This window comes from Podospora pseudocomata (assembly GCF_035222375.1).
Source record: "Podospora pseudocomata strain CBS 415.72m chromosome 2 map unlocalized CBS415.72m_2, whole genome shotgun sequence".
Lineage (NCBI taxonomy): Eukaryota > Fungi > Ascomycota > Sordariomycetes > Sordariales > Podosporaceae > Podospora > Podospora pseudocomata.
Genome location: NW_026946365.1, coordinates 1706951 through 1822335, shown reverse-complemented (window position 1 = coordinate 1822335; position 115385 = coordinate 1706951). Strand labels below are relative to the sequence as shown.

Genomic DNA, 115385 nt, shown 5'->3' with positions numbered 1-115385 from the left:
CCGCGGTGCGTTGCCGGACCACAAGCATCTGCATCTCGACCTCTTCCTGCAGCCAATATCGATTTAATCTGTCTTCCCGACACAAAACATGTTGCGGTCAACTGTTGGTGAATAGGGGGCACAGAGGGCATATGGGACCTCATAGCACGTGTATCAACTTCCACATCTCTGGGTGAGATATCCAAAGCGCTCACACCATGAGCCCCTTCCCCTCCTCGCCATACCGAAGGACCTCATGGTGGCAGCCTATGGCAGCAAGGAGAAGCCGAACGATGACACCCAGCTTCCTTCCGTCCCCCACACCGCAAGTCATCCCGCGAGAATAAGCTCCTTGCGGCCGAGTGGTGATCCTCTCCGTGCCGGCAGTTGCACGACATTTAGATGGTGGGATAGGCTGGTCTAGGAGACAGGAAATGCAGACTGGGGATATCGAGCTCACCCCAACATGCACCCGACTCGAAAGGGAAAAACTAGACTACCTCAGCATCAAAGAACCTGCCACTATCGTCGTTCCAGTGGTTCAAGAGGGGGACTCTCCACAAAACAACCACCAGAACAAGCCACGGGATGTCGCTTGGCAGGCGATCTCTTGGCCATCACAGTGCATGCAGAGGTGCCCGACTCGCCCTTCTCTCTTCTGGTCTTTTCCCGCCCGTTATGATTGGACATGACCGTTTGTGGTCTGTCACTTCGTGGGTGGACCACAAGCAAAAAGTCGCAGTCAAATCTCCAAGGGTTCCTTGCTGTCTGGTGGATGCTGCATTTTTTCGTTTCCCACACACACCCACACCTTCTCCGCTTTGGCACAGGACCACGCGATCGTCAAACAGCCAGCTTGATCGGAATCGTGAACATGTTCTCGCTGCCAACTTCCAAGCCTGGTTGGTACCAAAAAATCGGTTTGCTCGGCGTTTTCTGCTTTTTGCTTTCATGTGCTTTTTTTTTTTTGCCTGTGATATCAAGCCATCCTTGGCCTATAACATCGGGAGTGTTATACGGCCGCCCTGTGGCAAGCATCACAGGGTCAGCATGGGCAGGTCAGGCGAGCAAGCATTCACCCGTACCAATCACGCTTCGTTGGTAGGGATCAACTCCAGTGTTTCTCCCGAACCTCCAAGCACGCACCCCGCTCCGGACCCTTTCTCAGACGACAAAGCTACCGGTATCAAAACCAGTCAAACAAACCTCATCCGAGCTGGTTGTCGTCAGAAGGTAAGGTGTCAGAAATACTCCTGACACGGTGCTCGACGGAGCCATACCCCGCAAACACTGTGCTGCCAAGCAGTGTCGTCCAAATTGGCATTATGCGAGGCTGAACTTCTGTCCAGGTCGAGACCTTCCAACTGCGGAAGGCGACAGTGAAGTCTTCGGGAAACTCCGAGTTTGCAGTTTCGGAGCCCGGGCCGGGACGGTGAGCCGTTCTGTCCCAGATATCCCGGACTTTAGACTTGACACCTACTATTCATCAAGCTTTTCCGCGGCGAACCATTTGAATAACAAGCATTTTCTATTCTTGGCTTCTACAGTCATATTGATGTTGTGTGATTGTCTATCAAAACACAGGGACCACCCATCATCGAAGAGAAAAAGAAAAGGAGAACCCGCCACACCATGAACCCTGATATCTAGACTTCCATGCTCAACCTTTTCAAGCACTACTCTTACCAGCACTCCCCAAATCCTCTACCGCATCCTCCCTATCCCACGTCTCCTTCTCCAACCCCTCCACCTCCCCAATCAACTCCCAAATCCTCGTCCTCGCCCTCACCTCCTCAGCCTGCTGCATCTCCCACGTCTGCTGGAACAACTCCATCATAAACCCAGGCATGCTCGTCTTTTTCGCAGCCTTGTAGTCATAAACAACGATATCCTCCTCCAAGCGTGCCGCCACCCTTCTATGCTGATGAGACAAGACGATACAATCCAGCATGAAATTACTCGGCGCCGGGTCCCCCTCAGGCCTGCAGCGGAGCTTGTGATAGACGGAGATCTTATCAGGGTAAACCATTGGCTTTGTTTTCTCTGTCAACTCTCATCCTTCATGTATTGGGGACTGTCAGGGGGCGGGGCGGGGGGAAGCTCACAAACTTGAAATCACACTTCAAACTCTTCATAATCAACCCCGTCGACTTGGGCGTCATCAGCTCCGCCCACTGCTGCCTATGCTTTGGATCAACATGAACGGCAAAGTTGGTGATCCAGTTTACTCTTGCCGACTCGGCATACCGATAGTAATTCACATTGTTGACGTGTTGCTGTTTGGCTCTCATTTGTCAGTATCACCACCACCCCGCCCAAACTGAAAATGAGTGGGGGGGGGGACAAACAAAACTATCCATCTCCCCCCAGGCAATCTGCCTCCCGTCTAGTCCTCTTCTTCCCCCGGTGAGGAACCCTTCACTGCCGGCGACAAGAGACTTCCATTCGGTTGATAGGGCTTTGAGAACGGAGGACGCGCGGGTAATTTGGGAGTGGGTGCAGCCGAAGATGATGCATTTGCCTAGGCGGGCGCGGAGGTCGGGGATCCATTGTTTTGGTGGTGGAGGGGGGAGTTGGTTGGTGATGGTGGAGAGGGGTCTTTGTAGGGTTTTGGTGAAGGAGGGAAGGGAGAGTAAGCCCCTTGATCGGAGGGAGCTGGTGAGGAGGGGCGTTGGGGGGGTCATTGTGGTGGTCGTGGTTGTGAGACTTCAGGAGGTGATATCGAGGCGGTTATGTTGAGCCGTGCGGTGTTGTGTGGTTGGACGGATGATGCAATTGTGAGTGAGTGAGATTGGTTTGTGAAAGTGAGATGTTCACTCTCTTTTCAATTGCCCCAATTGCGCCTTTGAGATGTCAAACTTCTTCCAGATGGACTCAAGATGTCACGGCCGTGACAGGTTTAGCTGTCAGTTGTCCTGGCTGTCGCCATTGCCCTTGAGCTCTTTGGGAATTCCCGTCCTGTCCGGGGGCTCGGAGACGTCTCGGCAGCGGGGGAAGACAGGTGGGGTGCCTTTTTGGACATGTTGATCTCGGCCGATGCCAACCGTCTCTTTAGAGCTGTTATCCTCAAATTTGTCCAGAAAAGTCTATATATTGTGAAATTGGGCATATGTCTGTCAATAGCCTTGGCTAAAGTAAAACAAGCCGCCTGGCTAGAATCTCAGACAGTCCAGGCTGTGGTTGGCTTCACGCCGACTGGACGGCCGAGAAAGACAGTGCGGGCCTCTGATGTGCGCACTGCTGGTATGTGCGATAAGATAAGCAATGCCGCGGTGGTGGGAGGAGAATGTCGTCACCAGGCGCTTATCCAGGTGGTCTCAACTCCGCGTGAAAGTATCATCAATTAACACGTACTGTCTAGTGTTGGCCCGAACAGAGTACATAATTCGCAACCTCGGTTGACCCATGAGAGTAGAGGAACATGTGTATCCCACAATAATTCTTCATTCAACTCAGCGTCGGAAACAATGTCCTCAACAAACCCAGAGCTGAGACAGCAAGTCGTGTCAATTTACAAGCGTACGTACTTCGAGTCCCTCCCGTGTATCACGCCAAATTCTCGTATTCATGCTGTCAGTAGAGCTCTTGTACCTCGGCCGTGATTACCCTCAGGGATACAATTACTTCCGCCCTCGCATACACAGGGCCTTTATGGCCAATGCTAGCCTGACGGATGAAGCGGAGATACGTCAAGCCATTGCGCGGGCGCAGTTTGTTCAGAAGGGTAAATATAACAACATTGAATCAGTCATGGGATAGAAAAGCTAACGAGAAGCTCAATCCTGTTCATGATCAATAGAGATTGAAGCACTGTAAGTCCCCGAACTCCAAGACTATCCTGACCACAATAACCAAAACATAACACAGATACTATCTAAAACGATACCGGACTCTCAGGAAGCGGTATGATGGCGCATAGCGATTTGGAATTCTGCTTGATACCCTACATCGTACAAAAGAAATGGATAGTAACGGAAAACATGCCAGCTTGTAGCAAAAATACACTTCCGAAGAGAACGGTCAACAACAGAACCCCAGAACAGCAGTTTTAGATATCAAACAGAAAAATATATAGTCATTCACACCTGAAGGTATATCCAATTCGAAGAAGAGAAAAAAAAACCATATCCAAGAAACCCATAGCCAGCTCGACTTCCCAAGACGGTAAAGTTCGGGACCAAATAATAAACAAAAGAAAATCCCTTTTAGAAACCCGTCATCAAAAGAGACCAAAGCAAAAAAATCACCTCTTCTTCGCCCACCAAGCACCAACCTCGAGACACTCTCCCCAACTCGGGCCATTTTCTCTCACCAGATCATTCATCATCTTCCCCAGCCAGGCATCCCACTCATCCTGGCTCTTCCCGCTCACCTCCCTCAGGACATGCTCCATGCTCTGGATCTGCTGCACCACCACCGTCAACGCTGTCTTCCTGACCGCCGTCGCCACCGGCCCTAGCGCCTTGCCCACGGGCGCACCATCCTTCCCTAGCCTCCTCGCCTTCGTATCGATATAGCTCTTCCCATCCTTGGTAACCACACCGCCAACCCCTTCCCTTTCCCATCTAACTTCCGACAAAGGAATCGCCAACCTCGTGCTCCCTACTCCAGTCAAGACCTCCGCTTCTTGAATCAACAACGGCCCAATAACCGTACAAGGCATGCAAAACAGCCCTCTCGCCTCCAATGCGCGAGATATCCACCCATTATATTCCAACAAGAAGTTATTAAGAGGTTGGCTGAGCGGCGTATTGGCCGTCATGAGATACGCCCCCATTTCCATTATATTCTGCTCGTCATTCCCATTCTCAACCTCACCACCAGCCTCCGCTTCACCCTCAGCGCCACCTGATCCAGCAGGTGACTCCGGCACATGAGGGCGGAGCATACGAAGTGTATGATCAGTCTCCCATATCTCCACCGTTCCACCAGGCACCAACACCCGAATATACTCGTCTACCAGACCCTGTTGCATCACCATCGACGTAGCAAGGCCCATGTCCTTCACCATGACAAAGTCAAACGACCCCTCAGGGAAGGGTAACGGCAGTTTCCTCAGATCGTGTTGTACAAAAGTCCAATTCATGTCTTTATCCGGCCTGATAGCTGACGCCCCAGGCAAAGCGGAAGGGGCCGACTCGGCACTCTCAGAAACCCCTGGCCCTCCCGTGGGAGGCGCAAGAGGGAGAATATCAAGCCCAGTAAAAGACATGTTTGCGTGCTGGCCTCTGGCTTCGTAGTAGCGGTAACAAGTCATGCTCCAAAATCCTGTCCCGCACCCAATTTCCAGGATGCGCGGCGGCGGTTTGTTGATGAATGTCGGATCGCAAATAGGTCGTCCGTATAATTGCAGTAAAAGCATCGTCTTTAGACTCTGCCTGTGTAGCTCCTCCAGGTCGACGGGTAATGGGTAAGGGAGGGACTGGTCTGAGATGTACGTCCGGCCGTTGCGGACGACAAACGGCCTGAGCTGGTAGGCGGCGGCTTCTTGGCTGGATGGTGGCTCGGTGGAGATCATGGTGCGCCCGCTCGCCGTGGTTACTCCCCCGACGCTGGTGACGCTTTCGGAGCGGGGGAGACCTGCTGGTCCCGGCCCAGGTGGTTTGGATCCTGGATCGTACATGGCTGCTGCATGATGATGGAGCATGCGTCGGTCTGAGAAGGCGGTCGAGGCGGAAGCTGGTGTTTGTGCCGAAGCTGGCTCAGAAGCGCTACCGCTGCCCGGTGATCGCGAAGAGGCGTCGACGGTGTTGAGGCGGGGGGTTGCTGGTAGCTGCTTGTCCTGGTAGGACATGCGCTCGCGGTGTCGATCACGGCGGGCGCCGAACGGGGGTGCTGTCACAGCAGCAGGAGATGCGGCGGCGGCATCAACTCCGGGTCTGGCGGCGTCGGGAGCGCCGGAGTGCTGCAACCACGCAGGGTTGTTGTTGATGTTGTTGTTGCTAGCGGCGGCGGTGGCGGTGCCGTGGTGGTGACCTGGATGCGATGGCTGCTGGTTGCTATCGCCGGTCCGGCCGCTGCCCGTGCTCGAAGTGCTGGCGCTGTTAGTACGGGCGTGTCCGTGTATGCGAGAGCGCTTCTTCGTCTGGGTGCCCGAGGTCGAGTTGGATCGGCCAGGCTGCTTGGAACGGGAACGATGGGAGGAATTAGGAGGCGGCTCGACGGTGTAGGCGGAGAAAGGGGATTGAGCCGCAGCATAACCTGAAAGGAACTCCATCTTTGGGAGAAACTTTTTCGCCAGCGACGGGACCAGCGTCAAGCAGGGGGGCTAGGGGATGGGCGTAATGGGCCCCGCCCAAACTCAGGGGACCTGTTTTGGCAATGGGGGCCTTTGTTCCAGGAGCACCGGAACGCCGTCTCGCTTGCGGCATCCAAGGAACCAAAGGTGACATGCGGGAGAATGGGGCCCTCCCTTCTTTTTCTACCGCCAGAGACCTTCCGCATTCATAAAAAGCCTGGGAAAATGCGTCGTGCCCCTGCGTCTGTTCTGCAACAACCTTTCCTCAGCTGCCTGACACTGGACAGCCTTTTCTAGAAGTCTTCGATGTCTGTGCGAGTTTCGAGTCCCTGCGAGTGCTGAGTGGTTGGTTTGCGGGACGAGACGGCAGCCCAGCGGGCCAGCCAGGTGCTGAAGAAAACGCTTCTTTTTTTTTCTTGTCAGAAGAACCCAGAAATCCCTCGTCCCCCTGGAGAACACGGCTGCCTCTGGCTTTCTCAGCTGATATGACACGTCGTGGCGAATTGGTGATAGATCCGTATCATAGGAATACGATCAGACAGCTTAAGAGAATAGTCACACCGCCGACGGCGCCGAGATGACGGCCGTCTGTGGGGTTTGTTGTTGGCTGTCGGTTCAGTGTGCCCCAGACACGGTCGTCATGGCTTGCGATCAGTTCAAGGATACCCTCGACATGCAGCAGCCATGTGAGTCGCTGACTTTCCAGCTCCTCGAAGGCCAGGGACGTTATCGCGGTCTGGTGGATGTGTGCAGTTGCGCGCGAATTGGCTGCGGTGCTGATCGAGATCGACCACTTGGTTCTAACACCCCAGCTGGTTTCAATGTGGGGCCACCGAGTACAAGAGAGTGTCGTATTCAGATGTTGGACTGAGGATGGCAACGAGGATGAGGATGAGGGTGATGACAGCGACGGATGAGAGAACGAAAGACTCCAGAACGACTGGATGGACAAGCTGGAGACAATTCTGGCCAGAAGCCAGGGGCCCATTCTTCTTATTCAATTGCTTGCCATGCCCTGCCTTTGGACCGCATGTGCAGTACACTTCTTGGTTCGGTCTAGCTATTCCGGGCATTCTGGGCCACTGTTCAGCACAGTCTCCCGGCCACCGGCCACCGGCCTCACCTTCGGTATTGGGACTTTTCATGCCTGTCATAGGCTGCTCGTCTTCCCATGCCTTGCAGACACACCTCGATGGGTCTGGGCTTCCCCGCACTCCGCCCCTCAGTGTTTTCTCTCATTCCTCTCAAATGCACTGCAGCCTCTGCTCAGGCCTAGCCCGAGAACTATAGAGAGATTCCTATTGACATCAGAAGCGCCACCTATGCTCCAACCGACCTGGCTTTGAAGCTCTGGGCGACCGCTATTCTGCAGTGTATTCCTTCCGTGTCTGTCTGGGCTAGTGTAGGAGCATGCTTGATGTCCGTGCTATGGAGGTTTGCATGTAGATAGATAGGTGGGAAGAGGGACCCAGATGGAAACCCATTAACATGTGGGCGTCAAGTAAACTTTTGCCTTTAAAAAGTCCAGAGAATGCCAGTGCTTGTAAGGGCCTTGTATCATAAGGTGAAGAGGGGGAGGAGCATCCAATGATTTCACTCATCACGTGACGGCCATTCACTGGGTCCTGGTCTGGGCTCACGGGCCTTAGGTAAGCAGGGAGGCTTTGGGCGCTGCTATCTTTGCGCATCTCCATCACAGCGGGCCACAACAGCAGACGGGTTGGACTCCTCTCTCTCCCCACGACATCAGCAATCGCGCAGCATATCCTTTCACTTGAGTATTCATTGACAGGCGCTCCAATTATCGCCAGCAAGAGGTAATACCCTTTCTTTATCTTTGGCCACAGGTGAGCCCTGTTTACTCCCCCGAGCCGCCCTGTCAAGGCCCCAGAATCTTTGGCCCTGGCTGCACTTTGACCTTGGCTGTCTGGCCGCTTCCCTCGCCTCGCCTGCCATCGCTCGCTGTCGTGACAACCCGTGTCCCAACATCATCTTTTACACAGATTTTGCTAACCCGCGTGCTCCCCAAACAGTCGGAAAACAGAAACAAAAAAAATAGAGACACCCGACCTCAGCATCTCTTTCACACCCAACCCAACCCCCCAACAACCAAGGCGCGCGCGTCCCGAGCCCCTCCAACCTGCTGGCGAACTTGGCCCTCTTGTCAAGACGTTGGCTCTCGGTCCCCCTCCGACGATTCTCCTCGAGTTCTTTGGCGGCTCCCCCCGTTCGCCCTTCGATCTCTTCGATCTTTCGGTGAATGGCTCTCTGAGCGAGCTGCATTCTCCGTCAACTCGACCCCGGTTGGACGCTCACACGCTTGCATCCATGCCCAAAGAAAAGGTCGTCTATTCCATGCAAAATCTTCCACCTCCAGCATCTCAAGTCACACGCTTCCACCCTCCGCCACGAATCCCTCTTCTTTTCCGTGCCAGGCTCGCCAGATCAAGCCTTTTCCGCCGAGCCCCGCCCTCTTTGTAGATGGCAGATGGTGACCGACATCCGATACAAGCCTTCTCGAGCCCGCTTTCGTCCAATTTCAGCTCCAGCAGCTCGATCGCCAACGGCATACTGCTCAACTCCCTTTTGTCACACCTAGTGACCGCCCAACCCACTGCCCATTCCAAGACATCGGCGTCTCTTGGCCAAAACCTGCGCGGCATGTATGGTCAGGGGCCCCAGCAGGGGCACAACAATCGCCTCAGTGGCGCTCCAGGGCGGGGTCAGCCCAATATTCCGCCAGTGCAGTATCAACAGTACAACTACGGTCAACAGCCACAGGGCCATCCACATCAGCATCATGCGCATCACCATCAGAATCTTCAGCCAGACCCCGGTGTACACGGGTTACCGGCGGGGAACATGGGGCATTCAAGCTACTCCACCGGCGCCCATCAAGCCTCTAGCCCATTTGCTGGCGGGAGCCATCCTAGCGGGCAAACTGCCACCACTAGAGGTGGTTCTGGTCAAGCAATCTCGGACAGTTGGGGAGAGCAGCTCAAATTGTACAAACAAGCACAGGAGGCGCATCAAACCATGGTTGAGCAGCACCTTCCGCACTATTATGCACGGGCCAAGGCATCCGACAACAAGGGGGTGGTGTATGCTTCCGAAGGAACGACAACTACAGAGGACCAGGAAGTCGCTAGAAACCGGCCCTCCTATACCACAAACAAGCTTGTCAAACGACAGGATTGGCACAACCTCGACCTGAGCGGTCAAGGGGTGCGCAAGATTGCGCGGGCCTTGTTCAGTTACGATTTTCTTGTAGAGCTGTACATTGCGTCCAACAAGATTACCGTCTTGCCTCCAGATATTGGCAAACTAAGGTGCTTGAAGGTTTTGGAAGCGTCTCATAACGAACTGCATGAACTGCCCCCCGAAATCGGCATGTGCACAAACCTCCAACAGCTTATCCTGTTTAACAATCACATAACAAGCCTTCCGTATGAACTGGGCTTCCTTTACAAACTGGAGATGCTGGGTCTCCACGGCAACCCACTCATGAACGGCCCGTTGAAAGACGAAATCATGAACAAGGACACGAAGAGCTTGATCAACAGTCTTCTCGTTGACGCTCCAGGTAAGTTTCTGACCGACCACCTTGAACCAAGCACGCCACATACTGATAGTCGCCCTCTGCAGTCCCCCCTGCTCCCGCTCCTCGTCTTCCCATCACGGTGCAAGATGATGTGGCGTCTAGCCTTGAACGTGTCAGCGTTTTAACGTGGAATATTCTGTGCGAAAGGTACGCGACCAAGCAGATGTATGGCTACACACCGCCCTCAGCTCTTGAATGGGACTATCGCAAGCAGTTGATCCTCGACGAGATCTATGACCGCAACCCAGACATCGTCTGCCTCCAAGAGATCAGCAGGAACGCCTATGAGAACGAATTCTCTCCCTCCCTGGCCAAACACGGTTATAGAGGTATACAGTGGTCAAGACCCAAGGTGAAGACATTGCCCAACAACATGGTAGGCGGTGTTGACGGCTGTGCTACCTTCTGGAAGACCGACAAGTGGATTGTACTGCAAAAGGAGATGCTTGACTATTCACACCTCACCATCACCCGCCCAGATCTCAAGCAAAACCACGACGTTTACAACAGGGCGATGGGCAAAGATAATATTGGGACGATTATCTTGCTGGAGAGCCGAGTAACAGGTTCTCGCTTGATTGTGGCCAACACGCATCTGGCCTGGGAGCCTGATCTTTGCGACGTGAAGCTATTGCAGATCGCGTGTCTGATGGAGAACATCACGAGGCTCGGCGATAAGTGGACACGAACCCCGCCGATGGCAATCGACAAAAAGCAAGCGATTCAAGGGATCCTCGAAGAAGGAGAGGAGAGGCAGGAGCTTCCTCCGCCAGGCCCTTCACAGGAGTATCGCAACAACACGGATATTCCTCTGATCATCTGCGGCGATTACAACTCTACGCCCAGCAGTGGCGTTTACGACTTTCTTGCCACTGGTCGTCTTTCCCATGATCACCCCGAATGGCTTGGTCGAAAGTACGGAAACTTCACGAGAGACGGTGTTGAGCACCCCTTCAGCATCCGTTCGGCCTATGCCCATCTCAGAGGTGGACCTCATGAACTTAGCTTCACCAACTACACACCAACCTTCCGTGAAGTCATTGACTACATCTGGTATTCCACCAACACGCTGGAGTTGGTGTCGTTGCTTGCTCCTCCGGACAAGCAGGCTCTTACGCGGATTCCCGGCTTCCCATATTATCACTTCCCATCTGACCACATTCAAATCATGGCCGAGTACGTGATCCGGCCCCGCAAGGACAAGAGAGCAGTCGTGGAGCCGGATTTTGGACCAAGCAGCCGGCGGACTTGAATGACGCACCCTGCTCCTTAACCCGTTCCCTCGCTTCGTTCCTCTCTGGGTCGGTCTATTTTGAGTTTGGCGAACTGGTGGGGCATGGACGGGCACAAGGTGTTTGGGAATTGGATTCGCGCTCGATCTCATGTTGTTTATGGTTCCTATCGTTGTTTGCTTGCGATGATCACACCGGGGCAGGCTGGGCGTATATACGGGGCAGGGGGGCGTGGGTTAAGGGAAGGCTTTAGCGATTGGACCCAAAAGGGACATCTTGCATTGAGCGAAACCGGCGCGACTGTCTTTTTTTTTCTGGGTGGACGGGAAAGATAGACAAGTCGTGTTGCTTTTGGGGGAAATCTTGTAGGGATACAGTTTTTTTTTTCCGTCTTTATTTTGTCTTCTGTTTCATTTGCGAGTAGGGGGTTTAGTGGTCATTGGCTCTGTTGATTTCATTTTTGGTTGTATGTTTTCTGCTCACATGGAATTCTCGCTTTTCTTCCTGGCCTCGGTGCTCTCTCTTTTCTGCTGCAGGTCGAAAAAAGTACAGGCGCGCGGAATGGGGGGGGATGCTCTTGGGATAAGAGAGGTTCATAGCGTCACAGCGTACCTATGCATACAACAGCGGACACACCAGTCAGGAGTGTGGACTGTTTCAAGCATGTGTGAACGAGTTGATTGAGTGAGCGAGTGAGTGATAGTGTGAAACCAGCAAAAGAAAACTCGTGTATCACTGTCTGCTCAAAGATCACCCATAGCTATCCCCTCACCCTCATGCTTCAACAACTTGTCGTTCCACATACCCTTCCCCCCAGTCAAACACAAAGCATTGAGATCAGAAACAGGAAGATACAAAGTCGCAATGTTGCCCACCCCCACCGTCAAGATGGTGTTCCAGATTCCTAGTCTTGCATCCTCCTTGCCGCCGCCATCACCGATAACCACAACTCTCACCCTTGCTGTGACTTGTTCCTCCCCGTCCAGCACCCCATATCCACCCCTGTCTTCCTCCCTTCCACCACTCTCGCGATGAGGGTCAGAAGACGACCTAAGCAGCCGCCAGAGCAGCCATCTTCTTCCTGTAAATCTTGGCAATAGTGTCCGGGTTCGGCCCGAACGAGCCCGCGGCGAGAACATCCCGCTTCTGGACCTTGACCATGTGGATGCCCGGAGCGCGGGCCTGGACGGCGGCGACGATCTGCTCGTACTCGTCGTCCGTGAAGCCGCCCCCGAAGAAGATGGCCTGGGGGACCTTGCGGGAGGAGGAGTCGGAAGCACCGGCGTTTGTGCCGAGGCCGGAGGAAGGGGAGACGGAGGTGTCCCCGGAGCAGAGGGCGGGGAGCTCGGCGAGGGCCGAGTCGAGGGTGAGGGAGCAGTGGACGACTTCGATGTCGGGGAGGAGTTTCTCGCGGACTTGCTCGGCTACTTTCGGGTCTTTGCCAAAGGTGGCGACGGGGACGGGGGAGGTGTTGTTGGAGGCCATTTTGAAAAAGGTAAATTAAAAAAAATAAAAAAATAAAAGGAAGGGGGGGGTGGGGGGAGGGGGGGCAAGGTTATAGATGTGGATGGGGGGAGAGGTTATAGATGTGGATGGGGTTGTTGATAAATGTAAGGGCGGGTTTGGTGAAGAAAGGGGGGAATACTTTTTGGTGGACGGAATAGGAAGTTAAATGAGATATGCAAGTTCACTCGAGGGCGGAGAGATTGGAACTCTTGCCTGTTGATGAAGATCGATCTGATGGCGTAAAAGAAATGACTCGAGGTGAATCTTGCTCAAGATAATTATATTGGCTTTTTTTTGATAGAAATTGCTTCCGTTAGATGCTCCCTTGAGACGTAAGATACACATCGTTCAGGAGACCGTTGAACCTTGTGACCGTTCAGGCTTGAAGCTATTCTTGGAGCTTGAACCGTTGCATAAGTCGGCCGCCGAGAGAAGGCGCCGGCTCGGTCATAGTGGCTGCGGTATTGTGAGCTTGAATCGTAGGCTCGATGATAAACCACTTTCGACTCGGACGTTGCTGGATCCCGAGCTGGGGAAGGCCGGTCTCAAGCCCTCTGCTGTTGTTGCCTTCCAATAGCTTCATGCCGCTCCTGTTACACATATCCTCGTCGGTGTGCGGGCTTGAGCCGGTGCGCGAGCACAAAGACCGCACGAATCGGACAAGTAGCTCCTGGCACCCTCACCACAAAATAGTTGATACACACAAGTAGGTCGGTCCATATGATGTTGTAAACCATGCATCAAAGTCAATTAATGGGCCTTTTAAATATCTTCAAAGGCCTACTAACTATTGGAAAGCCTTGTTGTCATCCTTCAAGGTGTAGTTCACAATATAATATGGGCAGGGTGGCTGTAAAACTTCCTCTCTTAATTCCGGTATCAATGCAAGCAAGCTACAGTACCTCAAGTCCAAGTGTTGCAACCTGGAGGTTATGCCGCAATCTACTCATCCGTGCTGTCGGAATCCTAACTCTTTGGAAACATCCCTTCAAGTACAGCCATCCGCGAACAAGCCCCCGCAATATCCGGTATCTTGCATGATCTCTCCCTCCGCTGGTTCCACTACCGGACAAGAAACAGGCACAGCAGACAGCGGACAACGTGCTAAGATACGAGACTCTATTGTTACAACCAGCCTGGCCGAGTAGCGAACCATGCTGCAGAAACGGCAGTAACTAAAAACACTGTATATTGCTTGCATTCCTCCCCGCCGTCCTCCCTAGCACCCTTGTACAAGATCAGATGTCCCCCTGCATGCTATTATCCCTTGCACAGTGGTAGAGCTCGTCTGCCCATATTCCTCAAATTCCCCACTCGCCGACCCAACAAATATACTGCTTTCCAAGAAGCAAGATCCGAAACAAGAAAACTGTGCGTTGTGATGGACAATTTTTTTTCAGTGTGCTCCCATTTTTTCAGCTTCCCCAAAAACTCGTGATTCGTGTGCGCCTGGGGAACCATATCCAAATCGACAGCAAGGCTAGCAGGTACGCCATCCAATAGACTCCGATGATAAGATGCCAGTTAATGAAAAAATGCCTGTGGGAACCTTTTATGACCGATACAAAAGAAAAAGGGGGTTGTGGTGTGACCAAAGGTCGAGAAGAATGAACAGGAAAAGATAAATCCTCCCTCATGCTGCGTCCCCCAATCCAACGTTACTACCTCAAGGGCGTGTTGAAGTCCATTTCATTTCCCATAGAGCCCATCCCCATTGGATGCAGCGGACTCATGGGCGTCATGTCTGAGTTGGTCCGCTGCAGTGCTTGAAAATCGCCTACAGTACGAATCGGTGTGGGCCCGAGTGCAAAGCTGCTTGTCCGTTGTTGTGCTTGTGGCCTCGACATCATGTTGCTGCCGATATTGGAGCCTATTGTCCCTCCCATCGGCTGAGGGAGATGCATTTGAGAAGCGAGGCCTATATTTGGAGGAGGGTTGATGTTGTGGTTGTTCATTCCTTGCATTTGCGAACCCAGATTTGGAAAGGGTGAGAGCGGTGTGTGTTGTGTCTGGTGGTTGTTCATGCCAACAGTGGCACCCAACGAGGTCGGCGGTGCATGGCTCATTGGACTCATGACCATTTCTGGCATTGAGGTAAAGTCGGATGGCATACCATGAGGCAGGTCCATGCCGCCGGGGGACATGATGGGTGGCGAGCTAACAAACGGCGAATTCATATCGTTGCTGCTCGGTGGAGTGATGTTGTTGGGGCTGTTAGAATCCGAAGAGTTGTGGTCCTCGATTCGTGGGATCGAAAATTTGTTATCATACGACTCATGCGAGTAAACCGGGGGCTGTGCCATGCCAGCGTTTCCAAACCCGTCAAAAATGTCGATATTGCAGGCCGCACTTTCCGGGGCGTTCTGCAGCATAGGGCTGGCCATCTTTGGCAAAGCAGCATGTATCTTGCTGAGAAGCAGAGGCAGGAAGTGGTGTTGTCCGTTGCGCAGAGTCGTGACAATGTTGAGTATCTTTCGGAGCTGATCATGCGGGCCAGGGGTGAAAGGCGTCCTAGGAGCCGGTTGCATAGAGAGGGCTTCGGAGAGGTCGTATGTGATGCTGAGCAGCTTCTCGAGGAAACCAAAGCCCTGCAGGCCCAGATTTCCTGGGAAATGTGCGACCATTGGCAAAAAGGAGTAAGAGAGCTCAGCATCATGGCCGTTGTTGTTTGCAAGACCCAGCTTCCAGGCCATGTCCTTGAGCCAGTGAAGGTTGATTGACATCTCGTTCAGCTGGGCCTGAGTATCGTTGAGATATGGGGGCAGGACTTCCTGCAGCTGTTTCTCCAGGCTGGTGAGATACGAGTCAGAGCATTCGCGCTTGGTCTTCATCCACATGGAAAGTAGACCGTGGTCGAAAGAATGGAAGAGCTGAATCTGGCGAAGGAAACTGGGAATGTGATGCGAGTGAGGATTGGAGGGGTCAGCATGTGCGGGGAGGTTGATGGTTGCTTCCAGAGTCATGGGACGACGATGCTGCAAGGCGTAGGCACTAAAATAGACTGTTAGCATCCACAATTGACGTTATACCAGAGCAGGGCACCGTCAAAACACACCGTTCAGTGACAAAGAGCAGCCAGTACAGACGTCTGCATCTGGCTGCGTCATTGCTGTCGTACTGCATGTACTGGGTTTCTTCGTTCATCCTCGACAGGTGCGCCAATGTGGTGGCCTCCCGCAAGTAGAACCAAGCCTTGTCGTGCATCTCCAGACCGTGGTGTACAGCAAACAGGAAAAAGTCGGTGCAGAGGGTGTTGATGGTGCGCGAAGCCGCATAATCCTCGCTCTTCCGGACCCGAATCGTCTCCTCCATCAGCAACGTGCAGGTCAGAATGTTGCCACCGCCAAACATCATGTCCGGGTTGAAAGGATCGCTCATGGACGACATGCCCATGTTTGGCATAACCATGCCGGGCTGGAGCGACACAAAGGCGCACAGGGATGTCAAGAGGCAGTAGCTATCGATATTCTGCTCCATGTACATGATATCCTGCTCCAGGCGCTGGCGGTCCAGAATCGGCATGGTGGGGTACAGATTGGCGAAAAAGAATTCGACGCAAGCGTTGATCATCTCCTTGGTCAACAAACGGGGTGTAGGGGCCAAGCTCGGGCTGTTGGAAGGGTTCTGCTTCGAAGAGAGGCTCGTCTGGCGTTGGTTCTCCTTGAGTTCATTGATAACCTTCGCTCGGGACCCCTTGGGCCCCTTTTTCTGGGGAATGGCATTGTAGGTGCAAGCCAACTGCGAAGCCGAACAGTGGCGACATGGGTTGATTCCATCACATTTGACCTTTCGTCGATGACAGGCATCGCACGCCCTCTTCACGGCTGTCGTCATTGTGTTTTCCTAGTGCTGGCAACGCGGTCGCAACCAGGGATGGGTGAGTATGCCACTACGCGACGGCGCAAGCCGGCGACACGAAAGCCAGCATCCACTGGCTCTTGTGCAGTCGATATCCAGAGTGTCGGGACGAACTGGGGCGATGGTGCGCAATCGTGGGGACTCCAGAAAGTCAATTCAGATGATCTGGGGGAATCGGCCCGTCCAGGTGGTCGAAGTCAAACTCGCGGGGCGCGCTGGGCTTTGGCGGTACTAGCAAGCAGATCGGATGACAGGCGGTCTGAACGTCGTCGATCTAGCACTGGGGGCCCAAATACACCGACGCGATGAGAGACACAAATTGAGGGCGGCCGCGGTGATATATTGGGAATATCTCGAGAATGGACGAGCAGTGACTGAGGAAGATGGGTGGGACGGGGAAAGGGTTGCAGAAGGGGAAGAAGGAAACGGGAAATGGGGAGATGAATGGGGCCTGGGGCACAGATGGACGGGATTGATGGATGCATGGGACGGAGCAGCTGGGCTGGAAAAGAAACGGAGTTCAGTGGGCTAATTGCGGTGGGTCCGGATTTCTCAGCCTGGCCAGTGCGTTCCGGTTAGGTGACGAGAATGCAACGGCGACAACGCTGCCCTGGGCACGCAACCAGGAACTCAACGAACCCATCCAACAATCAACCAAGCAGCGCGATTTTATTGTCCCTATTCCTTCCCATCCTCTCATATCATATCCGTATTCCATCGGTAATCACTGAGTACAATAGGTACCGTGAAATGTTTAAGCTATCGATATTCGCGGGAGAGACGTGGTACAAGTGAACCGTTAGGAGGAACGGGAGCGCATGGGAACCGAATCTTGTTGCCTCCTCTGTCTTCGTGGGCGTCGCACGGGCAGCCCCTCGACTTTAGCAGAGCACTTCAGAGCAGGGACAACCAGGCTGTGCTTCGACAGTTATAGCCAGTCATTATCCGCAGCCTCTTATTCTCATTACCTATGCACGCTATGCTCAGGTGGATGGCGGTGAGGCCGACGCACCAAGATCACCGCATGGCAAACCAATGTCCGCTCCCACCAGACCGAGGTGTCCTAATGTAGAGTCTCACGATGCAGGGCACCATCACACCAGTTCCAGGAACCTAGTTAAACTCCGATTCTGTCTCAGTCTGCCAGATAACGTTCACCACCGTGGCACGATACACATGTCTAGTGTTTATTACAGCGGCCAGCTATCGTGCCTGGCATGGCTCACCTGCTTTGAAATGGCAATGATCGCCCGTTCCTGAGAGGCACTGGCGTTCGATGTTGCTTCTTTTCCGGTGAGGGCTGCCTCGACATCACAAAAGGCCTGAATCGAGCTGAAATCGACACTGCACGGTTGGAATTCCAGCTGAACTAGGCAAATCGTGTTTGGTGTCTCAGTCAGTCAAAAGCTTGTCGCCCACCGTGTCTTGCTGCAACGAGTCCCATCACCTCAGACATTCCCAAATTCATACTTACTGGGACTCCAGCCAGCTTGGGCAAAACGGAAGAAAAGTCTTGGCCAATCATAGCCCGCCATTACATGATGGATTATGCGATATGGTTGCATCGGGAAGGTCAGTCCTTGTCTGCCGTTTCTACTTGAACTGGCGAGCCCTCGTTTCAACTTCCAGCAAAGGATTCATCACCGCCCAATGGCATGATGATAGCTTTTCACTGATAAGTCGCCCGCTTCCTCTTCTTTGTTAGCTTCTGCGGACCGCGTCCAAAAGAGGGACACAATTCGACACAAACGTCATGCGGATTCGGCACATGCCGGCCCTGCATAGATATGGTGCCCTTCTATTCTTATTGACTCTTCCCCGAACGACAAGTTTTGTTTTCTTACGCAAAGGTACAGTACCTATGCACATCATCTCTGGCTAGGTAGTGGGTGTAATATGATCCACAGGGACTGCAACCTCTCATCGCGAACCATTGTCACGACCAGCAGATCGAGGAAAAAAACGTCTCGCAAAACGGAACCAGCCTTCTCATGCTCGCGGGAGAAGGTGAAAACGTCGCATTGGAATTGCGGGAAAAAGCTGGGGTGCTGGGGTTAACAGGGGTGGCTTGGGAATGCGGAGAGAGGCCCCAGGAGCCACCAATCGACGCCTTTGGTCTCAGGCCCTCACACCTCCACAGTCGGTCCGAAAAGGCTGCCCTCTGCTTGAAGCCGTCGTCAACAAGCCAGAACTCCAAAGCCTCATTCCTTGGCGCTGGCTCTCAGTCGTTACGGGTAGCATGTGTTGCGCTCGCTACCATCCATCATCCCACCACGATCATGTGCGCAATCCGCGCTGCTTTCCCGGAAGCGACTCTCCCATCAAACGGAGTCGTTCATTCGCCATTCCCACAGGGCTGGGGAAACCTGGTTTCAGCCTTGCCAACTAATACAACACGATCATTCTCAGCCTTGTTCAAGATGGGACATGGATTCAGATTCACATGTCAGGATGCCCGGATCAAGCGAGCAAGGCCACTTTTGCGAAAACCCATTTTGCAGCTGCTCCCGAGCTCAGAAACAAAAACATGGATTGTATAACATGTCACACCTATCGACTGCCCCCCTCGCACTAGGGATTGCCAAACGCCGTTATCTTGCTTCCTCTTCCCGAAATCCGTGCTTATCCCAACGGTTTCGAACGCTTCTTTTTTCCCCAGACCAAAACCCCCAGGTTTTCGGGAAGAATATTGTGGGGTAATGGACACAAATCATCACATCATGCCCTCCCCAGACTTGCTCATGGCCCTGAAAACTTCAAGTTTTCTGTCTTCAGAAGGGCCGAAGAGCAATGGTGGAGGCTTTCCTGCTTGAGGTTTCCCCACGTCAAACGGTCGGCTACAACGGCGGTGCCTTGCATTGCTTGTCGACTTTTGGCCCCGGACAGGTTGGGGTTCGGACCGATGTCAGGTGCGGGGAGAGAGGAGAGAGAGTATATCCGAGAAGAAGCTTTGATAGCTTAAACAAGAGTTGTAGCTAAGCTAGACTTGCTTCTCCATGTTATTCCCCCCTGCCCCTCTCTCTCCACAATCCTCCTGCGCGGTTCTGTGTTGTCAGGCCAGCCAGCCAGCCAACCGGCGGTATCATGAAGTTTGTGTATGTATGCTACTACTCCGCACCGACCGGGTCCCGGATCTCGGAGTAGCCAGCTACTACGGAGAACTGGCCTGAACGGCCCTGGCTGGGCGGCTTGGGCTCATGAGCTTTTGCATGATAGGTCTCGAACGCCACCTCGACCCTCGCTTGCGCCCGAACCGGGGGTTACGTTTTGTGCGGCCGCGAAGTAGGGTCCGATATGGTGGTACCCGGACCTGCAAGAACGTCCTGAACAAAACAAAAGAACCCACTTCTTCCCTCTTTACGACCCAACCTCCGCGCGCTTGCACCTCTGCGCGCAGGGCCGAGTCGGTCCTTTAAGTTGGCCCTTCGTCTTCGGGCTATGACGCTTCAATGCCTTTCGGGGTGAAGCCGGGATAGCTTCATTGGGAAGAGAGCTATAGCCAACACCTCCCTACATCACTCCCGATTTAGGTCCAGAGGGCGCACGTGTTCTGCTGGCCACCACATACATCATATCCGAAACAGGAGAGAAACCATCGGGACATGCTCGGATCGCTTAGGCAAGACATCATCCTCGTGGCGTATTGACAGCAGCCACTCTGTGCTGGGGCGGATGTCAGACAATCATCCTTTCCCACCATCTCGGCAACGGCATACGCTGCGGTATGACCTCTCTTCAACAAGGTATGTATCGTTATCATGTGCATATATCTGCGGTGTACACACACCAGTCCCAAATATTCTAGACGACCAACCCATCCCCAGACCACCACATAGGAGCAGCCGGGTGATCCAGTCCGAATCTGACAGACGCTGTCTACAAAGGCGCTCAGCAAACAGCCCAAGTCTATAACAAGTAATCAAGCAGGGAAATCCATAAACCAAGAAGCAAAGACGCCGAGCAACGCCGAACCCAACCAAACCCCCAAGCCCCCACCCCCCCCTCTGATCAACACATTATCTATTACCTCTTACAAGTCCGCTCCTCTTGGGTGCCTCTTGGGCAGGTACTTGATCCAAGGGGCACAGTTGCCAGCGTCTTCCTCCTTGCCACCGCGGTCCTGAGCCGGAATGAAGTCTCCGGTCTGCAAACTGCCCCTGATAAAGTAGACATACCAGGCCTCGTGGAGCACATCGCGACGTCCACCGCAGCGGAGCACCACTTTCCCGCCACTGTACTTCTCCAGAGCAGCCTGGACATCAGCAAGAGGGTAGTGCTTCCTCGGGTGGGGGACGATCCCGGCGGTTTGAAGAGCGTGGTAGGTATCCAGCGTCCGAAAGAGGGCGGCAGCACGCTGAAAGTAATCAACCACCTCCAGCCCCGGTTTATGCGAGTCGCCATAGCACGCAGGGGCAAGAGTGTTGATGCATGTGCCGTGCTTGTTGAACTCGTGCTCCCACAGTCTGGAGTTTGGTCCCCTAAATGGTTCCAATCGTTAACTTCTGGCCCAAATAGGAAAACAGAACCCGAGGTCGGCCCGGAAGAGTTGAAGCTCATGATCCTCTTCATCGCTTCTCTTCTCTACTTCCGTATCACCCGTGCCGAGAGATCGCGCTTTCGGGCGAGGCAAAAAGGACTCACGAGGATGCCAGCCAATACCGATCCATGAACTGAACGAGTTCATGCTGACCGTGCTGCTCTAGAACGGCAGTGATGTTGTGGTACTGCGGAGTCATGTTGCAGAACTGGTCGTAGGTGCCATCGCAGAGGTCGGGCCTATTTGAGAGGCATGATTAGCACTCGTTGTTATTCCCGCTGTTATCTTTTCCATTGCAATGTGGGCTGGTCAAGCACGTTCTACTCTTGGGCATATCCCCTCTTCTTTCGGCTGTAGATATCTCCCTCTTTTGCCCCCCATGGCCGCGGTAAAAAAAAAAAAAAAAAAAAGATGTACGCACCATAGCCCGTGAAGAGTCCAGTCCTCCTCAGCGCCCCCAGCATGGATTTGCTGATCCCAGAACTGCGTGAGGAGGATCTTGCCGCCGGGGTAGACAAAGCAACACGAGTTGGGCTCTGCAATCGGTGTGCTGTTGTGGCAGCTCACCGGGCCATCGATGGGACATGATGGGCCGCTGGTGATGGGATCGTAGAAGGAGACATCGCTCGGTGGTTGGAAGCTATCACTGCCGCCGCCGAGTGGGAGTTGGGAGATGAAGCTCGTGGCTTGTGAGACGATGTCGCGCAGAGAGGGCGCCATGGTGCAAGTGTTGCTAATGGGCAACAGTTGTCAATTCAATGGTGGTTTGAATGTTAATGATGAACAAGTATCAAGCAATGCAGATGATGTTGGCGCAATGATACAACATGTCTTCTGCTGGAGGCGGTGGGCTGTGTCGCATCATGTGCTCCCCGTTGTCAGGCGGAGGTTGGGAGGCGGGCTGGTGGAGCTTGCGCACCTTGATGCCCCTGCGTAAGGCTGATCCGGGCAGCGAAATGATTGGTGTAAAGTTGCGCTTGGCGTTTTGGCTTGCGGAGGACCCCTTGCACAGCTGCACAAGGGGAGACCCTGACACCACCGTGATGATGTCAATTCAAAGATGGGTATAGCTTCAAGCTCTGTTGTTTGCATTCAAAATTTTCCTTCCTTCATTTCATCTTCACGATCATACCGCCTCTGCCGACAAAGCAAATCACCCACCAATCAACAGACCAACCCCTAATGAACAAAAATCTATCGTCTCTCCCCTTCCATTCCCCATTCTTCCCCCTCTCTCACCCAGTTCATGTCCCACAAAATGTCTCCCCCCTTCCCCGACCCTCTCATCCTCCCCCCTCTCAACCCCCCTCACAGCTTCACACTCGTTCTCCTCCACGGCAGAGGCAACTCCCCCTCCTCCCTCCTCCCTTTCTGCTCCCCCCTCCAACAATCGTTTCCTTCTCTCAAAATCATCCTCCCCACCGCCCCCAAGTCCCGAGCAACTATCTACGCCCGCTCCCTCATCACCCAATGGTTCGACGGCTGGCACCTCGACTCCCCCGCCTCGGTCCTCAACCCAGGCCAGGACGAGTGGAGGTCTATTGACGGACTTCAACAGACCACATCATATCTCCATGATCTACTCAGACAGGAAATTGCGCTGGTGGGTGGTGACTCGAGGAGGATGTTCCTCGGCGGGTTGAGTCAAGGGTGTGCAGCTTCGCTGATGGCTTTGCTGCTTTGGGAAGGGGAACCACTAGGCCGCTGCGTGGGAATGTGCGGATGGTTGCCTTTTGTTAGGACAGTTCAAAGGGCGACGAAAGACTTCGCTAGCAGAAAGGGTGACACCGAAGAAGATGAGTTTGACCCATTTGGGGGTAATGGTGAGGATGATGAGGACAAGCCGCAAGATGTCGAAGCTGCTGCTGTGCAGGCTTTGCGAGAAAGTCTGGAGCTAGAAGGCAACAGTCCTATCACTCGTCCAAATTCCTTTGATACACCTGTGTTTCTGGCGCATGGAACCGAAGATGACAAAGTCCTCATCGCTCATGGCAAAGAGGCAGCATCGACTCTCTCAGAACTGAGCGTCAACACCTCCTGGAACGAATACCCAGGTCTCGGCCACTGGTTCTATCCCGAAATGATCACAGACATCACCGCCTTCCTCAAGTCACAGATACCACAGCATCGACGATAACCATGTCATAACCTTCCATTACTGCATTACAAGTAGTATGTCATTCCATCATAATTCCACTCCCGCCCATCCATGATGTCAAAACCCAATGTTCACGCCCCTTACAAATGCCCATCCAACCCATTCTAGAGACCGCACCGACTGATAGGCACCTGAGCAACAACAGCATCAACACGGCCCAGCTCCTGCCCATGGCCATTAGTCAGAGCATCCATCCCGCGCAATCCCAAGTTAAGGCCCGAGCCAGTGTGGTCAATAGCCAGCACATATATAGTGTTGCCGTTCCACGTCGCCGACCAGCAAGTGCCGCAGTTGGGAGAGTTCCAGCCCGCCACGGCCTGAGCGCCTCCAATAAAGGGGAAATTCCTAACGTCGCCCTGCTTCTTCCAGCCGTACTTCCAGATAAGACCGTTCACGCCATCCGAGCAGGCGACCGACTCGAGGCTGCGGTTGGGGTCGTCATAGCCGATGTCATAAGAGACTGTTGGAGGGTGTGTCAGTTGGCATCGGGAGGTGGCGAGAGATGAAAGGAGGTGATCGGAATGAGGGCTTACCTGTGGTTGCCGACGCCGCGGCGGCAAGAGTAAAGATGCTGAAGATCTTGGAGAAGTGCATAATGGTGGAATATCGCAAGTTGTGCCTTTTGAAGAAGAGAAATGATGCGTCTGAATTATGCTGAGTCCGAGAAGAAGCGTGCTTGAACGGAGTTGAAACTGTTGGAGCTGGTGATTGAGAGAGAGAGAGAGAGAGAGAAAAGAGGTTGAAGTCGAGGTGGAGGACAGGCTTGAGATCTTATACCCTCCGCTTTCCCCTCCCCGAGGCTCCTTCTCTGAGCTCCATCAGCCTCGTGAGGAGCACTCCACCCGAGTCGATTCACCTCCCAAGGCACACAGCAGGAAAGCAAAGCCCACCGGTTGCCGAATCCGGAATCGTTCGCCTTTCATGATACGATGTGGAGGGCTGCAAATACGATACGATGTCGCGGTGCCCCTTCCCTACCTGGCGTCATAGCCAAGCGATGGGGCATCCATGGGGGAGGAAGCGAGAGTTGGCAAACAACAACCGAAGCAGCTGCAACCATCTACCCATCTACAGATCATTGGATTAATCTTGGTTTATTTCTGGGGAGGAAATGTCAACAACGGCCGTGACCAACCATGTGCTCTGCATCGCCCCGGACTGTCTAGAGTGCACTGCATTTTTGGTTGTTCCACGATACGATGAAGCTCAGCCTGAAGGAAGGAATGCTGACGACGTCTTTCTCTTCACGAGAGACGGGAGTCCGTGGTTCCCGTACGAGGTTTCTAGAATGTAGAAAGTGCGTATGTTGAGTTGGCAGTGGGTCTCGACTGAAGATCGGCAATTGGGGTCGCTAAGCGGTAGTCACGGGAGCCGTTGGAGATCTTGGAGACGACCTCGTATTCGACCCTATTCCCACCTACCCACCTACGCGGCTAATAAACCTGCAGTAGCTGTGTTTTCTCGGGCTCCTACTCCAACAGCTCATATAGAGACAACGGTTGTGAAGCATTCCATCAATCAAGTCTGTTTTTTTGTTTTTTCTTGTTTTGTGGATCGACTCCGCATGGTGGCTGCTGTGGGGTTCAAGTTGAAGATGCAAGCCACATCTGTCTTGACCGTTGTTGCTGACAAGAGGAAGGTGTTGATCCGTTGGTGCGGACCAAGTGCGACTTCCTCTTCAGCTGAGGCTGTTGTGCAACGGAATGTTGGAAGGAGCATTCCTTCCTGTCTGACAGCATGGCCAACGTTGTTTTCCACCTCGCCAACGAGATTTGTAGACTCGAGTCGATCAGGAGGCTGAGTAACGTTACCGTCTGGATTTCATTGCGAGTCATCTCGGCGGCTTGTTTGCTCGCCGTTAGACGTCTCACAACATGAGCCTTACTGACCGTTATCGTTCAACACTCTCGAGTTTTGGGATATGGTTGTCAGAGTATCACCTGATGGCAACATGTTTTGTATTCTCCGCAAACGTCCGGTGTAATGCTGGGATCAGATCACCGCGTCGTGTGTAAAGACTGCGCTACTGTATGGTACATTGAGCCTACATGACCGTTGCAGAATCGTCATGCTATGCCTCTTCCCTTTGCCTTGCTGCGTGCTCTGTATACCCGCGTTTGTGTCCACCTCGTCGTGTTAGTCTTGTCGTACCGCATGTTTCCATCTATCCCGTTTGGCTCGTACGAACTGGTCGAGGCATCCGCCGAGGCTTTGCTACTACTAATTTGACCGTCGAGGAGGGTCTGAGTTGGAGTAAAAAATAACCAAGAGGCCATTCATTACCAATGGGACTGAAACAAACAAAAGAATATTCAGAAAAAAAGCAAAAGCTTACCGGCCCCCCTCCCAACCTAGGGGATTTACCAGCTACAAAAATTCTCTTGGGATTTTGCTAATCGTGGTTGGCGTCAGGAATCGAACGGGAACCTCCTGAGGAGAGGCACTCTGTGGTGAACATGAGCACTGGCACCTCTCACCAGGGCTGGGAAGATCCCCTCTCCCACCCATACCACTCGACCATCTGAACTGGGAGTGGTGCTGGTAGGAGACGATGAATGACACAACGTGGACCTAATATATAAACCATCGACCATCTGCTCTTAGCTCATTGGCCACCACGGCCTTGCACATAATCTCCATATTCCCTTTCCACCATGATGTTTTTTTTTTTTTTTTTGCGTGGGTTGTATCAATTCTAAGGAAATATGCACAAGTCGTTCAAACTACAGGGTATCTAGGTCAAGTCGTTCTGTTTCTAACCACAACCATCTCCATGACAGCTTCAATGCTAACCAGGTCAACACGCTCACAACGCACACCCGATGCCCACAAACTCCAGCAATGGTACTTCGAAATAATAACCAAGCTATGCAACCAAAACACCTGCAACAAAGCCTCAAACCGCCTCCCAATCCATTGCATCCACCATAAAATCCCACTGTGTCTCCTCATTCCTAATCGCCGCCCCCCAATCCAGCATCGGCTCCCCATTCTCATCAGCCATGACCATATCACCGCTTCCCTCCCCACCGCTCATCATCACCGACTCAAAGCTCATGACATACTCCTCCGCCAATCGCCCCGCCTCCCCAAACCCACCCGAGATCGCCCTCAACATATTAGACAAATCATACGTCTCCAACGGCGCCGCTATCTTCTTCGTCATCTGCCATTCCCTCGGCTGTTGCTGACCTAGGAAGCCCCCGTCGTCAATCTCCTCCCCGGCTGTCTTCCACCTATTCCGAAGATCCTTCGCCCTCCCAAGTTGCTTCCTCACCTCTCCCTGTCCAAGGATCCCATGGAGGGGGTTGTGGGGTTTATCCAGGGCTTCGAGGACGTTGGCGTGATATCGGTGGTTGGATCTGTTGTTACCATCTCGGCCCCAGCGACTACCTGAAAGACCGAGTCTCTGGCCTTGACTCTGTTTCACCGGTGAAACGTCACGGCTGGATTCTGAGATGGTGTGCCGGTCAATGTCTACGCCAAAGACGGCGAGGAGATGAACTACCGCTCGCTCTATGAGCATGTAGTACTCGAAAAAGTCCAGTTTGAACATGAGCTCTCGTTCAGCTACTTGCTGGGGGTCCTGGCTGAGGCGGTGGGTGGCGAGTTGGTAGCCGCTGTCGAGGAATTGTGACTTCCATTGAAGGCGACGGAGGATCTTGCGGTAACGGGAGAGTTCTAGGGCCGCTCTGAGGGCGGTGGATTTGTGGGGGTTGGGGGTATGTGAGGATGGTGGTGGGTGGGAGCGGCTCTGAGGGGTGGGATATATGGGGTTGGCGATGATGTTGTTGTCAGAGAGGTAAATGGTGGTGGTAGTTGTGGATGAAGTGGGCGCAGGATTGACGGTTAGCGAGGTTGACCGGTAGTTGCTGGAGTGTACTGTTGGCGGCGTGGCTTTCCCTCTATTCCAAGGTGCATGGCGGGATTTGCCTAGCTCCATCGTGGATGGTGGTAAGTTAGTGATGAGTGAAGTCAAGCCGACACACCTCCTTGTTGAAGGTGGGTAGCACCAGCCACAAATACTGTGCGTAGTTTCTATATAAAAATGTTTGGAGAAGAGCAAGCCCTTACACCAGATGAAATCATAGAGACAAAAAAGAACCAATTGATTTGAGTCGGAAGTTTGTTTGCCATCTTCGAGCTTTCAGTGAAGTACACTAGAAGCGCCCACAGACGTCCGTGCTCCAATACGCTGCTGTTATCGATAAGGGTTGCACGGCCTGATGGCATGATATTCTCATATATAACCCTGAAGCCCCTTGAACAAATATCACCAAATGTTGAAAGAAGGGTTACAGACTTGACAGGTTGGTAATCATGCATGGTGCGAGCAAATGACAGTCAGGTCACTTATGAGCTGCTAGTAATCATGTCAGGACAAAGTGGGCGCATGTTTAATGTGCCTTTGTTGACTGACTTACACCGACGCAGCATGTTCAAACCACGGAGATCATTCTTTCAAACTGTATCTGCTTGCTAAGATTATCACGATGAGAATAGATCAGCTATCTTAGGCCATTTCACTCAAACTTGAAGAAATTCAGCTGCTCAGCACCAACCTTGCTTCAACTTGAAGTCGCCTGAAGTCATGAGAAGCGACTCGGTGTGTCGGTCCTGCCATGTGGGTCAGTCTATTGACCATAGTCGTACCTGCCGTAGAGGTTCTCAAGCGGATAATATCGCTATCATGGCCTAAGGCGGACTTTTAGCCCTCTGCTTGGGAAGGAGGGTTTCTGACACTTGCAAAATTCAAAGATGGTCGCTTCCTAAAGCGCCCGCCCCTTGACCAGTAGCAAAGAAAGCGTTCATTTACGGCCGACGGTGTGGGTCTTGTGAATCGACGATATCTTGAACCCAGAAAGCCTCGGCATACTTCTTGTCAGCATACTTATTCCTTCAATTTTGAGCTGCTAGGATAACAAGCACCTTCAGCACTGGCAACCAGCTGGTATTCAACAGACATCATGGACGACAACCCCAAGGTCGAGAATCCCACCACAGATTGCGATGTCCTCATCGTCGGTGGTGGTCCTGTTGGCATGGCATTGGCCTTGGAGTTGGTATTGCATCATGTGTCTTTTCGAATCGTGAGGATCTTTCTGTGCCGAACAATACTGCTTGCCCTGGAAATCCGTTCGGCTTACAAATAGGATAGGTCGACAAACTACACGCTCCCTCTCCCACGAGTCGTGCTCTGATTATTCAACCTCGAACACTCGAACTATTCAGTCGCTATGGCGCTGCCGAGGAGCTCATCCCTCGTGGACGTATTCTCCAGGGCATGGCCCTTTGCCTTGACGGCAAACCAGCAGGTGCCATTGCGCTCAACCAGTTCAAGGCCAGTGACACTAGATTCCCGCTACCACTTAACATCTCTCAAGCCGAAACGGAACGTTTTCTCCTCGAGTCGCTGTCTTCTCATGGTGTCAATATTGAACGCTCCCTTACCGCCACCAGCATTGTCCAGGATGACAAAGTCATCACCACAAAATTGCAAAGTCACGATGGAAAAGTGGAAGCTGTCCGCTCCAAGTACGTCATTGGCTGTGATGGTGCGCGCTCTGTTGTTCGCCAAGCAGGTGAAGGCATGGTTTGGGAAGGGTCGAGCTACCCGCAATCCTTTCTCCTCTGCGACGTCCAAATCAGGAACAACCTCCGCCGACAGGACCAAGGCTTATTGCAGATTTCCCGAGAGGGAATGTTTGCCATATTTCCTATTCGTCAAGACCTCTTCCGTATTGTGGTGTCAGGTCCGGCGGCCACGTTTGACCAACAGGGTGATACCAGTTCAGTGCCGACTCTCGAACATTTCCAGTCATTGTTCGACAAGTTCACCCCTCCAGGCTCAGGGACTTTGGAAGACCCGGTGTGGATCAGCAGGTTCCGACTACACCTCAAAGGTGTCAACAAATACCGCGACAGGAGAATCTTTGTTGCTGGTGATGCAGCTCATATCTCTTCCCCTGTCGGTGGAAAGGGCATGAACACCGGAATTCAGGATGCCATCAATCTGGGATGGAAACTAGCTTTTGTTTTACAGGGACAGGTTCAAGATCCAGACGCCTTCCTGGACACATACCACATCGAAAGACACCCCATTGGACAAGAGCTTTTGTCAAGTACGGATCGAATGTTCAGTATGTCATTATGAAATATGTTATTTGAACAAACGGCTAACCCAGTTTGAATAGCATTCATGACCAGCACCAATCGCTTTTTCATACCCATTCGCAACTTCGCAGTCAGGTACATTTTGCCATGGCTCACCCCCACAGATTGGTGGAATAGAGCGTTCTACAAATTTCTGTCCATGTTTGGTGTCACATATCGTGGAGTGAGCCCAATCGTTGGAACTGCCGCAGGTTTCGATGGTCGAATTCAGGGAGGGGACCGTCTGCCTGATGGAAAGCTCTGGCTGACATCGAGAAACACGGGAATTATTTCGACCACCGTACAGGCACTCTGCGTGGGCAGTTCCCACCATCTTTTGTTGTTCTCTGGAGAACATATCGAAGAACAGACCAATGCGTTGGAATATGCCAAAGAGAAGGTGTTGAGCGCGGTTTCTTTCAGGTTGGACGTGCACTTTATCTACCGAAAGGCCAAAGATGAACCTGCAATCGCCTTGAACGACTATTATATCTGGCCTTCAGAGTTGGTGGAGGAGACACTCCTTAAACGATTCGGCTTCTCTGAGCAGTCTCTGCCTGGGTATATGTTCGTTCGGCCGGATGGATATGTGGCTCATATTGGCCCTCTCTCTACACTGGACGAATTTCTCTCTTTCCTTCGCAAGCATTTTGTTGCCCCTGTGGAGGAGGCCGAATATGTTGCGGAGTATCATTCGACTTTTGAGGACGATTCGAGTGATGAGCTTGGCTTAGAGACTCGGAATGATTCGACCTTGGGAGCCTCGGAGTGGACTACTGACTGTGCCTCATCTACTCAGCTTAACTGGAGCACTGGGCATGATTCGACTTCTGAGCGCCACTTCACACCCTTGTCGTTTTCTTCTCCTTCGGCCTGAAATGGGCTTCACATTTGCGATTTTCAGATCTCGGCTTTAGAAGCCGTGGATAGATAGCTTTGTAATTATTAGCACAGTGTGTGCTTTGAAACCCTTATTGTTTCGTATTCTAGAACCTCTCTTCGTGTCCTCTTTTACGAAGCACTGGCATTTCCGTACTCGTTCACTTACACATGTGTGCAATGAAGATACGTGAATCAAGTGAGGATAGTTCGGTGATTTCAGGGGATGATGTATACCCAGCCCTAACCCTGAGTAATCTCTTGATAAGACAGGCAGAATCCCGCCGAAACAATGCTCCAATATCGATCATGTCCGGTTTGAGGCCCAAACTGCAACCCACACTTGCATGAGCTCAGCATTAAGGCGGGGCTGACGAGCATAATCCTGGCACAGCCAGCAGGCATTCCGACGTTACTCAGACATGCTTTTTGGACCGGCATCACGACTTGGGAATGAAGTGAGATTTGCAAACGAGATTCTCAAACTAGGTTCAAAGATTGTGAGAGAGTGAGTTTTCAAAGCGTGTAGCGTTTGCAATACCTCAACACACAACTTCGATCCCAAGCTTCACACAGCAAGTGAGGATCACGTCTTTGTCACTCCTCACGATTCATAACATCCGACTTTGGGCTGTGCAATTTTGAAGAGGTCTAGGGAACGACATCCGGTGGGAACCATCAAACTTTGACTCTTTGGTTTTATCAAGAAAGAAAGGAAAAAAGATGTTCCCCGACAACCCCTCCCTAATCCAAACCGGCCCCTCCTCCCCGTCGTCCTCCCTCTGGTCCAAACCCCCCACCCCCCTGGTGCTAATCCACGACGGAGGCGGCACGATATTCTCCTACTACTGCCTCAACGAGCTCGACCGCCCCCTCCACGGCATCTCCAACCCCCATTACGATTCCGGCGAGCCGTTCCCCGGCGGGATTCCCGAGATGGCCAGCCTCTACATCGAATACATCAAGTCTGTCGTCCCGAGGGGGAACCTGATCATCGGTGGTTGGTCACTGGGAGGGCTCTTGTCGCTGGAGGTGGCGTCTCAGCTGGCAAAGGAGGAGGGGGATGGTAGCCGGTTGAATCTGCTGGGGATAGTCATGATTGACTCTGTCTGTCCTTTGGCTTGGAGGAGAGGGGGGAGTGAGGGGTTTTTGAAGATCATCCGGAATGGGGCGGCCTGGGGGCCTCATACGAAGGAGGAGACGAAGAGGAAGGTGACGAGGTGTTTTTCTGAGAGCTCGAGGATGGTGGGGGAGTGGGAGTTGCCTTCTTGGGAGGGAAGGAAACCACCACCGGTTATACTTCTCAGGGCAAAGGACAAGGTGCCTGTTCCTGGGGAGGTGGAGGGGACGGTCAGCAGGGTTGATGTTTGTCGGGAGGATAAGCACTTGGGTTGGGATAGGTATAGAAAGGGTTTGATCACCAAGGTGGTGGATATACCGGGTCATCACTTTAACATCTTTAGTGAGATGGAGAATGTGGATGTGGTGACGGAGGAGATTGGGAGGGCGTGTGGGGAGTTGGAGGGGTGGCACATGAGGAGGTTTGTTAGTTGGGGGGAGGAGAAGAGGTGAAAAGGGTATGGAGGGAGGTAGAGAAGGTAGATGTAAAGAGGAGAAGGGTCAGATATATGCGACTGGGGTAAAGGCTTTTCTTTCTGGGGGGTGGTTGTACGCGCATGCGTGTTGGAAGAAAGTGGGAATCCACACCACATCTGGGTTGGATGCCACACACGAGACTGGATTATGGATAAACAGGAGGAGGTATAGACTTGAGCGTAGAGATATATTGGCGTCCTTAGATCGTTGACAGTGATATAGAACAAGTAATCACCTAAAGCACTCTGAGCAACCCATTCGTGTTTTATGTTGGGATTTATACCTGTGTTCATTTCAAGAACGTCATTTTTCTGCATACATCAACGAATCATATACGCCATGGTACGGTTCACTTGATTCAAGATGGGTTCGACTTTTATTTTTTCCATCTTTTATTGGAGCTCTATGATTGTACAGTGTTTTTCTTCAAACTCTGTTGCTTCCAGCTAACAAACAGCGGCAGCTTGTGAGCCTTCTTCAGACAAGAATATATAAATGTAGCTAAACTCTACCAAGCCCAGCGCCATGAATCGCTCAGGATAACCAATCCAAGATCTATATCAAGATCTGTTTTGTCCCCCTTGTTTCCCGACAATACCCAAAAACTCCAATAACTGTGCTGTCAGTGCATCATACAGCGGAAAAACCACACATAATTCGTCTTTCAATTTTGTTCTCTTTTAAAACATGGTTTTCCTCCAACGCTGGAAGAAAAGAACAGAAGCAAAAAAAAGCAAACACCGACGTCGTGGAATTATCCCACAACAAACTGTAAACACCCCAAGAATCTCAGAAAGGAGTGACCCCCCTCTTCAGCATCTGCCCTCCAAGAAGCCTTTGTTACGTCTTCCCATTGACCGCATGTGATTCCCTGGCTTTCATTACTCGGTTCCCATGCCAATCCTATACCTCCATACCGCATTTCCCTTTCCCTCTTCCCTACCTAACCGCTTGAGAGGTCAAGAGGAGTTTCATGCCTCGTGCCGGCCGGGTGCGGATAACGCCCACCCAGCCTGGACCGTCCATCATAGTATAGTACGCTGTTAAACTTCCTCACCTTCCTCTTCCTCTCTAAACTTGATGCCGTCAGGGACCTGGATGGCATCAGACACCCATTTGGTTTCGGCCACCTTGGCCACAGACCAACGGCTCTTTGCGCGTTTGAGAAGTCCTTCTACAACCTCCATGGCGCCGGTCAAGCCCTTGGCATCAAACTTGGCAAGGTCCGCTTCGTGGTCCCCTTCTCCATCCTCACCGTCCTTGACCCCGTACTCGATCCACCGCCATTCTATGCGGGCGATACGGTGACTAGTGCGACTCCGCATCCGCAATTGCATGGCATAATCGCCAGCACCGGGGTGGGGGTCAAAAGGTAACCTGCCTTCCAACAACGCGTAGAGAAGCACGCCCAGTGACCACGCATCGGTGGCGCGGCCGTCGTAGGGCTGGCCCATTATTACTTCAGGCGCAGCGTAATCATCTGAGCCGCATCTTGTTGTGAGCATCTCGTCATCCTCGACTTGTCGGGAGAGGCCGAGGTCGCTAAGCGTGATGACGGGATATGGGTACGCCGCCCAGTTCACGTCTTTCACGCATAGTTCCTCCGGCGTGAGATTGACCAGGACGTCTAACACCGAAGTCAGATTTACATGATGCAATCAAAAGGTACGAGGATGTGGAGGCAGGGGGAAGCACTCACTCTCGAGTTTTATATCTCTATGGACAATCTTCTTGCCGTGAAGATAGCTGACAGCGCCTATCAACTCGGCGAACATGCGGCTCAAGAGCGGAGGGCTGAGTAGGTCCCGATGTTTACTGGCAACATCGAAGAGGTCACCGCCGGGATAATAGCTGAGGACAAGGATCGCCCGCGACGATTCGATGCTCCAGGCCTTGAGGTTCACCAGAGATGGGTGCCGGATGCACTTCATAACCTCTAGTTCACGTTTGAGACTCATCTCGATTCGTTCTTCTGAGGCGCCGCCTAGAGCCCCATGCTCGCAGATCTTGACCGCAACGAGCGATCGCCGCTCGTGCTGTGCCGATAGATCTGGCGTGACGGGGACGGTGCTAGGGGAGATGTCCTCGTCGTCCGAGGCAGGTGATGTCTGGCTCGTCGCAAGCATGACCCGACTGAAAGTACCCTGGCCCAGCTGCCCAATAGCCCTCCACCGACGTCGTTTCGAGTCATGCCTACCAAAGGCTTCAAAGTATTCTGGTGGAGGGTGCTTCCTGGTGCTGGTGAGGGAGGCCGTCGAGCTCTTGGACGAGGAGCATGATTCTGTGGCACTGAGTGAGGACTCGCTCGGAGGTGGAGTGGGTGGCTTTTCGATGGGCGTCAAACCTCGTGCTTCGGATAGGTTACGCTCCCGCCGCATATGTGGTTCGGAAAGGCTCGCATGGTCAGCTTTCACGCGCGATCCAGAAACTGTCGACATCCGCTTAGGTATCAACATTGGATCTGGCTTGTAATCGCTGATACTCCTGTTCCTGGTATGTGATTTGGGTTTCGCAAGGTATCCAGGCCTTTCGGCCACTGCATTCTCGGCCAATATCCCCGCCGCATGCTGTGATGAGAGCGCCGCATACCCGCGGAACTTTACATTTGTCGGGGTGGTTGCTGTCTTGGGGTCTTCTGGAATCGCTTCTGGGAGACCATCGTCGACTGGTGACCGCAAGGCCGAGGCTTCGCTGGCATGGCGCTTCCATGGTCCCGGAGAATGTGTCGAGAGCAGAGGGGAAGGCAAGGGAGTAACGTCGCCCATCGCGGCAATGACAGGACTCGCCACGGTCGAGCTCGCAGCCGAGGCTGAACCAATGGCACCGGACAGGCTGCCGGCCTTGAAGCTGGGCGTTCTCGTGATCGAGCGTAGGGAAGAGGCCGAAGGAACGCGCCTCAAGGAGAGTTTCGGCGAGGGCTTCGGGTTCCTTGCTGGCGCCGTGAAGCCGTGGTGGGAGTTCGAATGCGGGGGAGAGCCGGGGCGAAGTTCGGTTTGCAGCCGCAGGGCGTTGCTGCCGAGGTGGGCCGGTCGTTGGGAGGAAAAGCTGTGACTCGGGGGGGCGAACGGGTCCTGAGTCGAGGAGGACGGAGAACGAGCAGCGGACCGGGCCGGCAGCGGAGGGGGAGGCGACGGGGCTGTAGTGTGGGCGTGGAATTGCACAGGACTCAGAGAAAACCGAGGGACTGAACCAGAGGTCAGCGTTACACCTGCTGCTGTCTCTGTGTAAGGGGAGGCCGAATCAGGCGCGGGTTTGGGTTGCGCAGAGGTAGTAGGGGCGAAGAAATCGTGTTGCTCTCGGCCTCTGGCGGCAGCTATGGAAGCCGCAGGCTCGTAGGGGCGGCCATGATGGGGATCGGTGTCGTCACGTCTGTCGGAGGATACGAGCACCGACGGAGCAGATTGGGGGAGGTTTATGGGATCTGGATGGGGTGGCCGCGAAGCCATGGCTGCGCTTGCTTCGGGTCAGAAGTCAGCGCAACTTCGGCCGACGCAGCGGGATGTTGGGGACCGTGGGACCCTCCCCAGACTCTCACACTCACACTTTCGCAGTCGCTTTCGCGGAGCGTGACACCGTCCAGGGCAACCTTTTAGTGGGCACACTCAGCACACCCAGACTGGGGTGTGGGCGGCTGGGTGGGGCCCGGGGTGTTCTGCGGCTTCTGCTTGGCTTCTCCCGGACGCCCAATCCGCCAAGGGTGCCTCAAGGGTGCCTGCACCGGGACCTGCGACCTGCACTGGACAAACAGAGGGACCTGACCTGGACGACGAGGGAGGGAGACGGCGAGGCACGGCGAGGCGAGGCGATGCGATGCGATGTACTGCTACTCCTGCTGCTGCTTGCTGCTTGTTGCGCGTGGTCGTGGGCCGACTGGTCGACTGGGTCTCAGAAAGCCACTCAGAGATAGGCGTTGCTGCAGTTGTGGCCCAGTGGGAGAGTGGGAGAGTGGTGGTGGTTCGACGAGAACTGCTGATAACCGTCCAAGGTTTGCTTGGTGTCGGGAAGAAATCGATTGATAACGGGTTCTCGTCCGGACTCCCGGACCAAAAGTCCTCCTTTTTTTTTCAAGAGCACTCTTGTTGTGCGCGTTGGGAGAAAAGGCGCTGCGCAGGGCGTGCGCAAGCCTTGCGCTTGTGACCTGTTTGTATGCCCGTCTGGCGTGGAGAGAAAGTCTGGTCGTGATCTCAAACTCCACTTGTAATCTTTAGTACCTTGGTTGGTGACGATGCGGGTTGCGACCTTGCCTGGCCGGGCAGCTGGTCCCGGTTGTCAATTTCGTTTTTTGATTTTTTTGAGGGTTAGGTTGAAGGTGAGGTTGACGGGGATCGGGGTCGAGACTCTCGAGGTAACGTTGAATTTCGGAAGAAATCCAGCGCCTTTATGATAGTGCTAGTTATTTGAACCCATGACACTCACAATCAGGGGCACGGGTCGGAGGCGAGGTCCATTTGGCGATGAATGGGCCCGCCACTCAGCAAATCGCCCAAAACGCTTTGGGGGATTCTATCTTGTGTGACCGTCTCAAGACAGGAAGGAGATCGAACCGTCTCACCAAGTGCAGTTCATCAGTGGACCGCGGCCATGTGGGCGGTCAACATCATGGGACCCTGACAAGTCGGATGAGACAAAGAACAGAAGTCCCGTTGATATCCTTCAAGGCCATTCTTCCATCTTGATCAAAGATATCGCCAAGACGCTTGACGCAAGAAAGAAACCGGCCGTCATGGTGCTGTAATTAGGAATGTTCTTAGAAGGCGGCTGACAAAAATATCTTTCTCGTTGCATCGCTTCCCTGATGAGGCTTTCATCCTATCTCTGACTCCCGAGATACCAGCTCTGTCTTCGGCTGATACCCTGTCCTTTTCCTTACCAGATGTTGACTGCAGTGTAAGCAGCTTATCTCTGCTATGGTGCAAAGATAACAAGCAACAAAAAGCCAGTTGTGTTCAGACAACCGCCCCACGAGATATCGATCTGAAGATTGGCCGTGGTGTATCGAAAAAGATAGAGGGGAGATGGTGGGGGAGGGATGACCAAGAGCCCAACCCCTCGTCTGACTTTGCCCCGCAACACCACGATGGTCAATTCTGGATATTTATTGGTCCCCCAGTCTCACACAGAGTCGGACGAACAGAAAGGATCTCCATGTCGCTCGGTATCATAGCCCAACCTGTGAGCCCATCCACTCACTTCTGCGGCACATATGATGCCGGCGAGAAATTCCGGTGCAATGGGGAGTGTCGCCAACAAGGACACAGCCTCAGTGCCCTGTGTTTTGAGTTCCGAAGCAACATCTCACGCATAAGGCTTTCCCCAAAATGGTGTAACTCGGTTCAACATTCCATGATTGCCGGCTTTTCTTTATTTGAACCTGCCATCGGGAGCTGCTTCTGCTTGTTTGACGTAACTGGGGCCTCATGGTGGTGCCGTAGATCCGGGCGAGCCGGGTGTCCGTTGACGTTTTTGTCTTGGATAGCACAGAATAGGCAAACCCAATTGCTTTGTGGCTTTTTTGGGGTTCGACTAGGCAGAAAGCCTCTGTCGCCCGTATCTTTTTTCTCTATCCATCTGGTCCATACTTGTCTGTAATAATCGAGAGAAGCGGCTCGTCCCGCGCAGCCCAGGGGCCATGATAAAGCGCCATAACGCCCGATCAGCGTCAGCCTCTCAAGGCATCTCGAGGAAACACATATTGGGGCGCGTCAACGCCGTGGCTCAGATCTGACCCACGTCTTCCGAAGCAGCACCGCATTTGGGATTTTGGGACTTTGCGAGGCGGCGATTCGAAGTGTACCGGAAAGAGAGAATCAAAGACTCTAACGGATGTCTTGGAATGTCATGGACCCCTGCTAGTCACGTGTCAGTGACGTAGTGTTCTTGAAGCTGACGCCAGCCGAGCAATCCGAGACTGTTGGTCGCAAAGTGGAAGGTCACTCTAATTATTCTCGAGGCCAATTGTACGCGTATCACCGGTTGCTAAAACGGAGTTTGCGAGTTGGACATGGCTCATGATACCTTCATTTCTTGTTTTCCTCCGTTGGTAGGGTCAGGGTGACAAGCATCGAATGCCTATTGTTCCCTGTTCTTTTGATACCGTCACCACAAGCGCGTTTCCCTGAAGCTTTTGTGGAAACTTTAATTTGAGGACCCGAACCGCACTCGAACCTTTGGATCTACACGTGCCGTCCTAGTTTTTGCTCGTATCGTGCTACTTACGGTTCGTATCTAGCAATGTCGTCCACCACGTCGGCCGATGTCTCGGAAGGTCCCGATCGCATCTTGCGCCCGCGCCCTAGGAAACCAGTCCATACCCAGCTCTCCCACATCAGTAACCTTTCCGAGCCAAACGGCGCTCTTGATCCAAATACCAATGGTCACGCCACGGCTACCACTAGGTGAGTCAATTCGAATGCCAGAGCTGCGATAGCTGTGTGGCAACTGGCTAACCACAGCGTCTCTCCTCATAGCGGCCGATCAACACCAGTACCCCCAGATGCTCCTCAGTCCGTCAAGGCGCTCTCTTCCGCCCGTAAGCAGGTTCGCGCAGAGCACCGCCGACGTCTCTTCCCCACCATTGAGTTCGCCAGTCGAGTTTCCCACTTCGATCCCAACAGCGACTACCGCGACTTCCATGGCTTCTTCAACCTCTTCTGGATCGGCCTGGCCATCATGGCCGTCACCACCATGTTGCGCAATGTAAAGGACACCGGATACCCAATGCGCGTTCAAATATGGAGCCTTTTTACTGTCAAGCTCTGGCATCTCGCCATCGCTGATTTTCTCATGGTCGCCAGCACAGCAGTCGCCCTCCCCTTACAAAAGCTCTTCCGCGATGCGCCCGCCGGCAGCTCCCTGACCTGGGCCAAAGGCGGAACAGCCATCATGAGCATATATCAAGTCCTGTGGCTGGCGCTCTGGATCGCCGTGCCCTTTCTGTTCGGTTGGACCTGGACAGCCCAAGTCTTCCTGATCCTCCACACCATGGTCATGCTCATGAAGATGCACTCCTACGCCTTCTACAACGGTCATCTCTCCGAAGCCGAAAAACGTCTCCGCGACCTCGACGACCCATCCACAGCCTCCCGCGCCCCAGCCTACCTCTACCCAACCCCCGAAAACCCCATGGGCACCGTTGCCACCAGCCCGCGAAGCGCAAACGGCAGCGCCCAACAGCACCAACTCCTCGAAAAAGACGACCACCACGAATCCAGCGAGGAATCCGACGAGCTAGCCCAGCTTCGCGAAGTCTTGGCCAGGGAGCTCACCAGCCCGATAGGCAACATCACCTACCCATCCAACCTCACCTGGTGGAACTACCTCGACTTCTTGTGCTGCCCAACCCTCTGCTACGAGATCGAATACCCCCGCACGGAGAAGATCGACTGGCAGAACCTCCTCAGCAAAATCGCTGCCACGTTTGGGTGCATCTTCTTACTGACGATCATTTCAGAGGAGTTCATCCTCCCCGCCTTGACGGACGCCTCTTTACGGCTTAACGACACTGTTGCCCCCCCTTCGCCAAGCGAAATCCTCCTCATCCTGTCCGAGACCATCTCCTGGCTACTTTTTCCCTTCATGCTCACCTTTTTGCTCGTGTTTCTGGTCATTTTCGAGTATGTCCTTGGGGCGTTTGCGGAAATTACGCATTTTGCGGACAGGCATTTTTATAGTGACTGGTGGAATAGCACGGACTGGATGGAGTTCTCGAGGGAGTGGAACGTGCCTGTTTATTCGTTCCTCAGGAGACACGTCTACAGCGCGAGCAGGCCGTATATTGGCAAGGGGAACGCGACGGTGATTACGTTCTTGATCAGCGCGGTGGGCCACGAGATTGTGATGGGGTGTATCACCAAGAAGCTGAGGGGCTATGGGTTTGTGTGTCAGATGATGCAGTTGCCGCTTGTGGTGCTGCAGAGGACGAGGTGGGTGAGGGGGAGGGAGACGTTTAATAATGTTTGCTTTTGGTGTAGCATGATTTTAGGGTTGAGTCTGGTAAGTCCTATTCTGAGAAGGAGGAGAGAGGGCGGCGCTAATATGGGTGGTAGATTTGCTCGCTCTATGTGCTGGTATGATACCGAAACACTTATAACCGTTTGGACCGACTAAAGCGAAGAAACCAAGACGGGCCTTGGATAGGGCGTTTGTAGCGATAAGAGAGTAGGAGAACAGGGGGCATATAAACATAGAGAGGAGGGAAAGTGTTTGCTCACCTGCCCACCTTGAAGATAATAACAATCATCCTACCTGGCATCTACTGTCAGTTACATGTACACTACTACACTACACAATAACAATACCCATCTGTTTTTTTTGGCGAGCGGCCATCGGATATTATTCAGTCATATAAAGTCTCAGGTTCGTTCTTGTTATTTCATCAACTAGCTTGCTGCTTGCAAATTGTCATAAGAGTCATGAAAAAATGAAAAAGAAGAAGAAAAAAGGGTCCCAAAAAGATTCTTTCCTCCCAGCATCCCGTTTCCTCAACGAGACATGGTCAATTTCCAAGTGCAAGTCTTGGTAGTTGACCAAATACCATATAAAAACCCTCTCCTCCAAAGGAAGAGGTTGCGTGTCACCACCACCAACACGCCCGCCATAGCCACACTCGCCCAGCCAGCAAGCTCCCACTACCACCAACACCTTTAACCCCATCAACCTAATCCAACCCAAGCTCCTTCCCCAAATACCTCAGCCACCCCCCATGCTCCCCTACTCCCAACTCAGCCCCCATCCCATCATCCGACCAATTCACACACATGCCGTTCTTGTAGATTCGTAAAACGTTGCCCAGAATTGACGGTAACTGCGAATGCGAATTTGATGATGATGCGTGACAGCGCCTGTTGTTGATTTGTTTGTGTGTGTGTGTGTAAGTGCATGCGTGTTTGCGTTGCGTTTTTGTTGTCAGAAACAAAAAGGCTCGCAGCGTTTGGTATGTCATAGATACATGATGATGAAGAAAAGGAAAAAAAATGTCATCAAAAAAAAGGAAAAAGGAAAAAAAAGCCCAACCCACACCCAACCGCTTTGCTCGCTCGTCAATGCTTCGTCTCGTCATCATATCCCAACTCCATTCATGCCTCGGTGGGTAGCCAGCCAGCCCAGCCAGTAAGTCATGCGGCGGTTCATCAGTGTCAGCTAGAGCCTGTTTTCAAGACCCTAGCGACGCGGGTTGTTGACGTGACCCCAGACTTCAACTTGACTGACTGACTGACCCTTCGCCTCATGCAATGCCATATCCAAAATTCCCTTCCCATTCCTCCCAGTGGTGGTCTCCATCATTCTCTCCCCTCGCATGAATTCCATTTCCTCATCATCCCATAACCAATCTATTCATAACTTGATGGAATAGAGGAAAATTGTGAAAGAAATAGAGAAAAACACATGAGCTGGCTTCGTTACTGCTTCTTTTTCTTTTCCTTCATGAAATATTTCGTCCATGTCAAAAGATATCCAAAAAGAGTAGATATGAAAACCATCAGAGGAAAATAGATCCGAGTCCACATCCATAGCCCAAGTTGAAATCCTATGCCCAAAACTCCTGCCCCAAAAAAGAAAAAAAAAAACTACCTTTGCAAATGCTCAATGCTCGCATAAGAGCAAAAATGTTAGGTCCCGTCGCTCATTAAGAATTAGAAATGGTTTGCCGAGAGTACATCAGGGAGAGGCACAGAGAGGTAGTCGAGGCAGTCTTAGCCAGCTGTCGAATGGTTCGATGGTGGCATTTGATGCCAGCTCGACTCCCTGCACGGCGATGGCAACAAAGCGACGACCGGTCCGCGGCATTACTTTCATGATGCCACAGCAGCACCGTACGGGTCAGCTTGTGTGTAGGTGTATTCCGCGTACTTGATGTCATTCAAGCCATACGACTTGCCCTCTTTGACCTTGAAAGCCGTCTGGGCATACGCGGCCGAAGGAGAATGAGGACTCCATCCATCGTCTGCGTACCTCCGAGAGGTGGGAGACTCGCCGTACCCGTAACTCATCTTCGAGGTCTTGCCGCCCTCAACCTTGTAGTGGATGGCTTCGGGAGATCTGTTACGGCGGCGGCGATGTCTGCGCTCTCGATCTTCGTCTGATTCGTAATAATCGTCATACGGGTCTGATCGGCCAGCAGCAACACCAGGAGCCCAAGTCGTGCTGCGCATAAGAGAAGGAATAGGAACAATCCGCTCTCCGCGTGCTGCGCTGCGCTCGTAATCATGTGGCGTCGTGTTGGTCCGGCTGACGCGAGGAGGGGACTCGGCAGAAACAGGAGGAGTGGTGTACGATTTGGTAAGATTAGGAATCGGACGAGACTTGGCAGGAGAAGCATCAAGATCGTACTTCAGCTTCTCCTTGGATTTGGAAGCCTCATGTGAAGGACGGCGAGCTGCACGCCTGGCGGCCCGCATGATCGACTCCTCTTCTGGGTCTGCGGGAGGTGGTGTGGGCGCGACAGGAATCTCGAGAATATGATCAGGAGGCGTCTGCGACTTCCAGAAAGCGGTCTCCTTGGGAGCAGAACCACCGGCACGGGCAATGTAGCTGGCAGCCTCTGCAAAGTGGTCGATGTGTTTCCTCTCGGGGACCTCCATCGCCGCAGCATGAGGAGACTTGGCCCGGCGTGAGCTTGACTTGTCCCGCTCACGTTCGCGCTCACGATCACGCTCACGTTCCCTCTCCCGTTCCCGCTCGCGAAGAATCGGGTCATCGTACTTCTTGCTGCTCGATGAAGACTTCTTCTTATCCGACCGAGACGTCATGTAGATCTCGTCTTCCGCCCAAGGTTGCTCGGCAAACTCGGGGTACGTTTCTACGTAAGGCTTGTGTCGGCGAGTCTTTTCCTCGGCATCACGGCGACGCTCCTTCTCCCGCTCCTTCTCAAGACGCTCAATTCTCTTCTTCTCAGCCCTACGGGCCTCCCTCTCCTTCTCACGCTCCCTTTCTCTTTCCTTTTCCTGACGCTCCAGCTCCTTCTCACGTTCCTTGGCGATCAACCTCTCCTTTTTCCTCTCCTCCTCCTTCTCCTTGAATCGACGGAGCTCTTCCTTCTCTCTCCTCTTGATGTCTTCCAGCTTCTCGTCATCACGCTTTGATGGCTTCTCATAGCTGGCAGTGCGACGGGCAGTCTTCTCACCGTCCTCATAGATGGCGTAAGTACGAGATGCAGGAACCTCCTCGTGCGACCGGGTGTGGGGTGACGCATAATGGGTGTACACCTTCCCGGTCGAGGGAGACGAAGTACTGTGGCTCTTGTACTTTGATGGTGGTTCGGCAGTGCGAATATCGTAGTACCTAGTGGATGTTGTGCGGGGAACAGACGTATTCGCAGCGTTCTTCATGGCGGCCTGGGCCTTTGCCTTGAGCTCAGCGAGCTTGAGCTGCTCCTCATACTTGGAAAGCTCGACATCATTGCTGAGCAGCTCCCAGGCTTGTTGTACCTTTGTGAATTCCTCCTGCTTCAGAGCCTTAAGCTCGGGGTCTTGGACCTTGTCAGGGTGGCACTTGAGCACAAGCTTCTTGTAAGCAGATCGAATCTCAGACTTGTCTGCAGTCTTCTCGACACCGAGAGTCTTCCATGGATCCGCGGGGAGGGTGCTCATGATGAACTGCGAGGGGTATGGTTGAGAGAGCCGCTTGTTTCCGTCAAGGAGAAGCAGCTGCTGGGGAGCTTCACTTTGGTGAGATGGGTGAGTGTTCGGATGATGACGATGGGGGTCGACGAAAGGAGCGCGGTGCAGAGGCAGCAGTCGGCTGGTCGACACGGGGCGGCTATTGCATCGGAGGCGTCAGGACTCGGCTCCGGGTCGAAGGAGCGTGGGTGGTGAGTTATACAGGGAGGCGAATGCGGCGACGAGGAATGGAATCACGCTTCCGAGGCGGATTGATTGATGGGTAGGGCGAGGTAAGGCAGGTCGGCCAGCGGCTCAACCAGGCAAAAACAAAACCAAGGGAAAAAAGGAGACAATGCGGTGTTTTTTTTGGATGGGGGGGGTTGTGAGGTTGAGGTGGTGGTTGTGTGTGAGGAGGTGTAGAGGTGCAGCAGCGAGCGGGGATGGGGAGAGAGAAAGCGGTGTTGGGACGGGGGTTGCTGTATATGGGACGAGTGCTTTGGCTGGTGGAGCACCTGAACTACCCAGCACCAAGCAACCGTTGCTGCTCTGTCGTGGGGTGAAATGGACTGGAAGTGGATTTGTTGTCCCAAGTTCCTCGGTATGCGTGGGTAGACGTCGATGGCAAAAACAGTGGAAAACGGTCCAGAGAACAGGGTCGTGATTATCAGGGCCAGCCCAAGTGCCGACCTGGTTCTGGGCTCGGGTTGCTTGTTGTTGTGAGGTGGTGCGTGGTATGTGGTATGAGGTGATGGGGGAGCAAAGAAGGACAGGCGATGAAGTCACCTGCAAGCCGTTCTCTCCAGTGGGATGTGGCCAGCGGGGGGCCTGCTCTCGCTTCCTGCTTCCTGCTAGCTTCCTGCTTCACGCGTTGTCCTGCTTCTGCTCCTGTTTCTTCCCAGGTTCAACTGCACTGCACCAATGCTACTGAACTGGCAAGCAAAGATGAATCAATTGGGAGGATGGGGTGGGCAAGATGGAGATGTGGTAAAGAGTTCTCGCAGCCGGCTGCCCTCACTCGCCCTCTTCCTCTCTCTTGTTCCCCCGCTGTGGATTCCTCAGTCGGTCTGAGAGGGCGGGGGGGCGTGGACGATGCGGGAGGTTGTGGATACTGTGGGGATGGAAGGCTATTGGTTTGACAGGCACAATCTTCCCTCTTTCAGCTAGCGTCCGCTGACAACACCCGTCTCTTTTAAACTGTTTTGAACTCATCCGCAGCTCACCGGACGTCCCTTTCCTTCTGTCGGCTTCTGTCACCTCCCCATCTTTTCACTCGCCGCTAGCGGATGCACCTGTCTCAGTTGGGACTCGGCCTCTCTCAAAGACAACACAGCGTTCACCACGGCCTCACTCTGGAACTGTCATACATAATATTCCCCCAAGCCCAAGGTCCAAGCCTCCTCAGATCAGCACTATCCTCAGCTCCTTTCGTGTGAGACTAAGCAGCACAGCACCGAGAACGCGAGGCAACGAACACTTGACCTCATCTAGGTCTCTCCGAAGGCGCTCAAGAAGTTCCTCGGAGGAATCCCTACCCAGCTACCTATCGCCCGACCCTCGAACAACAATCCAGCCTCTCCGCCACCACCAAACCAGCCCAACCAACGGGCACGAACGGGCAACGGGTCTGCCGGAAAACGGGCTACTAACAACCGCCCGGAGCGGCCTCCTCAACTTCCCTTTCCCTATCACCGCTGAGGCACTGAGGCAAAGGCATACGCATTTTTGTCCAACACTTCCAGAATTTTTGCCCCCTTTCACTACACTATGGGAACTTCTTTGCCTCTTTGCAAGTTCCTATGAATGAATCATACTGTTCGGGATCCAAATGACACATTGAATCCCATTTCCCTCGAAGCCCAAGCCCCTTCTCAACAAGTGGCTGAGAAGTTCTATTTCTCCTGAAAAGTGGCAAACTCTCCGAGGCCCGACCAGACCAGACCCAGACCCGGTGCTTGAAAGATTCCCGTGTGTGTGCCTGAGTGCCTGAGCAAATGACAAAGACAGATTTTCAGATGACAGACACGTTGGAGGCGATAACCTTAACACCGATGCCTTCCCAACTCATGGTACAGCACGCTCACGACGCTTTGTCATGATGTTCATCCCGTTTATCGTCGCCTCTTATGGAGCTATTCCAGATCAACTCTTCCACCAAGTGATGCATTTCAACCCATCAGAATCTCCGTTTAAATCTTTGTCAGAGGAAATTTTTCCCCAAAGCAACATCGCCAAACCAGCGGTCGGCAGCGCGCTCGTTTCAACTTTTATGCAGCCCTCTTGCATCTTGCATACAACTCCCACATCCCAAGCATATCCTACACAACAGTAGTTCTAGCGGTGAGTCTCCTCAGTCGGCATCCTCCCCGGCGACCACCAGGTTTGTTTTATCTTTTTATTACCTCAATAAAACTCAGTGCAACAGAGAGAGAGGGTCCTTTCCAGATGTTTTTTTTGTTCTTTTCCTTCTCTTGGTTTGCGCAATACTCATCTCTCCCTTCCCTTCAAATCCCGAGAAATGTACCCGGTCCTTAGCCCTCAGTTTCTCTCATCCAATGCGCCCCAACCAAGTAAAAAGCGAGGCGATGAACGACAGCAGAAAAGCAAACGACGAATCAGCCTCGACCGCATAACATAACAGATACATAAGCAAGCAAGCAAAGCAGCAGAGCAAGCAACTACGCAAGCAATATTTGATATCTTGTCCTGTCCCTGTGGGCTGGGCTGGGCTGGGCCGAGCTGCTTGGTCTTGGGGGTTTGGGTTCGTTAACCTGCCAGCACCACCATCACCAGCCATGCCAACACATATCCACCTCCTTTTCCTGTCTGTCCAGTGACGCATACAGAAGAACCCAAAGCTAGATCGCATTCTCCTAAAATCAGATGCCCATTGAACAACACCCAACCCAGTGATCACGAGCAGAGCTAGCCAGAAGAAAAATTATTCTTCAGCAGCCAGCGTGTGGTTTCTTGTTGGCTTACAGCTCAAAACTCCACGTCTGCGGGGCAAATGACATGGTAGCTGTATGGCGCATCCATAGCTTCATTGAAACCAAAACCAAGCCCACCCCGCCGCCTTATCCTATGGCATGTCCTTTGTTGTCTAAAAGAGCCCCGTGAGAGCCTGACTTCAACTTTGGGTCTAAAACCCAGATATCGCGGTGTTCTTGATAGGTAATCTCCCACTCTCCCATAACTTCAACTGCCGCTATCAACCTTCCTCGTCGACACGAAACGGGGCTGTCGGTTGACTTGTCACATCTTTCTTTCCCCTGCTCTCAGAAAGCAAAAAAGTCCCAAAAGAACCCATTGATATCACAAAAAAACTGCATCTTGTGTGCTTCGGAGAAGCCATCAAGGTTAGGCCAGTCAGTGGTAGTGAGTAAGTAAGTACCTAGTGCGCCAGCGCATCGTGCCTTCTTGGCTTGACTGGATGCGAGGCAACTTGGCTGCAGGTCTGTGGGCTCCTCTCTCACCAACCAATTGCTGCTCTTCCATGGAGAATGCCCTGCAGTGAAAATGCAAAAAGACGAGCCGTCACAAAAACTGAATGCCCGAACCTGCCGGTTCCCAGCCCGTTACCACCCACTCAGCAGGCGTCTCCCCCACTGTGTGTGAGGCAAGACAACCGGCATGAAGCAGTGATAGGGAACCCCCTCCCCTCCTTTCGTGTTGCTTGGATTGACGAACCAGAAGCCAAGCGGTGCTACTAAGCAGGTCTTCAGCCAATTGGTTCCGGTCAAAAATTTTTGTCCCTCGTTACAGCCAGAGAGGAGATCAAAAAGGACTTGGGGAATTCGGCGCCAGTCGCGCAAACCCGTATCTATTAGCCGTGCTGGTAGATGTGCCTTGTTAGGATTGGACAGCAAACCTGCCGCGCAAAGGCAAGGTCCCGCCGGTACGTGTGATCGCTGCGGTTTTATCAAGCAAAAATCGACGTTAGTAGTCGAGTCTGCTGAGACGCTTCATCAACCATTCTCCGCTCTTCTCGTGCTCGTTTCTTGCTGGGCGCGGGGGGTTGAATCTGTAGTGTACCGATGTACATCCGTACCTCCTGTTGTTGACAGCCAACCATGGCCGGTCTTCCAAAGAGGCCATCATGAAAGCAGGTACGGGGCGCTGGCCTCAAAGGACCCGGTAGGCGGTGAGTGTGTGCATACATAACTCCCTCTCGTGCCTCCCTCACACCGCGAGGTTCTGCTCACCTCCATACATACACCACTCACGACTTGGACCTCACCCACACCACCCACCCTCTCGCCGTCGGGAGTTCGCAGTCGAAGACACCACTCAGGGCAGGCCGGCCAAGGAAAGGGCCAAGCAGATGCTGATGACGCGAGTTGGAGGGCCGCTTCTGACCATCCGATCCAGAGCCAGTGCCCCTCACTGGATGGTTGTCGCCAAAACTGACACCTACCCACGCTTCGGCCAATCGAGATGTGTGTGGTGTGCTATCAAAACACAACGAGACCCCAGTGGGAGGCGCCTTGGCTACCAATCATGACCCCTGAAAATCCGGAATCTGCAGATGGCAGCGGCATTCCAAGTGGGCCGTTTCGGTGGTCGCGGGGGGAGCGCCAGTCGATCGGACACTGCGGCTTGGAGAGAGGTTTTGGTGCCTGAGCTATGAGGCTTGACAGGATTCCGTCCTGAGCTGTCATGTGTGGATGAACATATCAAGATTCGCCCAGATCCTGCTTTTTTTTTTTGCACAGCAATGCGGTCATAGGTGTAACACTCTAAGCACTGATATCCCTCCCAAGAATGTCATCTGCTGTGTTTCGGCCTGCCCTGTGTCCCGGAGAGGTATATACGAGGTAGATCTGGTTTCCCAAAGAGAGAAACTGTCTCTTCCGGTGGTCGCTTTTGAGACTTGTTGGAGCTTCTGCAGCGCTCAGGAGACCGACAGCTCCTGTGACGAGTCAGCATGGGGAAGTGTGAACTTACCCCGCCAACCCGCACGACTTTACCCCTCCCTCCTCCCCATGCCCATGCCCATGCCCGCTCTTTTGACCAAGCAAAACACCCTTGTTAGGTAAGGACCTTAACTTCAGGGAGCTGACACCGAATAAACCTCGACGCGGGTGAGGTCCCTTACCGAAAGACTTTGTGTCACCCCAATGGTGAGAGCATAGTCCGGTACGGGAAGCACGGAACGTTTTGGGCGGTCAGGCTGACTGCTAATGGAGCGTCGATATGCCGTGCGTCCGTTGACCTCATGGCGGTGAGAACCAACCATGCGTTCGATATTTGCTGCCAATTGTGATGTTGATGGGCAGGCTGTGCACTGCACATCTGTCAGCAGCCTCCCAGCTCAGCATTTCTGGTATCCTCGTGCACAATGCGTCTTGGTCTGGTTCCCGAGGCACTTGTGCAGCATAGCGTTCTTGGAAAGCCCCATTGGACTGCAATGGTCCCCCACGACAAATAACGCAACTATCGTGCAGGAGCTGGAGCATCAGACGTTAATGCTCTCCGCGGTCTCATCCCCACCATCTGACCACTGTTGCCATGGCAAGCACTGGATGACTGGTCCCAAAAAGATGCAGAAGCGCTCGTCTAGGTGCCACATGGGACAGCTCGCGGTCTTGTGGCCCTCCAGACTCCTGCGGCTCTCGCTTTCTTTCCGATTAGCACCGCCGTTGCTTCTCCCTCTGCAGTATGTTTCTCCACAATTGGCAAAGAAGAGAGAGCACGCAGCCGAGACCGCAGCTGGCCTTGGCCAGCGCTTATTGGCTCTTGTACCTGCACTCGTGAGCCTCTGAGCTCGTGACCTGTCGACAACCTCAAGCCTGGATCTCACGAGGCAGTGACGGCTGCAAGCTGGGGTAAAAGCGGAAACGCTATGCGGGCCGTTGCTGACGGAGATGTCTGATGTTCAGCCCGCTTGTGAATTCTGGGGTCAGGCTGCGGATCCCCGGGTTCGAGGCATGTGCCACGCTCAAGGAGACATTGATCTTAGCAAGCCAGTTCGCCTGCTGAGGCTTGCCTATGTCTGGCCTCTCAGATATCGGAACATAGCCGGGTCGAGGAGCAACGAACAAAACTCCACTTGAGAACTACTCCATTCTTGTACGGAGTAGAAGGAGATGAGCCTGACCGAGCCCTGCCTCGCTCGGTCAACAGCTTGCAAAACGTCACAGTTGATTAAAAACATACCAAAACGTCACATGAGACGTTGCCTATTTGGATATATGCACGTACGCTCGTCGACGTGGTTTCAGCTGTGAATGTGTCCCAGTCGTTCAGTGACAACTATCGTAGCTTCGTCATGATGTCGAGGTTGACATCTTCCTCCATGCTTCCAAAGTCCACATATGGGCTGGACTATGGAGATGTTGTCCCAAGCATGCCACGTTGAGCACACTTGGTTCTGTGGGGAGCAACGGCAGGATCCTGGACGGGCAAAACGGTAGCGTATCGGATTCATAACCATGCGGTTGTTGGTTCATAGAGCGGGCCGAGCAGCTTGTTGGGTGGAGCAACAAGTGTCGGATCGAGTCTGTATTGATCTTCAGTGATGCTCCATCATGGTGGCCGTAGTCGGCGTTTCAACGGGTCCCAAGCCAGCTGTCTGTCGATGAGACCATACGTAGCTACCCAAATAGTCACGGAGAGTGATCTCTCAAGGAATGGAATCCGCTCTATTCGCCGTAGGCTGGCAGTATGCCGAGTCCTGGAACTACGTCCATACAGGCAGATCCGCATCAACGACAATTGGCTTGTTGTATCTCCTGCCACCCGTATGAGGCCAGTTCGTTGCCACGATAGCACAGTTGACTACGCAAGTCTCGCGTCGACCCGTGCGACTGGAGTTCAACTCTCGGCTTTTGGACGTTAGAGGCTGGACGTCATCCAAGGTGGGGAGCCCGGGGCCCAGCCCAGGACCAGGACCAAGGCCACGGGGCTGACCATCCGAGACCCGACACTCGGGATCCTGTCGGGATGATGAGGTGCATGAGACAGACGGTGCTCGGAGCAGACCATCACGTGGGCTGCCTCCTGATACATTCGTGGTAGTTTCGGCCGAGTTGCCAAAGGCAAGGGCGCGGTTGCCTCCACGAGGGGTCAAATCAACCAGACTGAGCTTGGCTGACTGAATATCTGGGTGGGGGTCATCCCAGTATTCCACGCCGGCTTCATGATATTGCTCGTTGGCAAATTCATCCCTTTCCGGCTCCCATCGCACTCGCTGAACACCCCTTCCCGGATGGACATGGCCACAAACATGAAGTCTTGGGCGGACTGTCGAGAGTCGTTTCTTCAAAAATTGACATCCAAGCGTGGAATCGCAGTTGCCTCGTGGTGGTGTATGTGTGACCAGGATATCGGTATCAAGTGGGATCTCTGACCAAAGGTTTACTGCTTCTTGGGAGACGAGGTCTGTAGATGTTTGCGTTCCCGAAGGATCTGGCTCCACACCGTTGCCATCGTATCCGAATGCCCACAGACCGTTCTTGGGACTGTAGGGAGAGCCAAAGACATTGAATTCGGTTCTTGGTCCTTTGGGGTTGGTGAGCCGGATTCTCGTGGAGCTATGACACAGGTATGTGATGGTAGGGCTCGATGTCAGAAGCTTGAGACACTCAGCCGTGTTCTGGGGTTTCTTGTTGTGGAAGCTTTGCCCATGATCTTGATAGAAGCCTTGATCCAGTGTTATATCATGGTTTCCTGACAGAGTCAGCCTTAATGCAAGAGAAATGCAGTCGTCGTGGCTGTCAATTCTCACCGGCAATCACAATCTTGACTTCAAAGTCGACCTTTTCTAACCACTGCACTGTTTTGGAAAGCTAGAAGGCACCGTTAGCAAACCATAAATGGTGCCCTTGAAGATTCAACAAAAGGAACGGTCTTGCTACCTCTGAATAGCTACCCTGGTTCGTCAAGTCGCCAGCATGAATCAGCACGTCACCTTTCGGTAGCTTGACAGTTGAATTATGAGTATCGCTGATACAAACAATTCGAGTACGCCTAGTTTGGCTGGGCAAAGACTGAGACGATGCCATGATATTGTTTGCTCTGTGCGGATGTGGCCAAGCAGGGCGAGGCTGCTTGTATGAACCTGGAAGCCGGGGTCAAGTGACAGAAAGAGAGAGCAATCAATGAAGTTGAATCTCGCTTGCGAATAAAGTTTGGATTGATAGGCAAGGCAAGAGCTTTTCAACGCTCCCATGTACCGTTTAACCAGCAAGAATGGCAAATTCGATGATTCTGAAAATGGCATGAAAGACAATCAATCACATGATGTTGAAGCTGTCGAGAACAAGGCAAAAAGGAACGGCGATGCTTGACTTGGCGGACATTACCGTCCAAGTCGAGCCCCAAGACGAGAAATGAATGAGTGAATGAGGCAATCGGCACGGACCATGGGTGGAATTGACCAATGGCATCAGGAAAGAAGATTAATGAGACTCCTTTTCGCTTGGGACCCTTCTCCAGCAAATGCGACCTTGGGACGAGTTTACCCCTGGATGGCCCAAGGGAATGGCAGTGCCTAGAGGAAATTGTCAATTGATACTTGCACCACGCGACGGACGGTCCATGTTGTTGATGTTCGTTTGACAGTTCACGTCAACGTCAACCCGTCAGTTTGTTGATGCCGCTGGACCCAAGGCTGCTCGTGGATTGGTTCATGCCCCTCTTTTTTTGTCTTTGGAGCGCATCGCATCCGTCCATTCTCTTGTTTCCATTCGGGCACATTGCTCGCTCCGCTGCTTTAATCAGACGACGACAACTATCGAACACTGACCCCGTTGATCTGTCAAAGGTAGCCACGCCGACGTTGAATAGGAACAGGGCCAAGGGGGGGAGAATCCAAATTCCGAGACCCGCAGACGCCAGGCTCCTCAAAAAAGTTTAGGTCCCGGTAGCTCGTTTCGTCAAAGGTTGAAGTGAGTGGTGCTCCGTGGAAGGCAACCCAGGACACCCACGACAAATCACACAACACCAAGACCATCTTCCAAGCAACCACACGACCTCCGCATCGTCTGCCTGCGCTTCCGCCCTTTTCCTTTGTCACGACCATCACGCGCGAACATTACCGCCGACCGCGCCGATTGAATCGATCAACCCGATCCGCGACGACAGCATCTAGAACATCGGAAACAGCCGCATGAGGAGTTCCGATCTGCGCTGCACTTGACGCTGTTGGCCAAGTTGGAGAGGCTGGGTGGCGCGGTGATACACTCGGCGCCCATTACACCCGCGCCGGCAGCTGTCAAGTGCTCTCTTCAACGACCTACACAATCTACACTTTTCTTTCTGTTTCCGGATCAAAAAAAATAGGCCCAGTTTTTGGCCCGGTGGTTTGGGTTCGCTGCCGCACCTGCCCCGTAATTTCCTGCCGAAAAGTCGACGACTGGTTTGTCGCCGTCGCCAACCGTCGGTTGAGTTGTCTTTGTCGGTGACAAATATGGCGGCAGTGTCGCAGACGACGACGGCATTCTCACCTTCTGCTGCCCATGACACTGGCTATCCGTGGGACCTTGCTGTGCCGGACGAAGCAGAGGTAAGAACAAAACCATCGACAGCATTTTCAAGCGGAGACGTGCCTTCCTCCCAACTTCCCTGTCCCCTGCCTCCCTTACCTTGAGGGAAAGCGCTCTTTTCTAACACTCGCGTCCCACTACAGAACGACCTTCACGACGGGAAGCGGCTTGTACATAACGAAAACGCCTACTCATCCCACCGACAGCCACTGGCCCCTCAGAATGGTAATTCTACTCTGCACTCTACCGCCACGGGCCTAGACTCGATTTCGCGAAAGTACGCCAACGGAGACGCTGGTTCCGATATGACTGCTTATGCCACCCAGAACCACCACAAGCAATCGAAACCCCGGAGTATTCAGGACCACCCCAGCTCTCTGGAGAGCACGGAAGCATTTGATAGCGACACGAGAGGGAATGGATCCGATGGTTTGCAGAGAACGGGGCCGAGGGACAGCACGCCGCCGATAGGACAAGAGGACAATTCGAAATGGATTCATCGGGACAAGTTGGCTCGGATTGAAAGTGAAGAGTTGCAAGCTGCTGGTATCTTTTTGCCACGCCAAAGGGACAGGGCAAGGTCGAAGAGTCAAAACAGGACACGGAGGGATCAGAGTCAGGACAAGCTGAACGGTTCAGGGAGGTCGATTGGTGGTACGGATAATGCCTCGAGATCTAGGAAAAACTCGGGGGCAACGACGACAGAACCCAAGACTCCAGATCTCAACGCGATTCCTAGTTGGGATCTTAGACGTCCAGAGGAAATTGTGGAAGAGGGTGACGGATATTGGGTGTCGACGGGTAGCGGCAAAAACACTTCGAAAATCCCCGTGGCAAAGGTCAGCCCGGTGCCCATTCCCAGCGAGCATATCGAACGAGACACTCTCTTGGCCAGGAAACGTGACGGTAGTCCCGGCGAGGACTCGATATCTTACTCCAGAACCCGAGGCAGAAGCGGTAGTAACGCAACCTCGCTTGGCAAACTGACACCGAGCGAGGGGACTGCTCAATCCACTAGCCAACCGAACAAGAGAACCGATCCATCTCCCAAGAAGCCTGCCGGGATTAGAAAACCAAAGGCTGCGAATGGGGCTGCCGGACGTCCCAAGACAAGAGGTGGGCCTAGTAAGGACTCGACTAGTAGCGGGACACGGCCATCCACGAGGTCTGCTGAGAGGGAGTTTTCCAGCAGTAGCAAGCCGATGGAAGGAGAACCACCCTGGATGATCTCTGCGTACCGGCCTGATCCTCGCTTGCCTCCGGACCAACAACTCTTGCCAACCGTAGCCAAGCGGCTAGCTCAAGAGAGGATGGAACGAGAGGGCAAGTTTGGAAATGTCTACGACAGAGAGTTTAGGCCACTCACCGACGAAGGGTTCTTGAAACCTCCAGAGAACATCGCGGGACAAGAAGAGAGGGACCCTGAAAAGGAAGCGCAGGATGAGGAGCAGGGTGACTGGCCGTTAAGGCCAGAAGTGAGGAGCCCTACGCTTGGAGGAAGAGCGAGCTCATATTCAACAATGCCCAAGATCTCAGACAAACCAACCATGAGTCCTCTACCAAGCCCACGGACGCCAGGACCACAACCACAGACCCAGCCTCAGCCGTCGTCGACAATCAAGGTACCGGAACCCCCTGAGGAGGATCCAGCACCAAAGAAGGGTGGTTGCGGCTGTTGCATTGTCATGTAGCAGTCATGGCAGTCTCAAACAATCCACCATATGGCTCACTCTACAGACCGTCTCTGTGGCTGCACCTTTTGGTATCACTTCTTCCAGTCCCTACCACCACCATCAGGCATTATCACCATCCTCTATTCGACACACTTGTTCCGCGAGAAGCCAGGGCCGACTAATGACGAGACGATTTTTGTTTTGCTTCAGGCGCATTCAGCAGTTGTATTTATCTATCAGGTGTTACCGTTCACCGCTGCTTGTTATTATTGTTTGTTGTTGTTGGCCTCTCTCGTCTGTTTTCTTTTGTCTTTCACAGCTCTTCATTTTTCGCACACACATCGACAACGAAGCACCGCCACACACGCGCAGACAACTCTCGCATACTCACAATCATCCGACCGAATCTCTTTTTTATTATCATACACAAGGCGAAATGTTGTGTGGAAGGCAGGGAAGGGGGTGGGGGGAGGAAATACTGTCTTTGCAGAGATACTACACACACTCTGACTGTTGGTTCTTTCGTCGTTGCTCTTTTCTCTCTCATGGCCATGTTTTTGTTTCAAATATTTTGAGAGAAAACCTGGTTGCTAGGGGAGTAGGAATTAATAACATGAAAAGAATCAAGCTCAAGAGAAAGGAGGAGATTGAGGTTTCTTCTCGGGTCAAACAGATTTCTGCTCACAAGATATCTCTCTCACACACAGTCTCTGACACAGACACAATGCCGTGGCCAGGTGCCGGCTGCTTGCTCTCTCTCACTCTCTCTCGCTCTCAAAATCATAGAAACACTTTTTAATCAGGAATAAATAGGGAAGGGAACCAATAATTCACGCTCCAACTCTAAATCTGTTGATGCGTTTCTACTTGTGGAAAATGTCAACGTAAATCACACGGCGACTTATTGGTATTTCCTTGTTTAAAGACCAAAGGCCTGGAGCTTTCCTCTCAGTATTCAAGTGAATTCATGATCAGGCAAAGAAGCTGTTGTGACAAAGACGGCACGCGTTCTACTGCGTGTCGTCCTCAGACTTCGATCCATCGTGACTGCAATGATCAATGAGCAGGGAAGATTCACCAGTGGCACAACCTTTTTTCTACGTCTACAACGCGCTATACCATCACACTTGAAGCTTAGAAGACCCAAGCGAGGGTGGTACTCTCTCACCTACTCCTTTTCCAAAGAAGTTTTACTAAGCAGTCACAACACAAGGCAGGCTTGGCAACTGCGATACCCAGGATCCCTTGTTACGTGCTATTCGGGTTTTCCGGGCTTGTCTCGTCACCGAGAAGGGCGCGAGCTTCAGCCCTGGTGTTGAGGCATTCACTAGAAGGCTTGGACCAATGTCGTAAAGAGCCCCAGACCCAGCTGTTGCTTACTGGTGTGTTAGTAGTTTATGAGTCAATAGATTAGCCAAGCTCGTTATGACAGCTCATGAGGTGATGTGTGGGATTTATATGTTCCACGTGGAACAATCTACAATTCCACATATATCTACTGACTACTTGTGTAGCAGTTGGTGAAGTCTTGGGGGTTGTGCCAAGCAGACTCTGACTAAAAACAGTGAACAGGTGGACCAGATATTACTATATCAGATGTTAGATCTATGCCTTTCACTCCCTCCATGTGGGATGCCATTGACGAAGCGAAGCTTACGAAAGCTACACTCTACCAGTTGAAGTCCTGACCACGTTTCTGGATCATTCTAGCCAAGCCATATGTAACTAGGGGGGTGGTGAGCTGGTTGAGGTCATAAGAGTATAAAGAATCCGAAGCTTCACTCCCTCCACGTGGGATAATGGTGGATGAGCACGGAGTTAAGCCAGTCTATGAGTCTACCAGTCAATATGAGTTCAGTCTACCCAAGCTCGCTGCTCTTTACTGACAACATGGGTTCTAGAATCTAGATCAAACCCCCAACCCACAAAGTGGTCCGACTACTCGGGTCCATTCACTCCTCCACGTGGAACAATGAACCAGTTCATCCTCCCTCAAGACCATCGTCACCCTCATGTCCCTCTCGACCCAAGGATGCAAAAATCCTTTCTCCTTCCCCAGATGTCCACATCCCTCTTTCGTTCCTGACCCAACAGCCCGGGCCAGATCTCACCTCTCTTCCGAAAGCATCCAGTCGCACGTTTGCCTTTGCAACCATGGCTTGACCTAAAAACCCTATCCCATCACGCATAATCAAAGAAACATTAATCAGTTCCGTCTGATATCCATCCCGCCTTGTTGTTGTCCCTGTCAAGTCCCGGCCCTGAAAAGTCCCGACGGAACGGTTGACAAATCAGACACACTCCCGTCCAGGGGGAACTTGGTGGAGAACTTTTCTCAAAGCCAAAATCCGAACCCGACATACTGGCACCATCCGTTCTTTGTCGAGTGGTGTCTTCAAGTTTCAGTTTCTTTAAACTCCCCTCTCCACATTCTTACGTACATGGAACTCCGTGCGCATTGCAAAATAACAAAAAAAAAAAAAAAAAAAAAACCCAAAAAAAAAAACCGGTTATAGGCCGGGTTTGTTTAAACCCGTCCCGTTGCTGCTTCAACTTGGATTGGTAAGAAACTTTGCTAATTCTCTCTGCCGGCGAAACTAAAAAAGAGCCTTTTGTCTTTGTCTGATGGCGCGAGAGCAAGACGTCTTCTTACCAAATACTTGATGATCTAATCTACCGACTGAGAGATGGCTTGTGGCCGGTCGGTCGGTCACTAATGCCACGCCCACTTGTGCTTACAAGGATAGTTCAGATCAGGGGGAGATTCTACGATGCGAGTGTTGGGAGAACTTGAAGATCTTTGCCTGTTGTAAATATAAATGAGCCGGGAGATTGACACGATTTGCAGGTGGCGAGAGGAACCATAAGATTTGTTGTACGCCTGGTCGGATCGATATCGGGTCGGTCATCGACCATGTCTGTAAATTTAAGGCGGCAGGTAGAACCAGATTGTGTTGGGATTGGTTACGAGATATAGTTTGAAAGTTCGATGTCGGTTCATTCCTCGATGGCCGTGGGTGGGTTTTATGTAGGTAGACACTCCATCAGATACAAACCGCGCGTGCGTCACACCCCATGATTCGATGTTGGCTGCTAGTTGGGGTGGTATGGATACTGTGGTGGCAGGCAGAGAAGCAGACATTGGTGTGTGTGTCGAGTGTCGAGAAGCACTGGGTCGGATCAGCCAGTCCGGTGGAAAGCCAAAAGTCAGAGAGGGGCAAAGGCATCGAGATGCAGCGGACGGACGGTGTTTTAAGCTTTTTGTTATTTATGTAGGTAAGCAGTCTTGGAGATCCTCCTCATCGAGATCTCTCCTGTTATCGATCTCGATGGCACGCCAGCACGGCGAGGTCCTCGCCTCTGATTGATTGATTGATGGACACCAAACACGCGCCACACCTGCAAGTTATATCAGCCGAGCATGTCACCACGGTGAGGAGGGGCGATCGGAGGCCATGGTCAGCCATCGGGCATGGCATTTTGATGGTGAAGTATGGGCATTGGACAAAAGTGATCACATTGATGGCTTGCATGGTTGCGGAGGCTACCTTCCTGATACCCCGCTCCCCATCTTATCTTGGGGCATTATCAGAGTCACCATCACCACCGAATAGTTGACACACACAAGTAGGCTCCCATATCATATCATAGATTATGCCTTGAAAGATGGTCATTACGCTTTTAAAGATAGTTAATAGGCCTTCAAAGATGTTTGGAAGACCTATTAATTTGCTTTTTGAAGTATGGCCTATAAAATAATATATGTTACCTCACTTTTACTGTGTCGATTAATTTGTGGGCAGGGTGTCAGCCTGCCTTCACGCCCTCCAACGTCGCAAGCCTACCCAGTAGGGCCCTGCCAAGCTGAAGTAGGGTGTTAGTTCACAGTTGGAGAAAACTCGGGTGGATTCGAGAATCAGGAGAGTGAGAAAGGAAGTTTGTGTGACTGTGTGCGTGATTCTGTTTTGGATAGATCGATCGGTCTCGAACGCACAACCCAAGCTCTCAGTCTCCGCCAGATGGAAGGGCCGCAGGATTCCAGAACGTTGACAACCTGAAAGGGCGGGCCCGTAAGGATACCGTAACAGGGCAGAAACAGGGCGGGAATTGACCGCGAGCTGGAGGGGTTGAGCCCGATTTTGATGGAGCAGTTTCAAGGGTAAATTGTGTAGCCAAAACAAGAGCTGCGAGTGAGCGGCATCGGCGAAATATGGCATTTCCAAAGAAGTCGATAGGGAAATCGTGGAAATGCTGTAATAATGATGCTCTGCCTTGAATTTGCGAATTCGTGGTGGGCAAGCTGGCTTTCAGCCCAACCAGCTTCTTTCGAGTGGGTCTGAATCTTGAAACGGTCCGCATCTGGCGGGGATTAAGGTTGGTCAGGGGCAGCGACCCCGCTCAAGACGCAAGCCTTTTTGGTGGCAGAAAACGCACAAACATTGGTGAAGAGACAATGCTTTCTTGTATCGGGGTCCTAAATTGCCTCTGTTTGAACTGTTGTTTGAGGAAGGGAGTCATCCACAGATGCATTCTCATTCCGATGTATTAGGTGTAGCAGATACTCCTTGCGTGTGTTGCTGCGAATGGCCACCATCAGTGGTCAGGAGCTTTTCTGCCAACAGGACGACAGGAGCAGTATCAAAGAAGACGTCTGTGAGAGCTGGAGATGAGTGGAGATAAGAGTAAATGGTGAATGTTTCAGGTTCCTGATGTTTAATTGACGGTACAATACACAGTACAAACGGCGACCTCGGACAAGTCGGCATCAACCTGGCCGAGAAAAAGAGGGTGGAATGTTTTCGGAGGTTCGCCATTGTTCTAAGCAGAGCCGAACACCGGGTGAGGGCCGCACCCACCACGCATGAAGCTTCATTCTTTTAACTGGATTTTCTCTTGGCACAGAGATTTCAACAGCCCCAACCCTCACAATGTGTCGTGAATTTGGTAATTTTCCACTTGGCTGCTGGGGATTAGGTAACCGGAGCGACCTCAGGCACAGCACGTGAGAGGTTGTTTTTCTAACACTGCGCTGCTAGTGGCAGGCGACTTTCCAGCGTGGATCCTGCCGCTGCGTTCAAGGGCAAGCCGCGTGTCTGGGCAGTGCGATCGGGCTTTGAAAGAGAGATCGTGGTCTGGATTGGCAGGTAATATGCACAAACCCGAGTCCAGACCAGAGCAGAGCACGCAATCCTTCGTCTGGACAACACCGGACATCCTGCTCTGACACCTGCGGATGGCTCTTTGTGGCGAGCGGAAATAAGACTCCAGCAGCAACACTTCCATAACGTTTGGTTGATGCAGTCCGTCACACCTTCAAACGGCGCCGCTGCTTGCACCGAGAGATAAGAGACGGACGGACGAAACTTGAGCATGCCCAGCTTCAGCCTCGGGCCATTGATTCACAGTTTGTTTGTCTGCTGCAGCATATGGGTCATACGTGTGTCCACGAAAGTAGGACTTTTTGGTAGGACAACCCGCTGATCAAGAAACCATTCATGTAACGGGGCGTAAAGTTTAAGCCAAGAGCCAAGAGCAGGGCGTTCTGTGTGACTTACAACGGGCTACCTGGTGTCGCTGTAGCGTAGCCAGAAACGCACACCCCCTCCCCTGCTCCCGTCCCTGGCAAGCTTGAGCTTTTCTCCCACACCCCAAATCCAGGCTCCTGTTGGTTGGACCCAGCCAGACGAATAAAGTCTTGGTCTGGCCCAGTCCATCCCTTTTACCCACATCTCGCTCTCACTCTCCAACATCATAAAGGCACACACACTCCCCTCACCAACTCTCCTCCTCACCCCAAAGATACCAAAAATAAACATTCAACACTGGCCTCAACCCAAGTCAGTTTCTTATCCGATGGTCGAGCTCCTCTCTGGTCTCGACAAACAACAGCCAGTTTAATCGCCGCTACTACGAACGACTCAGACACTATGTCGTCTTACCGTCCAAAGGCACCATACAGCTCCCTCTCCGGCTCCTCATCATCATCCTACTCCGCTTCGGATTCAGACCTCTCCAGCTCCAGCTCACGATCCTCAGTACGACACAGCATGGATTCCACACAGCGCCCCGTACAGGTCTCCGTCATCCGCTGCTTGCGATGTGCGCGTGCCGAAGAGTTGACCAGCACCGACGACCCCAACAGCTCTGGAATGGTCCAAATCGGTACCAACATCTACTATTGCAACAGATGCGCCAAGATGGTTGGCTACACGTGAACTACAAACCTCTAGAAGCGACATGCCAAAAAAAACCTCACGGACTCGCTTTGCTCGTCAACGCCGACATCTTCCACCAGACGCAGGCAGAAGCTGAGATGTGAGAGTTTTTGATCACATCTCAAGAGTTCTGTCAGCGCACCGGCAATGCCGGGCTAGTGGTTCCTCTTCGGCTCGGGTTTACACCAGCAACGCTCATATATCGAAGCGACAGCCTTGCTCTCAGCCGCCAATTCTCACCAATCATGACCTGCACAAACCACCTTATACGGACAGTCCTGGCCAAATCGATGCCCTTCGTTGCAGGCCACGAAGAGCTCGTCTAATAATTCGCCAACCAACAGCTACACGGCACATTATCGATCTTGCTCGCACATTTCCATGTTTTTCAGGGTCTCGACCAGCAAGACCCTGAGATCCAGATCGACATAGCCCGTCCTTTGCTGCCAGGTTCAGGACAGCCCCATGGGCGCGCAACTCTTGTCAATTCTCCAAATCAACACAAAGCGACAGCTTGTGTCGCAAGGTGTTCATCATTGTGCAGCAAGCTGCAGCGGGAGGTCACGACGTGATTGGCCAGTCGCTTGCGTGTCATTCAGAAAACGGCTTTTCCACCAATGGTCAGACTGCAAAACGCACCCCTGTCTATCGCCAAGCGAAGCTCTGACGTAGACGTGCTCCAGCCTTCGCGCCGGCTGAAGTCGTCATCAGGAGGGGGCAGATGCAACCGACACCCGCTTTCATGCAATCTACTGAGGGCTTTTTACCCTTTTTCATACTACTTCATTTTTTCTGGATTATTCACCGAGCTTGTCATCATCATCATCATCATCATCGAGCGCGGCGTTTGGGTTTCTTCTTGGGCGGAAACGGATGGGAAATCGGGATATGGGAATTCTGGAATCATGGGATCATGGGAGGGTTATTTGGTCAATCAAAAGGGAAGGGAATGTTACACGCATGGGTGGATAATTATCCTAGGATTTAAGAGATACCCACAGAGAATATTCAAGGTTTCTTTACGAGATCGAGATCATGAATATACACAACAAAGATACTCAACTCACTGCTATTCCTGAGAGCTGCTTCCTGTAAATGTTTATGGTTCTAGCTGTACAATGCGTGGTGTGGTCGGTATGGAGATAGCCCCCGCGGCCTAAAGTAGCACAGAAAACCAGGGCAGGTCCCGCACCGAGTGCAGCACGGGGCGGGCTACCGAGACGAGCAAGTGAGAAGAGAGGTTGCTGTGCCAGTTGTTCTGTTGTAACGGCTTCATTGGACACACACTTGCAGATGTTTAAGACCCCAAGTCTCATCCAGTGGAATAAGCCGCTGCAAGAAGAGCTTACTTCCCTGCTTTTGAAGCTGTTGCAGCTTGCAGCTTTCAACAGCTCAACCAGCCCCTCCTGTATGCACACAGCCAGTTCTATCATTGGAAACCACAAAAATTCTCCGCGGTGCAGACACGAGTTACAATGCATGTCGCCTGAAGCTATGAAGAGGAGATGATCAACAATCATATCATCAACAGTGCCAAATCACCCACTGACTGACAGTGACATATGCCTGATAGACAATCCTCGATAGTGTCAAGACTCTTTAGATGGCTAAAAGACAAACATCTTCGGCACTTGATACCCACATTTGCAGCAAAGAGCGAGACAACATTCTCGGCTCGCTTGGCAGGGACAGCTTGGTCCATAACTCGTCGACGATGACGTCCATCGGGATTCACGGAAGAGCCCATCCAACAACACAAGCGGGACCAGCTCCGGCAACAGGAGCCAACAGAAAAGGGTCTTCTTCTGCTCACCTTCGGAGATTATCTCAACCCTGCGTCAGTTGAGCTATTATCCTCCCACTGCACATACCCAGGGTCCTGCTCTGCTGGAACTCTTGTTCCCCAACGACGATAATGACATATCACCGACTCTGACCGACCCACCCGCTGCATATGACCTCATGCTGCGTTTTCCGGCCCTTACGCACCTTGTCAACCTGCATCGCCGTTGCTGTGAGGTAGATAGATGTACGACACACAACCGGCACCTCCAATAGGCGCAGGATTCCGGGAGGCTCTCCGAGAACAATAAGGTGACTCGCGCCTGCGATTCCTTGTGAAGATCACATTGAACAACCGCCCCCCTCCCCGCTCTCGACATGATATTGCGGAGACAAGGAACCACAACGCGTCAGGCTGATATCGGGGTTTGCTGCAACACAACACAAACCCCTGGTGCCCAAGTATTGATGAAATGGTATATCCGCTCGGAGTTGAAGGGAGTCCTGTAGCCAAATGACGCAGCCATGGTCTCTGTTTCTTCATATCTGAAGGCATCGTCACTTTTTTCTCTTTCCCTAGTGTACCGATGACATAGCGATGATGATGGCATCAAAACTAACCCCAATCCAGAACCAGCCCAAGCCTAAGCCACAACCTCACGTGACAGCACATAATACACACTCCAATTTCGCGGAAAGGGAGCTTATCAAGAACAAAGAGACTCACGGATCTAATTCCGCCATCTTTTTCTTCTCCCTCCCATGGTTGAATAAAACCCCCTCCCGCTCCCAGGCACCTCGCCGAGCAGTCACCGAAAGGAAACAAAAGAAACAGAACGTGACATGTTTTGCCGGTTCGGACCGATCTCACACTTTGATGTCCGATCTGGGAATACCATCTTTTTTTGCCTTGTCTGGATGTCTGCCGTGACAACTGCCTGATGACAGCCGTTGAGAGTGCGGGGGAGGAGTGAAGTGAGAGGAACAAGCTTTTTGGCAAGTTGGCAGCAGGGGACAAGGTGGACAATGAAAGAAGGCCAGGGCGGAGGATTTTCTCCGCCCACTTTTCCTTTCCCAGTCAAGGCTCGGATACCAGAGAGGGGAAGCATCGTGAAAATTAATTCCAAGGGCGATTAGTTCTGTGAATGAAAAGGAAAGATGAAGTTTATGTAAAATCGAAACCACAAGAATATTCCTGTCTCGTTGGGCCAGCGGGGAGAATCAACCCCAACCCTGGGATGATCCGTAGCCAAGAGGTTCTGGAACCTTTTTGCTCTCCCAAAAAATTATTTGAAATTCTGGACTCGACACATCTCGGCGCTACGTTTGCGAAACATATGAATAAAAGGCGAGAGAGATAAAGCATCACGGGGAATCACGGGCAGTTTAGGATGTCGTCTGACAATCAGTTCATCAAGAAGCAAAAGAACAAATAGACCAGAATATTATTTCGCTCGCCAAAAAGAAAAACAGGCTTTTTTTTACCTTTTTGGACCTGCATTGCATGGAGAACAGACAAGACCCAAGCACCTTACCTCTTCGGCCCCTCGGGATGCACCTCTCTCTGGTTTTAAAACGGGCTGGCTGGACGGGCAGCAGTTTTTGAGGCTTTCCATCCTTCCCGTTCCAGGAACGGAAGGGATCTACGGTGTCTTTTTTTCTTTGGTGATGCATTTATTGAAGTCCTTCCCCCGAGTTGTGAATAACTAACTGCATGAAACGGGAATGGTTCCTTTGTGTGAGGTGCGGGTCGGTGACAGATAGGTAGTGTATGAGAATGGCAAACACACACACCCACACCCACACCCTCTTCTCGGTCTTCGGGGCTTGTTCATGGCTTTCACTGCCCCATGGACAGCTGTACTGTACCAGGCTCAGTCATGCTGCTACTACCTGCATCCTTCAGGTTATTACTACCCCAACAGTCAATGATGCATGCCTTCTCCTACCGCCGAAGGGGTGTAGGTGGTGTTTTGTACTCTCGGGCACCTGCATTTATGACACGAGCATACCGCCTCACGGAAAGACACACACTACAGGCTCGGGGCAGACACGCCGACGGGGTGGTGGCATTTCCTTTGACGGGACACAAATATCTCTTGGTAACGGATACAGTCGGGTAGTACACCCCACGCTGTCTGGGAACGGAGTTAGGCTTCTAGACTTGTTGCGAGAGGGGCCTAGAACGTCTCGCCAATCATTCTCAGGTACCAACCACAACAGGGGGTAGAGGTGGCAGGTTAGGGTTTACAAAGGCTTTGATGCCTTATATGCTACACTACATTACACAAGACAGCACCAAACCTAGACTACTATATCCGCGGCCGAATATACCGCTGAAAGATCTAGATCTCTCAATGACGGGTGGGGTGCGTTATCTTTGTGTGTGTGAATGTAGGTTAGTCAATTTCCCGACGAGGTGACATTTGGGATGGTCACTTGATGAGAATGGACAGACGCCTTGGGATAACGTTCCATCTTCACAAGAAGAAAGCGAAAAAGATATCACATCTGGATGGTCGGTGGTGTGTCACCTTCTCGATTGGATGAATTCCAGGTCTTGTGTTCAAGACAAAGGCAGAAAGAATAGGGGACCGAGACAGTCAGAAAATAAGGGACTGAGACCTAACCACAGCCTGATTTGTTCGTATCCCGTCTGACAGAGAGGAACTGACTGTTGTATAACCTCAAACCTCACCGCCGACTTCTAGGTAAGTCATACATCATGTGGAAAATTACCAGGTGTTTCCTTCTTACAACGGCCATCACTATCCTATCCTATCCTTATTTGTGATTTGTACAACCTCTCAACCCTCCATCTTTACATCGCCGTCCCCTTCCTTTTTCATTTTGCCCAGATTCTTCAACAAATAACTCCTCTTGAAGTACTCATTAGGATGCACAATCGTCTCCAACTGCGCAGCCGTCATGATACCCTCGTCCTTTGCCCTCCTGAGCTCGTTCTTGTGAACGTATTCAAATACCCTAGTAGTCAAAAGAATGTCAGCAATCTAGACCACCCCTCGTACGATACACAACAAGTAAATATGCAGGGTCCTTGTTTCACAACATGAACCAGTCCCCATCCCCATCTAGCCAAGACATCTGGACCTTCTAGACCTTCCCCCCCCAAGGTCCAACGATGCAAACCAACACACAACATAAACAGATCCAGAACATACCTATTACAAGCCATATGAAACTTCTGCTTCTGCTTATCCTCCCTCACCCCCTGCAGCACCCCCTTATCACTAATCCCCACCCCCTCCAGCAGCGTCATCAAATTCTGCTCGTCAAAATGCCTGTACGGACACCCATGCGCCTCCCCGTTACCGGGAGCATGCTCCGTTAGGATCTTCTGACAACTGTACGGACTGTAGCCCCCGCTTCTCCTGTTGGAGTCACCGCCTACATCACCGTAGACATGACGGACGTTGTACCGGTATCCCTTGTTGAACTCGTCGTCGGTCATCTTGTTGAAGGAGGACCGCCAGAAGACAAGACACTCCTCGAGGTTTAGACCGATGCCCTTGAGGAAGAGGGTGTATTGGAGGCGGCCAAAGTGACGGAGCTTGGAGTCGCGGCGGAGGGTGCGGTGGAGGTGGGCCATGCACATGGGGAAATGTTGGGAGAGGTTGTCGATGTTGCGGGCGGAGATCTCGGCGCCTTCGATGGCCGAGGAGGAGTTGGTGTAGACTGAGTCCGGGGCGATGAAGTTTTTGGAGAGGTGGTTCAGGATAGGGGTGAGGCGATCATCTTCGTCGAGGCGGGGGAGGGCGCGGGCTGTGAGCTGGGGAGAGTTAATTTAGGTATATGAGGGGGGGTTGGGAAAAGGGGTGTTTACCTCCAACGACGTCTCCAGACGGGCGTTAAACTCCGTCATGACCATACTCTGCTGCTCCCTCGATGGGACATAGGCTTTCCCCCTTTTGACAAACACCTTTCTGTGCTCGATCAAATCAGGGACTCTTTCCCAGTCTACCTTTGACCACTCCTCATCCTGCACCGTCGGTTGCCCTCTCTTGCCGGAGAACCCAACTGTAGCTGCCAGCTCGGCGGCAAGTTCCGTTTTCTCCTCCTCCGAGACTGGTTCCCAATCAAGATTCAGCGTGCGCACAAAAGCGTTGCGCTCCTTCATGTCATCGCCCTGGAAGCGCAATCTGAAAAGCATCGATTCGACACGAGTAAACCGACGGCGCAAGTCCTCCGTTGAAGAGAACGCAAGACGAAGAATAAAATGGCTGTAGTGATCTTTTTGCCTCTGGGCGAACAGCTGGGAGTGGTTCGAGCTATTGTTATCAAGAGGGAGGTATTTCTTGAGTAGTGGTTCCATGTGCGCCGCTGTTTCCGCCGGTGTCTTGTTCCTGAACGAGCAAGCCTCGAGCTCGGCAAGAATCCTTAGTCTGTCGATAGCCCATTGTTCAAACTGCTCGAGAGTAATATCTGCTGTTGGAGGGGTGGTGTAGAAGTTGAGGCGGTGGGGGTATTGTTGCGGCTGGTAAGTTGCCTCGGCGAACTGCTTCTTGCGATGGTCGACGACATTGCGCCTCTTGGCGTCGATACGGTTCATTGTGGTTGATTGTACAGCGCAACTTCAAGACTGATTGCTCAAAAACCACGAGCGTATGTTGCAGGTGTGTTTCGTGGAGTTGTTGACTGGACAGGTCGGCTGGCGCAATGGTGCTGAGTTGAGTGGTGGACAATTATGGCGGGAGACGCGTCTCGACGCGTTAAGGGGATCCACCCAATTAAAAGATCTGGCGCCAATCAATCGGTCGTGTAAGTCAGCGCAAAGAACCCTAACCCTGTCCCTGAGCTACTGGTTCGACTCGCTCCCAGATCACAACCACTCTGCTTTTTTGTTGACAGCCTCACTCTTCCGGGAGCTTGTTGATGGGACATCTCCCCCAACACCGCAATTAAATAATAATAAAAAAGATCAACAGCTTCGAACATGACAAAAAAGCTCGCCGGCACATCGAATATGCAGGTTGTAAGAGGCATCGCACCCCCCTGAGTGCTAGACGTCAAACTCCCCACGATACTAACGATCGAAAACCACCTAATAACAAAGCTTACAGGTAGAATTGAACCCTGGGTTTTCTAGGCAACCGCAAACACGACTTCGACCCGCTCCATCGCTTTATCCAATCTGACCACCCCCCTATTCTGGCCTGGTGGCTGACGTTGCTTGCAAGGTTGGATGCGGGAAATGATATGTGTACCGTGGTCCTCTTCCCCGGAGCATTATTCTTGCATCCTCTGACTTGACGCTTCTACCACTGGGCTGGTGACTGCCAGCATTGCTGCACACCCGCTGCCTTGAACATTGTGCTTGCTCCGTCTTTGAAGCTGCCACCACGACCATGATGATGCAGTTCTGGTGTTGAGCTTTTCCTCTGATTATTTTCTTCAACGCAACCATTTCCATGGCAACCCGTAACAACTACATATCCACCATTCAAACTGCTTTGTGGAAATAACCCATCTGGAGTTTGAACATTTCCATTTGTCTGCTATTCTGAATCAACTAAACATTCTCATCAGTTACCACCCTCTTCGCCCTCCTTCGCAACCGTAACCTCGACCGCCTCGTGTCCTCTCCATGCGTGTATAGTTCATCACTGCTTGTGTCGTCATCTACCGTGTGATTGCTTTCGATTGTTCGGTATCGGGAGATTCGGTCTTGTCGTGCTTCACGTCTACGTCTGCCAGTTGATTTCCGGTGACGGGGTCCGACTTCTTGCACAATCCGATCGTTGTTTTCAGTGAGCTCATTGGATGAGCGAGCAAGAGGTAGATTAGAAGAGTGGTGGCTTGGCCCAAAGCTGATTCTTCTGAGAGCGGTTCCGATGACGATGACCAGAAAAATCGCACCGATGACGAAACAAAGAATCGAGGTAATGTCAAGGCTGTAGTGTTGACTTTCTTCTGGCGTCGAGTTGGAGCCCCATAGACTAACTGACAAAGACCGCCATCTAAGCAGCGAGAAGCCGGGTGGAGGAGGAAGTGTTTTGTTTCGAGCACTCATACAGTTCGAAGCATTGAAGTTATGCTTTCGGATTATCAGTCAGTTTTCCATCCGGGTCTGCTGTTACAAAACAAAAGGCCTCACTTACAGACTCGCAAAACTCGACAAAGTCTTTGGTCGAAGTCCACTGCGCCAACTCGTTTGCTGTTTTGGCCTCTATCACCGAGGAGACGGCTGCCCAGATACCCGTACAGGTCAGAGCTAGTCCAATGACACTCATCGTGATCTTCACCCAAATATCGAGCCGGCATAGCCAGGGGGTGTGTTTCCGAGGCCCTTTGGAATAGAGAACGTCCGAACATAGCGCGGCAGCACCACTCCAAAACCATGACCAAGCAATCCATATTGTGTCTGTAAGTCGTTCCCAATTCCATATTGGAGGCATTTTGAGCATGTTACCGAGTCGAGAGTCCATAGTGATAGTTTGTTGAACAAGAAAAACGCACCAAGAAGTGCACTATGCGCCACCAGGAGGACTCTTCGCGGTCTAAAGTCGACTGTCACCTTTGACCCCCACACCCCATGGCAACAGCGTTGACGATTTGCAAAGTCCCATCCATATCAGGAGTGGCCTGCAGCAGTTATTTTGCCCAGGTAATGCGATCAAGACCTTGCCCGTGCAACAATGCGCGAGGCTGTAAGATTCATTGCCTTCTGATTGGATTAACCAGCTTGCCAACCCTGCCATTTCACCGAGGCGGAAGATCACGATTGCCCGTGGAGTGCCGTCCGTGCCGTCATTGCTTCGGTCTGCTCTGAAAATGGTCCTCCATGGCGGGATTTTGTCTTGAGCCCGAGTTTGGCATTCGTCACAACCCACACGTTTCTGCGTAATCACCAGCCCCTTCAATCCCACCGTTTCATCCCTGTGAGATTATAGCAAGATTTCTGACTCTAGCGGTGAGGTGGCCAATTGCTCTCCTTTATTGTGATAAAGATGAGACTCCGCCTGTTACCATGCCTCGGCTCAGTCTCTGAGATCTTCAGCCCTGTCCAGATCGTCATCCAGTAATGACTCCCAGTCCTCTTCTTGGGGTTGAACAAGTTCGGCCGCGGAATCTTCGGATCGTTGTGGTACGGTCTCCCCATCGTCCACCTCGCCCACTGAATCTTCCGAGCCAGCAATGTACTCTTGCAGCTTCCATATCAGCATGTTCAGTCTCATGCTCGCCTGTCCCCTCAACATATACAATGATCCGTCCTGAAGTAATGTAGATTCTTGTCTTAACTTGGCCAAGTGTTCTCTGCCCAGCACCACTCGCATGTCATGCACTGCGATCTTCTCGCCGAACTTTGAGCCTTCGATAGCCATGGTCGAAATTGCTGACGGAACGGAGGCCATCGCAGGGTCAGGGGAAAGGGCTTCTGGAGGCCCGAAAAACAAGACACATTGCCGCTGCTTCAACTCGCTCACTTCGTTCCAGCTGCTGAGCTTGGTAACATATTTGCGTGGTCTGCCATCTGATCCACCCTTCTCAGCCAGATGAGCGGCATGTATGAGACCTTCAAAAACACGTTTGCGCATTGTTTCCAGCAGATAGGTATCCATGTCTTTACGCCATTGAGCATTATTCAAGGCGGATGTGTATCGCCCCGTCCCGCTCTCAGTTGCACGTAGTAGTCTGCTGAAACTTGAGGAATACATGCCTTTGGGCGTGACGAGTTCTTGTAGAAACAAACGGCTGTTGAGAATATACGCAGAAGGGCCCGGAAGTTCGGTAGCGGCCGGGACCTCCCCTCCTTCTTTTGGAACTTTACTCTCAAGATCTTGTGGCATCCACCATGTTGTTTCTGTGGTTGGATCCTGGCCGAGCTTGAAGCGCTGCAAGAGGGGTTTTGGAAGGGGGGTTCCAGTGATATCACAGGTTCTGACGCGCTCAGCGAGCATTCGGGCTGTGTAAATTTGTTAGAGCCCTGCGAGAAGCAAAGTGAGGCCTGGGAATCAACACACCATAGGGATTTCTTTCCAGTTGCCTGCGGAACTTGTCTTTTGGGCGGACAGCGTGCTTTGGTTTTGGTTTGGTGAAATTATTTCGGGCTTTGTGAAACTCGGGATCCATAATTGGGGAGAGGGGTAAGTTTCCGACGACGGTTGTGACTGTTTTATTTTCTGGATCGATGTTCAAGGATTCAACTGAGCGCTCATATGCTGACTTCTCATCGTTGTCTCTTGAATCTTCTGCCTTTCTCCGAGTAGTGTTGTGGAATTGTCGGTAGGTTCGTAAAGATCCACATGATGAGGTATAGGATTCCAGTGCTACTGGCCTGGAGAGACCTCTGCCGAATCTTTGCAACATCTTGTGATTGTTCTTTGGAGGTCCGATGAGGGTTTCTTGCAAGTGTGTAAGTGAGAGCAGTGATATCCAAATTCTCCTGCCCACTCGGGATGTGTCCGTGCGCACCCTGTGCCGTGCGACTGTCTTTGGCAGGTCGGTTGCCAAGCCGTCAACGTCAGCGGAGCTGGGGGAGCTTCTTGGAGCTGTCCCTCTCTCTCCACCATCATCGCAACCGTCAATTAGATTTGGATTGTTTACTTTCTCGCGACCTCCCAATCCAGCTTACCACATATCGATACGCTATCATGAATACTCAAAGAACAGCTTTTCACCTGCTCAGGCGCTTAGGCGCCTCGCATTGTCGCCGCACCTCCAAGTTCAGCACATTCCCAGGCGGCATCCCTCCCACGAGTGGCGGCATCCCTATGCCATACATCACAGAAGTAACAGTACGTTGGCGAGCGCTTCTGTCTGATATCCATTTGTCCTTTGGAAAACTTACTAACTATTCAGGCTGGCGGCTGGCGAACATGTAAGCCTTGGGTTTCATGAGCATTCTAGGACTCGGCGATGCTGATCCTTCTCGAAGCCGATATCTTCTCCAAACTGCTGCAGGAACGGATTGTCTGCCTCAACGGAGCCATTGATGACACAGTCTCAGCCTCGATAGTTGCGCAGCTTCTCTGGCTCGAATCGGACAACCCCGACAAGCCAATTACGATGTACATCAACTCACCTGGCGGCGAAGTGAGCTCTGGGTTGGCTATTTACGACACCATGACCTACATCAAGTCCCCGGTATCGACTGTGTGCGTTGGTGGCGCCGCATCTATGGCGGCTATTCTTCTGATTGGAGGCGAGCCAGGGAAAAGATATGCGCTCCCACACAGCTCCATTATGGTCCACCAACCGCTGGGAGGGACAAGAGGACAGGCGTCAGACATCCTCATCTATGCGAACCAAATACAAAGGCTGCGAGACCAGATCAACAAGATTGTACAGAGCCACATCAACAAGTCCTTTGGCTTCGAAAAGTACGACATGCAGGCAATCAATGACATGATGGAGAGAGACAAGTACTTGACGGCAGAGGAAGCCAAGGACTTTGGTATCATTGACGAGATCCTACACCGGAGAGTCAAAAACGACGGAACGATGCTGTCCGCAGATGCGAAGGAAGGGAAGCATTAAGGCGTTCTAGTTGTACGAAGGGCGTATGGACGCATGCCGCAGGCGGGGATGCCTGCAGGAGAGAGTGTTATGACTGCTGCAAAAGGGGTGTTATGACCATCCATCATGGAATACACGGCCGCCAGCACCTTGCAACGGGGCCTACACCGGCATCCCGTCCGATGGCGGATACCACCCCGGCTGTCCCGGCACTCTTGGCTTGATGTGGGGATTCTGGAATCCGGGTGTTGAACTGCTAGACAATGGCATGTATTGGAAGCCCATTACCTTGACCTCCCCAATTCATACGGTAGCAGTCTGGAGACCGAGGTCAAAATAAGCTACGGGCTATCCACATGTACTGATAGAGCTTTCTTGTAAGCAGAAGACTTTAGCCTAGCGGAAACCAGAAAAGCCACCAACTACACAAATACTCCAGAACAATGATGGGTTCCCGTCTCGAAGTGTGACCTTCATTCTTGGGACAAAGATGACCCCATCTCACTGTCTTCTCTGCTGGCATCTTTCCTGCTGCTGGACCAATGAAAAAGCTTGTATTCGTATTCCCATGCAGCTAAAAAAAAGGGCGGGGAGCTCTTGTGGGGACCCCTGTAGCAGCGTCCCTGTGACTGTCACAGCGCACCACGACTCGGGCAGCCATCTGGAAATTTTAGCTCCGACTTCGCCCAAAACCTCCATCTTTATTCCCCAACCCGACACAACCAGAAGAACGAGAAGGGACAATTGACTTGTCCTCGCTGTCTATTAAGTCCCTATACACTCCACGGGCTGTCAATTGGTTCTTTCTTCTTGTTCTCTTCTCTGGCACAGTCATCGTCATATCAGCCATGCTCCCCTCACTTCTGAGAGCTGGTGCTCCCAGAGCTCTGGCCACTGGCCGGGCCCTGCCCATGAGAAACCAGGCGTATGTCTCCTCTATCAAGCTTCAGAGCTGCATTTTCTATCGCCGAGATCAAGAAGCTTACTGTTATCCTTCTCTAGCCGCCTTCTTTCTACCACTGCCCGCCGCTATGCCGATGAGAAGCTCAACAGGGTCTCGGCCACCATCACCCAGCCCAAGTCCCAGGGTGCTTCTCAGGCCATGCTTTACGCTACTGGTCTGTCTGAGGCCGACATGAACAAGCCTCAGGTCGGTATTTCGTCTGTCTGGTACGATGGCAACCCTTGCAACATGCACTTGCTCGACCTCTCCGGTCTCGTCAGAGACAGCATCAAGAAGGCTGGCCTCGTGCCCATGCGCTTCAACACTATTGGTGTCTCCGACGGTATTAGCATGGGCACCACTGGTATGCGTTACAGCTTGCAGAGCAGAGAAATTATTGCCGACAGTATCGAGACCGTCATGAATGGCCAGTGGTACGACGCCAACGTTTCCCTGCCCGGTTGCGACAAGAACATGCCCGGTGTGTTGATCGCTATGGGCAGAGTCAACCGCCCTAGTATCATGGTGTATGGTGGTACCATCAAGCCCGGCTGCAGTGCTGGTGGCGAGCCCATCGACATTGTCAGCGCTTTCCAGGCCTACGGCCAGTACCTTTCCGGCGAGATCGACGAGAAGCAGCGCTTCGACATCATCCGCAACGCTTGCCCCGGTGGTGGTGCTTGCGGTGGCATGTACACTGCCAACACCATGGCCAGTGCCATCGAGACTCTCGGTATGACTCTCCCCGGCTCTTCCAGCAACCCCGCCGAGGACCCCAGCAAGAAGGCCGAGTGCGAGAGCGTCGGTGAGGCTGTCAAGACCCTCCTCAGAGAGGACATCCGCCCCCGCGACATCATGACCCGCCAAGCCTTTGAGAATGCCATGACCGTCGTTACCGTTCTTGGTGGCAGCACCAACGCCGTCCTCCATCTCATCGCCATCGCCGACTCCGTTGGCATCAAGCTCACCATCGACGACTTCCAGGCCGTTTCCGACAGAATCCCCTTCCTCGCTGACCTCAAGCCCTCCGGCAAGTACGTCATGGAGGATCTCTGCAAGATTGGTGGTACCCCCTCCCTCCTCAAGTTCCTTCTCAGGGAAGGTATCATTGATGGCTCTGGCGTCACCGTCACCGGCAAGACCATGAAGGAGAACGTCGAGGCCTACCCCGACTTCCCCCCCGAGCAGAAGATCATCCGCCCCATGAGCGACCCAATCAAGCCTACCGGTCACATCCAGATTCTCCGCGGCTCCCTCGCCCCCGGCGGCTGTGTCGGCAAGATCACTGGCAAGGAGGGTCTCCGTTTCGAGGGTACCGCCAAGGTCTACGACTACGAGGATGGCTTCATTGAGGCTCTCGAGCGCGGTGAGATCAAGAAGGGCGAGAAGACCGTCGTTGTCATCCGCTACGAGGGTCCCAAGGGTGGTCCTGGTATGCCTGAGATGCTTAAGCCGAGCTCTGCCATCATGGGCGCTGGCCTTGGCAAGGATGTTGCCCTCATCACTGATGGGCGCTTCTCCGGTGGTTCTCACGGCTTCTTGATCGGTCATATCGTGCCCGAGGCCATGGAGGGTGGCCCCATTGCCCTTGTCCAGGACGGTGACAAGATTGTCATTGACGCCGAGCAGCGTGTGCTCAACCTCGAGATCCCTGCTGAGGAGCTCGAGAGGAGAAAGAGCCAGTGGAGAGCCCCCGAGTCCAAGGCCAAGAGGGGTACTCTTAGAAAGTACGCCCAACTGGTCAAGGATGCCAGCCACGGCTGTGTGACTGATGCTTGAACGGGCGTAGAAGCTCGGGAACTTTGAAGGGATGGAGAAAAAGGTATAATTTAAGGGTGGGACTTTTTGTTTTGTACATATACTGATCTTGTTTTTATTTGGCATGGGAAAAAGGCGCTTATTGTTTGCCTGTTTTTGGGTGGTTGGCTGCGGAAAAAGATATACCAGGTTGGCGGTTGACAAGTATAATCAAGCAAGAATTTGATGAACTTTTTGTTACATTGGGTTCCAATTATCGACACGGACATGATCTTCTTGTCCTGGTATAGTGCTAATGATCATGCATGTTCCAAAATTTCCCAACCTCTATATCCGATCTTGATTCCTTCCTGCTTGCCTGTAAATGCGCATTAGAAACATCATATCACAAACCAACCCCTGACCATTTGTTTCACCACAGCTCTACCTTCTCCTCTTATTCCAAGCCTTAACAAAGGCATCCTTCTCCTTCAACGTCAAGCCCACCCTCTTCGCCCTCCCTAACCTAGCCAAGGCCTCCGCGACATTGTCCAGCAGCTTCTGCTCCTCCACCGTCACCCCGTCCTCCCCACTGGGCGTGCTCTCCTCCTGGCTTGAAACCCCATTGACGGCCTTGGTGGTATTCACCATCCCCTCCGCAATCCTGACCCTAATACAATGCGTCGGCCGCCCCAGCAGCTTCCACAAAAACTGGATCCAAGTTCCAGGCACAGGCGTCGTAATATCAGGTGGCGTATACCTCATACTGACAGGGAAGATCTTTGCCTCAGCCGGCACAGTCAACAAGGCCGGGCTCAACGGCAGAATCCCCTTTCCATTCGTCGTGCCCGATTCCGGAAAGATGGCAACAACCCTGTTGGGATTCTTCTCGATGATCGTCCTCAGGTCGGTGAGACTACTTCCCGGAGGAGGGGACAAGGGGGCGGGGGACAAGGCATTGATTATTGCTGCGATGAGCGAGATGCGTTGGACTTTTCGGGAATGGGGGTAGGAGACGACAAAGATGGGGTCGAAGACGGCGGCGAGGTAGAGGGCGTCGACGGGGGAGGTGAAATTGGCGGCGATGAGGGAGCCGGGGTGGGGGACGCGGGAGGGGGGTTGCTGGGAGAGGGAGCCGCGTTTTACGCCGTCGAGTTGGAGGTCTACCCACCAGATTCCGGGGATGGAGAGGTAGGTCCAGAGGAGGAGCTTGTGGGCCACGGCGGGGAGGGGGAAGTGGTGGAGGAAGAGGAAGTAGAGGAGGGTGTAAGCGAGGAAGATGGGGAGGCGGATGAGGAAGAGGATGGTGGAGGTTAGGTTGCTGAATATGGAGGTGGGGGAGGAGGTGGGTATGAAGGGGGATATGCCGGACCCTGTGATGGAGAAGGTTAACGAGGGTGTGACATGGTTAGAGGGGATGGGATGGTAAGGCGGGGGAGAGACATACCTCTGTCGCGAAACTGGGAGAACTTCTCCATGATGCGATGGGGTTGCGATGCGCGGCAAGGGCGGTTGCGGTCCTTGGGATTATTTTAGTGCCGTATGTATGCGAGGACGGGGGTGTCGTGAGTGTATGTACCGCAGTAGTAGTTGCGTAAAGTGTTGATCCGTGTGATACAGGCAAATGTAGGCCTGACGTACGATTAATAGATTCCAGAGGCTTTCACTGGCCAGATATTTTGAAGACATCATGCCTGTCCAGTGGAGCATGTGAACGAGTGGCACGTGCGCTGTAGGGACCAGACTCGCTACAGAACTCTGGGACAAGGGCAACTGGAGACACTGGCTCACTGGGGACGGTGTGGCTGGAATGATTCCGGCGGGATGAGCAGATCAAGGCAGACGAATGGACAGGAGGACAGGAAAGAAAGCTGCACCCTAACCCTTTGAGCGGGGTATTCCGGGACACACATTGACACACCGCCCCCCTTGCCCCGTGGAAACTAGTAGATGCAGCTCTTCCAAGAGAAGCTGGCTGGGACTCCGCATCGGATGAGAAATTAATGGGGAGAGAATCTGCTTGACATCTTCTGCCTCTTCATCCTATCCGTCCAAGCATGCCACTCTCTCGCCAGTCTCTGGATTGCTGGCCCTGCTCAATCCACGTTTCCTTTGTTCACCATGTACCCCACAAAACCCCACACGGCGTCGTCCCAGCGGACCCCTCCCATTGGCTCCCGTAAGCAGTTTCGTTGCCCCGGTGAAGTAAACACAGCTTCTACCATCCGTCTTTCTACGCTACACCCGTTGAGGAGAAGAGGCACCAGTCCAGTCCCAAGTCCCAGAGAAGACCCGCCTCTGTTCACGACTGTGTCGCACCCCCCAACTCAAACTGGAGCACTGCTCCTATCGCTATCCTATCTGCTCGTCCATTTTCTTATTCCTCGCATGCGCAACGGAGCCAACGCCAACATGGAGTCTACAGAGAACGGTGGTGTATGTTTTGAAGTCTTTCTCTCCATCTTTGATGCTGCCCTCGGACCCCCGACCCTGACACTGATATTTTGCGACATCTAGACCTTCCGCTCCGGCCTTCGCGCCCCTCAAGTCCACACGAGCACCACGACCACGATGGCCCCGAGCGCATACCTCCAGGAGATCACCAATTCGGACCAGAACGCGCGACCTCACCCGTCGGGCCTCCTCCCGTCGAAACGCACATACAATGGCGCCGGTACGTTGTCGTCACCGCCCAATCCATGCCACCCACTTGCCCTGACTGACCGAAAAGGATCTTCTGTAGTCCCAGACCGCGACGCCAAGCGCAAAACACTGGCGGAAAGAGCTGGTGAGCCTATCTCCAAATCGCAACTGCCAGCAGCTACGCCTTCAGTCTCGAGAATGACGGGCATCGGCCTCAAACCCACATCTATCGCATCTCTTGCATCTGTACGTTGACTGTTATCTCCGACTCCTACCCTGCAGCCCACTTCCCATTGCCCAATCTATCCCCACTGTCCCACACGCCATATTCCTACTCATCGTTGGGCTCAATGTCGGCCCCAAAAGAGACCAGTAACAAGAAGAGCCCCAACCCGCCAGCATGGAAGCGTCTGAGGGGCTGCTGTTCAGATACCTACCTGCGCCGCTCCTCCGACGACTGCGACCCATGGACCGACTCGGCTGGCACTGAACTTGATCATGTATTTTTCTTGCTTGCCTTGCCACAGGCTTTGATGCTAACCCTGACTTGTCGTAGACTCACCAAACCGCTACCGCAACATCCTCACGGCCACCAACCACTCTTCCAGGAACCTCCCGCCATGCCAGCACCAACAGCTTTTCGCGAACCATGGGTGCCGGAAGCCGCCCACCAATATCAGGCCGAGCACCCAGCTCCATGGGCTTCAACCCATCGAACACCAGAGGAACCACGAGATCTCGACCGGCGACAGTGATGAGCGGGCGATCAGCGGAAGAAGATGGAGGACCAGCCGACCAAAAGAAAAGTAGGAATTTTTCTGCTTCCTTACAACCCCGTACCAACAAAGTGCGGACTCAAAGAGGACGATCTACAGCCTCTGAACAGTCCGTCGGAATCCGTGCTCGAATGCCTAGCAAAGAGGAGTTGACGCTCAGCAAGCGGATGGGCAACCTCTCGCTCAATGATGACGTCGGCGACATAGCTAGCGGAAATCAAGTGATATCCAAGGCAAAAGAGCACTCCCTTTCTCTTATGTTTCAGCCGCCCGACGGACAAGAGCAGCGAAGTTCGACTCTCCAGAACCGCCGGGGGGGAGCTACCAGTCCGGACCCGTTTAGGACCACCAACTCTCAGGCCAATTTTCCTAGTGTACCAGTCACCCCGCCAGAGATCCGGAATGGCCGTGTGGCACTGGAGAAGCTGGGCACCACGGTCAGGAGCATTGCCCAGACCCCTTGTTCTCCTACCAAATCTCCGTCTCCTAAAAAGTTACCATTCTTGACCAAGGACTCACATTTAAAAACTTTCACAGGCTGGGACGTAGACGGTCGGCTTCACGAGTTCGAGACGCAGTTCAAAGAGATGAAAGAGGCCTTTGATACCACCATTACCGACAGAAAAGCCCTCGAGGAGGCTATTCAGTTTGCGAAGAATAGGGGTAAGTTTGGCGGAGTGATATCCAGAGTTGGGGACTAACGTGCTGTTCTAGCGAGTGATCTTGAACGTGAGCAACAACGGTTGATGGACCAAACTGCACAACTACAGGGACAAATCAGCTCTTTGCAACATGACAACCTCTCCATGCAGCAAGAAAAGCAGTCATTAATCCTACAGTTCGAGAGCGAGCGGCAAAAGCACAAATACGAACTCCAGGACAAGTCACGAGAGCATCAACACGACGTCGAAGAAATCAAGCGAGGGTTCAAGGCCGAGGTCGAACAGATGAAGTGGGAACACCAACAGGCTTTGGAGGCAATGGAGAGACAATACCGAGCGGAAATGAAGGACCGACAGGCCCAAAACTCAAAGGAGCTGGAGGAGCTACGGGCCAAGTTGGGGTCAAAACAGGAGGACATGAATCTGGAAGTCCTCCGAAAAGACCGCCAGATCCAGGAATTACGGTCCCTTATGGAAGGCCTCAAGCTGGACTTGGACCGGGAACAGACGGTCAAGGGTAACCTTCAGCAGAAACTGACCGAGATGTCGACGACAAATATGACTTTGGAAGACCGGTTACGAGGCCTTAATGCCAAGATCGAATTCCTGGAATCCGACAGCAAGCAACAATCAGACTCGTTTGCTCATATGGAGGCCCGGCTGCAGGATGCTTTGCGGGTCGCTGAGGAAGCTCGCGAGAAGTTGATCAAGGAGGAGACGGAGCGCCGGGTTCTGTTCAACAAGTATCAAGAGTTAAAGGGCAACATCCGTGTGATGTGCAGAGTACGCCCCGTGCTTGGGAATTCGGAAGGCAACCCAGCTCAAATCAGCTTCCCTGACGAGAAGACATCGGCTCAGATCGACGTCACCCAAGAAGAGAAGAACAGCATGGGCATGGTGAGCCGAAAGGTAGTCCCATTCGAGTTTGATCGTGTATTTTCCCCAGCGGTCCACAACGAGGAGATCTTTGGAGAAATTTCGCAGCTCGTGCAGAGCGCTCTTGACGGCTACAATGTCTGCATCTTCTGCTACGGTCAAACAGGATCCGGCAAGACCTATACCATGTCCTCGCCCGATGGCATGATTCCCAGAGCCACCCACATGATTTACGAGACGATTACGAAGTTGAAGGAGAAGTCATGGACATATACGATGGAGGGTAGTTTTGTCGAAGTGTACAACGAAGAGCTCCACGATCTGCTCACGCCTGGCAGAGAGTCGGATGGAAAGAAGAGACTCGAAATCCGCCACGACGACAGCCGCAAGCAGACTACAGTTCTCAACTGCAAGACAGTGGCGCTTGACTTACCCGATAAGGTCGAGATGATGCTCAAGCAAGCCCAGAACAACCGCAGCGTTGCCGCTACCAAGGCAAACGAGAGATCTTCGCGCTCGCATTCCGTCTTCATTCTGAAGCTGGTGGGTGAGAACTCGGCCACCAACGAGCGTTGCGAAGGCACTCTCAACCTGGTGGATCTTGCTGGTTCCGAACGTTTGAAGCATTCTCAAGCCGAGGGCGAGCGCATGAGGGAAACGCAGAACATCAACAAGAGCTTGGCATGCCTCGGCGATGTTATCGAGGCTCTGGGACGCGGGTCAGGCCACGTCCCATACCGCAACTCCAAGTTGACGCATCTCTTGCAGTACTCGCTCAGCGGGAACTCCAAGACGCTCATGTTTGTTATGGTCAGCCCACTAGAGGCCCATCTGAAGGAGACAATCACGAGTTTGCGGTTCGCCACCAAGGTTAGTACCACATCTCTCAATAAGGGTTTACGACAATCACTAACATGGCTCAGGTGCACAACACCCATATCGGTACGGCCAAGTCGACGAAGAAGCTTGTCAAGGACCGGGCAACCGACTATTAAAGAGCGTCATAATGATCCTATTTCCTTTTTTGATGTTTCTTTTCTTCTGTGTGTATATGATGTTGAGAAGGACCACCTTTTTGCTTCTGGTTTGGATGGGAGCCCTTGGATGGATCTGGTGGGTGGGCCAGGGGCATATGGCAGGCTGGCAGGCAGGCAGGCGGCGACGGGGCGTTGTGTTATGAATGATACCATGAATCATTGTCTTTACTATATTGGGCCGGCAGCAAAGAGGGCCGGCGAGCTGGGTACAAACAGTATACAGTTGTCAGAGCTGAGGAGATCTCGTCGGCTACAAGTTTTTTAGTATTTCTATTTTTAAGACCCCACGAGTTATGGGCATGATTCGGGGGTTTCTTCTTTTCTGGCCCGAGGGGGCAAGATGGGGGTCGGTTGGAGAGAGAAAAGTTGAAAAAGAAGGTAGAGTTTGGGGGCGGGTGAACAGAGTTGTTGGTTGTAGGTTTGATGGGGAGTAGAAGCTTCCTGGAACACAATTGAGGTATATATGCTTGATATTGACAGAGGTTGCGACGTGCGTTGAGATATAATGACCAGCTCGAAAGCCAGGGTTGCAGCGTTGCTCAGACTCGGGTCTACAATGAATTGTTTTGTGGATGATGTCACTGGACATTAAATTGATAGGCATGTCAGCCTCGGCAGTCAACTTTACTGAGACACAACCAGGCAGGCTGCCGTTGAGATAGCATCGAGAAGCTTTATACAGTTCAGCCAACAAGCCACTATGAACAGCGGATTCTCGGAATGCTGGATGTTTACCGCGCCCTTATTTTCCTTTTCATGGAGAGCGAGTCGTTGACATTCGACAAGCGTCTTCCCCGCAACACTTGTTCCCGATGTAGGTGGGGCATTACAAATCGAACCTCTCAACCTCTCTAGTCACCCACCAGCCTGTTCCATTTCTTTCATGAGATCGATGGTACGGCAGACGGCGCAATTGTCGATCCGGCTTCTGAGAGGGTCGATTCGTCATCATTGACTAGCGGACTGGCATCGCCTATTTGTAGCATCTTCGTGAAAGTGTTGATGAGAGGATTAATAAACCCCATCCATCTTGTTCAACAACCCCCACTCAAATTCTTCCCCTCTCTTTCTATTTTGGAGAGTACATACATCATTTGAAACTAGTCCTCGGTAGCATACTCCCGAACCGAGCTTCAGTTAACTGCGGCTTGATTTGTAAAATAGGAGCAGTGGATTTCTAACCTGAGCTTTAGTGAGTGTGACACCAGTGCCCACCTCATCCCTTCTCATCATACCTACCTTGCGTTGCACAATCCCACAATATACTTCCATGTATATATAAGAGAACTGCTGCTGTTGTAAAGAAAATGACTGACCCCTCCCCATCAATGCAGCGCATTTCCCAGCTCGCCTCCCACTTGACCAAGACTCATCCCAAAACTTTCTTACGGAACTTTACATCCAAGATGGCGTCGAACAACAGCAACATCCACCTTTACACTGTTGGTACACCCAACGGAATCAAGGTGTCCATCCTTCTCGAAGAACTTGGGTTGCCTTACAAGGTGACGCCCATTTCTTTTAGTAAGAATGAGCAAAAGGTTTGTTCCCCCCTCCGCTCACATAAGGTAGGGTAAATGTGATGTTGATGTGGAAGCGATAGGAGCCTTGGTTCTTGGAAATCAACCCCAATGGGCGGATTCCTGCCCTGACGGACACCCTCCCGGATGGCACGCCGATTAACCTTTTTGAGAGCGGGAGTATCATGCAGTATTTGGTGGATAGGTATGATACCGAGCACAAGGTTTCGTACCCGAGGGGGAGTAAGGAGGGTTATGAGGTGAATAACTGGCTGCATTGGCAGATGGGGGGGCTGGGTGAGTTATATGACAGTGAGAAGAAGGAGATGGATGAGTTGATGCTAATGGTGTTTGATGACAGGGCCTATGCAAGGTCAGGCAAACCACTTCTTCCGGTATGCCCCCGAGAAGATCCAGTACGGGATTGATCGGTATCAGAATGAGACGAGACGGTTGTATTCGGTGATGGAGAGGCAGCTTGAGAAGGGGGATTATTTGGTGGGGGATCGGGCTACGATTGCGGATTTTGCTTGTTGGGGGTGGGTGGCTGCTCATCACTGGGCTGGGGTGAGTCTGGATGAGTTTCCCAAGCTGGAGGCGTGGCTGCATAGGTTGTTGGAGAGGCCCGGGGTGGAGAAGGGGAGGCATGTGCCGAGTCCGCATACGGCTTTTGATATGAAGAATAAGAGTGAGGAGGAGCTGGAGAAGGAGGCGGAGAAGAGCAAGGCTTGGGTGCAGGCGGGGATGAAGGCTGATGCTAAGAAGTGAGGGAGGGAGTGGAAGTTGGTGGGAGCGTTAGGGAAAGGAAGTAGGCTGTAAGATGAGGGCTGTAAGGGTTGTTGATGGAAGTGAATATCGAGCTATGAAATCAAACAAATAGACTTTTTCAGACTTGGTACAGAGTCAACATTTTCATATCTTCAACAACAACATCAATTCATTGCCCATCCAGAAGCCGTATATGAATCGGGATCCCTCCACATAAGTGGGCCCATCTGAACGCGCGCCGCCCAATCACGTGTAGCGCCACTCAGCCTCGATCGGGCTAGCGTTAGGTGGACAGTTTCCTGACAAGATCGAGATGCGACAAAACTTCGCCCCAGGTAAACCTATCCCAAACATCAACAACTCTGCAGAATCAGCACAAGCGTCAAGATGTCGTGGAGAAATCAAGGAATCACCGGTTCCAACAATATTCCCTTGGGGAAAACCCGTCGCTTGCACGGCGATGGCGATGGCAACGACAGCAGCACTTTTAGTCCTCCCCCGGCCTCCAACAACGGATCTGTTACGAATGGAGATCGCGACGTGAAGCGTGGCCGAAGCCCTGAGCGTGGTAAGTTTCCATACTCTCACCCTACCCTTGCTAATGATAATTCAATGCTAACTTGACTTGTCCAGGTAACAATGATGATGGTCCGAGACGTCGCAAGAAGAGAAACCGCTGGGGCGAGGCGACCGAGAACAAGGCCGCTGGCTTGATGGGTCTTCCCACTGCCATCGTCGCCAACATGACCAGCGAGCAGCTCGAGGCATACACTCTCCACCTCCGTATCGAGGAGATCACACAGAAACTCAAGATCGACGACGTCGTTCCTGCTGATGGAGACAGGTGTGTTTTACCATGCTATTCCGTCCTCAATCTCAAATACTAACCCACTATCCTAGATCGCCCTCCCCTGCGCCCCAATACGACAACCATGGTCGCCGTGTCAATACCCGCGAATACCGCTACCGCAAGAAGCTCGAAGACGAACGCCACAAGCTGATTGAGAAGGCGATGAAGACGATCCCCAACTACCATCCTCCCTCGGACTACCGTCGCCCAACCAAGACCCAGGAGAAGGTCTACGTGCCTGTGAACGACTATCCAGAGATTAACTTCAGTATGATTGCTAACCCTCAAACCTCTCTAACCACACCCCCTTCCTTGCTATTGGTGCTTTGCTAGGCACCTCAGTCGGCGTAATGCCTGAAGCTGCGCCTTGCGGGCATCTACATGCTAAACTCCAGCCCTAACCTAACTCGTTGTACCACGATATCCAAATGACTAACACTTAGGTTTTCCGTATTAAAGTCGGTTTACTCATAGGCCCTCGCGGCAATACCCTCAAGAAGATGGAGACAGAATCCGGCGCCAAGATTGCAATTCGCGGCAAGGGCTCCGTGAAGGAGGGCAAAGGTCGTTCTGACGCCGCTCACTCCAGTAACCAGGAAGAAGATCTCCACTGTCTCATCATGGCCGATACCGAGGAGAAGGTGAACAAGGCGAAGAAGCTGATTCACAATATTATTGAGACTGTAAGTTTTTCCTCCCCGTATGCGCTGGAGTGAAGACACCCGCTAACATGTTGGCTACAGGCTGCGTCTATTCCCGAGGGTCAAAATGAACTGAAGCGCAATCAACTTCGTGAGCTTGCCGCCTTGAACGGTACGCTGCGTGACGACGAGAACCAGGCATGCCAGAACTGCGGCCAGATCGGTCATCGCAAATATGACTGTCCTGAGAAGCAAAACTTCACGGCCAACATCATCTGTCGTGTTTGCGGCAATGCTGGGCATATGGCTCGTGATTGTCCCGATAGACAGCGCGGTGCCAGCTGGCGCAATGATGGTCCCATGGCTAACCGCACTGCCGGCCGTATCGGCGGCGGCGGCGGCGATGCTGTGGATCGCGAGTATGAGGTGAGTTCTGCCCTTGCGTCCCTTTCGGTGGTGATATCCATATGCTAACCATGTTCTACAGCAACTCATGCAAGAACTTGGCGGCACTGGTGCTGCTCCTGCCATGATCGAAGCCGGGCCTGGATCCAACGGTCCTACTGGTCCTGCTGGTGGTGATTCGCGGCCTTGGGCCCGCGGTCCTAGCGCCCCAACCGGCGGTCCTGCTCCCTGGCGTACTCGCAACAACGATCGTGATGACCACCATGGTGGCGGTGGTGGTTATGGTGGTCCTCCCAGCGGTCCTTCAGGTGGCCCTGCACCGTGGGCCCGTGATCGTGGTGACCGTGATCGCGGAGACCGTGGTCGGGACTATCGTGATGACCGTGGCGACCGTGGAGATCGTGATGACCGGGGGTATCGTGGTGGACGTGATGGTCGCGATGGCGGTGACAGCTATTATGGCAGTGGTGGTGGTGGTCACAACTCATACGGTGCTCCCCCTCCGCCACCTTCGGCTCCTGGGATGGCCCCATGGCAACAGCCTGCTGGTGGACATGCGGCCTACGGTGGATATCCTGGCTACGGCGGCTATGGTGCTCCTCCCGGAATGCCCGGTGCGCCTCCCAGCTTGCCTCCCCCTCCTCCGGGCGGTGCTCCTCCCGGCCTCCCTGGCGGCTTGAACGCGCTCATCCAGCAATACGCCAACGCAGCTCCCCCACCACCCCCTCCGCCTGCGGGTGAAGCACCTCCTCCTCCGCCCATGGACTTGCCGCCTCCTCCTCCTCCCCCGGGGGCTTAGTGGTAGCAACCGGTGGAACGACTGACCGATAGGGATCTGACCTGTTATTAACGTTGCTTGGCTCAGCTGTTTCATTATCATTGGATCCTTGACCTCTGATGGTTAGGATGTCTGGCTTACATGTAATCAGGCACAGTGGAACTAACGGTCTAATTAGTATACAGCAACATAGAACTTGTAATTTCATTAGATTCAAAGTATTGTAGACATGTGTTTATACTGTGATTCTTTGTTGTTGCTGCTCAGTGACATCAGCAGGAGCTTGGGCCATTTCTTATGCAAGCCCGCTGCACAACGGGCCTTGGCAAGCCCCACTCACCGGCCGCCTTTGAGCTCCCCTAGCTCTTGCAGCCCTCTCATGCTCAGATGATCTCGTCGCCTTCCCCGACATCGCCCATCGCCCTGAACTTGCAGAGGCAAAAGAAGAAAACAGCAGGAATTCCCAGGGGTTCCAACTGTGTTGAATCCACAAAGGGAAGAAGGCTCCGTCCCGACCAGTTGCCTCAACGCAACAAAGACGAGACTGCCCAGTTGGCGAACCTCGAACGGTTGCACCGCATCGTCCCCCTCCACCATCATTCACACACACCTTTGGGACTCGGACTCGACCACCCACTCACGCGTGTTACCTATTGACTTTTCCCTTTCAAGAACTATTGACGGCGGTTTTGGCTTGCAGTACCTAAATTACTCTTAGCTTTTTTCACATGTCTTGAGATTCCCCGCACCAAGAAGAGAAGCAGCTCTCTCATATCACCGAGCCAAGCACAGCACTCTTGTGTTTGTTGCCCACCATGATCAACCCCATCTCGTTCCGGCCGGGGCCGGTGACGTTTTGGACGACGCTGGTCTACCTCGCCCTGCTGATCCCGATTGTCATCATCAACGAGACGGTCCCCCCCGCGCCGGCGGCGGCGGACGATGGCAAGATTGAGGGGGTGAACCTGACGGAGGCGTGGCTGGACCTGACGAGGATCACGAGGGGGTATCATCCGTATAACAGCAAATTTAACGAGGAGGTGAGGGGGTATTTGCTGGGGAGGGTGGGGGAGATATTGGAGGGGAGTGAGGTGGGTGGGAAGAAGGGAAATGTGACGGTTTTTGATGATTTGAGGAGCAATGTTACGGGTTTGATGGCGGGGAGCGTGGTGCCTACGCCGGGTAGTGCTCAGGTGGCGGCGTATTTTGAGGGGACGAATATTTTGGTTTATGTTAGGGGGAAGGGGGATGATGAGGGGGATTGGTGGAGGAGTGCTGATGGGGGAGAGGTGGAGGGGGTGAGGAAGAATGAGAGGGGCTTGGTGTTGGTTAATGCGCATTACGACTCGTGAGTTCTTTACGATGGATGATGTTTTGAGGGGTTGGTGATACTGATGATGGTGATAGGGTTTCGACTGGGTATGGTGCTACGGATGACGGTATGGGTGTTGTTACCTGCCTGCAGGTGATCAAATACTTTGCTCACCCGGATCACCAGCCGGAAAGGGGCATTGTGGTGATGCTTAACAATGGCGAGGAGGATTACCTGTACGGTGCGAGAGCGCTGGGACAGCACCCGTTGAATCCGTATATCCATACGTTCTTGAATCTTGAGGGTGCCGGTGCTGGAGGACGGGCAAATCTTTTCCGGACTACGGACAGAGAGGTCACGGCTGCGTATGCTGGGACTTCGGACCCCTTCGGCACGGTCATTGCTTCTGATGCCTTTGGGCTTGGGTTCATCAGGAGCGGTACTGACTACTCGGTGCTTTACGACGTGTATGGGCAGCGAGGACTCGACCTTGCTTTCTTCAAGCCTAGATCGAGATACCACACCAATAGGGACGATGCTACTCACACGTCGAAGGCCAGTCTTTGGCATATGCTCAGCGCGGCTATCCACACGACCAGTAAGCTCTCGGGGGATACTGGGGATACCTTTGTTGGCGCTCGGCCTGATGGCGCCCGCAACAAGGTCCGCAATGGCAGCCCAAGCAACGGAGTGTGGTTTGATCTCTTTGGCAAGGGGTTCGTCAATTTTGGCCTGAGAGGCATGTTTGCCTGGTCGCTGACGGTGCTGGTGGCCACGCCTCTGATCTTGGTGTTGGCCACGTACATCCTTCACAAACTGGACAAGTACTACTTTTTCACCTCAAGCGTCAGGACGTATGATCAGCCTGACTTTGAGCCAGTGTTGGTCGGCGGGTGGAAAGGTGCTTTTCGGTTCCCCTTCGCGTTTATTGTTTCTGGGGCGCTGTCGCTTGCGGTGGCCTTCTTGATGAGGAAAGTGAATCCTTTCATTATCTACAGTCATCGGTATTCTGTGTAAGTTTCTCTCTTGGGGATTAATGGGGGATGGTGTGGCTAACAACGAGCAGGATCGCTATGATCTTCTCCCTCTTCTACTTCACCTTCTGGTCCATTATGCGCGGCGCCAACTTTGCCAGACCCAGTGCGCTTCACCGGGGCTATGTCAACATTTGGTTGTTCATCCTCGGCTGGGCTACCCTCGTTGCGGTAACCGTGACGGAGGATCGCTTCAAGCTCGGTGCCGGCTACCCCATCGTCTTCCTACAGACCGCTGTCTGCCTGACCACCTTCCTCACTCTCTGCGAACTCTTTGCCTTGCCCAAGAAGACCGCCTGGGGTCAGCAAGTTCGGGAGGATCATGAGGTTCACGATTATTACCAGCCCCAGTCGGGCAACAACAATACTCGTACTGAATCCCCTCCCCCATTGCCGCAGATCCCTCACCAACCATCTCTAGTGCCGCCCGCCACGCGGGACTCGAATGCTTCCACTCTGCGCCAGGGAGACGGTAACGACACGGACGACGAAGACGCGGCAGTACCGACTGAGCGCACGCCGTTGGTGGGCGGTGGTAATGCCACGAGCGAGCACTTCCGCACGACCTTTGCTACGACGTATCGCCGTTCGATCACAGCGTTGGTCAATGGAGCTCGCAAGTACGGGCAGGATGGCGACGAGCCGTTTGAGCATGAGCAGGCTTGGTCTGGACGCTTGCCTTCTTGGCTGTGGTTTTTCCAGTTTTTGATTCTGGGGCCGTTTACGATTATCCTGGCGGCGCAGACGGGATTGATGCTCGTGGATGCTGTTCATCAGACTGGTGCTGATGGGAGCAACTTGCTGCTGCCGTATTTGATTGTTTTCGCCTTTACGGTGTTGGTTCTGCTGCCCATTACGCCGGTCATTCATCGGATTAGCCATCACATTCCGGTTTTCTTGTTGGTGGTGTTTGTTGGCACGCTGATTTACAACTTGGTGGCTTTCCCGTTTTCAGAGGAAAGTCGGTACAAGGTGTACTTTGTTCAGCAGATCGATCTCGACACGGCGGATAACCGGGTGTGCTATAACGGGGTGGATGAGTATGTTCACAAGATCATTGCTGAGCTGCCGTCGGCTTCGGGGAGGAATGTTAGCTGTGGGGAGTCGAAGCGGGCGGAGCTGGTCAGTTGTTGCTATGACGGGGTCGATGTTGCCCCTCGGCTGGGAAGTGAGACTCCTGAGGAGGACACACCAATTGAGGAGATCTACAAGAGCCTTGCTACTGTCACTGCCACGCGCGGTGAGGGGAACAAGGCCCAGCTGGAGATCGAGGCCGACAATACCAAGGCATGCTTCTTGGAGTTTAAGCAGCCCATCTCGGGATTCAATGTTCAAGGAGGTTCGGAATGGGATGATAGATTTGGGCAGTTCCCTGAGGGTGGGATTAAGCAGTTGAAGCTGTGGCATCGGCAGAGAGGGGAGAGGTGGGTTGTTGATGTTGAGTGGAAGGATGCTGAGAAGTTGGAGGGACAGGTGGTTTGTGCTTGGAGTGATGCTAATGAGGCGGGGACTATTCCTGCATTGGATGAGGGGTTGAGATATTCACCTGTTTGGGCGGCGATTACAAAATTTGCGGAGGGGTTAGTAGAGGGACGGAAGGGGTTTTCGGTGTAGAATGAGATGAGCAGGGAGTGAGAGCAGTGGGAAAGATGGGAAGCGTGAGTTGTGGTGTTCAGTGTGCCTGGAGTATTCCTAGGTATAGATATGGTGTAGGAAACCTAATTGACCTTTCAGATGTTACATAAAAGACTGAGCAAACATTGCGGAGTTTTGAGCAGATGTTTGCATGTTTTGCCATGGCTCACCTTGTGTCAGGGGTAGTTTGCTATTTCGGTCTCATGTAAAGTGCTGGCAGCAACCATTTCGCCTCAAGGACAGGAATATCCTGTCATTCCTCATTAAAGGCAGTCAAGCACAGATCGAACATGATCAGGCACCGGGTGTTACACCCGTTTGGTATTTTCTTTGTGGAACCTGTCATTGTGCTGCTGTGAATCTCAGGGGTATACTTATACTACGAAAGGAGCGATAAGGGTAGAGAGAAATAGGTATACGGACGGAGCTCTTGTGGCACTTGCTCTCTTGGACAGGAGGACAAAGACTGGGTTGGCAAGACTCGACAAGTGAGACGAATGTCGAGTATGGCTTGAAGAACTGCTCAGCCACTAGCAATTGAGGAGCTTCCTTGATGATAGCGCACCAGTGTAGACGTCTTCGAGACCCGTGAACGTTAATGGCGGCCAATTGTGAGGTAGCTTGTTTCTTTGGTCACATTGACAAGGCAAAGGATCTATCTCAGGGAGGCACGAACAGTCTCACAGAAAGCTCGGGTCTTTTATTCAGGGCGGTGACTGTACCTTACTCAAAGTCGTTCTTTCCTTCCCCTGGCTCTGCCGGCTTTCTTGGCTCACCATCTGGCAGTCCTCGACTTCAGGTTCTCTACCAACTTCTGTTTACAACTTCGGCCTGAACAATTCCATCTTCTCTTACCAAACTTGGAGACCTACAATCCACATTCAACCTCAACTTCTTAACTACCTGGTTTTAGGAACGAACAACTCTCACCCTCACTCAATTCCCTACCTACAACCACCAATCCCACACCTGAAATGATCCTCAAAGCCCTCCTCCTGGCGACCCTCGCCGCCGCCACCCCCCTCCTATCCCCCAAATTAATCTCCCTGAACCCCACCGACTCCGACACCGAAATCTACAAATCCGTCCCCTCCTCCCCTCCCCAGGAAGTCTACCGCTCCTTTCACCCTCACTCCTCGAGAAGCTACCTCGAAACAGGCACCGCTGCCTTCCCCGCCCCAGCAGCTTGCACCACCGGCCCCGCCGCCTCCTCCAACGACGACAGCGGGTTCAACATTGGAGATTACACCCTCGTCACTCCTTCCAACAAGACCACCAGCTACCAAGTCGAAAAGACTTGGTATAAGAAGCACCTCGTCTCTGGCCCTCACTGGTTCGGGTACAGCTCGGCCGAGGGACAGTTTGGGGCGTGGAAGTGCCAGTTTTTGTGCAATGCCGAGGAGGAGTGCAATGGGTATTTTGTCTGGTTTGAGGCTCGTGACGAGAAGGGGAGGGGGGAGATGATGAAGTGTAATCTGTTTGATGCTGTGTAAGTTTTTTGTGATCTTGATGGGTGGTGGATGGGGGCTTACAGAAAGTGAAAATATTATAGCATCCCCGAGTCGGTCTTGGTTTCTACCAATGCTACTGGCTTTGTTGCTGGCGGGGCGTATGATCGGATTTGCAAGGAGCATGTCAAGTCGACCTGAACAGGGGGGATGAGTTCATGGGCTGAAAGAGGGGGTCAGTGATATCACTTTCTAGACAGAAAAGGCAGCTTTAGATGAGACAAACAACCAAGAGTTTTATTGCGTCTCCATCTCTGATTCTCTATGAGGCCATGGCTATGACTCTCCTGATGTCTGGGTATCTCCATGGTAAAACTCCAGTAAAATGTAAATATCTCTAACGCCTGTTGTCCAATGTATATGCCCCGCAAGCAATGCACCCTGTCCATCTATGGCGATCCCTTCTCTCTGATGTGAGTTGCCGGAAAATCGACCCGTCTCTCTGAGAGTTTAGACCACGGCCATTATATATCCTCTTGCTTGATGTGGACTTCTAAGCTGTCCTCACCCTCTTGTTTGATGGCGACACCATTGTCGGTGATAGCCTCTTGTTTGATGAAAGCGCCATACTCGATATTATCCTCTTCCTTGATAATATCCACCCCCTCTCTCTGTACAACAAGACCCTCCTCTCGCCCCAAAGCCACCGAGCGATGGCGCTTACCACCTACCAACTCTCTTACCACGACGCCTTCCTCCCTTCCCAAAGTGACAGACCGACGACGGTGATCCTACTCCTGCATCCTGTCACCGGTATTCACCCCCTGGGCCTCGGCCATACCAGCAAAATGCGCCTTAACCCTCTCCCAGGTCTCGGCCTCGACGTCCCTCTCAGTCGTTGACGAAGCCAAGTTCAGCCTTCCGACGTCGAGCTTGCCGTATTTGCCTGTTCCGTCTGGGTCGAGGCGGGCGACTTTCTTGGTATCCTTGGTGCCGTCGGGCTGAGATGCGCCGGGTTGGGAGTCGGGGTTTTCGGCAGATTGGGAGGGTTGTTGGTTGGAGGAGGTGGCGGCGAGGGAGATGATGTTTGCTTCTTCGAGGGCGTAGATTTGTCGGTTGAGGTGTTTGGATATGCGGTCGATGGTGCGGAAGTAGGATGTTTGGGCTGATTTGAAGGCTTCTTGGGGGGCGTTGGGGCTGGTTGAAGAGGGGGGGGTGGAGAGAGCGGTTAGGGAGGCTATTACGGGGGTTAGGAGGGAGGTGATGTCGCGGTCTGTGGAGGCGAGGTGGGAGAGGTGTTCGGGGAGGGTGAAGGGTGTGTGGATGTCGATTGGTAGTTCTTGGGGGTTGGGGGGTGGGGGGTTCATGGTTGCGGTTGGTTGTTGGTGTGGCGAGGTGGGTGAGTGAGTGGTGATTGTTTGGATCGTGGTTGTTTGCTAAGAAGTTGATGTGCGAAGAATCTGGTGTTGTGAGTAAAAAGAGGTGGCTGCTTATGGCAGAGTTGAAGATCGCGAGCTCAGAGCTGCCCCGCGAAAGTGAATGTGACGTGAAGCTAGGACCGGGGTCGTTGCGCTAAAACGGCAAGGGGTGGAGCTCGAGCACGGGCCTCGGACAGGGAGTTGGCTCGACACAAACGCGGAAAACTCCGCGGTCGGTTCACCTCGATCCATTCAATCACTGTGAGACGGAGACAGCAATCGAGTATAAGTTGAAGAGATACATAGTCGTATATCTTCACTCACCAGGCACATCAAAAATAAGTGCTGCTTATCTTACAAACAGCTCAAACGATTAGATCACGATAAAACTCGATTCAGAGATATCAAAACTCTCCAAGCTTTGCGCTGGCTTCGGAGAAGGCGTCTGGTTCATGAAGAAGAGCGCGTTGGGGAAGCGCGACCCCGCCAAGTGTGTGATCTCTCTCCAACGCCCACTTTTGCTTCAATTCTTATTATTATCTATTATATTTCGTCCCAGCATTCATCATGTCAAACCCCCCACCTCAACCAACAGGTCAGGCCCCGCCTAGCGCCTCATATTCGGGGCAGCCACAGTCGGCAGGTGGTGCACCTGCTCCCTCACAGCCGGCGACGACCAGCACCCCATCAGCACAGAACCTCAATCAGATTGTAGGTTGATTTCTCTGCTCTCGTTGTTCTGCCCCAACTCCTTCATTCGCTACCCTAAAGCCACACCGTTTCCGTCGTTCTGGCCCCATCCTCAACCGCCATCGAACGCCATTTTACATTTCAGAGTCGATATCTTCGACTAATAACGCCCCATTCAACCTTGTTGAGAACTTGAAGTTCTCAGAGCAGGCCAACGATGAGTACCCAACAAGTCGTGGAAGCTCGTAACCGCTATTATGTACAAAGCAGTCAAGCGGCGGAGAGAGAGGTGAAGCCAGTTGGTAATGATGCTAACGCGCGGGCCATTTATCAGGTTACCGACTATCTGAAGAAAAAGGGTTTCACCAAAACTGAGGCTGTCTTTCGCATCGAGACTGCCCATCTCGGTCCAGATGGGAGACCAGCAAACCGAGGCCAAGATCCCGCCGACCCAAAGAGGTACCTCAAGGCGTTCATTCTCATCAAGAACTGGATCGACAACAACTTGGACATCTACAAGTTTGAGCTTGAGAAGCTTCTGTGGCCCATCTTCGTCTACTCCTACCTGGAGCTTGTTGGCCAGGGCTACCATGAGGATTCAAAAACTTATCTTGCGACTCTCCGGCCACACTTTGAGACAGTTCACCATGACACACTGAGGTTGCTGAGCACTGTCACCCTGCCACAGCACATGAACGAGGACCCCACGATCAAGTTGTATAAGGAGAACAAATACCGGATTCCGCTGAACAACACTCTGACCCTCAACCTGTTTCAGTTCCTCCAGCGCGACTCCGATTCGGGCGGAAGCACCATCATCTACATTCTTCAAACCTTCTGCGCAATCGACAACAGCTCACGTGGTCCGATCGAGCCTTATAGTTTCGAGGCCGTTTACCGTCGGACCCAAAACCGTGAGTTGGACGAGATTGACGCGCAAGAGGGCATTCCCGGCGTCTTCACTGGCGTTGCGAATCGCGACGTCCTCGACAACACAGCCAAGTTGAAACTAGGCCCATTGCCTATGGAACCCGAGCTTAGAGATGACGTTCGCATTGAACTTGAGGAAGAAGACCAGTCGCACCCACCGGTGGACGGCCGACCCAGCTTGGTCGAAGTGTTTGACAAACGCATTAAGCAAGAAGAGGGTGACGACGTTCCATCGCGAGCTGACCTACCTCTCCCACAATCGCGAGCCAGGGATGTCGTCATGGAGATGCAAAAGGTGCGCGAGAACCGCGACAGGTTCCTGATTGAGGGTCGTACTGGGGGAGTTGGAGTGCCTGTGTCAGTTTGCATGTTTACCTTTCATAACACGCTCGGAAAGTAAGTTTCTGGTCTGCTAAGGGGTGAGTGGCTGACCATTGTACTAATCGCAATTCTTGTAGCGTCTCATGCATGGAATTCTCCAACGATCACCAGCTAGTTGCTGTGGGCACCTCTGATTCCTACATTCGCGTCTGGGATCTGGAGGGCAAACCGCTTCGGACAACGCTGGACAATGAAAAAGACCTCAAGGTTAACAATAGGAAGCTGATTGGCCATTCGGGTCCTGTCTTTGGTATCTCCTTCTCAGATTCCACCGCTTCCCTTGACCGGAATCCCTACCTTGAAGGGTCCGGGAAGCCGGTAGACACCAGCGCGAAGCTGTTGCTGTCTTGTTCTATGGATGGTCAGGTTCGCCTGTGGTCACTCGAGTCCTGGTCTTGCCTCTGCATCTACAGGTCTCACGACGGTCCTATTTTTCGCGTGCTTTGGGGTCCACACGGACACTACTTTGCCACGGCCGGATGGGACAAGACGGTCCGTATCTTCACCCAAGATCATGCTTCGGCTCAGCGCATTATGGTCGGCCATGACACCCCGATCTCGGCCATTGCGTGGCATCCCAACGGAACATATGTCTTCTCGGCCTCTGACGAAACTGACAAGTCGATTCGGATGTGGTCTCTCACAACTGGCGGCTGCGTTAGAATTTATACCGGACATGCCGACTACATCAGTGCCTTGCAGTGTGCTCCCAACGGAAAGATTCTTGCCAGCGCCGACACAGGTGGCAATATTTTCCTTTGGGATATCGAGAAGAGCAAACGAATCAAGAGGATGCGTGGCCACGGGAAGGGCGGCATCCCATCTCTCAGTTTCAGTGCCGAGTCGAATATTCTCGTCTCTGGCGGGCTTGACGGCACGGTTCGAGTTTGGGATGTCGAGCTGCCAGCCGACCCCAGCAAGGCGAATCCCTTAGCCGGCGGTTCAGCCCAGCCAGGTCAACAGCCTGATGGGATAACTGTTGCCGGTGACAGCATTGCGGTGGCGGGGTCTGGTGACAATCGGTCCATCACTGTCGGCGGACAGGCTGCTCAGGTTACAGGTGCGAGCACCTCTGGGGCTGGTAGTGGGAGTGGCGGTGGAGGTGGAGGTGGGTCTGGCAAGAAGAAGTCGAAAGAGGTTCAGGTTACTCCTGATCAAATCAGCGCGTTCCCTACCAAGAAGACTCCGGTCTTGAAGGTGGCGTTTACACGGATGAACTTGGTGGTGGCTGGAGGGTGCTATGACCCTGATCGTTAGGAGAAGGTCAAGGGAGGTAGCTGGGGTTTGAAGTAGCGTTTGGGTTATATCGGCGTCAAAACATGATCGAGGGAATAAAAGGGGTTCTCGGTTTTCGGAGGCAGATACATTTATTGGGCGAGAAGCCGAGCCTGGCGTTACGGTCTGCTGTTTTTATATGGTAATAATTGATAGACACCTATCTCCTGCAGTGTTGAGAAATTGCATAATCACGAAACCGTATCACGCTGTTGATATGTACTTGAATGGCACCAGATGTTGATGTGCTGGGGAAGGAGAAGGGGAAGCTCCCCCCTCCAAACCCCACATTGATGGCTGCCAAGAAAGGCTTAGTTCAACGACCTACCTGGGTACCTGGGTCGGGAGCATGCGCTACCTGCCTGCATTGCGCAACACACCTCACCTCCCAACTCAGAGCTCGGGACACCTACCCTCTCCATCGAACGTCACTAAGCAAGAGGTGTTGGCCGTGTAAATTGTCTCCAGCTCACACTTTCAAAGCATTTCTTGCGCAACCTTCTTCAACCTCGACCTCACGAATAACAGTTTACAGCCATTTAACAATGGAGGACCCCTGGGCCGACTCGGCCGGCACCTCTCAGGCGACCGACGACACCACAACCACGACCACAACCCCCTCGACCACCACTACTAGCACCGCTCCCGCGCCGGCGACGGCAGCTCCCACATCTTCTTCTTCATCCTCCCGCCCGTCGAGAATCACACCCCGCCGGCTGATCGCCAAACCGACCCAGCTCCAAGCAGTAGAAGATGACCCCCTCGGTCCTCTGGGAGCAGCTACCCCGCCCGCGACCACTCCGGCCGCCGCGGAGGATGTCTCCCCCCCGGTGCCGCCCTCGAAAGAACTCCCCCTCCGAACGACAATGCCCGCTCCTCTTGGCGGTGCCAAGCGAGCCGGACCCCCAGATCCGCACAGGATTGATGACGATGATGACGAGGGCAGTTTGTTTGCTGCTTCTGGACCGAGACAGCCCCCGCCGGTGCAAGGGGCGTTGCCTAGCCCGGTGAGGACGACGACGGGGGCGCCGCCGAGTGTGAGTGTTGAGCAGGCGGCGAAGCCGGTGTTTAGCATCACGGTGGGGGATCCGCACAAGGTGGGGGATTTGACTAGTAGTCATATCGTTTATTCTGTTAGGACGAAGGTATGTTTACTGAGGGGAAATGGATAGGGGGTGGATGGGGGTAAGGATGTTAACGGGATGGCAGACTACCTCCAAGGCGTACAAAAACCCCGAATTCGAAGTCAAGCGCCGGTATCGCGATTTCTTGTGGCTTTACACCACGCTTCATGGCAACAATCCCGGTGTTGTTGTCCCGCCTCCTCCGGAGAAGCAGGCGGTGGGGAGGTTTGAGAGTAATTTTGTCGAGGCGAGGAGGGCGGCGTTGGAGAAGATGCTGAATAAAATTGCGGGGCATCCGCAGCTGGGGCTGGATGGTGATTTGAAGCTGTTTCTGGAGAGTGAGAGTTTCAATATTGATGTCAAGCACAAGGAGAGGAAGGAGGTGAATTTGGGGGGTGAGTCCAAGGGGGTGCTTGGGAGCTTGGGGTTTGGGGGTGGGGGGAGCAAGTTTGTGGAGCAGGATGATTGGTTTCATGAGAGGAGGGTGTATCTGGATGCGCTGGAGAATCAGTTGAAGGCGTTGCTGAAGGCGATGGATGGGATGGTGCTGCAGAGGAAGGCTATGGCGGAGGCGGCGGGGGATTTTTCGGCGAGCTTGCATGCTTTGTCTACTGTGGAACTGTCGCCTACGCTGTCGGGGCCGCTGGATGCGTTATCCGAACTGCAGCTCACCATTCGCGATGTTTACGACCGCCAGGCCCAACAGGATGTGCTGACCTTTGGGATTATCATTGAGGAGTATATCCGGTTGATCGGGAGTGTGAAGCAGAGCTTCTTGCAGAGACAGAAGGCGTTTCACAGCTGGCACAGTGCCGAGGGAGAGATGCAAAAGCGGAAGGCGGCGCAGGATAAGCTTCTGAGACAGGGGAAGAGCCAGCAGGACAGGCTGAACCAGGTCAGTGCTGAGGTTGCTGACGCGGAGAGGAAGGTTCACCAGGCAAGGTTGTTGTTTGACGATATGGGGCGGTTGATGAGGGCGGAACTGGACAGGTTTGAGAGGGAGAAGGTGGAGGATTTCAAGAGTGCCGTGGAGACGTATTTGGAGAGTGCGGTTGAGGCTCAGAAGGAGGTTTGTTACCCGTTTATATGATCAGTGGCTACATGGGAGACTAACTTCTTGGAATAGCTTATCGAGAAATGGGAGACATTCCTCATGCAGCTCGACGCCGAGGACGACGAGACTGTCTTTTACAGACCACCGGTTGTGCAGGCCAACAAGCCGGCTGGCAACACGGCGGTGGATAGGGCTCGTGCTAGGATTGATGAGGACTCAGATTAGTCGTTTGCTGATGGTCCTGTTGGTCGTGGGGGGCGTTCGAGGAGCCCGAGCAGTTTGGGGGATAGGACGAACCACAGTGGTGGTGGGAAGGCAAGGAGGGAGGAGTCGTCGAGTTCGTGGACTAGTGAGTGGAGTGCCGTGTTTGGGGGGTTTGCGTGGGTGGGATGATTTGGAGGTGGACTGTTGGAGGTTTGTTACAGTGTATTGGGTAGCTTTGCGGCAGGCGATGGGTCATGGGTTTATTGAATGGGTTTTGCTGTAGTGTTTAGAAACGCTGCGTAGCTGGAGGATGGGTGATGTTAAATCCAAGCATTCTCAACTCGTACACCCCCCTTTCGTTGTGAGAGCCGTGATAGATGTGAGAAGTATGATCACTTCACCTGCCCCTTTTTCGAGACTCTTGATATTTGTTTTTGTTGTTGTCTGTCCAAAAATACAACTTTATATTCCCACAGTGTTATAATACAAGGTTTTCCCTTTCCTTATTCATCTTTCCCCCATCCCTTATTTCTTCTTCCCCCCCTTATCCTTCTTCGCCTGCTCCTTTGCACTCAACCCTCCGGCGGTATTACTTGTTGATCCGGCAGCGAAATCACTGATCAACCCAACAAGACTGTCAAACGGATCACTTTCCTCTGCCTTCTTTTCTGTTGCTGCAGCTTCCTGCTGCTCGACGGCAGCCTCCTCGGCGTCCCACCCGCGGCCGTAGCGCTCTCTGAAGGCGGCGAGCTTGCCGGCCTCGTCGACCTCGACGTTGCGGAGGGACTTGTCGGTGGGCTGCCAGAGGATGTGGTTGCGGGTGTCCTTTGCCGACTTGTAGAGTGCGACGGGGGAGGTGGTGCGGACGGTGTAGGTCGAGCCGTCGGAGAGCTGGACGAGCTGGGTGAACTTGTAGGGGCGGCGGTGGCGGGGGATGAAGGTTGCGTGGCGGAGTTGGGTTTGAGGTATTGGGGAGGGGAGGTGGTTGTTGTTGATGTTGAGGGATGGTCGCCTGAGGGTTTGGAGGGCTGATGGTGGGAGTTTGCTGGCCATTGTGACTGCGGGAGGGCTCCGGGGAGCGAGGGGTTTTGCGGTTTGATTCGGGTTCGAGGCCGTCGGGGCAAGTGGGAATAAAAGCTGGGGGTACCTCTCGCTGTCCCTATCGCCAATGTCGTCGTCGTCTCCAAATCTTCAATTACTCGTCCTTCCCGCTTGCCGCGCCGATTGGTTCCCCCGGTTCGAAATTTTGATAACTCGCGGCGGGCGGCACAGCTCCAACCCGCGGCAGCCCGCAATTGAAAGCCCACTCAGCAAGGGTCCGGGGTTGTTATCGGAGCTTATCGGAGCTTATCGATAACTTTATTTGCAGGGGTGGGAGCCGTTCGATGACGGACCCGAGGCCGTGGAAGTGGAAGAAGCCGATTTGCGACTGAGACGAACAACAGATTTTGACACTGGCCATAAGTTCGTCTGATTTGCTTTGAAGGAAGTCGGAAAGACAGTATATGGTGTCAAAAATATGAACTCCCTCCCACGAATTACGGTGGGCTTGAAAGCTGCCGCAGAGAGATGCAGCAACTCGGCCGCCGTCATCACAGCACCAACATTGAGCATGAGAAGCGCAAAGCCAATACCTATGCGCCGGCTGCATATCCAGAGTCAACAACATATCAACAAGGGGCATGTACCATCATGTACAATTCTACCACACCCACGAAGAGCACCAATATCACGTATGAACCTCACATCTCCATCCTCTGTCTCTTCTAACAGCTCCTCAGAACCCCTCACTCATCAACCACCTCATAATCGAACCCTCAGCACAACCCCCCATCCCCTCCGACAATTCACCACCTCCCCCCCAACCCCCCCCTCAATCCACCCTCACTCCTCCTCCTCCACCTCCCTCCCCCTGCCAGAACAGTTCCGCTCCCTAATGCGCCTAATAACCCACTCCGTCGTCGTCTGCACCTCCTCCTCCTCCGGTCCAATCCCCCGAGCAATGACAATGTCCTCCTTCACCTCCCTCTCCCTCCTCCCCACCCCCATCATCTCCTTCAACATCGCCACCCCCTCCCGCACCTTTGACGCCCTCTCCTCCTCCCGCCTATTCAACATCCACATCCTCACCGACGACCCCTCCGGCGCGAGAATAGCCGACTGGCTTGCCAGAGGAAACGCAGCCGGGCTGGAGGTGTTTGAGCAGCTCCAATCCGAATGTGGTTGCTCCTACGAAACAGAGACAGAAGGGGAGGCGCCAATACTAAAAGGGCCGGGCGTGTTATATGCCTTACGCTGTGAGCTGTTACAGGAGCCAATGGGGGGGTTGGTGAAGGTGAGGGGTCATTATATTGTTTTGGGGGAGGTGAAGGAGATTGTGGAGGTGAATGGGGGTGGGAAGGAGGACAAGTTTGGGTTGATGTATGCGGATAGAAAGTATAGGGAGTTAGGGGGGTGTATTATTCCTGGGGAGGGGGTGGAAGAAGGGAAGGATGGTGAGGAATAGTGAGAGAACATGTGCTTCGAAAGCATGAGTAGGGACATAGAGCGAAGTTCTTGTACAATCTTGGGACCTAAAAGGTTTAGAAAAGGGTTACAGGACATGGACGACGACTACGAGTCAGGGAATCGTATGTGTAGATATCATTCAGGGCGGTTGGGCGGTCATCTCCTCGCATCCACACGGCATTGGCGTTTTAGTCGGGAGCATTTCACCTGTACAAAAGAAATAGAGATTGTCCGAGCAGGAGACATTGAGATAGGTGGTTGGGTGTCTAGCCCAGAGTGAAACCATGATTCGATTTTCGTTTTGCTCCATCTAGTAAGCATAAGGGGGTAAGGCTTTGGGAAATATCAAAGATATATGCTCCCTCCTTGTAATCTGTTTTGGATTGTTGATTTATCTGATCTTGACGAGCTCGGTCTCGAAGATGAGGGTGGCGTTCTTGGGGATGACACCGGGAATGCCGCGCTCGCCGTAGGCGAGGTTGGAGGGGATGGTCAGCTTGCGCTTCTCGCCAACCTGCATGCCGACGAGGCCGGCATCCCAGCCCTGGATGACCATGCCGGCGCCGACGGTGAAGTTGAGGGGCTGGCCGCGCTTGTAGCTCTGGTCGAACTCGGTGCCGTCCTCGAGGGTGCCCTTGTAGTGGACATCGACGGAGTCACCTGTTGTGGGCAATTGGTGTTAGCTTTGATGAAATACTATGCTTAAGCTGCTTAAGAGACAGGAGGACAAGCTTACCCTTCTTGACCTCAGGGCCGGAGCCAGCGTTCTGGGACTCAATCTTGAGACCTTCGGGAGCGTCGGCGGGGATACCCATTCTGGCGGCTGTAAATGAAAGGTTGCGGGTGGCTGGAGTAGTCAATTGACGAAGCGATCTGGTAGCTTGGAAGATGGAACTTCTGAACATGATGGAAAAGGGGAGAAAAATCAGCGGGGCTTGGTGGAGGGGCAGGTCAAGCTCTTAAAGGGGGTGGGAGGGTTGAAGAAAGTGGCATTCCAGGCAGGCAAAGCAGCAACACTGGCAAGGTGGGGCACTGAGTGCAGCTCCCCCCAAAAGCTTGCCCGCAGTTGCAGCTCTCTCTCCCCACGGCAGCTCAGCCCCCCTGGCTCTGCCGGCCCCCGCCCCGCGATGCGGCACCCCCCTTTCCTGATTGCGTCACCCCTCCAGACGGTCGGGCGGGGCTACGCTTAGCGGCCGAACAGCACAGGGACGGCGAACCAGACAACTGAATCTCTCACTCACCAAAGGATCAAACATGAGGGGTTGGTTCATCTCCCCTGTGCTTCATCAACAATGTCGGTGAGACGTCGTGGATGTGCAACCATTCATGCACGTGTTTCTTCCTGCGACCGGTGCCAAGTCCTTGGGGTCCTGTCGATCTCCAGGAATAGAAGACGGTTGCGGACAGACAGCAGAGCACGAAAGCTGCCGACAGACCCGGTATCTGCTCTCACCAAGCTTGTATTTTACACAAGGACGTAAATGGGAGGGTGGTGATGAGAATAAGTTAAACTCCGTACATTTTAGTATTCTACAGAATACACTTCTTGTGAGGCTTGCAGCTTCTACTCAACAAAACTTGCTATCAAGTGGTTCAGATTTGCTATCGGACACCATCACTTGTATTTAGACTGTCGGGTTGAAGTTTGTCAGACAACTTGTGTAAGTTGTGTCTATAAGGTATCGACATATGAAATTCTAAATGATAGCTAGGGAGCAACGAGGCCGCTGCTCCAACCTGCCATGGTGCTATCAATCGAAAACCAGCCGGCACAGTATGTTATGCCTTGTCACTTGGCAGCGCAACACATCAGACATGTCCCCCACGAACCACGTCAGCCGCCCGGGTGCTCACTTCCAGATGATATTTCTGTTTCACAAGCACAAAACACCTCGACAGATAGGTGTGCTGGATCTCAACTGCCACTGAAACCCTATCTTAACTCTGGATGATACTATAGGGTGGAAACCCATATATTGAGCTGGCACCACATATTCTGGCTGACAATGTGTCAAACAGTAAGCCATACTATGGAGAAGGAGCTTGCTGCTGTTCGAGCCTATCATTCTCTCAGAGTCGACATCTTCACCGATGAAATCTGGCAATTGGCTTGTAGTCACCGTTATAATGAGCCTTCCCCATCTTACTCGAAAGGCAAGATGGTCTGCTGCCAGTTGCGAGAAGCTGACCATAAGTAACCCTCTGCTTCATACCCCATGGCCAAATCAAACCAGCTTCAACCTCAGCCTGTTGACGGTGCTTTTGAGGGCTCCTTCGCCGCCACATCGAGGGACATGACCAAATCCGACAAGAGCCCATGGTATACTTGCAGAAGGCATTACGCCAGCGGTGATCACCCTAAGGTACTATTTCCTCTGCGGTTTCATTCCGTTGTCAAGAGGGCGAGAGCGAAGCTCTCTACTACTTGACAACTTTGGCCGTTGCTCTGGATACGGAGGACCCGGCATAAAGCCTGCTAAAGTGCTGGTTGTCCTACTGTGTGTGTTTGCAATGCCGTGTCGTAAGAAACGCAAGACCAAAGAAATACAAAGGAAGTAAACAACCTTCAGGGGTAATGTCTTCGAAGGAAGCCACCACCCAGGCAGCCTTGGAGGTCCACTCCTCACCTGGCCGTTGAGGTTGGTTGCCTTTCCATCTGAACATGCAGCAGCGGTGATAGGTAACGGCCTAGTCAGCGTTCACCAGTTGCTTGATCCAGTGTCCCATCTTCTTTGTGACTCCTAAATGCACGGGCCAACCAACGCGGGGTTGGCAGGTGGAACAGGGGCCAGCCTCGTTTTCAGCCTCGCTGGGCGTCTCGGGAATTCTGGAGCCTTCTCTGACAGCGACGGGAGGACAGCACTCCGATCAGTGATTTCCATGCCAAGATGGCTCCAGTGAGGTTCACCGTGATGGAAATGACATTCTGAGAGAGCCTAGAAGCGCTGTACGACTTCCATTGAGTTCTCGACCCCAGTTTGGTGGTTTGCTGTGGCAGCCGCAGAGGTGGGGGGAAGTTGCCTGAGCGGAGCTGGCACAGGGGCCAATCAGCACAGCGGACCGTTGCTGTGGAGGCCGAATCAAACGAATCACAGAGAAATGGTAGAATTTTGGGCGATAGAATCTCATAGAAACACTGCAGAGCACAGCCCAGGGGTGCCTCCAAAGACATTTTAGCTGCCGCCCTCCTCCCTCTTCCTGTCCTCTCCTTCCTTCCTTCCCATCTTCAGACCAACAACCACCTTCATCTCTTCTCTCTGCTTCATACCTGCCCTGCCAGATCTTTCCTGCTAGGCGTAGATCGTAGACTACTCGAACATCCCCTTTTGGTAAGTCGCTGTCCCTCTTATAGTCGCCAGTCCCATTCTTCAGCCTTGCGGCCTGCCCCTCCTTCCCTCTCTACGAAATTGCTCCCCAATCGCACCCAACAAACAAAGCTCTGTCGTGTGGCTTATTGCAATTGCAATTTCGAAGCCTTATCGGACAGAGCATCTGCTGGGATTTTGTGAACGGCGGGGCTATTTAAAGTTTGAGAGTTATCAGCTTGGGGCTGCCCGCTCGAACCCTTCCACCCCGCACTATTGTCTTGTTTTCTTCAAGCCACTACATCACACAAGAAAAATACTTTGCAAAAACCACCAGGCGACGATTCTAACCGACTCAAATCGATCAGATACCCCAGATTCGACTTCAGATACCCTTTCAAGATGGCTGAGACTTTCGAGTTCCAGGCTGAGATCTCTCAGCTTCTCTCCCTCATCATCAACACAGTCTACTCCAACAAGGAGATCTTCCTCAGAGAACTTGTCTCCAACGCCTCCGATGCCCTCGACAAGATCCGCTATGAGTCTCTGTCCGACCCCAGCAAGTTGGACACTGGCAAGGATCTCCGCATCGACATCATCCCCGACAAGGAGAACAAGACTCTGACCATCCAGGATACCGGTATCGGTATGACCAAGGCTGACCTCGTCAACAACCTTGGCACCATTGCCCGCTCCGGCACCAAGCAGTTCATGGAGGCTCTCACCGCTGGCGCTGATATTTCCATGATCGGTCAGTTCGGTGTCGGTTTCTACTCTGCCTACCTCGTTGCCGACAGAGTCACCGTTGTCTCCAAGAACAATGATGACGAGCAGTACATCTGGGAGTCCAGCGCCGGTGGCACTTTCAACATCTCCCCCGACAACGGCCCCTCCATTGGCCGCGGCACCAAGATCATCCTCCACCTCAAGGATGAGCAGACTGATTACCTCAATGAGTCCAAGATCAAGGAGGTGATCAAGAAGCACTCTGAGTTCATCTCTTACCCCATCTACCTCCACGTTCAGAAGGAGACCGAGGTCGAGGTCCCCGATGAGGAGGCCGAGACCGTCGAGGAGGGTGACGACAAGAAGCCCAAGATCGAGGAGGTCGAGGACGATGAGGAGGACAAGGAGAAGAAGCCCAAGACCAAGAAGGTCAAGGAGGTCAAGACTGAGGAGGAGGAGCTCAAGTAAGATTCCCGCTTTCCCAACCAAATTATGAAGGTGTTTTTTCTGACTTTTCTTTTTTTCCTTTTTTCAGCAAGCAGAAGCCCATCTGGACTCGCAACCCCCAGGATATCACTCAGGAGGAGTATGCCGCCTTCTACAAGTCTCTCTCCAACGACTGGGAGGACCACCTCGCCGTCAAGCACTTCTCTGTTGAGGGTCAGCTTGAGTTCAAGGCCATCCTCTTTGTGCCCAAGCGCGCTCCTTTCGACCTCTTCGAGACCAAGAAGACCAAGAACAACATCAAGCTCTACGTCCGCCGTGTTTTCATCACTGACGATGCCACTGACCTCATTCCTGAGTGGCTCAGCTTCGTCAAGGGTGTCGTCGACTCTGAGGACCTTCCCCTCAACCTTTCTCGTGAGACTCTTCAGCAAAACAAGATCATGAAGGTTATTCGTGTAAGTTTTTCAAGCATACTGATTACCCCTACTTTTCAGAAAAGGAAAAAAAAGAGAGGAAAAAAGAAAATCTCTTTTTTTCTTTCTGCAATTTCCCCCCCCTCCCCGCCCCAGATGGCTAACAACCACTACAGAAGAACATTGTCAAGAAGGCCCTCGAGCTCTTCACTGAGATCGCCGAGGACAAGGAGCAGTTCGACAAGTTCTACACTGCCTTCTCCAAGAACATCAAGCTCGGCATCCACGAGGACTCCCAGAACCGCAACACCCTCGCCAAGCTCCTCCGCTTCAACTCCACCAAGTCTGGCGATGAGCAGACCTCCCTCTCCGACTATGTCACGCGCATGCCCGAGCACCAGAAGAACATGTACTACATCACTGGCGAGTCCATCAAGGCTGTCTCCAAGTCTCCCTTCCTTGACTCTCTCAAGGAGAAGGGCTTCGAGGTTCTCTTCCTTGTTGACCCCATTGATGAGTACGCCATGACTCAGCTCAAGGAGTTCGAGGGCAAGAAGCTTGTCGACATCACCAAGGACTTCGAGCTCGAGGAGACCGAGGAGGAGAAGAAGCAGCGTGAGGCTGAGGAGAAGGAGTACGACGGTCTCGCCAAGGCTCTCAAGAACGTTCTCGGCGACAAGGTCGAGAAGGTTGTTGTCTCCCACAAGTTGGTCGGCGCTCCTTGCGCCATCCGCACTGGCCAGTTCGGCTGGTCTGCCAACATGGAGCGTATCATGAAGGCCCAGGCTCTCCGTGACACCTCCATGAGCAGCTACATGTCCTCCAAGAAGACCTTCGAGATCTCCCCCAAGAGCCCCATCATCAAGGAACTCAAGCAGAAGGTTGAGGCCGACGGCGAGAACGACAAGACCGTCAAGTCCATCGTTCAGCTCCTCTTCGAGACCTCCCTCTTGGTCTCTGGCTTCACCATTGAGGAGCCCGCTGGCTTCGCTGAGCGCATCCACAAGCTTGTCGCTCTCGGCCTGAACCTCGACGAGGAGCCCGAGGCTGCTGCCGATGCTCCCGCCGCCGATGCCGGTGTTGCCGCTGCTGAGACCAGCGACAACGCCATGGAGGAGGTTGACTAAACGACTCGCAATGACTGGGAATGAAAAAGTGGCTTGGGAACGGAGTTGGACGGATTCTAGCTAATGACAATACCTTTATGTTTTTTTTTTTCTCTTTTTCAAATTTGCATCAGTTTTCCGATCGAGCAACTTCCACATCGCCGTTGTTGAGGACGACGGCGCCCGTTTTTCTGTACTTTTAGTCAAGGACATCGGGATCGGTCATGGTCTGAGGAGGAGCATGTTACCAGGATTAGACGGAAATAAAGAGTTTCTGATCAACTTTTGTGCCCTATGCTGTGACTTATGTTGTGACTTGTGCTATAACTTGTGCTAGGACTTGTGCTGGGACTTGTGATGTAAAATATGTTGTGATTTTTCCGATGCCTCTTCGCATGACGAACACAAGTTATGCTTGTGACAGGTTCAGCATGCCTCAAGATCTAAAATGTACGTATCGCTTGAACTTCAAAAGGCCCACTTGGTTGAACCGACAGCCGTAAATGTTCTGTTTATACAGCTTCAATCTTGAACAATAGGCCTATTCAGATATTATCAATACCTTTTGACTATCTTCCGAGGCATATCGGCTATCTCTGAAGGCCTGTCGAGTATTCTTCAAGGCATACACACTGTTTTTTGATGGATACTAACTATCTTTTAACAGATGTGAATTTTCTTCTGATGCATATGAACAATCCTTGAAGGTATCTGAACTATCTCATAAGGCCTATTCAGAAGTTTCAAAGGCCTCATTGATCGGTTGATAGGCATTTAGATAGCAAGCTTACGCGTGTCTCTATCTCAAGGATGCATGTAGTAACGTGTTTAAGGCCTACTTCAATACTTGACAGGCCTTATTGGACAACTTGAAGGCCTGCGAGGAGGGGATCAAGGCGTCATTGGACATCAGGTAGACATGTTTACATCTTGAGTATAGCCTAGCTTTGTAGACACAGGTGTGGAATTATTCTCTTGAGGGTCGTGATGTTCTTGGGAAGGGTTGGAAATCGTAAGTTTGGGCATGACCTTAGTTTGGGGATGTGTAACTGACAGGTATATTGTGTCCTTAATATGAACCAGGCTGTTTACATGTCGACATGGTCTTCTTGGACAATGAATGGGCATGTGAGTTTTTTACAGAGGCCTTGCCTGTTTCTCGGGATGTGTTTCTGTCCTTCTAAGGCCCGTACCTATTATTGGTTAACGGGTATGGAGAAGGTATGCCATGTGGCTAGCTTGGAGATGTATTTGATTGTATGGATATAATAACATTTCCCTGGTTGTAAGTCCAGCTAGCCTGCTTAGACATCATTTTAGGGCCATAATGAAAATCCGATGGGACTATGTTGACACACAGTAGTTTATGCCAGTGCGGTTGTTTGTGTTATCGAGGTAGTGTAGCTTAATGATCATTGATAATATCCATAAGGTAAGCATGTTTCCTGAAGATAATCTTGACATGATTACCGTGCACTTCCGGCAGCTTGAGGCAAGTGATGTGTAAAGAAAGTGAAAGGAGCCTTGGGCCCCATCATCATTGCCCTTTTCTTCCTCGCCAGCTTCTGATTGCACCTGCGTGAGACGACATGGACACAAAGACTTAAATTGCTCTCAGAGCCGCGTACCCAGAGCGGGCAGGCACCACCGAGCAGTGCAGTGCAAAAGCCCAAACAACATCACAATGGGTGAGTGACCAACACATTTTAGTTCGGCGCAGAGACAACGCTGATCAACGCAATCTGTGCTCCCAAAGCCGAAGAACATCAACCATCAATGGTAGAGAAACCCTCGACCATATGAAGCCATTACAGCTGAGAAAAATCCGGTTGAGAAGTGAAAACGACGATAAACCACCGCTCGACAGACAACAAGGTACACCACGACAGGGCAGGGACAGAACTGTTGGAAGATGGAGTTGGCTTCCAGGAAGTCGACTCATCGCAATGCCTGGCTTCTTGCGGGCGCCGGGGTATTTACTTTGGATCCAAGGGAAATTGATTCAACGATCTGCCCAGACCGGTCTATCACAACACGTGAATTCGTGAAGACGACATGTATGTAAGCTGATGCTCAGCTTCCAAGTTATGATGCTATCAGCTATGTTTGACGGAATATTTCCACATTATAGCGGATGATAATGTGGATCGGCTCTAGTGGTGAAGGAGGCGAGATGACCCCTTTACAGTTTTCAGAGTAATATCTAAAGACTGACAGAGTAGGTATAAAGACCACTGAAAAATATGTTGGATCTTGGAGCTTGGGATGGCCGTGGGGTGTTTTGATGGAGCAGGGCAAGTTCATGCATGCTTACAATTGTGTCTACAACAGGGTGAGGTGATCGGAAGTTCCTGTTTACATGAAGTGCAAACAGTGGAGATGGTGTCAATTTAGGTGACGTTTCAGCTGATATGACACAGAACTCGAAAGAAAATCAAGGGCCCTCTTCTGCCAAAGACTACTGAGGCTATATCGGGGTAGCGTCATGTGGAAGTGAGGTCAGGCTCGAAAGGCCATTTGCAGGTTTGGTCAAATGAAGACGATCGGCGCACAACCTACACAAAAGCAGACGATCGGTGCATAACCTACATAAATGAAGCATTGCCCGAGAAGGACATTCTAAACAAGCTGAGCTGACGCAGGGGAGGTTAGCCCGGTGATTGTCTTTGAAGATGAGTCCGGCAACTTCCACTCTAGCATTAATGTTCATTTGACAAAGCCCTGGTTTGCCTCAAGTACTGGCGAATGTACCCTCACACTGTCCAGGGTCCATGTCTTGTCGGATGGGTAGCTCAGGTAGACTCCGAGGCTGCTCAGTGGCCTTGCACAGTTAAGAAACATGCCTCGGGCTTAAAAAGACTGCAGCTCTAATCAGAATACGATCGCCATTAGTTGCAGCGGTATTGTAGATATAAGAATTCAGTGGATCTTCAAGAATTCAATGGAACAAATAGATCCCCGCTAGTTGATCTAGCACCATGACAGAGGTTGGGTAGTTCTGAAACACAGCATATCTCAACGGCCAGCCTGTGGTGGACATGGTAGACTAATCCAAGAGGAGTATCTTTCTGAGAAATATGTTCCAAGGATAGGTAGACACTTAATATCTGGGCTTTATATACGGTTTCAGGACTTTCCAAACACAATCGCTTGGTCATGTTGAGAAATATTGATTTCATGCTGTCACGATCGTCAAGCTTCTGGAAGGATAGTGGAATATGGAGTATCAGGTAGCGATTTTGATGAAATCAGATCTTGCCCTGGAGTATGACGAGAATTTAGTCGAGGAGGGCAAGTACGAGAGAAGAATAACTAGATGGATACCAGGCGATGAACATATTGTTGCGACAGATTGATGGATTTCATGCTTTCACCAGTCCGGAGAGATTATCGAGGGACGATGGAGAAGACGAAAATCGTGTTGCAGGTATCCGGTGTGTTTCTTAACCATCCCCCTCAAATTTCGATAAGAATTCGAGGCTACATAACGTAGCTGTCGCCCTTATGGACCTTCCAGCCTAGAATGACGTCGTGGTATTGATCAAAATTCGCGTCGCTGCCATTGACAGGTCAAGCCACAGGTGTCTACGCGTCATTTTGGACAAAGTTTCCTAGCATCGCTTCTAGGAGCCCCCTTTTTTCTATCTCAGGAGAGGATATAGTTTTGCTGTTGGAATAGTAGTGTTGGTATTGATATTGGCGACTACAGTCAAGATCATGCATCCAGGATAGGCTTGTTATGAGATCAAATACTAAGAGACTGGTCCCGGCTCCGATGTCAATATTCGATGCCCATATTCTTTCATTATGTGTTGTCGAACCTGACTCTAAATCTGTCCCAAAAAAACACAAAAAAAAAAAAAAAAAGGAAGCTTTGTCCTCACTGGCTGGTACCGTCATGTGAGACTTCCACTCCTCGCCAACCGCCCCTTTCCAACTTCATCCCCCCCTTCCACCCCTCGGCTTCAGATTACATCGAGTTTTCCGCCGAAGCCATACCTCCTTCCAGTCTGCTTGTTCCAAGTCTTTTGACAAGATCCTCCCATAATCACACGTCTTGGCTGCATAGAATATCGGACTTTGCCATTCTCGCACTTGCGATGATGAGAAATGACTTGCATGAGACGGGACGATGGCAGTCGTAAAGCAAAATATGCCTTGAAGTGAATCTAGCTTCAAAACCCCCCGATTCGGTTCTGACTTTGTGGGTCGTTCTGCTCATGCATGTCATCTTGAGGACGGTAGGTATGTCTTGCCTTGATGTTGCCGTGGTGATGCAGCGGGGGATTCAGGCTTTAGGGTAAGCAGGTTGCATATCTGGTTTCTGTAGTTTGGTGTAAAGTAAGAGTTGGCTAGGATGGTTAGGGAGTTGGCGGGGTGGTATAGGGAAGGAGGGTGTACTTGGAGATGGGTGAAGTGTGTATAAGATGATGATGTGAGATGAAATCTTTGTAAGCATATGATTCCAGGTTCAAGCTTTATAGTATGAGAGTGGATGGCTGAAGTCTAGTTGTAGTGAGAGTTGGGGGCGGACGACTGAGGCAGCCTTTGCTGGCTACGAGAGACCATCAGAAAAGGGAAGCGCCTCTATGAGCGTGGGTAGGCATGAGTGCAAGGATGCCATCACCGCCTGATAAAAGACTGGCATAGGGGCGAGGCTGAAGCTGAGAAAAGCCACCTCTCACTCGAGACACAACTACTGATATCCCCCACAGCTGAGCAGCCATCAATACCACCCCTCATGATATCATCCCCCTCCTTCCCCTTCCCCCCCTCCCAAAGCAGTAACCACAGTCCCCAATCCGGCAACCAATTCCTCCTTGAACCCCCACCCAAGAACAGCCTCACCTGTATACCGATGGGGTACAGCCCACCCCCTCGATGATAGAGTATCAGCTCTCTTTACAAAGCCGTCTCTCCATTGATGAATGGACAGTTGTCTACCGGCCCTGACGTCGACGGCTTGATATCCTGGCTGGCTGACATTGCTTCTTATCCCCAGACAAACTCCCCTAAACCAGATGTTTAAACCGTAGGAATTGGTCAACTTTGACCCCTCCATCCTTCTCTCACTCGAGCACTCAGCCAGCCTTGTCCCAAGCTAGCCGGCGGCACAGCGGCCGCCTTTTGTTTTTCAGCGAAGCCAAGAAAGGGAAGCCTGGGCTCGCAAAAGGGACGGGACAAGCGCCATTTTCCTAGTGCACGTTGTAAACAGTCATTCTCCCTAGTCAACCTAAGTATGAGCAAGAGGCTACATTCCGGCAGCCGATGGAGAATACGAGTATAGTACGGAGAGGAAATCTGGCTAACATTGCGGGGAACGCATCAAAAAAAGGAGAGAGCAGTCCGCGCCGCTGGAGGCTGGCCATTGAGAGTGTAGGAATTGTCCAAGTCCCAGGAAATCGGTCGACTATGCCCCGCTAGGGACTATGACCAAGGCCGTTTCTTTTCCTAGCGGGAAGGGAATGGGTCAAGGTAAGGACCGCCGCTAGGCTTTCGGCCTTGAGGGGTGAGACATGAACCAGTTGACGGTGTCGTTGGGCAAGAGACTGCTAAGGGTTGGTGTGTGGAGGGGAGAATTAAGCGCGGCGGCCCGGAAAAGATGACAGTCCAAAGAGGAGGGGGTGAAGGATCACTAGATCCGGATCAGCCCACGTGAGAAATTCCATTCAGGATTTTGTTGATATCTTTCTGGCTTGGATAAAGCTATTGTCCTTCTGACAACTCATCAGAGGAGGGAGGATGATGAGCCTGTCCAGCTGAGTTTGTAGATCGGTGGATTGTCTGGAGTATGCAAGCCATGACGATGATGACTGGATTGGAGAAGCACGAGTTACTGGTCAACTGGAAAGAGAACAAGACTCGGCCCTTGATATGACTGGCGACAGAAAAGGCACATGACGTCCCGGGTTGCTGGTTGTGGCTGGCGAAGACCTGGGGCGCTATATGCTATCCTGGGTCTCATTGTTGGATGATTTGACCCAAGCAGTCGGTATCTGCCTCTGCCAACGACGGTGGCCGACTCGCTGTTCAAGTTTTGGCAAGCGGGAGGAATCACAAGTTGATAGGATCATATCAAGTTGCCCCGTAGCGTTGGTCGCATGGAGGGACCAACAATATGCAGCTCGCTGCACCAATGCTATCCTCTGCTGCAGGAGTGAATCCTGAAGGGCAATCGAGTTTGAAAAGGTGAAGATATCAGCGATAGCTTCACACCACTTCGACATCACGTTACTGATGAGGACTCCTGAAGAAGATGCAGATCCCGTCCATTGCAGATTCACCCCCGCCAATGAGGCTGCCAGGATCCCTGTCGACCGGGTAGGTGCCCCTGCCAGCACCCTCCTTGGCGGGTGCCACTGACCAAAGAACGGGCAGGGATTCGCAGATGATGCCATTCGGCAGGTTCCAGAGATGCCTCCATCAATGGCACGTCTGTGGCTAGAACCGGCTTGATATTCTGATATGAAGCATATCATCCATCAGTTTTCGCCATGCCGTCGTCGTAAGAGTTGCGTGTCTTTTGCTCCGGCGTGCGTTTGGAAGAGACTTCTTGTTGCCATCAGCGGTGAGCAAAACTGGGAGGCAGCCAGAGACAAGGACATGGACAGCTGTTCTCGATGACCACGTCACCAGCCTCATCTCCTCTCTCCAAAATCAAACAGTCCGGTTATCGGTGTCGGTCGGAGGACGCGATGGTCCCAGCAACCTGGGGCTTGTGGCGGAGTGCAGACTGCTGGACGCACCATTCTTTTTCATCCAACGGCCTCGGCAGCGCACAGACGAGATCCTTCTTGCCACCAGCCACAGAACTTGGTCGGTTTGACAGGTCCCAAGCTGGGCCTGTCCCGCAGAAGCTCGAATGCAGCCGTGCGTTGGTTTCTTGCTTGTTGCTGCTGTTGCTGTCCGGCTTGACCGATTGTAGTTTGGGCAATACTGTTTAGTTCGTGCTTGGCAGGCTGCCGTACGTATCTCATCCTCGATTCCCGGTGATATCGTGCATTTGTGGTGCAGGAACCATCCTACTGTCACTTGTTTTACGTGGTAGACAGACAGCGGGACCTTGCATCGATCGAGAGCAGCTTACAAGCCACGAGGCATTCTATGTGTTCATTGACAATTGACATATTTCCACGTGTAGAGATATCAGCTTCTGTGGTCAACAGAGCGGTGTCGTGAGTTGGTGAGCAACGATCACGGAGGAGAGAGTGCAGCTCCGGGATCAGAACAGATCCCGGAGGCTGTGCCGTTTTCAAAGCGAATGCGACTGCCGGCAGTGTTAATTCAACTCATCACAGTTATCACAGATATCCGACTAGTTGTGAGTAATAACCCCGCTCCTAAAGGATGTGAAAATGAGAGAGATCTTGTGCATCACCGCGTGCTATCCCGGAGAGGGCTTGTATGTCCGAGTTGAGACATGAGAAAGTGGACAGGTCATTTTCAAATTCCGTGAGAACGGCCGAATGATATCCCCATGACTCCAGGAGTAAATAAGTGAAACTCCACTTCGAACAGGAGTCAGGAAAGATTTTTTTTCTTTTTGATTGATGAGTGATAATGTTTGGCTGGACGTTGAAAAAGTCCAGCCAGGAAAGTCAAGAGAGTAGAATTACGATTGGTTGGAAAAGATGGTATTCTGGCCAATCAGAATAAATAGCGGGGCAACCACAGTTTTGGCGACGAATAGGGACGTACGTGCACGGCGGCTGGCCAAACCACGGCGTCTCGGTTGGGTGGTTCACGTCTTCCTCTTCTTCGTATCCGTTGATTTTGTGTCTTCTGGAACACTCCATTTTGGCAGATGCTGTGCTCCCCCATCGTGTTCATCTGTGTTGCAATGGCGGTTGACTACAGGAGACGCGAGGTTGTTTGTATGAGCACGTGAAGTCGGAGGAAAGAGTGGCGTCTTCCTCGTGGGTGGAGAGCTGTCTAGGGCCCTGGTGATCGACGACATGGGTGGTGCGGGGTCTCGATTGTCTTACACCAGGTGAGAGCACACAACTGATTTTGGGAATTTTGACAGCCTGCTGGTGTGATGTCTCGAATGGTGATGCGCGAGAGTTGGGAGTTTGATGGCCATCAAGAACACCGATTTGCTAGACTGACACTGACAGACAGGCACTTTCGGACGAACAGACGTAGCCCCGGTTTGATGTCTTGGGACGGCTGGCGGGTTCGAAACGCAGCGACCAGTTTGCGACCCTTGCTGGCCCATCAACGACTCGCAAGTTGGGGACCTCACTCTCCGTCTGTTGAACTTCACACTAGCGACCACAATTATCCGAGATCATAGACCGCTAAACGTTGAACCGTGGACCACACCCCGCAAGCCCACCATAGCAACCACTCACGCCGCTCAACTCCCGCTTGTCCCGCTCGACGCCGCTCGAGACCGGTGGCGGCGAACGGTTTCCCGTCTCCAGCCGCCTTTGCAACTCTTGGGAGAGTTCGGGCCTGATCCCAGGTCTTAAGAGCATTAAGAGCGTCCACGACTGCTATATTACTTGCAGGATTTTCTCCCTCGCTTCTGTTCAGGAACGGTCATGAGATGGGCAAAAACCACGTCGGTCTGCAGAGAGGAGATATGCGGCCTTGAGAGGAGAATTGAGAGGATTGGGAGAATGGGACTGGGGTATTTGGGATTCTGGTGCCCAATGGTAGGGAAAAATCTGCCTTTCAGACGCTCATAGGGCATTAGGGTCATGCAGCTTCCAGGGCTGTCTCGCACGCATCGCGGCGCAGTCTGCCCAGCGACATGCAGTCTTCA

General features: G+C 52.6%; 39 protein-coding genes across 39 annotated transcripts; 19 read left to right on the top strand and 20 right to left on the bottom strand.

Moving 5' to 3' along the window:
• Positions 1–1488: 1488 nt before the first annotated feature.
• QC762_204110 (uncharacterized protein) lies at positions 1489–3123 on the bottom strand. The gene is made up of 3 exons (XM_062887303.1): positions 2328–3123; positions 2085–2255; positions 1489–2011 (listed from the first exon to the last, which is right to left on the bottom strand). Exons 1-3 carry the CDS (start codon positions 2661–2663, stop codon positions 1649–1651), a joined length of 870 nt encoding a protein of 289 aa, XP_062747108.1. The 5' UTR covers positions 2664–3123; the 3' UTR covers positions 1489–1648.
• Positions 3124–3341: 218 nt separating this feature from the next.
• QC762_204100 (uncharacterized protein) lies at positions 3342–3785 on the top strand (the record flags this gene model as incomplete). Its single annotated transcript, XM_062887302.1, has 3 exons — positions 3342–3498; positions 3560–3703; positions 3781–3785. The coding sequence occupies exons 1-3, from the start codon at positions 3447–3449 to the stop codon at positions 3783–3785; spliced, it is 201 nt and encodes a 66-aa protein (XP_062747107.1). The 5' UTR covers positions 3342–3446.
• Positions 3786–4222: 437 nt separating this feature from the next.
• QC762_204090 (uncharacterized protein) lies at positions 4223–6196 on the bottom strand (the record flags this gene model as incomplete). Its single annotated transcript, XM_062887301.1, has 1 exon — positions 4223–6196. The coding sequence occupies one exon, from the start codon at positions 6194–6196 to the stop codon at positions 4223–4225; it is 1974 nt and encodes a 657-aa protein (XP_062747106.1).
• Positions 6197–7035: 839 nt separating this feature from the next.
• QC762_0035180 (uncharacterized protein) lies at positions 7036–7743 on the bottom strand (the record flags this gene model as incomplete). The annotated part of the gene is made up of 2 exons (XM_062883276.1): positions 7341–7743; positions 7036–7277 (listed from the first exon to the last, which is right to left on the bottom strand). The coding sequence occupies exons 1-2, from the start codon at positions 7369–7371 to the stop codon at positions 7036–7038; spliced, it is 273 nt and encodes a 90-aa protein (XP_062747105.1). The 5' UTR covers positions 7372–7743.
• A 180-nt stretch (positions 7744–7923) lies between these two features.
• On the top strand, positions 7924–11931 carry CCR4 (Glucose-repressible alcohol dehydrogenase transcriptional effector). The gene is made up of 3 exons (XM_062887300.1): positions 7924–8064; positions 8251–9800; positions 9863–11931. Exons 2-3 carry the CDS (start codon positions 8699–8701, stop codon positions 11068–11070), a joined length of 2310 nt encoding a protein of 769 aa, XP_062747104.1. The 5' UTR covers positions 7924–8064; positions 8251–8698; the 3' UTR covers positions 11071–11931.
• A 169-nt stretch (positions 11932–12100) lies between these two features.
• On the bottom strand, positions 12101–12535 carry QC762_204070 (uncharacterized protein; the record flags this gene model as incomplete). The annotated part of the gene is made up of 1 exon (XM_062887299.1): positions 12101–12535. The coding sequence occupies one exon, from the start codon at positions 12533–12535 to the stop codon at positions 12101–12103; it is 435 nt and encodes a 144-aa protein (XP_062747103.1).
• An 818-nt stretch (positions 12536–13353) lies between these two features.
• On the bottom strand, positions 13354–17448 carry QC762_204060 (uncharacterized protein). Its single transcript, XM_062887298.1, has 2 exons — positions 15612–17448; positions 13354–15547 (listed from the first exon to the last, which is right to left on the bottom strand). The coding sequence occupies exons 1-2, from the start codon at positions 16388–16390 to the stop codon at positions 14218–14220; spliced, it is 2109 nt and encodes a 702-aa protein (XP_062747102.1). The 5' UTR covers positions 16391–17448; the 3' UTR covers positions 13354–14217.
• A 2695-nt stretch (positions 17449–20143) lies between these two features.
• On the bottom strand, positions 20144–21834 carry RBT7 (Ribonuclease T2 precursor (RNase T2)). Its single transcript, XM_062887297.1, has 3 exons — positions 21373–21834; positions 21056–21190; positions 20144–20892 (listed from the first exon to the last, which is right to left on the bottom strand). The coding sequence occupies exons 1-3, from the start codon at positions 21669–21671 to the stop codon at positions 20445–20447; spliced, it is 882 nt and encodes a 293-aa protein (XP_062747101.1). The 5' UTR covers positions 21672–21834; the 3' UTR covers positions 20144–20444.
• Positions 21835–22197: 363 nt separating this feature from the next.
• On the top strand, positions 22198–23088 carry QC762_204040 (uncharacterized protein; the record flags this gene model as incomplete). Its single annotated transcript, XM_062887296.1, has 1 exon — positions 22198–23088. The coding sequence occupies one exon, from the start codon at positions 22198–22200 to the stop codon at positions 23086–23088; it is 891 nt and encodes a 296-aa protein (XP_062747100.1).
• Position 23089: 1 nt separating this feature from the next.
• QC762_204030 (uncharacterized protein) lies at positions 23090–24865 on the bottom strand. Its single transcript, XM_062887295.1, has 2 exons — positions 23643–24865; positions 23090–23569 (listed from the first exon to the last, which is right to left on the bottom strand). The coding sequence occupies exons 1-2, from the start codon at positions 23701–23703 to the stop codon at positions 23214–23216; spliced, it is 417 nt and encodes a 138-aa protein (XP_062747099.1). The 5' UTR covers positions 23704–24865; the 3' UTR covers positions 23090–23213.
• A 1140-nt stretch (positions 24866–26005) lies between these two features.
• Positions 26006–27052, bottom strand: QC762_204020 (uncharacterized protein; the record flags this gene model as incomplete). Its single annotated transcript, XM_062887294.1, has 1 exon — positions 26006–27052. One exon carries the CDS (start codon positions 27050–27052, stop codon positions 26006–26008), a length of 1047 nt encoding a protein of 348 aa, XP_062747098.1.
• A 907-nt stretch (positions 27053–27959) lies between these two features.
• Positions 27960–30273, top strand: QC762_204010 (uncharacterized protein). Its single transcript, XM_062887293.1, has 3 exons — positions 27960–28199; positions 28268–29249; positions 29304–30273. The coding sequence occupies exons 1-3, from the start codon at positions 28077–28079 to the stop codon at positions 30137–30139; spliced, it is 1941 nt and encodes a 646-aa protein (XP_062747097.1). The 5' UTR covers positions 27960–28076; the 3' UTR covers positions 30140–30273.
• A 591-nt stretch (positions 30274–30864) lies between these two features.
• On the top strand, positions 30865–31713 carry QC762_204000 (uncharacterized protein; the record flags this gene model as incomplete). The annotated part of the gene is made up of 1 exon (XM_062887292.1): positions 30865–31713. One exon carries the CDS (start codon positions 30865–30867, stop codon positions 31711–31713), a length of 849 nt encoding a protein of 282 aa, XP_062747096.1.
• A 391-nt stretch (positions 31714–32104) lies between these two features.
• On the bottom strand, positions 32105–37540 carry QC762_203990 (uncharacterized protein). The gene is made up of 2 exons (XM_062887291.1): positions 33437–37540; positions 32105–33364 (listed from the first exon to the last, which is right to left on the bottom strand). The coding sequence occupies exons 1-2, from the start codon at positions 35181–35183 to the stop codon at positions 32781–32783; spliced, it is 2331 nt and encodes a 776-aa protein (XP_062747095.1). The 5' UTR covers positions 35184–37540; the 3' UTR covers positions 32105–32780.
• On the top strand, positions 36415–40100 carry ARE2_1 (Sterol O-acyltransferase 2 (Sterol-ester synthase 2)). Its single transcript, XM_062887290.1, has 3 exons — positions 36415–38132; positions 38205–39729; positions 39783–40100. The coding sequence occupies exons 1-3, from the start codon at positions 37969–37971 to the stop codon at positions 39807–39809; spliced, it is 1716 nt and encodes a 571-aa protein (XP_062747094.1). The 5' UTR covers positions 36415–37968; the 3' UTR covers positions 39810–40100.
• Positions 40101–41528: 1428 nt separating this feature from the next.
• On the bottom strand, positions 41529–43325 carry QC762_203970 (uncharacterized protein; the record flags this gene model as incomplete). The annotated part of the gene is made up of 1 exon (XM_062887289.1): positions 41529–43325. One exon carries the CDS (start codon positions 43323–43325, stop codon positions 41529–41531), a length of 1797 nt encoding a protein of 598 aa, XP_062747093.1.
• A 1891-nt stretch (positions 43326–45216) lies between these two features.
• On the bottom strand, positions 45217–51652 carry QC762_203960 (uncharacterized protein). Its single transcript, XM_062887288.1, has 5 exons — positions 51194–51652; positions 51064–51124; positions 49494–51005; positions 45419–49440; positions 45217–45398 (listed from the first exon to the last, which is right to left on the bottom strand). The coding sequence occupies exons 1-3, from the start codon at positions 51338–51340 to the stop codon at positions 50017–50019; spliced, it is 1197 nt and encodes a 398-aa protein (XP_062747092.1). The 5' UTR covers positions 51341–51652; the 3' UTR covers positions 45217–45398; positions 45419–49440; positions 49494–50016.
• Positions 51653–51787: 135 nt separating this feature from the next.
• QC762_203950 (uncharacterized protein) lies at positions 51788–55342 on the top strand. Its single transcript, XM_062887287.1, has 2 exons — positions 51788–52842; positions 52966–55342. The coding sequence occupies exons 1-2, from the start codon at positions 52747–52749 to the stop codon at positions 54511–54513; spliced, it is 1644 nt and encodes a 547-aa protein (XP_062747091.1). The 5' UTR covers positions 51788–52746; the 3' UTR covers positions 54514–55342.
• A 1355-nt stretch (positions 55343–56697) lies between these two features.
• QC762_203940 (uncharacterized protein) lies at positions 56698–57637 on the bottom strand (the record flags this gene model as incomplete). The annotated part of the gene is given in 4 exon segments (XM_062887286.1): positions 56698–56756; positions 57235–57299; positions 57358–57534; positions 57552–57637. 4 exon segments carry the CDS (start codon positions 57635–57637, stop codon positions 56698–56700), a joined length of 387 nt encoding a protein of 128 aa, XP_062747090.1.
• A 2785-nt stretch (positions 57638–60422) lies between these two features.
• On the top strand, positions 60423–60710 carry QC762_203930 (uncharacterized protein; the record flags this gene model as incomplete). The annotated part of the gene is made up of 1 exon (XM_062887285.1): positions 60423–60710. The coding sequence occupies one exon, from the start codon at positions 60423–60425 to the stop codon at positions 60708–60710; it is 288 nt and encodes a 95-aa protein (XP_062747089.1).
• Positions 60711–65022: 4312 nt separating this feature from the next.
• On the bottom strand, positions 65023–67062 carry PRI2 (DNA primase subunit pri2; the record flags this gene model as incomplete). The annotated part of the gene is made up of 3 exons (XM_062887284.1): positions 65023–65477; positions 65675–66282; positions 66337–67062. 3 exons carry the CDS (start codon positions 67060–67062, stop codon positions 65300–65302), a joined length of 1512 nt encoding a protein of 503 aa, XP_062747088.1. The 3' UTR covers positions 65023–65299.
• A 960-nt stretch (positions 67063–68022) lies between these two features.
• REG1_1 (protein phosphatase regulator) lies at positions 68023–68938 on the bottom strand (the record flags this gene model as incomplete). The annotated part of the gene is made up of 2 exons (XM_062883275.1): positions 68023–68547; positions 68612–68938. The coding sequence occupies 2 exons, from the start codon at positions 68936–68938 to the stop codon at positions 68023–68025; spliced, it is 852 nt and encodes a 283-aa protein (XP_062747087.1).
• Positions 68939–69490: 552 nt separating this feature from the next.
• On the bottom strand, positions 69491–70897 carry QC762_203910 (uncharacterized protein; the record flags this gene model as incomplete). Its single annotated transcript, XM_062887283.1, has 2 exons — positions 70475–70897; positions 69491–70416 (listed from the first exon to the last, which is right to left on the bottom strand). Exons 1-2 carry the CDS (start codon positions 70818–70820, stop codon positions 69491–69493), a joined length of 1272 nt encoding a protein of 423 aa, XP_062747086.1. The 5' UTR covers positions 70821–70897.
• Positions 70898–71007: 110 nt separating this feature from the next.
• On the top strand, positions 71008–71990 carry QC762_203900 (uncharacterized protein; the record flags this gene model as incomplete). Its single annotated transcript, XM_062887282.1, has 3 exons — positions 71008–71248; positions 71313–71331; positions 71389–71990. The coding sequence occupies exons 1-3, from the start codon at positions 71105–71107 to the stop codon at positions 71988–71990; spliced, it is 765 nt and encodes a 254-aa protein (XP_062747085.1). The 5' UTR covers positions 71008–71104.
• Positions 71991–72817: 827 nt separating this feature from the next.
• ILV3 (dihydroxy-acid dehydratase ilv3) lies at positions 72818–74947 on the top strand (the record flags this gene model as incomplete). Its single annotated transcript, XM_062883274.1, has 2 exons — positions 72818–72894; positions 72972–74947. The coding sequence occupies 2 exons, from the start codon at positions 72818–72820 to the stop codon at positions 74689–74691; spliced, it is 1797 nt and encodes a 598-aa protein (XP_062747084.1). The 3' UTR covers positions 74692–74947.
• On the bottom strand, positions 74789–76504 carry vps66 (Lysophosphatidic acid:oleoyl-CoA acyltransferase 1). Its single transcript, XM_062887281.1, has 2 exons — positions 76097–76504; positions 74789–76022 (listed from the first exon to the last, which is right to left on the bottom strand). Exons 1-2 carry the CDS (start codon positions 76125–76127, stop codon positions 75094–75096), a joined length of 960 nt encoding a protein of 319 aa, XP_062747083.1. The 5' UTR covers positions 76128–76504; the 3' UTR covers positions 74789–75093.
• A 63-nt stretch (positions 76505–76567) lies between these two features.
• Positions 76568–80601, top strand: KAR3 (kinesin-like nuclear fusion protein; the record flags this gene model as incomplete). Its single annotated transcript, XM_062887280.1, has 6 exons — positions 76568–77085; positions 77167–77323; positions 77393–77538; positions 77849–78731; positions 78783–80476; positions 80530–80601. Exons 1-6 carry the CDS (start codon positions 76771–76773, stop codon positions 80599–80601), a joined length of 3267 nt encoding a protein of 1088 aa, XP_062747082.1. The 5' UTR covers positions 76568–76770.
• Positions 80602–81950: 1349 nt separating this feature from the next.
• On the top strand, positions 81951–82931 carry GST2 (Glutathione S-transferase 2; the record flags this gene model as incomplete). Its single annotated transcript, XM_062887279.1, has 3 exons — positions 81951–82184; positions 82247–82460; positions 82525–82931. 3 exons carry the CDS (start codon positions 81951–81953, stop codon positions 82929–82931), a joined length of 855 nt encoding a protein of 284 aa, XP_062747081.1.
• A 387-nt stretch (positions 82932–83318) lies between these two features.
• On the top strand, positions 83319–85845 carry BBP1 (Branchpoint-bridging protein; the record flags this gene model as incomplete). Its single annotated transcript, XM_062887278.1, has 6 exons — positions 83319–83499; positions 83565–83775; positions 83832–84049; positions 84241–84464; positions 84525–84848; positions 84910–85845. The coding sequence occupies 6 exons, from the start codon at positions 83319–83321 to the stop codon at positions 85624–85626; spliced, it is 1875 nt and encodes a 624-aa protein (XP_062747080.1). The 3' UTR covers positions 85627–85845.
• A 352-nt stretch (positions 85846–86197) lies between these two features.
• On the top strand, positions 86198–89888 carry QC762_203840 (uncharacterized protein). The gene is made up of 3 exons (XM_062887277.1): positions 86198–86953; positions 87013–87930; positions 87984–89888. Exons 1-3 carry the CDS (start codon positions 86421–86423, stop codon positions 89563–89565), a joined length of 3033 nt encoding a protein of 1010 aa, XP_062747079.1. The 5' UTR covers positions 86198–86420; the 3' UTR covers positions 89566–89888.
• A 231-nt stretch (positions 89889–90119) lies between these two features.
• On the top strand, positions 90120–91346 carry QC762_0034900 (uncharacterized protein). Its single transcript, XM_062883272.1, has 2 exons — positions 90120–91075; positions 91139–91346. The coding sequence occupies exons 1-2, from the start codon at positions 90561–90563 to the stop codon at positions 91233–91235; spliced, it is 612 nt and encodes a 203-aa protein (XP_062747077.1). The 5' UTR covers positions 90120–90560; the 3' UTR covers positions 91236–91346.
• On the bottom strand, positions 90914–91220 carry QC762_0034910 (uncharacterized protein; the record flags this gene model as incomplete). The annotated part of the gene is made up of 2 exons (XM_062883273.1): positions 90914–91009; positions 91119–91220. 2 exons carry the CDS (start codon positions 91218–91220, stop codon positions 90914–90916), a joined length of 198 nt encoding a protein of 65 aa, XP_062747078.1.
• Positions 91347–91825: 479 nt separating the features above from the next.
• QC762_203820 (uncharacterized protein) lies at positions 91826–92401 on the bottom strand (the record flags this gene model as incomplete). Its single annotated transcript, XM_062887276.1, has 1 exon — positions 91826–92401. The coding sequence occupies one exon, from the start codon at positions 92399–92401 to the stop codon at positions 91826–91828; it is 576 nt and encodes a 191-aa protein (XP_062747076.1).
• Positions 92402–92674: 273 nt separating this feature from the next.
• Positions 92675–95943, top strand: TAF5 (Transcription initiation factor TFIID subunit 5). Its single transcript, XM_062887275.1, has 3 exons — positions 92675–93163; positions 93477–94468; positions 94531–95943. Exons 1-3 carry the CDS (start codon positions 93020–93022, stop codon positions 95708–95710), a joined length of 2316 nt encoding a protein of 771 aa, XP_062747075.1. The 5' UTR covers positions 92675–93019; the 3' UTR covers positions 95711–95943.
• Positions 95944–96086: 143 nt separating this feature from the next.
• On the top strand, positions 96087–98483 carry vps5 (Vacuolar protein sorting-associated protein vps5). Its single transcript, XM_062887274.1, has 3 exons — positions 96087–96873; positions 96938–97921; positions 97979–98483. Exons 1-3 carry the CDS (start codon positions 96274–96276, stop codon positions 98129–98131), a joined length of 1737 nt encoding a protein of 578 aa, XP_062747074.1. The 5' UTR covers positions 96087–96273; the 3' UTR covers positions 98132–98483.
• Positions 98484–98635: 152 nt separating this feature from the next.
• Positions 98636–99163, bottom strand: QC762_203790 (uncharacterized protein; the record flags this gene model as incomplete). Its single annotated transcript, XM_062887273.1, has 1 exon — positions 98636–99163. The coding sequence occupies one exon, from the start codon at positions 99161–99163 to the stop codon at positions 98636–98638; it is 528 nt and encodes a 175-aa protein (XP_062747073.1).
• QC762_203780 (uncharacterized protein) lies at positions 99010–100793 on the top strand. Its single transcript, XM_062887272.1, has 2 exons — positions 99010–99843; positions 99892–100793. The coding sequence occupies exons 1-2, from the start codon at positions 99630–99632 to the stop codon at positions 100614–100616; spliced, it is 939 nt and encodes a 312-aa protein (XP_062747072.1). The 5' UTR covers positions 99010–99629; the 3' UTR covers positions 100617–100793.
• FPR2_1 (Peptidyl-prolyl cis-trans isomerase fpr2) lies at positions 100732–101714 on the bottom strand. Its single transcript, XM_062887271.1, has 2 exons — positions 101355–101714; positions 100732–101278 (listed from the first exon to the last, which is right to left on the bottom strand). The coding sequence occupies exons 1-2, from the start codon at positions 101521–101523 to the stop codon at positions 101010–101012; spliced, it is 438 nt and encodes a 145-aa protein (XP_062747071.1). The 5' UTR covers positions 101524–101714; the 3' UTR covers positions 100732–101009.
• A 1955-nt stretch (positions 101715–103669) lies between these two features.
• QC762_203760 (HSP90-domain-containing protein) lies at positions 103670–106902 on the top strand. The gene is made up of 4 exons (XM_062887270.1): positions 103670–103947; positions 104292–105113; positions 105185–105551; positions 105686–106902. The coding sequence occupies exons 2-4, from the start codon at positions 104326–104328 to the stop codon at positions 106634–106636; spliced, it is 2106 nt and encodes a 701-aa protein (XP_062747070.1). The 5' UTR covers positions 103670–103947; positions 104292–104325; the 3' UTR covers positions 106637–106902.
• Positions 106903–115385: the final 8483 nt, after the last annotated feature.

What these genes read in the sequence shown, in the direction of transcription:
- QC762_204110 (XM_062887303.1), bottom strand. Translation starts at nt 2,663, where the DNA reads ATGACCCCCCCAACGCCCCTCCTCACCAGCTCCCTCCGATCAAGGGGC. An exon ending in GGGGGGAGATGGATAGTTTT is followed by an intron (nt 2,256 to 2,327) that starts GTTTGTCCCCCC and finishes AGAGCCAAACAG; the next exon opens with CAACACGTCAACAATGTGAA. An exon ending in TGAAGTGTGATTTCAAGTTT is followed by an intron (nt 2,012 to 2,084) that starts GTGAGCTTCCCC and finishes GAGAAAACAAAG; the next exon opens with CCAATGGTTTACCCTGATAA.
- QC762_203840 (XM_062887277.1), top strand. Translation starts at nt 86,421, where the DNA reads ATGATCAACCCCATCTCGTTCCGGCCGGGGCCGGTGACGTTTTGGACG. An exon ending in GTTAATGCGCATTACGACTC is followed by an intron (nt 86,954 to 87,012) that starts GTGAGTTCTTTA and finishes TGATGGTGATAG; the next exon opens with GGTTTCGACTGGGTATGGTG. An exon ending in TACAGTCATCGGTATTCTGT is followed by an intron (nt 87,931 to 87,983) that starts GTAAGTTTCTCT and finishes AACAACGAGCAG; the next exon opens with GATCGCTATGATCTTCTCCC.
- TAF5 (XM_062887275.1), top strand. Translation starts at nt 93,020, where the DNA reads ATGTCAAACCCCCCACCTCAACCAACAGGTCAGGCCCCGCCTAGCGCC. An exon ending in CACAGAACCTCAATCAGATT is followed by an intron (nt 93,164 to 93,476) that starts GTAGGTTGATTT and finishes GCCATTTATCAG; the next exon opens with GTTACCGACTATCTGAAGAA. An exon ending in TTTCATAACACGCTCGGAAA is followed by an intron (nt 94,469 to 94,530) that starts GTAAGTTTCTGG and finishes CAATTCTTGTAG; the next exon opens with CGTCTCATGCATGGAATTCT.
- RBT7 (XM_062887297.1), bottom strand. Translation starts at nt 21,671, where the DNA reads ATGGCGCCCTCTCTGCGCGACATCGTCTCACAAGCCACGAGCTTCATC. An exon ending in TGGACTCTTCACGGGCTATG is followed by an intron (nt 21,191 to 21,372) that starts GTGCGTACATCT and finishes CCTCTCAAATAG; the next exon opens with GCCCGACCTCTGCGATGGCA. An exon ending in CGGTATTGGCTGGCATCCTC is followed by an intron (nt 20,893 to 21,055) that starts GTGAGTCCTTTT and finishes GGAACCATTTAG; the next exon opens with GGGACCAAACTCCAGACTGT.
- FPR2_1 (XM_062887271.1), bottom strand. Translation starts at nt 101,523, where the DNA reads ATGTTCAGAAGTTCCATCTTCCAAGCTACCAGATCGCTTCGTCAATTG. An exon ending in CGGCCCTGAGGTCAAGAAGG is followed by an intron (nt 101,279 to 101,354) that starts GTAAGCTTGTCC and finishes TGCCCACAACAG; the next exon opens with GTGACTCCGTCGATGTCCAC.
- QC762_203950 (XM_062887287.1), top strand. Translation starts at nt 52,747, where the DNA reads ATGGCGGCAGTGTCGCAGACGACGACGGCATTCTCACCTTCTGCTGCC. An exon ending in CTGTGCCGGACGAAGCAGAG is followed by an intron (nt 52,843 to 52,965) that starts GTAAGAACAAAA and finishes GTCCCACTACAG; the next exon opens with AACGACCTTCACGACGGGAA.
- QC762_0034900 (XM_062883272.1), top strand. Translation starts at nt 90,561, where the DNA reads ATGATCCTCAAAGCCCTCCTCCTGGCGACCCTCGCCGCCGCCACCCCC. An exon ending in TGTAATCTGTTTGATGCTGT is followed by an intron (nt 91,076 to 91,138) that starts GTAAGTTTTTTG and finishes AAAATATTATAG; the next exon opens with CATCCCCGAGTCGGTCTTGG.
- QC762_203960 (XM_062887288.1), bottom strand. Translation starts at nt 51,340, where the DNA reads ATGGCATCGTCTCAGTCTTTGCCCAGCCAAACTAGGCGTACTCGAATT. An exon ending in ACCAGGGTAGCTATTCAGAG is followed by an intron (nt 51,125 to 51,193) that starts GTAGCAAGACCG and finishes GGTGCCTTCTAG; the next exon opens with CTTTCCAAAACAGTGCAGTG. An exon ending in AGTCAAGATTGTGATTGCCG is followed by an intron (nt 51,006 to 51,063) that starts GTGAGAATTGAC and finishes TGACTCTGTCAG; the next exon opens with GAAACCATGATATAACACTG.
- CCR4 (XM_062887300.1), top strand. Translation starts at nt 8,699, where the DNA reads ATGGCAGATGGTGACCGACATCCGATACAAGCCTTCTCGAGCCCGCTT. An exon ending in TCTTCTCGTTGACGCTCCAG is followed by an intron (nt 9,801 to 9,862) that starts GTAAGTTTCTGA and finishes CGCCCTCTGCAG; the next exon opens with TCCCCCCTGCTCCCGCTCCT.
- vps5 (XM_062887274.1), top strand. Translation starts at nt 96,274, where the DNA reads ATGGAGGACCCCTGGGCCGACTCGGCCGGCACCTCTCAGGCGACCGAC. An exon ending in TTTATTCTGTTAGGACGAAG is followed by an intron (nt 96,874 to 96,937) that starts GTATGTTTACTG and finishes ACGGGATGGCAG; the next exon opens with ACTACCTCCAAGGCGTACAA. An exon ending in CGGTTGAGGCTCAGAAGGAG is followed by an intron (nt 97,922 to 97,978) that starts GTTTGTTACCCG and finishes TTCTTGGAATAG; the next exon opens with CTTATCGAGAAATGGGAGAC.
- QC762_204010 (XM_062887293.1), top strand. Translation starts at nt 28,077, where the DNA reads ATGGACGACAACCCCAAGGTCGAGAATCCCACCACAGATTGCGATGTC. An exon ending in ATCATGTGTCTTTTCGAATC is followed by an intron (nt 28,200 to 28,267) that starts GTGAGGATCTTT and finishes CAAATAGGATAG; the next exon opens with GTCGACAAACTACACGCTCC. An exon ending in AAGTACGGATCGAATGTTCA is followed by an intron (nt 29,250 to 29,303) that starts GTATGTCATTAT and finishes CAGTTTGAATAG; the next exon opens with CATTCATGACCAGCACCAAT.
- QC762_203760 (XM_062887270.1), top strand. Translation starts at nt 104,326, where the DNA reads ATGGCTGAGACTTTCGAGTTCCAGGCTGAGATCTCTCAGCTTCTCTCC. An exon ending in ACTGAGGAGGAGGAGCTCAA is followed by an intron (nt 105,114 to 105,184) that starts GTAAGATTCCCG and finishes TCCTTTTTTCAG; the next exon opens with CAAGCAGAAGCCCATCTGGA. An exon ending in AGATCATGAAGGTTATTCGT is followed by an intron (nt 105,552 to 105,685) that starts GTAAGTTTTTCA and finishes CAACCACTACAG; the next exon opens with AAGAACATTGTCAAGAAGGC.
- vps66 (XM_062887281.1), bottom strand. Translation starts at nt 76,127, where the DNA reads ATGGAGAAGTTCTCCCAGTTTCGCGACAGAG. An exon ending in CTCCCAGTTTCGCGACAGAG is followed by an intron (nt 76,023 to 76,096) that starts GTATGTCTCTCC and finishes TCTCCATCACAG; the next exon opens with GGTCCGGCATATCCCCCTTC.
- ARE2_1 (XM_062887290.1), top strand. Translation starts at nt 37,969, where the DNA reads ATGTCGTCCACCACGTCGGCCGATGTCTCGGAAGGTCCCGATCGCATC. An exon ending in CACGCCACGGCTACCACTAG is followed by an intron (nt 38,133 to 38,204) that starts GTGAGTCAATTC and finishes CTCTCCTCATAG; the next exon opens with CGGCCGATCAACACCAGTAC. An exon ending in TGATTTTAGGGTTGAGTCTG is followed by an intron (nt 39,730 to 39,782) that starts GTAAGTCCTATT and finishes TATGGGTGGTAG; the next exon opens with ATTTGCTCGCTCTATGTGCT.
- QC762_203990 (XM_062887291.1), bottom strand. Translation starts at nt 35,183, where the DNA reads ATGGCTTCGCGGCCACCCCATCCAGATCCCATAAACCTCCCCCAATCT. An exon ending in TAGAGATATAAAACTCGAGA is followed by an intron (nt 33,365 to 33,436) that starts GTGAGTGCTTCC and finishes CTTCGGTGTTAG; the next exon opens with ACGTCCTGGTCAATCTCACG.
- QC762_204060 (XM_062887298.1), bottom strand. Translation starts at nt 16,390, where the DNA reads ATGACGACAGCCGTGAAGAGGGCGTGCGATGCCTGTCATCGACGAAAG. An exon ending in CTGCTCTTTGTCACTGAACG is followed by an intron (nt 15,548 to 15,611) that starts GTGTGTTTTGAC and finishes AGTCTATTTTAG; the next exon opens with TGCCTACGCCTTGCAGCATC.
- QC762_204030 (XM_062887295.1), bottom strand. Translation starts at nt 23,703, where the DNA reads ATGCACTTCTCCAAGATCTTCAGCATCTTTACTCTTGCCGCCGCGGCG. An exon ending in CGCGGCGTCGGCAACCACAG is followed by an intron (nt 23,570 to 23,642) that starts GTAAGCCCTCAT and finishes ACCCTCCAACAG; the next exon opens with TCTCTTATGACATCGGCTAT.
- QC762_203780 (XM_062887272.1), top strand. Translation starts at nt 99,630, where the DNA reads ATGAACTCCCTCCCACGAATTACGGTGGGCTTGAAAGCTGCCGCAGAG. An exon ending in ACGAAGAGCACCAATATCAC is followed by an intron (nt 99,844 to 99,891) that starts GTATGAACCTCA and finishes ACAGCTCCTCAG; the next exon opens with AACCCCTCACTCATCAACCA.